Here is a 133,378-nt window from a genome sequence, read left to right as displayed (position 1 = left end):
CTCAGTAGCAAAACAACCAATAACACAACTTAAAAATGGGCAAAAACCTGAATAGACTTTTTTTCAAAGACATACAAATGATCAACAGATTCATGAAAAGGTGCTCAACATCATAAATCATCAGGGAAATGCAAATCAAAACCCCAATTAACTATCACCTGACACCTGTTACAATGGCTATTATCAAAAAGGCAAAAGAGCCTGACCAGGCAGTGGCACAGTGGATAGAGCATCGAACTGGGATGCAGAGGACCCAGGTTTGAGATCCCGAGGTTGCTAGCTTGAGCGCGGGCTCATCTGGTTTAAGCAAAGCTCACCAGCTTGGACCCGAGGTCGCTGGCTCGAGCAAGGGGTTACTCAGTCTGCTGAAGGCCCATGGTCAAGGCACATATGAGAAAGCAATCAATGAACAACTAAGGTGTTGCAACGAAAAACTGATGATTGATGCTTCTCATCTCTCTCCGTTCCTGTCTGTCTGTCCCTATCTATCCCTCTCTCTGACTCTCTGTAAAAAAAAAAAAAAAAGTCAAAAGGTAACAAGTGTTGGTGAGGATGTAGAGCAAAGGGAATCCTTGTACATTCTTGGTGGGGATGTAAATTGGTGCAGCCTTACGGAAAAGAGTATGGAGATTTCTCAAAAAAATTCAAAATAGAATTATCATATAACCCAGCAACCCCACTTTTAGGTATATATCTAAAGGAAATGAAATCAGCATCTCAAAGAGATATCTGCAGTCCCAGGTTCACTGAAGCATTATTCACAATAGCCAAGAATATAAAAGCAAGCTAAGTGCCCATAATGGATAAGTAGATAAAGCGTTTATATATAAATATATTTATTTATTTATATTTATATTTACATATGAAGAAATTGTCAACTTAGATGAAAATAATTGCTAAGCTTGAATTCTGTATTTAGCAAACACATCATTTAAGAACAAATATGAGGCCCTGGCTGGTTGGCTCAGTGGTAGAGCATCAGCCCAGCGTGTGTTTGTCCAAGTTCAATTCCCAGTCAGGGCCCTGGCTGGTTGGCTCAGCGGTAGAGCGTCGGCCTGGCGTGCGGGGGACCCGGGTTCGATTCCCGGCCAGGGCACATAGGAGAAGCGCCCATTTGCTTCTCCACCCCCCCCTTCCTCTCTGTCTCTCTCTTCCCCTCCCACAGCCAAGGCTCCATTGGAGCAAAGATGGCCCGGGCGCTGGGGATGGCTCCTTGGCCTCTGCCCCAGGCACTAGAGAGGCTCTGGTCGCCGCAGAGTGACGCCCCAGAGGGGCAGAGCATCGCCCCCTGGTGAGCAGAGCGTTGCCCCTGGTGGGCGTGCCGGGTGGATCCCGGTCGGGCGCATGTGGGAGTCTGTCTGACTGTCTCTCCCCATTTCCAGCTTATAAAAAAACAAAAACAAAAACAATTCCCAGTCAGGGCACACAGGAGAAGCGCCTATCTGCTTCTCCACCCTTAGCCCTCTTGCTTCTCTCTCTCTCTCTCATCCCTTTCTGTAGCCATGGCTTGATTGGAGCAAATTGGCCCTGGGCGCTGAGGATGTCTCCATGGCCTCTGCCTCAGGTGCTAAGAAGAGCTCGGTTGTTGAGCAATGGAGCAATGCCCCAGATGGGCAGAGCATCACCCCCAGTGGGCTTGCTGGGGTGGATCCCAGTGATCGGGGTGCATGCGAGAATCTGTCTGTCTGCCTTCCTCCTTTCACTTAATAAAAAAATTGTTTTTTAAAGAACTTTTTTTTTAGATTTTATTTATTCATTATAGAGAGGAGAGAGAGAGAGAGAGAGAGAGAGAGAGAGAGAGAGAGAAGGGGGAGGAGCAGGAAGCATCAACTCCCATATGTGCCTTGACCAGGCAAGCCCAGGGTTTTGAACCGGCAACCTCAGCATATCCAGGTTGACTCTTTATCCACTGCGCCACCACAGGTCAGGCAATAAAAAATTTTTAAAAAAAGAATCAACCAATAAATGCATAAATAAGTGCAACAACAGATCTCTCTCTCTCTCTCTCTCTCTCTCTCTCTCTCTCTCTCTTTCTCTGTCTCTCCCTCATCCCCTTCTCTCTCAAATCAATAAATTTAAAAAAGAAAACTAAAGACTATTCTTCTGGCAAAATGTAAATGATAAGAGAGGAAAGATCAGAGATGCAGAAAATAAAAGCAACAAAAACAATGCATATGTGGGGAAAAATGAACACTGACTTACATATTCAAAATAATAATGTCTCAGAGGGTTTAAAACACAGAGAGAATTAAAATATATGACAACAGTGCATTTAAGTTGGAGGAACTAATGTGGTTGAGACATTCTATAGTCCTCCCATTTTCTCAGAGAAATGTAAAAGTACCAATTAACATTTGACTTTGATAAGTTAAGGAACCATGTTGTAATAGCCAGGGTAACCATTGTTAAAATCGTAAAAGAAACTTCTTGTAATCTGCAGACTAACAGAAGGGGCAAATGGAATAGTAAAAAAAATAAATACATAACAAAGCAAGTAAATAGATGAAATAGGTACCTAAATGTACTCAACAATCTTGGCATCACCAAAAGTGGGAAAACCAGATGTTCTGTGTCCAATGATGTGTTGCAACGTGAAGCATGCAGCACCACCTATGAAGTCTTCCTGCCAAAAGAATTGACTGTGAATCTAATCAAGGTTTGATATCTATTCCCCTTTACAAGAACTATGAGCAATACGCCCCCTCCGGATGGCTTGATTGGTTGGAGTGTCGTCCCAATACACAAAGGTTGTGGGTTTGGTCCCCAGTCAAGGCACATACAGGAACAGATCAGTGTTTCTGTCTGTCTATCTGTCTGCCTGCCTCTCTCTTTCTCTAAAATCAATAAATAAGTTTTTGAAAAAGAAATATGAGCCTGACCAGGCGGTGGCGCAGTAGATAGAGCGTCGGACTGGGATGCAGAAAGATCCAGGTTTGAGACCCAAGGTCGCCAGCTTGAGCGCGGGCTCATCTGGTTTAAGCAAAAAGCTCACCGGCTTGGACCCAAGGTCGCTGGCTCCAGCAAGGGGTTACTCGGTCTGCTGAAGGCCCACAGTCAAGGCACATATGAGAAAGCAATCAATGAACAACTAAGAAGTCGCAACGCGCAACGAGAAACTAATGATTAATGCTTCTCATCTCTCTCCATTCCTGTCTGTCTGTCCCTATATCTGCCTCTGTAATAAAAAAAAAAAAAAAAAAAAAAAAAAAGAAATATGAAAGATAGAAGGAAGAACAGGTTAAATGACGTCACAAGGGGTAATACCCTTCTAGTTGCTAGATGGGATGCTGCCCAATTCATGAGCTTTATGAATCGCTTAATAAAGCTAATTAGGTCTTCAAAAACAATGACATCACAAGGAAGCAACCAAACAAGTACAATCTGTAAGACATCCCATACTACAAATGACCTGGTTTCTCTGAAAAATCAATTTCATAAAAACTGGGTGGGTGAGTGAGTGAAGAACCCTCAGAGAATAAAAGAGCCAATTAGGGAAATTTGGATACACATTAAATAATATATGATAAGTATATTGTAAATGTTTCTACAACTGATGATGGCATGGTAGTTATATTTTATTTAAATGCCATCTGTTTGAGAAGGACGCTTGGGTATTTATCAGTGAAACTATATGATATCTAGGATTTACTTTTAAAACATTCCTGCATAAAATGGGATGGAATAGGTAGATGAAAGGGGATTGGCAAAATGTTGATAACTATTGCATCTGGATAATGGGTAAACAGGGGTGTTGTATTATTCTGACTGCTTTTGTTTATGCTTGAAATTTTCAATAATAAATGTAAAAAGTACATACAGCAGTTTAGATAAGTATGAACTATATCACTGATTAAAACCATTAGTTAAAAGGCTAAGACTGTAGTACTGAATTTTTTAAATTTGCTAATATGCCTGACCAGGCAGTGGTGTGGCACAGTGGATAGAGCGTCGGACTGGGATGCAGAGAACCCAGGTTCGAGACCCCGAGGTCACCAGCTTGAGTGTGGGCTCATTTGGGTTGAGCAAGGCTCACCAGCTTGAGCCCAAGGTCGCTGGCTTGAACAAGGGGTCACTGGCTCAGCTGGAGTCCCCGGATCAAGGCACATATGGGAAAGCAATCAATGAACAACTAAGGTGCCACAACAAAGAATTGATGCTTCTCATCTCTCTCCCTTACTGTCTGTCTGTCCCTATCTGTCCTTTTCTCTGTCTCTGTCACCAAAAAAATTGCTAATATATTGCTTACATAAGATTAATTGAAAACATGGTGATACTACAAAATATTTTAAGGAAAATGTTTTATTTTTATGCACATAATATATCAACATTGCAAAGCACCAAGAAAATCAAGACACCCTTGAAGAAGAACAAAATGGGTACGTTTGCCCCAAGAAATATAAGAATTATTTTTAAATCATAGTAAGTCATGGGACTGATATCCAGAATATATAAAGAACTCTTTTCACTCAATAAAAAAACCAGATAATCCAATTAAAATTAGACGAAGAATTTAATAGATGTTTCTCCAAAGAAAATATAAAAATACACAGCAAGCACATGAAAAATGCTCCACATCCTTAGTCATTAGGGAAATGCAAATCAAAACCACAATGAGATACAACTAGGATGACTATAATAAAAAAGATGGACAATAACAAGTGTTGACAGGAATGTAGAGAAATGGCACCCTTGTACACACTAGTAACGGGAATGTAAAATCATGCAGCTGCCTTGGAAGATAATCTGGCAGTGGCTCAAAATGTTAAAAATACAGTTACCATATGATCCAGCAATTCTACTTCTAGGTATATAACCAAGAGAAATAAAAACACACATACACGCAAAAACTTGTACACAAATGCTTATAGCAGCATTGTTCATAATAGCCAAAAGTGGAACAACTCAAATGCCCATGAACTGATGAGTAGATAAAGAAATGTGGTATATCCATACAGTGGAATACTGTATTATTCTAGCATAAAAAAGAATGAAGTTTTGACACATGATACAACACGGATGACCCTGGAAACATGCTAAGTGACAGAAGCCAGCAAAAAGAACACATATTGTAGGATTACATTTATTTGAAATGACCAACATAGCAAATCTATAGAAAGTGAGAGTAAATTAATGTTTGTTACAGGCTGGGGGTGGTGAGGACTAGGGAATAACTGCTATTGGGTATGGGATTTCTTTCAGGGTGATGAAATAGTCTAAACTTAGATCATGGTGATGGTTGCATAACTCTTTGATTATACTAAAAGTATTGAATTGTACAATTTAAATGGATGGATTTTATGGTGTGTGAATAAAGGTGTTTAAAAAACCTATAGTAATTCAAACAGTGTGGTATAGTTGCAGAAAAACACATGACAAGTGAAACAAAACCAAGAGCCTAAAAGCAGGCCCACATACATAGGAATATTTTATATATTATAGAGCTGGTTCTGCAAATCAGTGGGGCAGCCATAAGAAATGATGACATCGGATCATTTATAGCAAAATGGTGGGATCTTGATAACATTATACGGAGTGAAATAAGTAAATCAGAAAAAACCAGGAACTGCATTATTCCATACGTAGATGGGACATAAAAGTGAGACCAAGAGACATTGATAAGAGTGTGGTGGTTACGGGGGGGAGGGGGGAGAGGGAGAGGAAAGGGGGGAGGGGGAGGGGCACAAAGAGAACTAGATAGAAGGTGACAGAGGACAATCTGACTTTGGGTGATGGGTATGCAACATAATTGAACGACAAGATAACCTGGACATGTTATCTTTGAATATATGTATCTTGATTTACTGATGTCACCCCATTAAAAAAAATAAATAAAAAAAATTATTTTAAAAAAAAAGAAAAATAAACTTGTATCAATTTGAAATTGAAAAATACTTAAATTGGATGCCTAACTCATATATCCTTAAACCAAATCTGTGCATTATAGAGAATACCTTCATTACTGTAGGGAAGGGAAGGATTTTTTAAGACACAGAAAGTACTATTCATCATGAAAATATTTCAGTTTTACTACTTTAAATGAAGAATTTATGTGCATCAAAAGAAACAGTAGAGGGCCCTAGCCATGTAGGACAGATGGTCAGGGCGTCATCCCGATACGCCAAGGCTGTGGGCTCGTTCTCCGGTTAGGGCACATACAAGAATCAACCAATGAATGCATAAGTGGGACAACAAATCGATCCCTCTCACTCTCTCTCCCTAAAAGTCAGTAAGTAAAAAGAAAATTTTTTAAAGAAACAATAGAAAGAGTAAAATGACAAGCCACAGAGAAGATACTTACAGGGATTGTTAAGTTACATATAACTTACAAAGGACTAACATCAAGAGTATATAAAAAATATGTAGGATCAACAAAGAAAACAAATGATCCAACTGAAAATCCTCCCCCCAAAAAACTATACAGGCATGTCACAAAAGAGGATACACAAATAATCAAAAACCGTAGTCAATAAATGTGAAAAGATGCTCAATAGCTTTTGTAGTTAGGCCTATGTTAACTAAAGCTTCAACGTAATTTTTTTACACACACAAAACTGGCAATACTTACAGTGAAAATATGATTTGGTGAGCAGGCATAACCATGGAAATTCTCATATGTTGCTACACATCCTCACTAAAACTTAATACTTCCAGATTTTTATAGGGGGGTGTGAATGTAAATTGGCCCATTTTGAAACAAAGCTTGGCTCTGCACGTTTAATTTGAATAAGGTGAGAAAGGATATTTGAGGCAATGGTGATGTCTGCTACAATAATGCTCTCATTCTTCCGAGGTTAACGAGATTTATAACGTACCAGGAAGGGACAATATGAGGAACTCTTATTCAGCACTATGTGCTAAGCATGGAGACTTTTTCACAGGCTTCCTTATTTAAAGCTGAGGCAAAAGGGGTGCCCAGAATGCTGTTATTCTGACAGGAAACTTTTGGCTGAAGTCCCTTCTACTAGAGAAAAGTAATTCAGGAGCAGTGTTCATCCATCAGGACAGCTACACATTCCCAAACATTACTGCTTTTGCTGTTTTCTTCAAGAGATAGTGATGTCAAACATTTACATTTTTCAGTACAAGAATGATCCCACACTGGGGTGTGGGATTAAAGGGATTCTTCTCAGTACCATTTTATGATAACAAGACAAATCCAGATCTTATATGTGAATGATAGGAATGCCCAAAGAAGCAAAGTGCCCCTGGGAGAAGTAATAATTATACTAACATAAGAAATTTCCTTCAGCTGAGGAGAGACTTGATTCCTTAGGAAGAAAGTCTCAACAAATAACAAATCCCAGTTAGGATTAAACTAACACACACACACACACACACCCCTAGCTAGATCCTAGTGAACTTTCTGAATTCCAAAGGTGAAGAAGAAAAATCATATAAACTTCAGGAAACAAAGAAAGAGGCAACATAAACAAAAGAAAACTAGCGTCATACTTCTCATAACACTGAGGTTCGAAAAAAGTAAAACATCTATAAACTGTGAAAGAAAAGGGATTACGACCAAAAGTTTCTACCTGCCAACTGAGATATCATCTGTCAAGGCAAAAGGAGATAGTTTGAAGTGCTCAAGGCCTCAGAAAGAATGTACAGCCACATACCAGACACGAAGCCATAAATATACAGTATACAGCGATTGAACGACAATTTATTCAGCACAGGGATGTCAAGTGGGAAAGATGAAATGAATAAGAAACAGCAGCAGCAGTAAATCCTCAATGTCCACTTCTGTCTAAATAGATTATAACATGACTGCTATTTGTAATGTAAAAGATAAGAAAGAATCGTCAAAATAGAAAACATGTACCAGACCAAGCAGAATTCAAGATCAAATGTTAAAGAGAACACAAACAAATGGTCTGATAAAGGCACACTTACGAAGGTGATGTGTCAAATATCTACAGAAGTCAAATTACATAAAGCAAGACTTGAAATACAAGGACACTGCATAACACAGCCTTATGGTGGAAGATTTTAATAATTTTTCAAAAATTTAAAAATTGGCCTGACCTGTAGTGGCGCAGTGGATAAAGCATCGACCTGGAATGCTGAGGTCACTGGTTTGAAACCCTGGGCTTGCCTGGTCAAGGCACATATGGGAGTTGATGCTTCTTGCTCCTCCTCCCTTCTCTCTCTCTCTCTCACTCTCTCTCTCTCTTTCCCTCTCTCTCACCTTTCTCTAAAATTTCTCTAAAATTGAATAAATAAGTAAAAGAAATTTTTTAAAAACCTAGCTTTAAAAATAAAATAAAAAAAATTAAACCCTGGCTGGTTAGCTCAGTGGTAGAGTGTCAGCCCAGTGTGTAGACATCCCAGGTTCGATTCCCAGTCAGGCATCTGTTTCTCCATCCCTTCCTCTTTCTCTCTTTCTCCTCTCTCTCTCTCTTCCCCTCCTGCTGCCATGGCTCCATTGGGTCAAGCACATTGGTCCTGCGCACTGAGGATGGCTCCATGGAGCCTCTGCCTCAGGTGCTAAAAATAGCTTGCTTGTGAGCATCGCCCAAGATGGGCAGAGCATCAGCTCCAGATGGGGGTTGCCCAGTGGATCCCGATAGGGGCGCATGTAGGAGTCTGTTTCTCTACCTCCCTCCTCTCACTTGGAAAAGAGGAAAAAATAAAATAAAAAATTAAGCAGTCAAAAATTAGCAAGGATATAGAGGATTTGAAAATATGATCAACAAGCTTATCTAAAACTAGAGATCAGCCTGACCTGTGGTGGCACAGTGGATAAAGCGTCAACCTGGAAATGCTGAGGCCGCCGGTTCGAAACCCTGGGCTTGCCTGGTCAAGGCACATATGGGAGTTGATGCTTCCAGCTCCTCCCCCCTTCTCTCTCTCTGTCTCTCCTCTCTCTCTCTCTCCCTCTCCTCTCTAAAATGAATAAATAAATAAATAAAAATAAAACTAGAGATCAACATTAAAGAGAGTAATAAAACTTTTACTACTTGGAAGTTAAACACTATTATAAAGAAGAAATCAAAACTGATATGTAGACAGGGTGATCACTTCATAACGTGTATAAATGTCTAATCACTATGTTGTACAGCTGAAACTAATATAATGTTGTATGTCAAGTGTAACTGAAAAATTTTTAAAAGATTTTATTAATCCATTTTTATTGGAGAGAGAAAGAGAGAGAGAGAGAGGAAAGAGATAGAGAGAAAGAAGGGGGGGAGGAGCTGGAAGCATCAACTCCCATACGTGCTTTGACCAGGCAAGCCCAGGGTTTTGAACCAGCAACCTCAGCATTCCAGGTCGACACTTTATCCACTGCGCCACCACAGGTCAGGCAGAATCTTTTTTTTTTCTTTCAGGGACCGAGAGAGAGTCAGAGAGAGGGATAGATAGAGACTGACAGGAATGGAGAGAGATGAGAAGCATCAATCATCAGTTTTTTGTTGCAACACCTTAGTTGTTCATTGATTGCTTTCTCATATGTGCCTTGACTGCGGGCCTTCAGCGGACCGAGTGACCCCTTGCTCGAGCCAGCGACCTTGGGTCTAAGCTGGTGAGCTTTTTGCTTAAGCCAGATGAGCCCCTGCTCAAGCTGGCGACCTCAGGGTCTCGAACCTGGGTCCTCCGCATCTCAGACCGATGTTCTATCCACTGCACCACCTAAAGGTTTTATTCAACTTAAGAGAGGAGAGAGAGAGAGAGAAGGGGGAGGAGCTGGAAGCATCAACTCGTATATGTGCCTTGACCAGGCAAGCCCAGGGTTTTGAACTGGTGGTGACCTCAGCATTCCAGGTCGACAGTTTATCCACTGCGCCACCACAGGTCAGGCTGAATTTTTTTTTAATTTAACTGATACGTAGATCTAGCAAATCATGAAAAAGAACAATGAATATGCAATGGGGCACAGCTAAAGTTAGTTGTATACCAAAGGAAATGCCTTCAAGGTGTTCATTTGAAAAGAAATTAAAATAAATGATGTATAAAACATAAGACATTTTAACTAGATTAACAAAATAAACCAGAAGAAAGGAGGAAAAGAAAATTAGTAACAATGCATGAGGAAACTACTTAAATAGAAAACCAAAAAATATAAACAAAATAGAGAGTTGTTTCTTTAATATCTATGAAATAGCTAAACCTGTGAAAGCCTGGTTAAAAAAAGAGAGAGGTAAAATAAAAACATTCAGGATAAGAAAGGAAATACACCAGAAATACAAGAGATTAAAATAATGATAAGAGAATATTGTGTGCATCTTTATGGCAGTAAGTTGAAAATCTAGAAAAGTGGTTCTCAACCTTGGCTAACCATTGCAATCACCCAAGGAGCTTGGAAAATTACTGATGCTTAAGCCTTACTCCCAGAGATTCTGCTTTACCTGGTCTAGGGTGTAGCCCAGACACCTGGATGTTCAAAGCTGCCCCATGTGATACTAACGTTTAGAATTCTTAGAGGGTTTGGGGTGTGTGGTCCGTGGACCAGCAGCATCAGCATCTCCAGGGTGCTTACAAGAAATGCAGAATGGCGCCCTCACCCCCAGAACCACTGAATCTGAATGAACCTTTCACAGCACCCCCTAGGTGATCTGTGTACACATTAATATACATGAGATGTACTGATCTAGAGGAAATGGACAATTTCCAAGGGAAATATAGATACTGAAACTTATTTAGGAAGAAACGATGATGAACCAATTAATGTAGAAGCTATCAGAAAAGTAAAAACTTTTCTGACCAGGCAGTGGCACAGTGGATAGAACATGGATCTGGGACGCCGAGGACCCAGGTTCGAAACCCCGAGCTCACTGGCTTGAGCACGGGCTCACCAGCTTGAGTATAGAGTCGCTGGCTTGAGCAAGGGGTCACCAAGCCCTCTGGTCAAGGCACAAATGAGGAAGCAATCAATGAACAATTAAGGTGCCGCAACTATGAATAGATGCTTCTCATCTCTCTCCCTTCCTGTCTGTCTTTCCCTATCTGTCCCTCTCTGTCTCTGTTGCAAAAAACAAACAAACAAACAAATAATGAAGGTGCCACAACAAAGAATTGATGCTTCTCATCTCTCTCCCTTCCTGTCTGTCCCTGTTTATTACTCTAAGAAAAAAAAAGACTTATCTTTTATTTCTTTTTTAGATATTAGAGTTCATTATAGATATAGAGCACTGTGAGTAAAACACTATATCAGCACAAGAATAACAAACACATCACTAAAACAGAATAGACTTCAGAAATAGATCCAATATGAACTTAATATATAACAAATAACTGACTATCCAAGAGAAAAAAGACACTAGACCTCCTATCAAGCAACATATACCAAAATAATTTTAATTGCATAAAAATCCAAACAAATGAAAACAATACAAATATTAGAAAAAAATCTAGGCATATATTTGTAGAACCTTGGGGGTAGAAAAGACCTTTTTAAGTAAGACAGAAAAATCCAGAAATCAGAAAGGAGAAAAAAAGACATATTTGATTATATAAATATTAAAGATTTTTGTATGTCAAAAGGCAACATAAACAATAATAAGATACATCATAGCCTAGAAAGATGTGCAGCATATATATTAGAAAGCTAATAGGTCAAATGTACAAAAGTCTCTAAGGAGAAAAAGGGGCACAGAATTTAAACAGATGATTCATCAAAGAGAAAATTCAAATGGCTACGAGCAGAGGTGGATTAAGGTTGGTTGAGGTCCCGTGCGCAGAAGAAAATATTGGGCCCTTTAAAAAAAAGAGAGAGAGAGACAGGGAAAATAAAAATACATGTTAACCATATTTTTAAATAAGGAAAAAAATATTATGTACTATTAATGTTAAAATTGCACATATGAAACCAAACTTGGTGTCATTAGAAAAAAGTGTAAAGTTGGGGTTTTGCAGGGCCCTTCAGAAGTCGGGGCCCAGGGTGTGCGCCCAGTGCGCCCGTGTTCAATCCGCCTCTGGCTATGAGGCACGTGAAAGTATTATTTAACTCCACCAGGAGCCTGCTCAAAGCAGATTGAAACAACGATGGCGTGGGGAGAGAGCGGTTTTCTTATCTGTGATGTTATTGGCTCTAACACCCACTGCTTCTAACACTGGGGGGATGGGCCCTTCTGTATACTGCTCTGGGAGAATGAATTGCTACAACCCCGAAAATCTCAACGTTCAACAAGTGTTTCCTTAACACCAGCTACACACCATGGGTGAATGGCAACAAACAAAACACAAAAATCCCTGTGCTCCTGGAATTCACATTCTAACGAAAAAGTAATCTGATAATGTCTAGTAACAGTTTTAAAATAGCACATATTCTTTTCCCTGGCAATCGCATCTTGGGGGAATTTGTCCTACAGAAACCGAAGCCCAAGTATGTAAGGATTATTTATATGCATGACAATAGTTATTCTAGTTTTTGTGTAGTGGCAGAAAACTGGAAACAATCTAAATGTCCATCAAAGGGGAAATGGCTGGCTAAATTACGGTGGGTCCAATTTCTGGGAAGTTATTCAGCTATTAAAGAGAATGAGATTGCCTGACCAGTGTTGGCACAGAGAATAGAGTATCTACCCTGGACACTGAGGGCCAAGGCCAGGCTGGTTCTCACTGAATCCAGGCAGACAGTAGAGGAACTGCAGAGCCCGAAAATGTCGGGCCATACCCGTTTATTGGAGGCTCACAAGGACAGGTGAGCAAATAAACAACAAAGGGAAAGAGCTAATAAACAAAGGAAAATCTGCTATTCGCAGTAAGGGCAAGGGAGCAAGGAACACCACACCTCACGATGGAGGGAGAAGTATCTGGGAAAATCGCCGCCCACTGGAAGCACCCGTAGCCTTATCTAGGCTATGCACACGTGCCTCTGCCATGTGCTCACGCACTAATCAAGCAGAGTGCTTGCAGCTGGTAAACCCTCAAGCAAGCCTAACACAGCTGCCCCATAGGCTCCATTCAAAACCCCAATGTCACCAGCTAGAGCACGGGCTCGGGCTCCTTGGCTTGAGCATGACGTGCCACCTTAAGTGCGGAGTCACTGGCTTGAGCGTGGGATCATAGACATGACCCCATGGTCGCTGGCTTGAGCCCAAATTCGCTGGCTTGAGCAAGGGTTCCCAGGCTTGGCTTGAGCCCCCTGGGTCAAGGCACGTATGAGAAGCAATCAATGAACAACTGAAATGAAGCAACAAGTTGATGCTTCTCATTCTCTCTCCCCTCACCCCTTCCTCTCTTTTTCTCTCTCTCGAAAAAGAAAGAGAGAACAAGATGAAGCTCGGTCCACTGTTTGGGGGGGACAGATATATTAAGTAACTTGCAAAGATGTATAATCTCATTTTAGTAAAAAAAAAAAAAAAAGTGAAATCCCCCCAAAACCTGGCAAGCCTGTGCTCTCTCGTCGTATCTATCTTTGTACGGGTTTGTATGAGCATGGAAGGAAGGCGCAGTCTGTTAACTACAGTGTGTCCGTAAAGTCATGGTGCACTTCTGACCGGTCACAGGAAAGCAACAAAAGACGATAGAAATGTGAAATCTGCATCAAATAAAATGAAAACCCTCCCAGTTTCTGTAGGATGATGTGGCAGCATGTGCGCATGCACAGATGATGACGTAACACCGTGTATACAGCGGAGCAGCCCACGGCCATGCCAGTCGAGATGTGGACGGTACAGAGGAAAGTTCAGTGTGTTCTGTGGCTTGCTAAATTCAAATCGGTGACCAAAGTGCAACGTGAATATCGGCGCATTTATAACGAAGCGCCACCAAATAGGAATAACATTACTGGGTGGGATAAGCAGTTGAAGGAAACCGGCAATTTGGTGGAGAAACCCCGTTCTGGTAGGCCATCAGTCAGTGACGAGTCTATAGAGGCTATACGGATAGCTACCTAAGGAGCCCTAAAAAAATCTGTGTGTGAGCCCACATCAAACTGCACTGAATAGGTATGAAACTGGGAGAGTTTTCCTTTTATTTGGTGCAGATTTCACATTTCTATCGTCTTTTGTTGCTTTCCTGTGACCGGTCAAAAGTGCACCATGACTTTACGGACACACTGTATGATTAGCTCAAGAAAATTGGCTTGGAGAAAGTGTGGGGGTGAGATCAGTTTGTCTTAACACTTATTTTGTATTGTACATTTGTTACAAAATGTATTTCCCAATTGAAAATCTTAATAAAGTTAAAATTCACTGAAGACATATAAAAAGAAATTTTTTTCCCATTGATTTGGGAGAGATGAAGGGAGGGAGGATGCAAGAGAGAAAAGCATCAACTCATTGTTCCACTTAGTTGTTCCATTTAGTTGTGTGCTCATTGGTTGCTTCTCATACCTGCCCTCACCAAGAATTGAACCCACAATCTTGGTGCGCCAGGATAATGCTCTATTCTCTGAGTCACCTGGCCAGGGCCACTTAAAGACATTTTAAAAATAATAATAATGTTCTGGGTAATAGGATTGAGGGGGAGAGGAATTTTACTTTCCTCTTTGTGCTATTCTGAACTTTCCCTATTCTCCCCAAAAAGTGTGCATTAAAAAATTCTAAAGAGGCCTGACCTGTGGTGGCGTAGTGGGATAAAGCGTCGACCTGGAACACTGAGGTCGCCAGTTCGAAACCTTGGGTTTGCCTGGTCAAGGCACATATGGGAGTTGATGCTTCCTGCTCCTCCCCCTTCTCTCTCTCTCACTCCTCTCTCTCTAAAAAATAAATAAAATATTAAAAAAAAATTCTAAAGAGCCTGACCGGTGGTGGCACAGTGGATAGAACATTGACCTAGGACACTGAGGTCACCAGCTTTAGCACAGGCTCATGTGGCTTGAGCACAGGCTCGCCAGCTTGAGCACGGGATCATCAACATGATCCCATGGTCACTGGCTTGAAGCCCAAGGTCGCTGGCTTGAGCAAAGGGTCACTGGCTTGGTTTTAGCCCCCTGGTAAAGGTATATATGAGAAGCAATCAATGAATAACTAAAATGAAGCAATTACGAGTTGATGCTTCTCATCTCCTTTCCTCTTTCTCAAAAAAAAAAATTCTATGGAAACCAATAGATATCAAAACACTTGATGTTTGAAAATTGCTGGACACAATAAAATTAATTCTGTGGTTACAAGCTAAAGAAAAGATTTATGTGTATGAACTAAGATTGGAAAAGAACAAAGATGAACAACCCCTTTAATAAAGCAGTGTCTTCAGGGTGATCATTTTCCCAAATTTTGTTATGAAAACATGCAATAAAAATAACTGGCAAGATTTCCGTCTTTGGGCCCTGACTGGGTAGCTCAGTTGGTTAAAGCGTTGTTCTGACAGGCCGAGGTTGCGAGTTCGATCCCCAGCCAGGGCACATACAAGAATCAACCAATGAGTGCATAAATAAGTGGAACAACAAATCAGTTTTTCTCTCTCTCCCCCTTTCTCTGAAAACCAATTTAAAAATAATTTCCATCTTTGTTATAATTAAGTAAATTTGTCCTTTAGAAGTTATGTTTTTTTTTTTTGTTTTTGTTTTTGTTTTTTTTTTTCATTTTTCTGAAGCTGGAAACAGGGAGAGACAGTCTGACAGACTCCCGCATGCGCCCGACCGGAATCCACCCGGCACGCCCACCAGGGGCGACGCTCTGCCCACCAGGGGGCGATGCTCTGCCCATCCTGGGGGTCGCCATGTTGCGACCAGAGCCACTCTAGCGCCTGAGGCAGAGGCCACAGAGCCATCCCCAGCACCCGGGCCATTTTTGCTCCAATGGAGCCTTGGCTGCGGGAGGGGAAGAGAGAGACAGAGAGGAAAGCGCAGCGGAGGGGTGGAGAAGCAAATGGGCGCTTCTCCTGTGTGCCCTGGCCGGGAATCGAACCCGGGTCCTCCACACGCTAGGCCGACGCTCTACCGCTGAGCCAACTGGCCAGGGCTAGAAGTTATGTTTTTGAAGAAAAATTAAAGCATAGTGCCCTGGGAGAAACAGGAACTAAACCTTTGAAATTCTACCACAACCACTACCCCAAGAGGGGACAATGAAAGTCAATAGTAGAGGCCTGACGTGTGGTGTCGCAGTGGATAAAACATAGACCTGGAATGCTGAGGTCGCCGGGTTGAAGCACTGGGTTTGCCTGGTCAAGGCACATAGCGGAGTTGGCGCTTCCTGCTCCTCACCCCTTCTCCCTCTCTCTCTCCTCTCTAAAAAAATGAATTTTAAACAATCTAAAAAAAAAGTCAATAGGGGAAAACAAACACATATATGCAAGGCTAAAAGGTAAATGACCTCACACTTTGCTAGTGGGCTAATGCCAGAGGGCCACCCAGGTTTGGACTAGCCCTTATTATTTCATGAGGCCCTCCCGGAGTCCCAGCCTGGAAGTGTGGGGGAGAATACTGCAGCCATTCTTGTCCACTTGTCCCGTCTCTCTGGTGGGAAACCCAGCAGTCTCCCAATAGCTCACAGAGGGGAAGGAGGGCCCCACACCAAGCGACTGGCTCCGTCAGTCAAGGCCTACATTGCGGGGAAATAGATTGGGCCTCCGGGTCTCCCAGCCCAACTTTTCTAAATGAAGTCACACAACTCAACTGGTGGTTTCTTGTTTCTATTTTCAATGTGGTTAGAACCCAGAGAGGAGGATGGGTACAATTAGAATCTCCAAAACCCAAACAGATGGCTTCACAAAACCTTCCCTTCTTTCAAAAAAGCCCAGGCAAAAGGAAATAGGTCTGCTTTTAAAGTACAAGACAAGCCTGAAGGAAAAGCAGAAACTGGCCTCTCTTGGAAAGCAACATAATAGTTTGTTAACTATTCTATTTTCGTCAACACATTTAGGTACTGTATTTCTGTGGTAATTCACATCATGAATGTATACATGCCATCTATACTTCCTAAGCAGGTTCTCTGTAGCAAAGTATCCTAATGGCTTCCAGGACCAGCAGGTCACTACGATGCCACATCCCTGTGTTCATCGTTGCCAGCAATACAAGTAACATGGGACCAAGTGAATAGGAAAAACCAAATAAGGAGAATCATTCTTGAGTTTCACCTCAAACTTAGTTGACCAAGAATGTCCATCTCAGAAATCATGAAAGTGATTTTAGAGTCTGAGCAGGTGCAGATATTATACCTATACACAACAGTGATATTTCCATTGCTGCTACAAGCACTGAACTAGATGGGGTCACATCACTTCCAGCTTACACCGTGTTGGGAATTTATTAACCGTGTGATTTAAGTTTCCTCGTTTCTGTGTGCGCACATGTGCATGCCTTGTCTACAGCCAACACTCCACTAGGGTAACTTAAAACAAAATAGGAATTTATTTACAACAATAGCAGATGTCAAAAATAACAGGAACAATATATAACAAATCCAAGAATTATTTTATGAAAAAAGGCAAACAATATATACACAAAAGACAAAACAAGACCCAAAAGGGCAAACTTAATTTGACCTTATCTAAACAGCTACAGATTGTGGCAAAACGGGTTTTCAGATATGAATTACTTAAGTAACATTGAGCCAATTAAACACACACACTTTCCAGCCCTTCTCTTTTACTTGCTGAATCTTCCTGAGTCCGGTTCGCCTTCCAGGAGTGTAACTTCGGGAGGTCGTACGAGACTAATGAAGCCTAGGCTATTTACATGTATGTGTGCTGAAGGGTTTGCTGACTGGCAGGCTCACACTTGAAAAGGGGTAAACCCAAGGTATAAATTGGGAGTCCCATTTCACCTTCAACTGCTTATTTCTGGCTTTTGTGTGTATTGTGTTTCTCAAGTGCTCTAAAACGGTGTTTCCTAAACTCGAGCATGCATCAGAATCACTGGGAGGGCTTGTTAAGTCACAAGATCACAGGATCCTGCATCCAGTTTCCCGACTCAGCGAGTCTGGGGTGAGGCCGAAAGTTGGACAGCACTTAAAAACCACTGCTCTGAAACAGCACCCCTTTAAGATTTGGACTGGTCATGCTTTTCTTTACATGAATCCTAGAATTTGTGGGAAGTAAATGAAATTGTTACTATCAAGATTCCCAGAGAACAGAGCAATGCGTGACCGGACAGCCTGAGCTCACAGACCAGTATGATGTCATCTGTCAGGCATTCTATTACAACTGAGTTTCTTGGCATGCTATGATTTTTGTCTGATTTATGGCTCTGGACAGTGACATTCATCACGTTCCCTTGACCATTTACCTCAAGTTTTGATCTACTGTTTCAACTATTAGGCAAACACTTATTCCTACATAGTTGAAGATAAACAGGATCTCATCTTTGAAAATCAGTGACTCAAATCTATCTCGTTCTCTTTTGACTCCTGGTACCTTTTACCTAACTTCCAATTTTCACTATGACTAGTATGTCAGTGTCTACTAGAGTGCTCTGAACTGGGCACAAAGGGGTAACTAGGCAGGGCTCCTGCTGCGGAGGCGGGGACGAGACCCACCAATTCAATTTGCTATGGATTAATACTGAAATGAACTTTAAGTGCTCTCAAAAACTACTTTATGCAAGGGAAATTTATCTCAGGAAAACTGGAAATGCTAATAAAACAAATCCTTTATGAAGATAAAAGAAAAACAAGAAATTTCAAGAACATGCTCATCAAAGGACTCACCAATCACTTAACTTCTCTGAAATATTACTTGTGAATTCCTAGGACTGAAATATTATCAGTATTTGCATTCAAGTCACAAAATTCAAAGCAATCAAGCATTTTGAATTTCATTGCTGCATAAAAGGAATTAAGAAATGGGGAAATGAAAATAATCCACTGCTTTTGATGTTTATTAGGTTTACAAAAACTGTACATATTTTTCTTAAGAAAAAGCATTAACTTAGTACTGGTATGAAATAGACTAAACATTCATTAACAGGAAAATATTCTGATTTTTATTTTTGCACGTTATTCTCAAGTACACAATTACAATAATGTCACACATCCCTATATGATTTTCTTTTTATGCATTTTACTTTTTTTTACAAAGTATACAGAGGGAGGGACATACAATATTTAATAGGATATTTCTACAGAACAATAACTTATATTATGTCCTTGTAAAAATCTGTACCTCTTTAAAACATTTAACTGAAACATCAATTTTTTTAGCTTTGCTAATCAAAATTGTTTTAAGAATTAAAACTAGGTTGTAACTAATGTCAGTACATAACAGTGACTACAATTTCATTTTCTCTTTATACAGACAAATACATTTTATCATATTCACTTGACCAAACCCTTAAATACCTTTTAAAGGTTTCAATATTGTGCTTTAAAAAGAAAAGAACTGTGTATGATTCCAGACTATGTAAGAGAAATATAAAGTGTGTAAAATGTTGTGTTCTTTATCTTTCAGTTTATTTAAAAAAATATAGTTGGATGACCAATTATTTATAATTTCTGTATTAATTTTATAGGATGTTTTAAAATTAATAAAGTTCTACTTTCCTTAAAGTGTTTTACATTACCTCTGGGGAGAGGGAATAAGGGAGATTTGAAAGGTTCTCACAAAAAAACAGACAGAGCTTTTAAGAATAGTACTACAGGGCAATGAATCACACAATTTTAAGTTACTTTTTTTTTTAGGAAGCACGTTATGGAGGCCAAGAGGGCACAGGCATTCCCACTGGAACAGGCCCGTGCCGTGGTTTTGACTGGCATTCAGGTTGGAGTTCATACCAGCTTAAAGTATTTCATCTGAGAACTGGACTCTAACAGTCCAGCACTTCAAAGGCTTACCAAACACCCAGTATCCAGATTTCTAACCCTATAAACTCTGAGTACAGATCTCAATAACAAGAAGAAAGATGAACGGTAAAAACCTAGAAGCACAAAGAGAATAGAGCACCATAATGAAGTGGCAAGGCAGCTAGCAAGTGGGAAGAAGAGTCCTCAATTTCCCACCACATGCCAGGTACTCATGTGCTGACAGCCAATTTAAGGACCCCAAACACCGCCTTCTGTTCTCCAAAATTCTTCTTAGCACTCAAACTCCAATGAACTGAACCCATCTTATGAATTTATGACTTGTTTGTAAAAAGTCAACTCTCAAAGAAAAACAAAAACAGTGAAAGACTCGATGTTCCAAATAAGGCCTCAGATTTTCTTCATGCACTTAAAACATACCTTTATCTTCTGTTCTAATCAAAGCCAACTTGAACGTTCAAGTTTTCAAACGTTTCCTAACTCTAACTAAGAAGTAACAGGAGCAGGCTGAGCTTGCCAAGTGTAATCCTAACTAGCACCCGATCTCTGGTACAGGAGCCGCAGCTTCCTGGTCTCCCTGGCTTGGTGACACACTGGCCCCTCAGGGCCTCTCAGAGAGAACCGAGGAAGGTCTGTCTGGATACTCATTAGCTTTTCAGAAAAATATAAAGGCATGGAGCTGAAGTTGTATGAAAACATTCTATCTAGAAACATCTTAACTTCTTTTTTTCAATTACCAAAGATATTTAAAAGAAAATACCTTTACTCTTCAAAAATACTAGTGTCCTTATTTTCCTTCTAATTCTTCACCTGAGTAGTCTCTCTGAAGAGCATGACTTACAAAATGCTCTCATACATCCCTGCATCTTTCATGTTATTGTAAATTTAATACTTTTCATTATAGATTTTAAACAACTACTACTTGGAGTTGTGTGTATAAATATGTAAAATAAGCGATACACACAGATACGTGTTTTATATATATATGTGCATATATATAATTCAGGGTACATTTACATATATAAAGTTGCGAAAGATCCTATGAGCCACAAATTACCTCTAGGAAATTCCAAAATGCAGTCCTCAGTAAGTCTCATTTTTAGCACACAACCATTCCAAGACAAAGCAGCACAGACAGAATAATCAAAATACAACAGGATCAAGCAAAATTTTTCAATAAAGTTTTCAACTTTGCTATGCTGACAAAAGATGAAATTACTCCAAAGAAAGTCCCCCAAAAGTCTATTTTGTCCGCTAAACACAATGAAAAGCCAACACAAACCCAGCCACTGTGCTTTACTCAGCGACGCCAGGGATGCAAAAGCTCCAATGGAAACTTTCACTGTCACGTGGTCTGAAAAGATGAAGCAAGACAAGTAAATAACTTCCATGTTAGCGTAATTAGACCTGACTGGTAAATCTCCCATTTATGTTAGCAGATGTCTCTGGCAATTTTATTGTGAGAAATTTATGGGGGGAAAGAGTTAATCTGAAAGTAATCATGTTGACTCAATCTAAAGTTCCCCTAACTTTAAGTTAAATGGTCTTAGAAGAGTACCATCAAGGTAAGCAAGGTAAATATTTAAATAAATACAAAACTAATAAGGTAGAAAAATTCAGTCTACAAGCAAGGTTTACTTCATTAAAAGAAACCTGCTTGTTGCTGCTTTTCCCCATTGATTAAACAAACTGAATAGAATTCAGAACACACTATTAAACAAAATGTAAAAAAAATTAAAAAAAAAAAAAGGTCAACTAGAAGCAATATTCTATTTTTACACAGCGTAAATCAATATACAGTATTGTATGCGAAAGAGAATGATTGGCTTTAAAATGAATTCTCTGCTTCAAGGCCAACATCTCCACAAATGTCTGCAGAAGTACTGTTAGGGCAGGCCCACTTCCTTATGATGCCGCATTATGTGCTGGTTCTTTTCTGAAGGTCTTCGGAACCCTTTCTTGCAGTACTCACAACGGTGAGGGTAGTCCTTCGTATGAATGGAAATAACATGCCGTTTAAAGCCTGAGGCATCTGTAGTGCTATACTCGCAGTACTCACACTGATATACTTTCCTGCCACTGTGTGTCTTCATATGCTTTTTAAGCTCATTCTGTTGCCTAAATCCCTTTCTACATCTCTTACATCTAAACGGAAGATCTTTCGTGTGAACCGAGAGAATGTGGCGACTTAGAACAAATGGATCTGCAATCTTAAAGTCACAATGTCTACACTGGTGCATTTTTTTACCCTTGTGGGCAGCCACGTGTTTCTTGAGTTCTGAAGGCCTGTGGAAGCCTTTATCACACATGTCACACTTATGGGGGTAGTCCTTCGTGTGAACTGAAATTATGTGTCGTTTCAAATCACTTGAGTTCGAACTCTTGTGGTCACAATGCAAACACTGGTGTGTTTTGCTTTCTTGGTGGATAAGAGCATGTTGCTGCACCTCTTTGGTATCTGAGAAAGTCAGAAGACAGATGTCACACTTGAATGGCATCTCTTTACTATGCTTGGTTTTCACATGCGTTTTCAAGTTGGAAGAGTCTGCAGAGCGATACTCGCAGTACTGACACTGGTACGGCTTCTCCCCGGTGTGGATTCGCATGTGCTTTTTGAGCTCTGAAGGGTGACGGAAACCTTTACCGCACTCCACGCAAATATGAGGAAAGTTCTTGCTGTGGACTGCCAGAAGGTGACGATTCAGTAACCCTTGTTCGGCTGTTTCATATTCACAAAATTTACACTTGTACATTTTGTTGGCTCCTTTTTCCTTATGCACCATTTTGTGAGTGAACAAAGCCCCAGCATGAGAGAAATGCTTCCCACATTCATCGCACTCGATGGCCTTCTCTGCCTTGCTGGTCAGCTTGTGGCTCTCCAGGTGGTTGTGTAAACTTAGCTTCTTGTTGGTGGTGTAGTCACAGTCGGTACAGCGGTACTTCTTCTTGGCAAGGTGTTCAGGATGATTTTTCATGTGCCTTTTCAGAAAACCTCTTGACTTAAACTTTTTCCCACAAATCATGCAAGGATAGACAGTCAAGGGATGTCCATCAGGGCCAATTATTATTGCTAAGGAAGAAAAAGAAAGGTGCCTGAGTGATCAAACCAAGTTCTGCTTTGGTTTCTTCAAGAATTTAAAGGGTGTGCTCTGAAGCTCGGGGAAGTATTCCTAAGTTAAGCTATTTGGGGCTTAATGTTCCTTTTACCATTTTTCAACATAGAGAAATAGCAACCTTGTCATAAAGAGGGACCTGGTCTGGACTTCGTTCAGTGTGACTACACCAGCCTAACTCCCTCTAGTTTAAAAAAAATAAATGAATAAATATGTAACGTCTATCAACTAGTGATAAAAGCTATTATCAATTTAGGTATCAGTGGGAAATTATTCTTAAAAATAGTTCCATAATCACAAGTTCTGCTTGAGTTATTCTTAAAAAAACGTAATTTATGTCAATTTACAGTAAAGCTTAAATAGACTATAAAATTTTTGATATGCAAGTAGGCATAGAATAGACAGGAATGTCACATGAACCAAGTACCTGTCCTGCTGCTCTATAAATTATGCCTCCTTTCCACTGACATAATCAGATTCTTTAAATATATTAGTTCAAAAAAGAGTTAATACTTGTAACATATTTGAGGGATTTCTTTTCATGTCCACATAAAAACCACCCGAGTTTTGAAATTTCTCATCTGTGTTTGATCCATTCCCTGTTTCTTTTTATCCAAGAAAATCATTCATGAATATCACTGAATTCTTAAAATTGTATTTTTTAACTTCAATACACCAAGCTACACGTGGTCTAGCAGCTACAATGCCATCACAACACCTGTGGATACATACTAGTTTCGTCTGAGAGCTCGCAGCACGCTGCGCTGTGGAACTCGTGTGCCCTCACCTGTTTGGTACTGCCTGGAATCAGGTCTTCTCCTTTTCTTTGGTTTTTGTTTAGCCAGCCTGCCGAGCCCAGCAGACTCATCTATGTGCAAGAGGGCACTTGCAGTGCCATTCCGGTTTTCAATTCCATCAGAATTATTACCTAACAATGCGCATTAAAAAACAAAATCATACTGTATTATAAATTATAAAGAATTAGGGATTCTTTATTAACTACAACAACAAAAAGTAAGCCATGATACTCATGAATGACAGAAACTCCCCATTCTAGGTAATGGGTTTCATGACCACATTTATTAGAGCAAGACCGGAACAAATGGCCACGCTGCCAAGTCTAATAACACGCCAGCATTTTGTCCCATGGACTCCCCTGTTGTCTCCAACATTGAAAAGGCACGGGCCGGATATAATCAAGATAAAGAATTTCAGTTTGAAAGCCTGTGTACTTCTTGCAATACTTCCTTCTATGTGCTATACACATGAAGGAAAATCCTGTTAAAAATAAAGACAAAAAGCAGATTTCATATTCTTTTCTACTCCTGTTCAAATCCAATAACCCTTACAGGGTACTTGGCATTTCGAACTTCTGAAACCTAAGACCACAGAAACCATTTTTCAATCATGGATTCACATTCAAGAACCACCTCTATCCTAAGAGCTGCAAAGCCACTTACCGTAAGCTGCTGCCCACGCTATTGGCATGAAGGTTTTGATTTCATTGTCATCGATTTGCTGTTCATGTGCGGCAGCCGCCGCTGCCGCCGCTGCCGCATCCTCTTCTCCTACAATCACCTCCATATAAACTTCATCAGCAATTTCAGCCACATCTAGGTAGAAAATTATATAAACTTTTGTGACCAGGTTTACAGAGATCACAGGAAAGATACTATCATTTGAAATGAATTCAATTAAGAGACAAGTAGAAAGAAGGTTCAAATGTTATAAACCTAGAACCTTGCTTTCACATAGTCAGCAGTCAAGTATTTGAATGAATCATTCGTTTCTTGGTTGTCACCATAATTCATTTTTAAAGCAACATTTTAAACACATGGTGAGTCACTGATGTTTCCCTTGGAATGTGGCAGTATAAGAATCTCTACAATAATGCTATTTGTTTCCTTTAAACACTGGCCATATTAAAAAAAATAAAAAAAACTACAGGAACATAAAATTTTCTCCCACAAAAATGCCACCTACTTACTTAAATCTTCATCTTCTTGCTGAGAGTCATTGACAGTCATATAAACCATCTTTTCCCTTGGCACACGAATACTGCTATTCTGATCAAGTAGTTCGACTCCATGATCATTCTCAGGCTCACTCTCCACAATGTCTACGGTGCCACCTATCAGGGAAGATGACAGCTCCAACAATTTATGTGAAAACTTCATTTCCACCTCTTTCACTCATCACATTTTACTTACTTTACTACCGCTACACTGGAAGCCTCGCTTAAAAGTTACCTTCAGAGAAGGTTCAAATGTTCCCAACCTACCCCACCGGGAAGTGATCAGGGTGTGTAATATGCTGAAGATGTCCTCTTACCTAAGTCATCCTCTCCAGGGTCGGCTTTAAAAATGTACACCTTGATGACTTCAGGGCAACTGCCATCCACCTTACAAGGATCGATTTCTGTCTCTGCATCCAAGGTCATTCCAGAGGAACCATCGTGTTCTATTTTGCTAGCGTCATCCACTAAAAAGGCAGAAAACACATTACAGTAATATTAGTAGGTATTTAAACATTACCATTTTCAAAAGTCTTTTTCACGAATACAATCTTTACCTTGATTCACATAAAATTGAGTAATTTTACCCAGACAAGTAGACACGCAGGGCATGATGGGAAATGTGGCCAATAGCTGAGCCAAAGCTCGGTCATGGATGGCCCTGTGTAACCAGGCAGAGCAGCTCAGACTTGATCCTGGCAGGCTGGAGGTTTCTCAAGTTGGTCAGGTGTCAAAAACCTCTTAGGGAACTTAAAAACACAGGCCAGCTGCCAGCATTCTACAGACTCAGACTCTGCAGGGGTAGGGCCTGATACATAGACACGATTCAGAGGTAGCCTTCCCTAGGGACACTGAGCAGTCTTGAGAACCTCTGCTATAGGCAATGGGACACTTTTAAGCCAAGCAGTGACAAGGTGAGATCGCCATTTTTGCTATACCATGCTAACCTTGAGAAAGGTGGATCCAAAGGGGTTAAGAAATGAAACAGGGACATCTTGTGAATCTATTCTAATCAATAATGTAGGCGACAGATGCTGAGGCCTCAGATCGGGACAGAGGCAGCACAGACGGGGAACAGAGCTAGACTTGAGGCCTATCCTAGGACTAAAATAGCAGGACTTCATGCCCAACTGAAAATTTAACATGACAAAGGAGTCAAAGATAACTATGAAATTCTGATTTAGGTGACTGACTGACTGGGGGGAAGAAATGTTAAGATAAATGAGGAAAAGACTCTCTCTTCCTGTATAAATTAATTAAGGTCTGAGGGGTAACATCTCTAAAAGCTCTCCGAGCTGGTGCCAGTCCCATCTCTCTGTGCTCTCAGCACCTATTGATTGTTTCTGTGAGTGCCCAAGTCACTGTATTGTCACCATCTGGGTTTTTCCTTCTATCTTTTCTACCAATAGAGCAGAACCTGTATTTTCATTATTCAGTCTTTTAGAGAGTCTGGTGATAGTAGATGCTCAGAATAGTGCTGAATCAATGATTCAGTGAATGGCTGAGATTCGAAGCCAGATGCTGGATATTCCAGTCTGAAAGCTGAAGTCTGACACACAGATTTGGGAGCTATTAGCTCCATGTTAACCACGCTTTGAGATCACACAGTGAAAACCTGCAGTGTGAGGCCAAGAGTTGGACTGAGAAAATCCTGGGAGTGTCATATTACATTAGAATTTTTTAAAAAATTGATTTTCAAAAGAGGAAGAGTGAGAGAGAGAGAGAAAGGAACATTGATTTGGTCCTGTATGTGCCCTGACTGGGGATCGAACCGGCAACCTCTGTGCTTCAGGACAATGCTCTAACCAACTGTGTTATCTGGCCAGGGTGTATTACATTAGAATTTACTCGGCCCTGGCCGGTTGGCTCAGCGGTAGAGCATCGGCCTGGCGTGCAGAAGTCCCGGGTTCGATTCCCGGCCAGGGCACACAGGAGAAGCGCCCATTTGCTTCCCCACCCCTCCCCCTCTCCTTCCTCTCTGTCTCTCTCTTCCCCTCCCGCAGCAAGGCTCCATTGGAGCAAAGATGGCCCGGGCGCTGGGGATGGCTCCTTGGCCTCTGCCCCAGGCGCTAGAGTGGCTCTGGTCGAGGCAGAGCGACGCCTCGGAGGGGCAGAGCGTCGCCCCCCCTGGTGGGCGTGCCGGGTGGATCCCAGTTGGGTGCATGCGGGAGTCTGTCTGACTATCTCTCCCTGTTTCCAGCTTCAGAAAAATACAAAAAAAAAAGAATTTACTCGAATTTTAATTCTGCGGTCAATACCATTCCCTGGTTCTCCACTCCCTTGCCTCACCTCTCTTTTCATTTCATCATCCTGGCTTGGCTGAACACAAACTGGCTAAATGCAATTTTCCTCTCTGCCTCTGCACCAGCACCTGTGCAGCTAAATCTGGTTGGAAATGCACACATGCCCCTGCTGATGGGTCTCACTTTAAATTTGACCCTGAACCTGCCGTGGACCTTTTCTGCTATTTTCCCCCTTTCCCATCTTTCCCATTCTCCTCTCTCAACTCTTTACTGTCACCTCCCCATCTTCAGTCTCTGCTGATAACCCTATTTCACTGAAAAGTGAAACAATCAGAAGAGAAGATCAACCCACCGACCAACAACTAAAGGGGCCTGTAACCATGGCCAAACCATCTGCACTGCTAGCTTAAGCCTCCTCTGTACTTCCTCTACCCCTACCCCTCCACTGGATCCCTGTCTTTAGCATACAAGCTCTTCTTTCCCCACCTTCAAAACAAAAACTCTTCGCCCTGGCCAATACAGCTCGGGTAGCTCGGTTGGGTGGAGTAGTGTCCCGAAGCGCAGACGTTGCCAGTTTGCTCCCAGTCAGGGCACAGACAGGAACAGATCGATGTTCCTGTCTTTCTCTCACTCTCCTTTCCTCTTTCTCTTGAGTCAATAAATAAACATTAAAGAAAAAATAATCCTGGCTGGTGGTGGCGCAGGGGATAAAGCATCAACCTGGAACGCTGAGGCTGCCTGTTCAGAACCCCAGGCTTGCCTGCTCAAGTCACTTGCAAAGAAGCAACTACTACGAGTTGATGCTTTCATCCCCCCCCCCTTTCTCTCTCTCTAAAATCAATAAATAATATCTTTAAAACAAAACAAAACAAAAAACTCTTGATTCCATTTCTCTGCCACCTCCTTTCTCCAATTCTTATAATTCCATATCCTCTAAACTCACTTCATTCAGACCCATGGCTTCCCCAAACTGTTCATCAAGGTCATTCATTCTCATCAGACTCGTCCTAGCAGCATTCTCTCTGTGATTCCCTTTCCCCACTGGGCTGCCAGGATCAAGGCTCCTGATTTTCTCCTCCCTCACTGGCCACATCTCTTCGGTCTTTGCAGGAGCCTATTAATGTTGTAAATCCCAGGGCTTGCTTAGTCCTTGGTCTTGGTTTATCTACAATTACTCTTATGGTGATCTCATTCTGTCTTCGAGTTTACATTTTACCCCATATGCCAACAACTCCCAATTCTGCATCTCCACTGTAGTCTTGTTTTCCAAATTCAGATTTGTACGTCTTTGATGTCTATCAGACATCTCACAATTCAGTCTCTATTCAAATGTCATCTCAGCAAAAACCCTGACCACATTTGCAACCCAAAACCCTTTTTATATTCCTTTTTCTCCCCAAGCACATATCACTTGTACTATGTCACCTATTTATGTCTGCATACAGCTGCAACAATATCATCTCCACGAGGGCAAGGCACTGTCATCTGTTTTGTTCACTGGTGTTTTTCCCAAGTGCCTACAATACTGCCTGACATAGAGTAAGCACATAACATTCTTTTGCTAAATATATAAATACTGATCTTGAAGTAAATGTTTAATCGTTATTAGTTCTTAACCCTCAAAAGACAATATAAAAACACTGTCATATTTTGCTTATAATATATGAATCAATTTTAAAGCCAGTATCTATTTTCATCCTATGAAAGATATTGCAATTGACACATTTACACACCTCCCCTTCCCAAATATTTTAGTTTCATATTAACTAGATTCAGCACTCACTACAAATCCTTTTGTGACAATTTCTCCATTCTAGACTTTTTATTAATTGATCCTATGGTTTGCTGATTTCATTATCAAAAAGGGCTAATGGACGCTCCAGTCCCTGAGTTCCTACTTAAAAATGTCAATCCATGAAATTTTGGTTGAGTATAAAATTCTTAGGCTACATTTTCTCTGAATTTTGTAAACACTGTTCCACTGTCTTCTAGCACTGAATTTGTATGAATATCGATATATTTTAAAGTTCACTAAACATCACTATGATTATGACTTGGTTTTATCATTATCAATTTTTCTTTTTTCCACTGATTTGTGAGAGAGTGAGAAAGGAAGGGGGTGTGGGGTGAGGAAGAGAAAGAGAGGACGAGAGAGAGAAAGCATCAACTCACACAGTTTTAATTGTTCTACTCAGTTGTGTACTCACTGACTTTTGTTCATGCCCTGACCCAGTGTCAAACCCAAAGCCTCTGGCATGCCATGTTGACGCTTTATCCACTGACCAACCTGGCCAGGGCTGTCAATTTCTTGAAACAAGAAAGATTCTATCTCTTTTTCAGAAAAATTTCTTCCATTATAAGTATTTTTCTAGTTACTTGCTGTTCCCTTCTTCTGGAATTTGGCCTGTTCTTCCTCTCACAAGACCAACAGTCTTACTACCTAGTCACTTCAACTTTTTTTAAACCTCTAAACCCAAAATCCAATCAAAAGAAAAACTACAGAATAAAAACTTGACATTATTCACCATTCTAAGGGTTCCTGTGTGGGCGAGTGGCTACTTAATAGTGAAGATAGTATGGATAGGTAGTTCCTCTTAAAAGATAGCTGAGCTCTGTTATATCCCTGACAGTGGGAAGTGGCTTCCCTATATTTTATCATGAAATCAATAATAACCTCACAACTGAAGTGTTTGATAGCTCCACTTTACAGATGTGATATCGGGGAACCTAAAAGACCAAGTAGCTTGTAGAAGCATTCTGCCAAGGCAACAAATGTGCTAGTACATAAATACATTTTAAAGTTTACTTTTAGACTCCTCTCTCTTACGTTGCTCTTCAAGAACCCTCTCTCAGGGGTTAACATTTCATCTTATTTTTACTATATAGCCTATAAAAGATTTCAAAGATTTGGTTCCAATCTGATCTCGTTTAATTCCTGAAACTTTCCTAGAGAGGTCCAAAGGTTAACGGAGTTAGCCTCATTCTGTAGACAGGGAATTAAAGGCTCAGAGCCATTTAAGTGCCTGTCCCTAATAAGTTACAGTGATCTCCAGCATGGTGTTGAGATACAATTAATGAAAAATATTTGCCAAACTGCACTGAATTAGTCTAAAACATAGTTAACTACAGCTCGTTCTCCAAAAACTTATTTCTTAATTCTACAAATTCAGGAGGAAAAGGAAGGACTATGACAGTCCCACCCTGTGCCTGCCTTTACCTAGAATTCCCTAATGGGACAACAGGAAGGTCTTAAGTGAAGCTAGTGCAATTAGTTTTGCTAGCCCAACTGATGCCACTGATAGATGCTAATGACAACTAGCAGTTACTAACAGGCATGCTCTGTGCTAGACGCCTGGTATATGTCATCTCTAATTCTTGTAAGCATCCTATGGGCCAGGTATTATCGCTGCCATTTCACAAATAAGGAAACTAAGACCAAAAGGAGTCAGGAACTTGCTCAAATTCCTATAGCCCACAATAGTGAGCAGCAGCAGCAGGGCTGGCACCCAAATGGAAAGCTGGCTGACTCCAAGCTGTAAGGAGTGCTTCCAGACACCATTTGCTGCTTTAAGGTACTGTGAGACTGTTCTCTCCTCCCTTCTCTCCTCCCTTCCCAACCCCCATTATCCCACAAAGTAATCACAGATCTGTTCAAAGGGCAAGCTGTTGGATGAGTTTGTCTAGGTCTCAAGCAGCTCAACAGTAAATGAGTCAAGGCCAATCTGAAGTGCCAGCTGCTTTCAAGATACAGACAGAGACCTTTTACCCAATCTTTTTTTTTTTATGGTGAGGAGAGAAGAGAGCTACACACTTTGCCTTATTTGAGCACTTTATTCTTGGTATAAATCTGACATCTAGATTAAACATTTAACTGAAACTCTTTCAGTATTGATTTCTAAATAAATCTGAGTGCCTAAAGACACAATAACTTTAGATGGATTAACAGAAACCTTTTGAATTTTATCAGAACAAGCTTAAAGCTTGTTTAACATATCTTCTCTAAAACAGTGTTAGTTCACTAAATTAAGACTTTTCTCACATTTCAGAAATATTCCTATGTAGACGGGTATTTTTAAAATTCTAAAATTTTACTGTGATTTACCAAATGGCTTAAGATACAAAATGAAGTTGAAGTGTGCATATATAAAAATAATGGTATGGCATATACAACCATCAGCCTGTAGAACAAAGGAATACACAAATGTTTTACCATGTCTCCTGTGCTAACAGCCCCTAGAAATCATTAGATTCTAAACCATTTGACTATATTGATCCTCAGAGTTCATGCAGTAAACAGGAGTTTGGACTTATTTGCACATTCATTCCTGAACTACTTGTTACTGGAAGTCTACTATGACCACAGTTGTGCTTAATGAGGAGCTGCATCAGACCAACTGGTCAGACACCTAAACTAGAAGGCCAAGGCACTCCACACCTGCAGGGGTGCCATTCACTCTGTCGCTGGACAGCCGGCAGCTGCCTGCAGCCATCCTGCAGACAGATCTCCAGCATGTCTAAATGTGTTCCTCCTCTAGTAATGGGTTTGCCATCTGCCCAGATACACAGCCAGAAACCAGGGAGGGAGCTTCGAACCCACCCCCACTTCACCCTAAACTTAATCCAAATTCTACTTCCTAAATATGTCATGAAGCAGTTTCTGCCAAACTCTACTGATAGAGCCTTACTTCAAAGTATCGTGTTTCTTACCTGGACTGCAACCTCCCATAGTGTATTTCTTGTTACTGATTTTACTCTTTCCTTGTCTGCTCTCAATATTGCCACTAAGATTACCTTTCTAAACTATAAACCGAACCATGTTATTATCAATCTGCTTACAATACTAACAGCTGCCCACATCAGAAATATAAAGCAGGCTTCTTAGTGTATTCAAGGGTATTTATGATTTGTGCCGTATTTTGCTACTCTTACTTCTTCCTCATTTCCTCCATTCTCCTCAGACATTATTTGTACCCCAAAGAAAAAGTCTCTGAACACTCGAGACCTTTCACATCCCTGCCTTTATTTATTTTTATTTTTTTGTATTTTTCTGAAGTTGGAAATGGGGAGGCAAGTCAGACAGACTCCCGCATGCGCCTGACCGGGATCCACCCGGCATGCCCACCAGGGGGCGATGCTCTGCCCCTCTGGGGCGTTGCTCTGTTGCAACCAGAGCCATTCTAGCACCTGAGGCAAAGGCCATAGAGCCATCCTCGGCGCCAGGGCAAACTTTGCTCCAATGGAGCCTTGGCTGCGGGAGGGGAAGAGAGAGAGAGAGAGAGGAAGGAGAGGGGGAGGGGTGGAGAAGCAGATGGGCGCTTCTCCTGTGTGCCCTGGCCGGGAATCAAACCCGGGACTCCTGCACGCCAGGCCGACGCTCTACCACTGAGCCAACCGGCCAGGGCCACATCCCTGCCTTTAAATACGCTCTCCTCTCTGCCATTCCTCCCTCCTCAGACACCCACTGAACATTTTATTCTCCCTTCAAACTGAGTTCACTCCAAATTATTTTTTAAAGATGTAATTAGGGTATTTTTTAATCCCTGTCTTTGAGAAATACTTATAAATGAAATATGTGAGATCTGCTTCAAAACATAGGAGGAATGAAAATGAATAGGAGCTATGAAATAAATTTAGTTGTATCTTCAACCAACCTCCCAGTGAACTTTGGTTTATGCTTTTATAGCATCTAGCTCACTCAAGTGTAGCAAAAATTTCTCACCATCTCCTCCCTTAGTGCTTCCAAAATACTTCCTCTATCCAGTTATATATCTTTCACATTCAACTGTAATTACCTGTTTCTGTCTGTCTCCTCTCCTAGACTGTAAACTCTTAAAAAGCCAGAGACTTTCACCATTTCTAACAGCTAGCAACATTCTTGACTTATCATGGCTGATTAATAAATGTTTTTGAATGAAGACACAATAAAAATAAACATGGGGAAGAATAAAAATATTACATTTTTAGGTAGAAAAACAATGGAATAGGGTGTGGAGGCTGGGTGGTTTCTGCTATAATGAGTAAGTTTATGTCCCCCCCCCACTTATTTCCTAACATTGTTGAATAACATTGCAAATTTTAGTAATCACTAAAATTCTATTTGACTCCTCCCATCCACTAACAATCACTATTTATCTCAAACTCGACTGCTTTATAATATTAACTTTGCACACACATACATATAAACATAAATATACACACATACACTAAAGAAATATGAGTGGAGTAGACACTTTTCTAAAATTTTTCTTACCTTTAAAATTTTTTTTTCTTTTTTCTTGCCTTTGTTTTTTGTTTTCTTTTTAGTAAACACTTTGGAATAAAATACATCTGATTTCAAATCTTCACCTAATGCTAACTAGATAAGTTTAACCTTGGACAAGTTACTTAAACTAGGCCTCAGTTACCCAATCAATAAAGTGCTGATCACACCAATACTATAGGGTTGTTGTAAGGAATGCATATATCTATAGTTCTGGCACACAGATACTATTTATTAAAAGTTTACTATTACCTATTCTTATTATTACCAGGCATATTACAAATCTCTAAATAATCTTTCTTGGGATAAAAAAAAAAAGCTTCAGTTAAAAAAAACTTTTTTAAATTGTCCATATTGACTTGATAACAAATTGATTTGATAACAATACTAAACATTGTTCCCTTGAAAAAGAGAGCTTTATTAACAACAAACTTCACCAAACAATTACATCTTCTGATAGAAATGTCAGTTGACTGAGGGGTCCTTAGAAGATGGATCTGATGAGTCTGAAAGCATTTTGCACACATTAGTACCTGAGCTCTTCCTGTGAAGTATTAATTCAAATGGACTTAAATTATATATATGCCACTAGAAGAGTTTAATAAACATTAGTTAAGAACTAACCAATCTAAAAAAAAAAAAAGAACCAATCTAATGCTTTATTAACATTCAGCTTTTATAAAAAGTTACATATTGTAGAAAACAGTGTTTTGAATACCATTTTATCCTGATTAAAAAAAAAGTCACTGGCCTTAGAATACAAAAACTAAATGGCCTGACCAGGCAGTGGCGCAGTGGATAGAGCGTCAGCCTGGGACGCTGAGGACCCAGGCCTGAAACCCCGAGGTCAATGGCTTGAGCGCAGGCTCACTAGCTTAAGTGTGGGGTTGCCGGCTTGAGCAAGGGGGTCACTCACGCTGCTGTAGCCCCCAGGTCAAGGCACATATAAGAAAGCAACCAATGAACAACTAAGGTGCTGCAACCATGAGTTGATGCTTCTCATCTCTCTACCTTCCTGCTTGTCCCTGTCTCTCTCACTTAAAAAAAGAAAGAAAATCTGGCAGTGGCATTTAAAAATAGCATTTTAATACTAAATAGTGCGTCTTATGTTCAAACCTAAAAGACCTTCCATCTCAGCTAGCCCCTGAATGCAATTCAACAATCTGCTAAATTCTTAGCTTCTTGCCCTGGCCTGTACCCATAATACAAAGGCTTTTCAACCCTTTGCCACTATCTTTAGCTTTCCACCCAGCCTCTACAGATTCTTCTAATATTAGCAGGTGAATGTGCTGCACCGCGAAAATAGCTTCCTACATTCAAACACCCCTTTTACTTTCTTCCCCTAGCTTTCCAATTTCCTCCTCTCAGGTAGTGGCATGACCAGGCACCCCATTTCCCAACGTAGAACCTTGGGGTCCTTCTTGAATTCTTTCTCCCTCAAATACCCCTATAATGTCACCAAATCTCATCCATTTCACTTCCTAATATCTCTTGAATCCAGTTCCCCTTCTCCGTTCACATTACTATGAAGGTCCTTAGGATCTTCTTTATCTCATACATGAACCACTTCAACTATTTTCTGCCACTAATTTCTCCCTCACCTATTCTTATTCCATATTACCATCAGGAATATCTTCCTAAAATAAATTCAAATTTAAAACAGGGTACCACATTTTTTCCTGTGAGACTGGCAAAACCTAAAAAGGAAACACCCTGTGTTGGTCAGAGTGGGGAAATGGACATTCTCATAAACTCAGAGGGGGAAGTTATATTAAGCAAAATACCAAGGCAATATAACCAGATTTGTAAGTGTGTATACTCTTTGATCTAGCAATTCTATTTCTAGAAACTTATTTCTAAGGGATTAAACAGAAAAGTGCACAAAGATATACAATGCAAAATTCCGATCATAAACAAAGGCCAGGACCTTTTTTATGTACTATAACATTTGCTTATGTCTCCCAACCCGTGCCCTTCATCATCTTGTAAAACTGGAATTCATCCTTGAGTTCAAAGTTCAGCAACTCTATCCTGTCTCCACAGCAGTTTAGTCACATCTGTGCATCCCAGTGCAACCTATCTCTCTCTCCAGCAGTAGACCGTAACCTCTCCAAAGACAATGGTTATGCAGTAGGGGCCCCATAGACAACATGTTGGATGAAAGCGTTCTCTTCCTTTGTACACAAAGAATTTTCTGATTTCCAAAATCTTAAGAACTTTTAAAAGGTTATTTCCTAAAATCCTGGGCTCTAATATATGTTATACTGAATTTCCTGTAGAATAGCTATTCAAACAAAGAAATAGTCCTATGAATTTATATAAGCAAATAGTCAGTGGGTCTTTTTTGTTTGACGTTTAGTTTCTAACAGCATAAGAATTTCCATCCTGGATCCAAACTGTGGTCTATCCAACTGAGGATTTTATCTATTCAAGTGGTACCAAGAAACACGTGTAAAACACAGCTATCCTCCCAGATGTTAAGTTAAACATTTAGAGGTGTGTTCCAAAACACTTTACTTTTCTTCAATAACCTAATACGAGTCCATCACACTTGAAATCATGTTTTGGAATCATTTATGATTCAATGCTATGCCAGAGCTTTTTTCCTTACTATCTGTTATAGAAATAGTATTTTACATAAGCATGTAAGTATTATATAAGTAGTAACTACATGCATATACAAGAATATAATTAGTTTGGTTATACATTTTTTTCCAATTTGAACTCCTTTTTACATTTCAATAGGGTTCCTAATTCTAAAAAAGGCCGGTAACAGCCTAACCATATCCTTCATTTTACAAAGTTCAGTTCTATTCCTTTCCGTCTTTGTCTTTCTAGACTGAAGAAATACCTTTCTATTGCGTCTTCATAGAGAAATGACTCTTTATTCTGTACAATTTTACTTTTCTTAATTTTGAGTTCTCTTATAGGCTCCAAACTGAAATAATAATGAAGGTCTATGAAATTTACTTTTATAGAAGTCAAGAAAATTCACCCCTTATAATAAAGTCAGGAAGAACAGCCTTCCAAAACTACCTCTATCACTGCACCCCAAGACTTACAGGATATCATAAGGTAGTCCTCACAGTTGCTCTTGTCATCATCTTGCTGGTCCACAGGGATCCCATTGGCATCTATGACTGCTTCAGAGGCACAATCTGCTACCAATACTTCTTCTGAAACTACGTCAGCTGTCAGAGGATCGGTGACGATTTCTGCCTCAACGACACTATCATGAACAACGTGTTCAACGTGTCCAACATCAGACACGTGTATAGATTCACTTGTCAGGACGTGTTCTGGTATAGACATTGAGGCTGAAGTAATATCAGCAGCTAACACATCATCTGGGACTGTGCAATGTTCTAAAGAAACTTCTTCAGTTACATCTGAGTCCAGCACTTGCTCCGGAATGATGACCGTTTCAGACACGTCTGCTTCCATGATATCTGGGCACTGAACATCTTCTATAACAACATCCTCAATAACATCTTGGATTACAACTGAGTCTGGGTCATCAGGAACAAAATTATGCACAGTTATGTCTGAATCCACAACATCTGAAACAAAAACGGTTTCTTGTACTTCCACAACAATCTGATCACCATCCATGTGTACAGAATCAGCTCCTTAAAAAAAACACAAAACGACTACAATTACAATTTCAGGTGGGCATGCATGACTACCTCAATTAATGCAAATGTTATTTTAATTTCTACCAGAAAAACAGACTCGCTCCTCAGTTTTCTCAAACATTCAGATTGAATAAAGAAATAAAGAGAGAATCTATTTTTGAATGTCAGAAACGAAAAATTTTAATAGAACTTTTATACTCATTCCAAATCAATTAATAGATCAAGAAACAGAAAGCCCAAGCAACTGAGATAGTCACAAAGATATTCAAGAAAGTAAAATTCTAGGCTCACTAAAATTAAACCCATATGCATAGGTACGTAGGTACTTATGGGATGATTATAAAATTTAGTAAGCAAAGCAACTTCAGGTGGCAAACGCACCATTTTCCTTCATTTTTTTCATTTCTCTTCCATCTTGCTCCATCTGTCCCTCCTCAAGTCATACTTTTCCTTCTTTCCATCTCTCCCATGTATTTCTTTTCTTTTCCTTCCATTTTTCTCTTCTCCACTCCCTCTTTGTTCTAGTATAATATCCCATCAATACCCCCCCATCTATGACTACGGAAATTTAGAAATTGTCCTCTGCATCTAGGATAGAAAAGGATTGGGGCATAAATAAAAGAGGGACAGAAGGCCACAGGTCAAGAGGAAAGCAACTGGTTAAGGAGCCTCTGTGGATAGATAAGATAAATACAAGGCAGCTATTCTGGAGCCGGGGGGGGGGGGGGGGGGTGAGACCAGTTGGAGCAGGGCCTGCCCCGACCTCACCAGGGTACTCTGCCTCCATCCAGCCTCCTTGCCCGTGCCCCAATGCCCCAGGCCGCTCTCAAAGTGTAAGAAACCCTACTCTGGTCCACTCTGCAGTTAAGAATGAAGGTCGAGGGTTGAATCAATTAAAGCCCAGTGAGATTAAATGACTTCTCCAAGATCACACAGTTGGTACATATTATGATACTCAGTGAATATTACTCTGAATAAATGTCAGAAATGGGACTCCAAATCAGATATCCTTGCCAAAAAACAAGATAATATAAAACAAATCTGGTATCTTGGCTCCTGGTCCAGAGAAAAGTAAATGAAGTTTCATAAAAATCTTACCTAAAAAGCAATTCATTTCAATTAGTGCTTCTGGATGTGCCTCAGACCAGGCTAAGTCCAAGCAGCTGCCTAACTCAAAGACTGTGTATCATTACTGGCCAGGCTCTCAGAGACACATGGCTTGTTTAACAAACACAAATGATCGACAAGGCCCAAAAAACCTTTAAAAACGTAGGAAATGTTAAAGCCAATTAATATCCATTTTAATTCCATCTATAAATAAGAAGTATGTTTGCTTTAATGTCTATAGAACTTCTACTAAATGCTTTAATACTCTTTTGTTCTCAATATCTTCAATATTAACATCAAGCAGTAGATCACTGTAATCTCCATTTTGCAGATATAAAGATGAAAGCATTCAGTGGTAAAAGCAATAGTTCAAAAATCTAAACAGAGAACAGAGTTCGGACACTTATTAGTTTTGTGACCTTGGGCAAGTCATTTAACCTCTAAGTTTCGGTTTCCTCATCAGTAAAATGAGGACAACAGTATCTGCCATGCATACCTCACAGGACTGTTGTGATGATCAAATGGGAAATGTATGGGAAGTACTCTGAAAAACTATAAGAGGTTTCATTATTATCAGGACAAATAAAAATGGAGGCCCTGGCAGATTAAGTGACTTGCTCAAAGATAAACAAACCCATAAGTGTTAACAATCCGGGCTAAAATGAAATAGCCCTTCAATCTATCACTTAGCCCACGACCTAAACTTGCCTGTGGCAGGATTAAGCTACGTTTTTCCTTAAAAAACTTCATTTCTCTTTCAAGAACATTAATTATACTCCATGTCCTAATGAAGAATTATAAATAAAAGTTCCAAACTTGAGTCAAAAGACTATCCCAAATTCTTAAGAAAAATACACGTACCCCCCTTCCACACACGCACTGGATTTAGAGATTAAAGAAAAGTTAAAATTAAATACTAATATTTAATTTCCTGATATAGTTGTATTTCTTTAATATACTGCAATATGATTTTAAGTCCAATGGAAAGCGGATTAATATTTTATAAGGGTAGCTAGCTAGTGTGATAAAAATCCATCTTATATCATAAAACCTAATGTAATCGTTTTATGATATTATATAATTGGAACCATGGACAATCTAAAATTGTGAATAACTTTTTGCTATTTTTAGAACTTCATGAATTTAATTTTCCTTGCACAGTTTGGAGAGTGAGGTTAAGATTGTCTGCCTAAACAAAAGCCTCCTGTCAACCTGTGAAAGACAGGGCTGTACAAGTAGGACGGAGTCAGAATGTGCAGGGCCTGAGGTTCCCCCTTTACCTGCTGGGGAACGGAAAACAGAAAAAGGACAGGATCTACATGTTATTTTACGATGAATACTCTGGTTGGTGGGCTATAGAAGAGACTACGGGTAAGGAAAATAATATAAAAGTTACTGCAGACTAGGAATGAGATGACAGAGCCTGTCTATGTAGATATAAACACAGAACGTTTTCAAAGAGAATTAACAGGACTTAGTGCTATAACTGGGCCAGATGAGAGTAACTGCAGATAACACTGAGGTTTTGATACTGCTGCTGTTACTGACGAGAATATGAGAGTTGGTTGGGATGGAGCCAAGTTTTTGAGAGGAATAATGTGCTCACTTTAACATTTGTAGACTTGACAAGGTAACAAGATACTGAAATGTGAATATCAATGTGAGACTCTAGCAACTTTTCCACTTCATAACCAACTCCAAATACGGTAGTTGGAAAGTGGAACAACCCAAGTAGTTATACCTGTTGCATCAAAAAATGAGTTTGGCTCTTGTGGTTGTAATTCAAGTCCATCTTCATCCATGGCCTTTAATTTTCATCAGTCACAGCTCCTAAATTAGGAAAAAAAATAAACCAACTATTACTTTTTTTTATATCATGTATTTAAAATGTCACCATGATATTTAGATTTCTGAAATACTCAAAATTATGTGACAGACGAAGACCTATCAAAAATGTATCTAAAATAAAAGGGAACTTAACTGATTTTCAGTGACATATGGGCATCTATATGACAAGGCAAGGCAGATATATCAAACATCAAATTTGCCTAGACTTTTTGTTTGAGGTACTGCTTGTGTACATCAAGTGAATTCTGTACATCTTGATTGTGTACATCTTGATGAATTCTGACCCATGCAAAAACCTGTGTAATCACTACACTACCCAGATCAAGATCTAGCACATTTCCAGCACCCCAGAACTTATCTCCTCTCAGTTCATATACCCCACATTTCCACAAGGGTAACCCATTTTACTAAGGTTCAACTTAAACACACTGTACTTTACAGGGGGGACATTTCTACACAATTTTCTTATTACTTCTCTAAATTCAATTGTGGTCTGCTTTCAACCAATACATTAAACATCAGTAAGAGCTCAAAGTGCATAATTATAGTAAATACCCTTTGGGATTTCTGCCTAACTTATAATGATATCTCTTAACTAACCCCCCAATCTAGAGAAGTAAATTCCCACAGTGCATTTATACTTTCCCGGCCATGTAGTTGATTGGTACTAGCTATAAAATGGTAACACTAAGTTCATCTTTGAGCACAATAAAATCTAAGTCCTGTCCCTGAGAACTGAAACCATGAGCAAGAGTCACTCAGTCTCTCTCTGCTGGTGGCTAGAATATAGGAGCTGAAGAAGGCCATTTTCCAATTTGGCTTAGAGTAATGAGATAAAGTTTATAAATAAAAAATAAAAAGAATCCAGTGAATGCCCCGAGAAACGGAGTAGAGGGAGCAGGGAAGAGAGGCTCACCAATAGCTTTTTAGACCTTTCTGAGGTCCAGATACAGCACCTTGTTTTCCTTGAGTTTTTGTAAGACATCCCAATGACCTTAATGTTCCCTTTTCTACTTAAGCCAAAAAAGTACAACAAAAAGAACTTAGCCCATAAAATAATATACTAGTTAATACTAATGACTGTTTGAAAAGAGCAGACATCAAGGATTGTGGTTTACTCATGTAGTAAGTAAGCATCACATAAACCTCCTTTCTCACTGGTTTCCTTATCTCTACTTATCCACTTTCTAACCCAACCTAAATGGTATATTGAACACAATTTCTTAACTTTATCATTTTTTGTTGTTGATGACATAAGTGCTTCATGCTTATTAAAATTTCAAATAAGAAGTCATTTTTCTTTTTCCTTTAAGTAGTGTTGTTTTAAGTGAGAGATGGGGAGATGGGGAGACAGACTTCTGCATAAACATAAACCAGGATCCACCTGACAACCCGTCTGGGCCAATGCTCAATCAACTGAGCTATCCTCAGCGCTTAGGGCCGATGCCGAAACCAGTGTAGCCACTGGCTGCGAGCAGAGAAGAGAGAGGAGGGAGAGACAAAGGGGGAGAGAAGCAGATGGTCACTTCTCCTGTGTGCCCTGACCAGGAATCAAACCCAGGAGGTCCTTACGACGGGTCAATGCTCTATCCACTGAGCCAACCGGCCAGGGCCAAGAGTAGCTTTTCTAATGCATCAGCTAAGTAATGTCATTCCTCTGTTCAAAAACGTTTAATAGCTCCCTACTGCCTTCAAATAAAGTTCAAACTCCTGCCATCTTCTAAGTTGGGGACCCAAACTATCTTTCCAGCATCTCCTCTTTCTTTCAAGCACCTTCCCCCACCACCACATGCACACACTGCAGCCAAACAAAAAAGCCCAATGTCCCCATATGACCCCAACCCTATACCTGGCTCAGGGTTTCTTCTACCTTTTCCCCAAATCCCCTTCCCCACGAAAAAAGAGAAAGCTGAAAATCTTTCTCTCCTTTCTAAATTTCCACTGTAATTTACCTTTTCCTTTTTTTGATTGTACTATAAATCATGATAATTTACATACGCTTGTTTTCAGATGCTAAACATATCTGTATGTGTATATATTCCTTTAAAAATATTCACAAGAAACCCAATGAACTAACATTATTAATAAATGGATTTTCAAAATGCCAGCTCGAGACATATTCTATTCATTTTCAAGAAAGCATGTTTCATGTTATTTATTCAAACTGCTTCAAACTAAAAGGGCCAATAAAGGAAAAAATTTTCAACTATGAAAAATGGAAAGGGTACGTGTTGAGTAAGTTGTCACTTTATCCCCATCAACATCACCTCTGGCTGTAATTCTTTTTCACCTTTAAAAAATGTAATTACAAAATGATATACGTGAATTAAGGTTCCAAGCATAATGACATACTACTAACATGAAATTAAGCCAATTAAGAAGGCAATAAATATGATTCATTAAGGTCAAGTGCCTTTCCCCAATTTCCCTACATAAACTTAAGCCTAAGAATTTTCAACTGGCACAATAACTCCTCTTCTTGGTATTCATCCTCCTTAGCTTTCTACTGGGGTTTGACAGATAATCAATCCCCTCAACAACTTCAAATTCTCTTCTGCAGTTTCTTTAAACTGGGTTCTACTTCTCTTCCCACCTTCCCAACTGCTGTTTACTCTGCCTCCCCTCACCCACTACTGCACCCTTTGCCCAGGATGGTACTTTTCTTCTTCTTTTTTGATTAATTTTAGAGAGACAGAGAAAGGGAGGGGGGAGAAGATTCGTTTATTGCTACACTTAGTTATGCGTTCACTGGTTGCTTCCCGTATGTGCCCGGACTGGGAACTGAACCCTTAACCTTGGCGTTTTGGGGACAATGCTCCAACCAACTGAGCTAACTGGCCAGGGCCACTCAGCCCGCTTCTCTTCTGCCTTCTCTTTACTCCATGGTGTCAACTACCATTTACACGAAGATGATTCCCAAACCCACATACTCAGGCTAGCATCTAACATTTTTACCAGACCATCTGCTGAAGACTGTCACCAGGATAAAGCCCTGCTTCTCCTGACAGGACCACTATGGCCTTTTCCTTCTTCTACGCTCACATTCAGTCAGGTTGTCACACCCTGTCCATTCCTTGTCCACAATTTTGCAGGAATGTGTTCCCTTCTTTTTATTCCTACTGTCACCATTCTCTCTCAGCTTCATATTTCCTAATCCCCAGGAAACAAAAATAACCTCTCAAGTGGCCTTTCACTCCTTTCTGCCACTCCCACAACAAATGACTAGGAATCTTACTACAATTAAGGGCTGGTGCCAAGTCCTGGGGCAGCCTAATCCTCCAAAGCACCGCTCTGATCATGGCACTGCCCTGCTCAGAAAGCTTCAACAGTCCCCCAATATTCAGTGTGCTCTGAAAAGCTCAGCCGAGCATTATAACTGACTTATTAGCCATCATTCCCATCACTGTACATCACATCCATTTCCTCATCTTATGGCCCAAATAAAGGGTATTTCCTCATCTTATTTTTACTTAGGTGATCCAGTAATTCCTCAATGAACGGATTTGACTAGTCACTTTTCTATTTTGTCACTATAAACATTCAAGTCAGTAAAATACATGTTTTGTACTTCCAAGCAGAGATGACTATACTTCAGCTCTGTAACCTTCAGTGGGGTTAGAAGTAATTCCTGACCATAAGAATGAAACTAATGTTGTTAGAATGGAACCTGCTCAGAAGAGGTCTAAGGACTGTGATGAAAGTAAAGGTGCCCCTGACTTGGCTGCAGGAACCAAGCTCAGAGACCAGTTGAATCTGAAGACAAACAAGCAGAAAGAATCTAACAATTTGGGTGAACACGTGCTAACAATTATCAAATGCCCTCAAAATAGTTCTGGGACTCCCCTCTTTCACCTCAAGCTCAGTAAAATATCCCCTTCCCAATTACAGGAGCTGTAATCCTGAAACTGCTGTAGAAGAATTCACAATTTTTTTAAAAGTAGTTTTAAGGGGAAAATGAAGGGAAATTCAGGAAATTCACAAAAACTTCCTTCCATTCATTAAAATATAGCAATAAAAATAGTGTACCAAGTTAATAGATATAGAAATGGCATTTTAGCTATCTTAAATCAGGGATAATGAAAACAATTTATTTCTGTTTTCTATCTCTTGATGCCTGGATCCTTTCATGATCTCCCTCTTGGGCAAGTTAACAGGGTGTTTATATAATCACTTTGCTTTTTGCAGCTAATATGCATACAAGAATTACTTTTCTGCTTTTGGTCTCCCAAAAATTCAGTGTCTTTTAATTTTATGACTCAACTCTAGTTCCTCTCCCTAAGTCACACTCAATGAACCAAATCATATTATACACAACAGATGGAACTGCTGAAGCTGCCGGAAAGCCAAACAAAAGCAGATCCGTTTATAATAGAAATTTTCTTAGGGAGAAACTAGAACTGGTAAAAATTTGCAATTTAAAGCCTTATTTAAATTCTAAAAGCTTAACCTTTTAAAATTTGGTCCTAAAATGACAAGCCTTCCCTAAAGATTTATTTTTCCAAAGTCCCTATTTATGCTCAGATTAGAAGCTGCCAATACACTCTCTGAATTCAGCTGCATTGATATTCTATAAACACTAAGCACCACACCCTTTAAATGCCTTTGTCTTTAAAACTGTAGCTTGATATTAGGAAATGCATATACTTTCAAACTATTAATAGTTTTCAATGTAAAGCAGTAGAGCCTCCTTAACGAAGTATTACTACTCAATGCACTCACTATTTAATCCATGCTTATTACATAACATTCTACTGTTTATCATAATGTACAGCTCATCTCTTCGGATCACACGTTTTTTTATTTTGTAGTGCAATTAAAACTTGTTTAGTAGCTTTTGTTGAGATTGTGAACAGAAATCCTATTCACGTTTCCTCTAATCAAGTATTCTCCTTTAGTTGCAGGTGTAATGGAGTAGAGTGTTTGAAGCACTTGATGTGATCAAAGGATAAAGACAGTGTTTTGACATAACATGAAGTGGAGATTAATTTATAGACGACATTGTACATGAAATAAATGAAATAAAACGCCAGGGGAAAACTTTTTGAAAGGGTGACTTCTGGCAAATGTAGCATATGATGAAAAAGGTCAGTATATCTTATTGAACTCCTTAATGAGTAATATGTTTCCTTGTATTAAAAAATCTTTCTGATAATGCATTAGAATTGTTTTTCCAGATTAAAGCATTCTCACTTTCATGTTACTTTAGTCAAGCTAATAAATGCTTTCCTTAGTTTTCTAGTTACTAATTGTAAAAACATGTATTGCAGCATTTTGTTTTTAAACTTAAATATTCTTAAACTACGAAGCTTCTTCCCTTCTTGCCAGATCACCAACACAGTAACTTGACTAAGTCTACTTTTCCCTCACCAACATGAATACATACTTCCTGTTCCTGTTTTTTCTAAACATCATACATGACCCTAACATGGGTCTGTAAGGTTCTGTAAACCCAGGGCTAACACTAACAATGCTCTCTGCACATCTTAAAACACTGGCAAGAATATAATTTCAAGCTTTCCAACAACTATACAATTTTTACTTATTTATTTTTAATTTATTGATTTTTAGAGCAGGAGGAAGGGAGAGAGAGCGAGCGAGACAGGAACACCAATCGGTTCCTGCATGTGCCCCAAACCGGGATCAAACTGGCAACCTCTGCACTCTGGGACAACACTCTAACAAGCCAAGCTATCCAGGCAGGGAAACCACCATAAAATTTTTAAACTGAAAATTGCAGAATTGGCCCTGGCCAGTTTGCTCAGTGGAGAGAGCGTTGGCCCATCATGCAGACGTCCAGGTTCAATCCTGGTCAACGCACAGAGAAGCGACCATATGCTTCTCTTCCCCTCTCCCTCCCCTTTCTCTCTCCCTTCCTTTCTCATAGCCAGTGGCTTGACTGGTGGGAGCATCAGCCCCAGATGAGGGATGCCAAGTGGATGGATCCCAGTCAGGGCACATGGTCTATCTTCCCTCCTCTCACTTTAAAATAAAAAAGAAAATTGCAGAATTATGGAGTGTTTATACACCGATCTTTTGCTAATGCAGTTAGCAGTATGTTGTGTACCTATAACTTAGTAAGTCCCTTAGAAAAATAATAGGCTGGCCTGACCTGTGGTGGCGCAGTGGATAAAAGCGTCAATCTGGAATGCTGAGATCACCGATTCAAAACCCTGGGCTTGCCTGCCTGGTCAAGCAAGGCACATATGGGAGTTGATGCTTCCTGCTCCTCCCCCTTCTATCTATCTTTTCCCTAAAAATGAATAAATAAAATCTAAAAAAAAAAAAAAAAAAAAAAAAGCTTGACCAGGCAGTGGTACAATGGATAGAGCGTCAGACTGGGACATGGAGGACCCAGGTTCGAGACCCAGAGGTCACCAGCTTGAGCGCGGGCTCATTGGGTTTGAGCAAAGCTCATTAGCTTGAGCCCAAGATCGCTGGCTTGAGCAAGGGGTCACTCGGTCTGCTGTTGCCCCCGGGTCAAGGCACATATGAGAAAGCAATCAATGAACAACTAAGGAGTCGCGATGAAGAACTGCTATTTCTCATCTCTCTCCCTTCCTGTCTGTCTGTCCCTAGCTGTCCCTCTGGGTCTCTGTTAAAAAACAAGAAAAACCCCAATAAAAGTCAAAATTAAGCTAAGTATGTCCATTCACACTATTATATAAGATCATATGTGGTGAGCCCTGGCCAGGCAGCTCAGATAGAGCGTTTTCCACATACCAAGGTTGCGGGTTCAATCCCTGATCAGGGTAAATAAAAAAAATCAACTAATGAATGCATAAATAAGTGGAACAAATCAGTATTTCTCTCCCTATCTCCCCCCCTTTCCTCTCTCGCTAAAATCAATAAAATTTTTAAAGATTGTATGTAGTGAATAAACAATATTCAGATGATGTATTATAGAATTGTACACCTGAAACCTGTAAAATTTTATTAATCAGTGTCAATCCAATAAAGCCAATTAAAAAAAAAGACTATATAGAACTAGTAGTCAATGCAACTAGGTAAGATAATGAAATGCAAAATAGAATTATTTGAAAAAAACTAGGGGAGGGGATGTGGGGGAGGGGAAGTGAGGAGAGGGTGTGGGGAGGGGTGTTAAAGGGGTTTTCCAAGGTGAGGAAAAATTTGACTTTGGCTGATATGTATACAACAGAATACACTGTTCAAATGCTATAGAAATGTTTACCTGAAACCTATGTACTCTTGTGGATCAATGTTACCCTGTTAAGTTTATCTTCTAAATAAAAAAAACAGAAAAATATTATATATAATCTAAGAAAGCCTAGAGAATCAACTGAAAAGTTAAGAGTATGAATTTATAAAGTGTGCCGGCATAAAATTAATATATTTGAAGACAAAAGCTTTAAGTAACACTTAAGAATGAAAAATTCGGCCCTGGCTGGTTGGCTCAGTGGTAGAGTGTCGGCCTGGCGTGTGGGAGTCCCGGGTTCGATTCCCAGCCAGGGCACACAGGAGAGGCGCCCATCTGCTTCTCCACCCCTCCCCCTCTCCTTCCTCTCTGTCTCTCTGTCTCTCTCTTCCCCTCCCGCAGCCAGGGTTACATTGGAGCAGCGTTTGCCTGGGCACCGAGGATGGCTCTGTGGCCTCTGCCTCAGGCGCTAGAATGGCTCTGACTGCCACAGAGCGACGCCCCAAGATGGGCAGAGCATCACACCCTGGTGGGCGTGCCGGGTGGATCCCAGTCGGGCGCATGCGGGAGTCTGTCTGACTGCCTCCCCATTTCCAACTTCAGAGAAAATACAAAAAAGAAAAAGAAAAATTCCACTGATAAGGATAACTGAAAAAGTACCAAGACTTTTTTAAAGGCAAATACTTATATTGAGAAATCAATCCTGCTCTTGAATATGTTGTATCAGTAGTATCAATACTCTTAACCTCTACATTCAATCAAAATGCCAATATACTTTTGTTGTAAATCAACTGACCTTATATATACAGGTCTGCTTTCAGACTTGATTCTGTTCCATTGATCAATCTGGCTTTTGCATTGTTTTTTTTTTTTCTTTTGTACTGTTTTAATCACTGTAACTTCATAATAAACTTTGATATATAGTTGTATAAGTCTTCCAACTTTTTTTCCAAGATGCCTTTGCTATTCCTGGCCCTTGCACTTCCATATAAATTTGAGAACTAATCTGTCAAAAAAAAAGTCCTATTGGATTTTCAGGGTGTTTTTCTATTGATCTGAGGAGAGGGAGAGAAGCATCAACACACTGTTGCACTTAGTTGTTCCATCTGGCTGTGTACTCACTGACTGCTTCTCCTATGTGCCCTGACCAGGGATCGAACCTACGACCTAGGGGTGCCAGGATGATGCTTCATCCACTGAGCCACCAGCCAGGGCCAGGTTTTGTTTTTTTTTTTAATTAAACTTACTGGGGTGACATCGGTTAATAAAATCCTGTTGGGGTTTTGACTGGGATTGCACCAAATCTCTACATATCAAAACTGACATTTTTGTAATATTAATATTTCCATCCATGAACATTTTATCTTTCCCCAAAAATCTAGTTCTTTCACTTCTCTTAGTAATGCTTTTATTAAAGGTCTTAGTATGCTTTGTTGAGTTTATTTCAAGATATTGGATGTTCTCTGACCTTATTATAAACTGTACTGACTTTTAAATTTGATTTTAGTCCTCTTGCACTCTCTTGTTAGTGGTGGGCAGTGGCTGCTGAGTGGGAGGCAGGTAACCACAGCCTACACAGGGACAGTCTCCCTGCCTCTCCCCCTTTCCACTCGCCACCAGTGCTCGTCAGCATGTCCCTGGTGCTGCCAGATTGCTGGCAGACAGGCTGGCCCCAGGGGGTCAACCGGTTTGGCAACAAGTACTTGCAGCAGACTAATCCCCTCACTTTGGAGCACACCCTCAACCTGTACCCTCTTGCTAATTATACTTCTGGTACAAAAGAGCCCCTCTATGAGGGCAGCTCTGTTGCAGCCAGATTGCAATGCATGGAAGAGGAATTGGATAAAATTGGAATAAGGGCTGTAGAAGGGATTCCGCTTGTACATGAGCACCAGCTACTCCATGCATTACTGCTAGAACTAGGAAAACTTGCTTCAAACTACCTGCTGAGGAACTTAATCCAGGAGAAGATCAAGTTGAAGGACTGAAACACTTAATGACAGAGATACTAGGTCCTCAAGATGGGGTCCTGCAAGACTGGGTCATTGATGACTGCATTGGTAACAGGTGGAGACCAAACTGTGCATCTCCTCAGTATCCATATTTTCCTGTACATATTACAAAACCAAAGGGACGTAAGTTGGTTTTGGTTCAATGTCAAGAAAAAGCCTTGTTTGCAGTCTCTAAAAATTACAACCTGGCAGCCACACCATTGTTTGAATTGTGTGACAATTCATCAGGATATGGACCCATCGTTTCTAGTCTCCCTCAGCATTTAAGCAGGTTAAATTTTATATACAACTGAATTCCTGAAAATTGGAGAAGTAAAAGATGTCTCTGTGAGCATAGCTCTACCCAGTATACAATAAACATGGTAGAAAAGTTTTATCTCTTTCCCAATCCCTATATTGCCACCTGCTTTCTTTTTTTCTTTTTTTTTTATTTAATTGCTTTTACATAGATTCTAGGGTCACTCCGAATGCCTCCTCCCTCCCCCCATTCCCCTCAACATCTCCCTTACCCCCCCCTCCCTACAGCGCCCTCCCCTTCCCTTCAGGTTTATCCCATCTATCATCCCCTTTCCCTCTGTCCTCTTTTCCTCTGGTCCCTTTGATCCCTCCTCTGTCTCAATTCCATTCCTCAGTTCTCATTATTCCTTGGATTCCTCAAATGAGTGAGATCATATGATATTTTTCTTTCTCTGCCTAGCTTATTTCACTCAACATAATAGTTTCCAGGTCCCTCCATATTGTTGCAAAAGATAAGATTTCCTTCTTTTTCATGGCCCCATAGTATTCCATTGTATATATGTGCCACTGCTTTTTAATCCACTCGTCCACTGACGGACACTTGGGCTGTATTCAGATCTTCGCTATCGTGAACAATGCTGCCATAAACATGGGGGTGTTCTTTTTTTCAGTCGGTGATATGGTGTCCTTGGGATATATTTCTCTAAGTGGGATGGCTGAGTCAAAGGGCAGCTTTCTACTGTTTGATCAGTAAAATTGATATGAAGAACTAGATAGCAGTATAAACAAATATGATGTTTAATTTGCTTTAGTTTCTACTTATACATTTTTGTACATTAAAGAGACTTCCAAAATTAAAAATAAACTTGATTTTTAAATTTATTTGTTAGTATAAAAAATATAATTAATTTTTTGCATACCAATATCCCCAACTATAATGCAATAAAATTAGAAATAAATGTCACAGCTCTGGCCGGGTAGCTTCAGCTGGTTAGAGCATCGTCCCAAAACACCCAGGTTGTGGGTTTGATCCCTGGTCAGGGCACATGCAATAATCAACCAATGAAAGCACGAATAGGTGGAACAACAAATCAATGTTTCTCTCTATCCCTTCCTTCTTCTCTCTAATATCAATTTTTTAAAGTTAAAAAGAAAAGTCACACAGATAACAAAAAAATCCCACTAATTTTAAACAAAGTTCTAAATAATTCAATGGGCAATAAGAAAATTATGGAAATCAAATATATTTAGGACTAAATAATAAAAATTCATATAAAAAATCATCACATCCAGTTATAGTGTAGAGGAAAATTTGTAGTTTGAAAGCCACATATTATAAGAGTAGAGATTAAATACTAGTGAGCTAAACTTCCAATTTAAACTTCTTAAATGTTAGAATAAATGCAAATAAAGTAGAAGGAAAGAAGTATTACCAAATGAGCAGAAAGAGAAACGGTCAACATGAACTATTTGAAAAGTCTTAATAATAATAGTCAATTTACTGACAGCACTGATCAGGAAAAAAGGAGCAAATTATTCAAATTACATATTTTAAAATCATTAGAGAAACCTGTATCTTATACCAATTTATGTGAAAATTTAATTTTTCTAAAATATACATTTTGTATAAATAATAAAATAACAAGAAAAACCAGAAAGACTTACCACCATGAAAAAGACTTCATCAAAAACCAACTCACAAAAGACACCATGTAGTTTCACAGATTAATTCTAATTTTCAAAAAACAGATATTTTTTAAATACAACTTGTTTCAAGAAGAAATACTCCCCAACTCACAGTTAGCATAATCTTGTTTGTTATCAAAATAATACAAAGCCTACATGAAAAAGGAAGAGTACATGCCAATAACAAAGGAATGCAAATATCCAGGGAATCCAAAAACAATTTAAAATAGAATATCCACAGCTTCCAGGCAAGTTAACAGACTGAAACTAATACAATACTGAATGTCAATTGTAATTAAAAACTTTAATTTTAAAAAAGAAAATCTATAATGCAACTCACCAGACCAGTAGATACAGCAGAAGCATTAAAAAAAATCAACTCCTGTTCACAATGAAACTCTAGAATAAGCAGAAGAGAATGTAAACTAATAACATCTACTCCCTACAAAAAATCCCCATAGTTTCATACTTAATGATATTGGAAGCACTCCATTAAAGTACCTAGACAAGGATACCTGTTACCAATGCTTTTATTTAACACTGTGCTAGTGACATTCAATGCAATTTTTAAGGGGAAAAAAAAAAGAAACAGGAAGCAAAAGTAATGGAAAACAAAACATTATTCACACACAACCACTTAGAAAATACAGAATTATAAAGTGTTATTACTCCCACATTTTACTGATTTTAAAGATACTACCAATTATAAGTTGCATCCTTATTCTATATACAACTAAGAAAAAAACACTGCCAATTAAAATAATGCTCTACTTTATTATCTAGAATTTTCATTTTAGACTTAAGAGACAATTCTTTTAGACTTATTTTTATCGTATCTTGTGCATATATAGAAAGAAAAATAAAAGCAAAAGAAATTGGTAGGGGCCCTGACTGGTTGGCTCAGTGGTCGAACGTCAAACCAGTGTGTGGAAGTTCCAGGTTCAATTCCTAGTCAGGGCACACAGGAGAAGCAACCATCTGCCTCTCACCCTCTCTACTCCCCTCCCACAGCCATGCCTCGAATGGTTAGAGCAATTTGGCCCAGGGCACTGAGGATGGCTCCATGGCCTCATCTCAGGTGCTGAAACCGCTCGGTTGCCGAGCAACGGAGCAGGCTCCAGATGGGCAGAGCATCATAACCCTGTAGGGGGCATGCAGGGTGGGTCCCAGACAAAGCACATGCCAGAGTCTGTCTCTCTGCCTCCCTGCCTCACTTAATAAAAAGAAATTGGTAAGGTATTCCTAAAACTTCATATTTGGGTTTCCACTATGTATTACTTTTCTACTCAAAGTTATTCAGTCTTTCCCAACAATACTGCCCTCTGCCAAGAGTGTTGGTGATGCAGCATTTACTAAAATGCTGTTATTATCTTTGGGACTTTCTTTCCAGTCCGATGCCCAATTCGCCATTTCTTCTATCTTCAATTGTATTGTTTGGCATGAAATAACAGCACAACAATGCACATACTCACTTAAGTGATGACAAAATAAAGAGTCTTGACCAAGTTTGTGCATGTGCAGGCAATAACTACATATATTAAGACTGCTGCCTGGACAACACTGATTATAGGATACCATCAATTCAAGATTTATTCTGATTTCAGAGATGTTAAAACTTAAGGCAGGAAGTGCATCTTGGAATCTATGAAATACAGTAATATGAGTTTAGCAAGGTTACATGTCAATACGTAAGTGCATAGTGCACCCTATATATCAGTGATAACTAAATAGAATTAATAACTAAAGGAAAAGCCTATTCATGACAACAAAAATTACACAGTATTGACCAAAAAAATCTAACAAAAGTTGTGCAAGAGCTTTTATAAAAAGCAGTAGAGCATAGCCAGATTCAAACTCCAGCTCCACTACTTAGCATTATCTTATCTGTACCTATACATCTATTCTATAAATTTGATGTGACTAGAGTAAGAATACACAGGCTATATTAACCCCAAACAGGTAAGCAGTGGGGGCAGGGGTACTCAACTCATGTGGTATACCTTAATACACACACACACACACACACCCCTTGGTCAAAGGACACACTGAGCAGATGCTTGAATAGTTGAAAATTATTCAACTACATAAAACTCTGTACCTAATAATTGACAGAATTGTTTTCAGAGATAATGACCATGTGCTAGGTACTGGTTGGGGATAAGAATAAAACTGTTTCTACACTCAAAGTTTAGAAAAGATGACAAAAACATAAACACAGGCCCTGGCCAGGTACTCAGCTGATTAAAGCACTGCCCCAATATGCCTAGGTTTCAGGGTTTATCCCCGAGCAGGGCACGTGCGACAATCACCAACGGCAGCATGACTAGATGGGACAATGACTGGATGATTCTGTCTCCCTTCCTCTCTAAAAAAATAAACACACACACACACAGTTAAAACATAACAAATTAAATGCTAAATTAAGGATGTCCACATTGCTATATGAGACAGAGAAGAAAGAACGAGCCTGGGAAAATAATGATGCCATTAAAAGAGAGAAAGCTAGAAGCAGGTGTTGTTTTAGGAGCTTTGGGTTAAAAATAATTTTTTTAAATAGTATCGGGCATCTACTCACTATGTGCCACATAAATTTGGTTTCAGCCATGTTGGGAGAGTCAGACGCCAACATGGCCCATAGGCAACTAGAAATGCTAGATGAGAAACTAAAGGAGACGATGGGCATGGTATGAAACAGTGCAACCAGGGGAGAAGATAGGAGAAAAAAGGAGAGAGGATTGACCTTGAGGAAAATCTCATGACAGAAGGCAGAGAAGACAGGGTTTCTGAAACACGGAACACTTCTATATAATATACCCGGTGACATGCTGTGGAACAGTCACCCAATTCAGGAATAAGTGGGATGAAAAGAAATAAAAGTACTGGTGAAAGAAAAAAGACAGGTGAGGTTTTTTGCACAATGAGCAAACCTAGGAATGTTTAGAAGGGAGGGAAAGGCACCAGCGGGGTTCGAGGCAATGATGCAGCCGGCAGACTCAGTGACAGAGCTCCCTCCCAAAGGAAGGGTGGGGTGCACAGGCAGAGCAGCTGGGCCTCAAGGAGGCCCACTCCTCCAGCAGCGCAAGAACCAGAAAGGGAGGAAAGCCTAGGGAGACAGAGGCAGCGCATGACAGAGAAGGAAAGAAATGCAAATGCTTAGTTCAGATGATCATCTCTCCTTCTGGCTTAAATAAAAGATTAGGTGATCTCCGCTAAGGCTGAGGGGTTTCAAGGGCAGGCTGAGGCATTTTAGAGTGAAAAGGTCTGGACTCGCCAGTGCGCACAAACACATAATAAAAACAGAATCATCAGTGACAATACAAGTGCAGACGGGGTTAAAGAAAAAACATTTTAAAAAGCAATGTGGAAAAACATCGTTTTATTGTATTGTGAGTGTGTTTTTTAAAAAGGAAATTTTCATCTATCTGAAACATCCACATAACTTAAAAACCAACACCTCATTTAATCCAAGATGGTAGGGTAATAAGGTTTCCCACAGGTCAGTTTTTGAGATCAAGGCCTACCTTTTCACCCAAAAAGCATTTTATATGTAACTCTTTGAGATAGAAATCCTTCTAGACTAGGCACTTAATCTATCTTTGTCATACAACTTGAGTCTAACAATCTTTATCTTGAACATTCACTCTTGTACTAAAACATCTACGGCTGCTATACTGTGTGCACAGCAATATTCTCCTTCTTTGAGCTTTTCTATGTCTTTCCCAGCTGTCACTATAGAAAGCAACTGGTTCTTCTACATTTCTTACCATACATTTATTACCACCTCGACAACCCAGCTCACATTAGCAATTTGCTTCCAGTGGCCCCCTACAATGCACTTTCTTAAACATCTCAAAACCAAGGCCGTTTATAACCACCACGAGAAACTCCAATTCCTTCCCGCTAAACAAGTTTCTAGTGAATACTTGTGTTTTATGCCATAAAATTCTAGGACACACATTCCCACATATGCATCTATAATAGTCAAATATTAATCAAAATATGAGAAGGTTTTGCTTAGCAAACAGCTTTAGTAAGTCTCTCAAACAAAACGCTGATTACTCTGACCAGGGGGAAGAACAGGGATGGATGCAAAGGGCCTTATGAAGGCCACTGCCTTTCAGGAACCGGCTCTTCTAACCTACTTCTCAAAAGTGACTTCTTAAAAAATTACCATGGGAATGCTAACAGGTTCATGCCTCATTTTAGTAAGGTAATCCATGGCACTAGTCCTGTTTCACCTGGTAAACAAGAAGTTAGAAGCCCCTCCCCCCGTTTACTAGAGAAAGTACACTGAGCAAAAGGTTATTTGGGATGAGAACTTAGGATAGAAAAAAGCAGCAGCTAACTAGTAGATGGACCACTGGAAAAGTAGCAAAATTGGTTTCACTTCTGAACATTCTTCATAATCATTCCAGTAGTGAAAACAGTAATAAACTCACTACTCCCATTATTTCTCAACTTTGAGACTTTTCCTGGTTTCGAGGAACTAGTAGGCAAATACAAAGCCTGGCTCAGGTGTGTCCTAACCCAGCTACCTGAGGACTCCCTGGGCTCTGCCATCGGGTATAAAGAAGCCTTTCCAGCTGGCAAGCAAGCTCTTCCACCATCTCCCTTTCCTGGCCAGAATTCCCACCACTCCCCTGCCTACACCATCTACTCCAGCCAAACTGGAAATACTTGTTATTTTCCCAAGAACCTTCACCCTTGAAATGCCCTTTCCCACCACCGCCTAATCAAGCCCTACCCATCCTTCAGTAACCTCAGAATGTCAGGGGTGCTTCCCTGATGCTCCAGAAGGAAGCCTCGCCTTCCTCTGAAACCTCAGTCATTGGCTGTACCTTCCACGCAGCACCTCAACGACCACTGACCAACCCAGTTCTTGCGTCCCGGTTGCATAGAAGAACCCTTTGCATCCTTCTCAGCACCCAGCACAATGCATCACTAACACTGGGCTCCGAGTTTACGGAGGAGTTGTACAGTTTGCAAGGATAAGTACTCTAAGGGATGAAATTCCACCTCCGAGTTTTTCAAATCAAATCAAGAAACCTAAAAACCACGATCGGTCCATGAACAAAAAATACTGCATCACGCATTATGTTGTCTTTCAGGAAAGAGAATGAAAAACTTTCTGCCCTTTCCTTACTCCTCAAAAAAAAAAAGTAAATACTACCAACAGATCACTAAATAGCTTAAATGCACCTTTCAAGCAAGCTGTTTCCCAAAAAATGAGCTCAAAGGACTCCTTCAAAATGTTATTCCTCCGTTTCGCGCTGGGCACTTTGCACTTTTCCCCCTATTGGATAAGAGTGGTGAGAACTACTTTCCTATGAAATTTTACTCCCATTGCTTCAGACACTGAAAAAGGAAAAGCAATGGCTGTTGGAAAACAACCGCATTGGGGGCGCCCTAGCTGCCAAGTATGACTTCGCCTGGCGGAAAGTAAGATGTCTGGAGGTGCCACTTGCCGCGGCGAGCCCCGATGCTTAGGCTGCCCTCGGCCCCGACCGCCCTCGGATGACTGCAAGAGCGAGGGAAAGCCGCGGAGCGGGGGCGCCCGGGCGGCGGCGGTCATGGCCGCCTGCCGCACCTCAGCTCAAATGCAGCGGAAGCAGCAGCCCGTCACGGGGCTGCGCGAGTCAGGCAGGAAGGTGGCGCTGCCGCCGAGCGCCTGGGGCCCATCATGGCGGCGAGGGCAATGGCCGCCGTGGGGAGCGAGCCCGCCCCCTCCGCGCACACGCTGCCGCGCCGGGCCTCCGGGGCCCGTCACCGGAGCCGCCGCCGCCGCGGCCCGCTCTCCAACCCCCCCTCACGGGCTCTAGCGGAATTTTCTCTTCCCACACCGCCTTCAAGATGGCGGCTCCCCGTCCCGGCAACCCCTTCAGTCGTCCCCTGCAGCAGGCGCCGAGCCGCCGCCATCTTGTCCCCCGTCCCTCCCCCCCTCGCCGATATTTACATAGCGAAAATCGGCCCGGTCGGCCTGCGGCCTTCACCTCACGCCTGCAGCCTTCGCCTCCCGGCCAGGCCTCGCCCCTGCGCGGTGCCCCGGGCCGGCCGCGGCGTGACCCGAGGCCCCTCAATCGGCCCCCGAGCCACCTAGCGACCCTCCCCCAACCCCCGCCCGTTCACTGAGCGCGCCTCCGCCGCCGCTCGGGGCGGCCCGGCTCCTCCCCGGGCCTAACTGCGGCCTCCTCGGGGCCTGCTCGGCGCCGCGCGCCACGCCGCCCGGCCTAGCGCGGAAGGGCGCCTCGCGGGCCGCCGACCAGGCCGGGACCAGGCCGCTCCAGGCGCGCTAGGCCCCGCGGCCGCGGCGGCGCCCGGAACTCACCGGACGGGCGTGCGAACGGGCGGGCGGCGACGGCGGCGGCTGCTGCAGGCCGGCCTTTCTCTGGAGCACTGGGCCGGGCTCCGGCTGGTGGGGCGGGCGGAGGGAGGGAGGAGGGGCCGAGCTCGGAGCTGACAAAAAGCGGCCCAGCTCCCCGGCACGGGCCCGCCGTCAGCACGTCACGTCACCGCCCGGGAGAGAGCCCCAGGAAAATGCGGAAGGGTAGAGGGGCCCCCTCCTCCGCCCGGTGGGTCCCCCTAGAGCCCCGGGTCGGCGAAGCTCCCGCCCGGCCACCAGGGAGCCCAGTGGCCTCGCTGGCGCGGGGTCTCCGGCGGCCAGAGTCTCCGTGACAGCGCCCCCCTTCTTTCCACCTCCTCCGCGCTCCCGCCCGCCGCCGCCACACACGCGCCGCTGCTGCCGCCGCGGCCGTAAAGCCCGCGCGGGGCCCGGCCCGGCCCGGCCGCCCCCCACCATCTCCCGTGGGCCGCGGCCGCCCCCCGGGCCCTCCTCTACCTACCGCCTGCCCACGCCGCCCTGGCCGAGGCGCCTGCTCGAGTTGTTTGCAGGCCCTCAGACCCCCGCCCGCAGTAAATGTGTTTTCTTCATCCCCGTGGCTGGAGAAGAAGATAAATTTAGCAACCCTCGCCGTCCCCTGCTTTCGCTTTAAAAAAAAAAAAAAAAAATCTTCGAAATAAAATGAAATAGGCTTCCCAGCCTAAGTGGGTATATGAGCAAGAGCAGGGGGAGAAGGGGGATCCTAGAGCAACTACCAAACTGCTTTTTAAAAAAAATGTTTTTAATAAGCATTCAGCCAGAAAGCCTAACTGATTTTATTAGTTTGCGGGGGCGGGAAAAAAAATGACGAAAAGGGTAACAGTTTGAAACTGGTTTCGCACATTGCATTGAACAGGGATTATTAATGTATATTTTCTATATAACTTTCAGAATTTGGGAGCCTATGAATTGGAAGTCTTGAGTAATTGTTTCATAAATCATCAACTTTTCACATTCTCTAATAAATATGGGGAGAGTTAGCAGAATTGGGTCTGGATGTTTTTTTACAAACTACTTAAGCCTCTTAAAAGTTTTAAAAGACTGGCGAACATGTTTGATTAAACCAAGCATTCGTCGACCCCCAAAATGTGTCTTTTCCGTTTTCATTAGTTTAAATTTTTAGGCTCTTTCCATATTGAACTTGGGACTCAAACTATGTTTAAAAGTTAATAGTTAAATGGTAAATAGTGTGGTCTTTAGTCAGGAATCTGACATGCTTTACTCTTCAGTTCACTAAATGTTAGATAACATTTTAAACAGTACAGAATACAAAAGTTTTCAAACAAACGTGTGAAATCTCTTTAAATACAGAAACCATCTATTTTAGTTTCCTGTCATAACATTTTAAAACTCCCAGAATGCAAGTTGTCCTTTCCCTCAGACATCTTACAAACCAAAGGTACAATAACAAGAAATCTCTGAGACTACTAGATGGCAATTTTACTCTCACGGCTTCAGCTTTTTTTTCAAGTGATTAAATTTCCTTTCAAAAATGATAAATGACAACGTCTTCATCATTCATAGAAAACCCCATCCGGCTGTGATCTAGACTGTACTCACAGAAAGGTATATAAAACTAAGTGAGGAACAATGAGAAACAGCTCGTATACTCTAACACAACTTCAAAAAATTGATTACCAGCATTTAAGTATTTTCCAAGGACCTCTGTTTAATGCTCTGGTATGTCAAGAATGGGGTCTCATCATGCATGCAACTGTAAGCAGCATGAACACAAAAACCTAATGTCAACATTCTTGTTGGTTCCTCCACAATTTCCATCAAATACCTCTAAGTCCACCAGTATGAAGCACTTAAGAAAAGAGTGTCAAGGAACACAAATGAAATAAAGCTTTCCTCAACTTAAAAGACCAGAATAGTTTAGGTATTAGTACTTTTAAAGAGCCCTTTGCCATTACTTTTCATGCATAAAGACTTAACTGATGAGAAACAAGGAAAGGAAAGCCTATTTCTGTTAACTACATTAGATAAATTTTACTAAAGTCCAACAAAAATTGTTCTATAGATGATTATACAGATGAGGTCAACTCTACTTTTTTTTTTTTTAGTTTTCAAGAAAGGAAAAATAACTTCTTAAATCCATTTATGGAAGGCTGTAAAGAATAGTGTATGATAAAAATCATTTTACTAGAAATACCCTTAATATAAATACTCATGAGAAAGTGAAGGCACAAAGGAAGTGTGAATAAACAGCAGAGATCAGAAATCATTCGATACTCTTAATAAAATACAAAATAAAGTTCATGAAAACGTTCACAATAAAATCTTAAGGACACCTAAGATCACTGAAAGCACTCGGTAACGAAGCACTGGGTGATTAACCCGACACCCTGCCCTTAAAGGACCTACTACAGCCTATCCTGCATTGATACTTGCGTTCATTGTTTCGGTATTAAGGACCTATAGAGATCTGGGCACAGGAAATAAAGAGGTCTGGTGCTTGCCCTTGGGGAACTCTGAGTAAAGAGGTTGCCTGTGGCAGAATAAAAACATTCTTAAGTGCTTTCATTTTCTCACTTAAATAAACACAATAAAGGGAAATTTGATTTAGGGAGATTGAGAGCAGAACAGTTCCAAGGCATATGCTGTGAATACAAAATAGATGGTTTCCAAGCAGTCAAAGGGAGTTCGGTTCTGTGCTAAAATTTATTTGTTCCTTCAGAGCTGTTAATGTATATCAGATAGTTAAAAGCATCTACTCAAGGTTTTGACAGTGTTTTAATAACTTAACTTAAAATACCTGACATGTTTATAGGTCCTTGAGTCAGAAATAATACAAGGCCTTTCAATCACTTTTCCAGAGAAAGATTAGTCAGAAAAGAAGCTGTTAAAAAAAAAAAAAAAGAAAAAACACTGTTGATTTTCACTCTACATCACTGACTGCTGGAAATCCAAATATGAGGCAGTAAATTATAAGGTTATGAGAAAATATAGACCTTCTTGAATAATGTTGTGGTAATTGATTATTTTATATCCCAAAGGTTAAAAAATACTTTCCCCTAGAAAGGTCCTAGTTTTATTGAACTAAGCATACCCTATAAAAATTAACCATTTGTCTGATCCTTGATAGTTAACTCATCTGTATTTATCTTAACATGAGTAAGTTGCATCATGTTGGAATTCAGCTAACTATAATTAATGCCAAGTAAGAATTTTTTAAGAAAAGATCTTATTCATTCATTTTAGAGAGGGGACAGATAGGGGGCAGGGGAGCAGAAAACATCAACTCCAAAAGCACCATCTCACATATATGCATGGACCAGGTAAGCACAGGGTTTTGAACCAGCAACCTCAGTGTCCCAGGTCAACGCATTATCTACTGCTCCACCACAGGTCAGGGACTAGGAAGAGTACTTCATCTGAGTCTTTAAGCCACACATCCTCCCCAAGGGAAATAATTTTAAAATAAACAATGACTGACAATTACATGATTTTCAAACAGTATTTTTCACATGAGCCATTAGTCGAAGAAGACATTGTTTAATTCCTGAAAATCACCAATAGGCACATTTTACTTAACGGATTATAAATCACAGAACACAGCAAACAAACTAGCTCTACTGAGGAGGTGAAAATTAATTAAGTGAGCCCTAGCAACAATGACTAGTAATAATGAGCACTCTGGGTGTCCAGATTGTTGCCTCTACGTACAATTATCCACGAGAGGAACCAAGGCTCTGGGAGAAATGACTGATTCCTGGGCTGGAGCCGAGAAGTACATTAACCAGGAATATCTCCTCATAACAGAAAGCTTACTAGTGGTGTGTCAAAAGGTCTCGGGGGCCAGTTCAAAGAGGTTACAGTTGGCTAAAGATTTTAAAATTTGAATGTCAAAAGAATAATTGCTATTGATTGAAATGCATCAAGTAGGTGGGTGAGTTGATAATGAATTTTTTTTTAAGTGAGAGGAGAGGAAGATAGTGAAACAGACTCCAGCATGCACCCCTGACCGGGATCCACCCGGCAACCCCATCTGTGGCCCACGCATGGACCAATCAAGCCACTGGCTACTGGAGGGAAAGAGAGAAGGGGGAGAGAAGCAGAGGGTCACTTCTTCTGTGTGCCCTGACCGGGGATCGAACCTGGGACATCCATATGCCAGGGTCAACGCTCTATCCACTGAGCCAGCTGTCCAAGGCCAATAATGGATTTTTTTAAATGATTGAGTAGTAAAGGCACTAGTCAACCCAGCTAGTAGCTGGGTTGCTTAGAGCTTCGTCTTAAAGCACGGAGGTTGCTGGTTTGATTCTCAGGCAGCGCACATATAGGAACAGATTGATATTCCTGTCTTTCTCTTTCTCTCTCCCTTCCTCTCTCTTTAAAGTCAAAAAAAATTTTTTAATAATTTAAAAAATGATTGACTAGTGGTGATGGTTGTACAGTTTTGTGAATATACTAGAAACTAGTAAACTGTATACTTCAGAAGGGTGAATGGCATATGAATTATATTTTGATTTTTTTTAAATGATCACCTTTGGACAATGCTAGAGAACCAAGCCATTATTTTGAAAACTAGTAAAGGGTAAGATCAGGCACTTATCCCATATGAACTGCTTTGTTCCTCAGACTAAACAAATAGTTGATGGTGTTTTCCTTTTATAGAAGTATTTCAACTAATACATGAAGGCTTAATGGAGTTACAACCACTAATAAATCAATGGATCTAGGCTATGACCATGAATGGTTACTAAGCAGAGTGACAACCAAATGCCTCATGATGGAAGTACACAATACCATTAGCCAAAAAAAAAAAAAAATAAAAATAAAAAAAAATAAAAATAAAACTAGAACCTGATCAACCCTCTAGGTCTAACTGCCAATTTACAGAAAATAAAAGGAACAGAGAAGTATATCAATGAAACCACAGTGATGCAATCAACTAAATCAAGATGGTGGGAAACTCTAGGACCTGCTTTCTTCAACAAATGAATTAAGAGAAAAAATTGGAGAGGAAACCAATAGATGAGAAAAGACTTAAAAGACATATCAACCAATTGCTGTATATGAACTTCGTTTCGATCTTGATTCAAGCAAGTATAAAAAAATGATGAGACAATTAAGTGCTGGACTGTTGTCAGCACTGACCAGATAAATGCTGATATAAACAAATTACTATTAATTTGGTTTAGTTGTTATGATAGTGTGATTCTATCTTTTAAAAAAATCCTTCTCTTTTAGAGATACAGTATCGAAATATTTACAGATAAAATAATATGGTATCAGAGATGGCCTTCAAAATAATATGGGAGAGTGAGGGCAGATCAGGGGTTGAGGGTGCCGTTGGTGGGGGATGTAAATGGAACAAGACAGGCCATGAGCAGGCAGTTGTTGAAGCTTGGTGATGGGAACCTGGCAGGGGTGGGGGTTGATGTGTTATTCTCTTTGTGTATATATTTGAAAATTTTCATACAAACAAACTACCCGGTCCTGGCCGGGTAGTTCAGTTGGTTAGAGCATCATCCCAATATAACAAGGTTGTGGGTTCGATCTCCGGTCAGGGCACATACAAGAATCAACCAATGAATGAATGCATCAATAGGTGGAACAACAAATTGCTGTTTCTCTCTCTCTCTCTCTCCTCACTATCTCCCTAAAGAAAATCAATTTGAAAACAAACAAAAATAAACATACAAAGGCAAAAATACCATCAAATTTCAAAGAATCTTAGGAGTGGGGCAAGCATTACAGATATTAGTTGCTTCCTTTCTCGCCTTGCTGTGGACCTTATAACACTGCTTATCAAAACAATTACCATAATTAAGCAATGAAGGCAATAAAACTAAACCACTAATGATTAAGAAAACTGCAGTGGTTTTCAAATGTGCAAGGGAACATGCTGAAGATGTGGATTCCTGGGCCTCAATTCCTGGAAATTCTGATTTTTAGAAGGTCTGGGATAAAGCTCAAGAATCTGCAATTTAACCAGGAGCCCAGATGATATATAAACAAGTGGGTATACACCAATGATGAAATGTAAGTACAACTTGGTAAATGCCTCTTTGCCTATATTTTTAAGAGTTTCTCTTAAAGTATAAAGAAGTAATATTGCTGGACATGGCACATTTTCAATATGACTCTCCAAAATGACTATACTAATATACATTCCCTCCAGCAGTAGAGAATTCCCAACTCCCCACTCCTTGGCCAATTCTCGATGTGCTCATACTTTTTCATTTTTGCCAAGAACATAACTATCTTACAGAATAAACTCAGCAACATTTGTTAAAGCAGCTCTTGAGAATTCTACCACATTTTGAACAAAGACCGTTTTTTAATGACTTTTCATTATTGTAATTATTTTTATTATTAGAAGTATAATGACTTTTCACTCCAAATAGTTAAATAAATATGCTTAAAGGAGTGATAATTAAGCATTGAAGTTTAAAGCAAAAATCTTCTCACCAATTACAGGACATAAGAATTCCTGGTCAGAGAATCTCATATTGAATAAACTTGAATTGTGCTCTGTGTTTACACGAACCACAAATGTTTTTTACTTATTTTTGCATACAGACATCAAGTAAGTAGAAACAACCCAAACTGAGAACAAAACAGGAAGAAGCAGTTAGCTGGCAGATATGTGAAAAGTTTCATAATTCTCAAAAAGGTGAGGCAAGCCAACAACACAGCAAGAATCTCACTGAAAAATTAAGATTTCCCTAAAGCGTGAATCATGTACATGACCCCTAGATGCCCCGGCAATGGAACCCCCACTTTATGGTCACAACATTGTTGGAGGGAAAGTCACATGAAGATGAAGTAGTAAAGTGTCAGAGCATTACATGATGTGGTCTGATGAGGAGTTTGGGAAGGATTTTGCTTTAAGGAACGATTTTTGTGAGTAGATCAAAAGAACGGATTATGAATACAAGGCTTAAACTGAACCTGCGCTCTGGAGCAGAACTTCCCAGACTGGAAAGGGCACAGAGAGCCCCTGCGGATGTTGTGAAAATGCTCCTTCTGAAGCAGGATGGGGTCTGAGGGTCTGCATTTCCAAGGAGCTCGGGGGCAAGGCCCGGAAGCAGGGCTTTCTGGGATCCTGCAGAGTCGTGACTTTGCATGAAGTCTCACTGAGAACTGCTGTCGCAAATACCTGTGGGCACTGCTGCTAGACAGAGAGGGGGACCGGCACAAGGGAGAAACCCCTTTCCTCTGAAACCCTCCGCAGAGGGGAGGGCTGGGCTTGTGGCAGCCAGGGCTTAGTGTCCTCCAGTGGGCATGACGCGGCCAAGAGGGTTGAGAAGAACAAGGAGTCAATAGCTCCTGGCACTGATACCGTATCACCCACCTCCATGCCCCCAGGCGCTCAGTGTTCGTGGTGGAGGACAGATCAACGAGAGAGATGGTGTATATTAGAACAGAATGAACAACAAATTACAGGTTTGTCATGTTCCTGGCCAAGAGATACATGATGAAAGAGCTTTTAGAAGGTCTGCCTAAGCTAAGGAAGATCTCTATCTGGAGACTAAAGAGCTTACCCCATTTCAGAGACAATTAACTCTCTGCACACAGACACATTTGGCGACAATTTTTAGCTACAAAAGAAAACCTCTGTAATCATCGAGACAGGAGAAAACAAATCATCATTTGTTCTGCACACTACGTGGTGCATGACATGAATTCTCTCGTTTAGACCTCACAGCATTCCAAGCAAGGGTGGTGCTGGCCTTGACGTTGACCAGGTTCAGGCATTCAGACCGAACCGCGCCGTCAGGTCCCCTTGTTCTCCAGCTGCCTCAGCTCTTCCCCTCGTCCTGGGGGCCCACAGGCTTCCCCCGACGCTGTCCTAGCCCGGGAACCCCAGAAGAAAGAGCCCAGCCTCTGTCCCGGGTTCCCAGAGGAGCTCTCCAGCTGTCTTTATGCCCCGTGCTCACCCTTGGACCCATCACAGTGGCCAAGGGAATGGAGTGAGATAACTGGCCAGGGGCTGAGGGCACTAGGACCAGAAATCCCACCAGAATTAAAAGGGTGGAGTGAGAAAATACAAATAAAAGAGATCTGGCTAAGAAATGCAAAGGGTCCAGGACGGGGAGGTGTACGAGCTGTCCCGCTGTACACGTGATGACAGCAAGGACGAGAGAGGGCGGCTAACTTGCCCAAAGTCACACATGCATCCAGTGTAAGCGGAGGAACCAGGATACAAACCAAGTTAGTCCGACCAGAGCTCTTAACCGCTCTGGTACAAGGAGACAGAGTCAGGCTGGTTTCAGAGTTCTCTGCCACATCAGCTTTCCGTAGAAAATGGAGCAACGGCTAGACTTTTTAGAGAAAATGACTGTAATCAAAGATTCGTTCACTCTGCCAAACTGTCTTTCCCAACAACAGCTAACAAATATTAAACACACACCTTGTGACTGGCACTGTTGTAAGTTCTAAGCGGACCTCTGTACTACTACACCTGAGCTGGGGGAGGGGAGGGGAGGGGAGGGGAGGTCCCACTTCTCCCAGAGTGACACATCTGTTTTACAAGAGGGAAACTGGGCAGGGATCATCGGCCTTGGTCTTCTCCTGCTTCTGCTAATATAGAACCTCTGCACTGTGACCAAGCTGGAGCACGGGCAAACCGGACCCAGTACCACAGCCTCCACATGTGTAGTAAGATTTCTGTCCTACTGTGGAGTCTGGGCAGAGGAGGGAGCTCCAGTCCTCTGCTCTGCATCTGCCTGGATGCAGCTTCTGCAACACAGAGCGGCTGCGAGATGAGAGATGCTGTCCGCTTGCCCTTCCAGGAGTGAAATCATAGTCTAAGATTGGGAACTGGGAGGGAAGGGAGCCCCATTTTCTTGGCTGCATCTTCCAAGAATAGAGTTTCCATCCCACTGAGCTGGGGAGTGGGAAGCAGTCCGTGGCTCAAATGCCACAGACTCCCATTGTTCTTACTAAGGTTTAGAAGGAGAGTGTCTTGAATAAATGTTTCTATTTGCTGTATGTCCTTGGGACAAATTCCAGAGACTTTGAATGGTTGGGTTTTTAAAATAATTTTCACCAATTAAATGGTTCTTTTACTGGGGAGAGTGTCTCTACGAACCTCCCCCCACCATTCTGAAAGTTGGCTATCTTAAGCAGGTTTTTCTTTTCTTGGTGAAAAATAAGTTTGTTTGGTTGTATTTTAAACTCATGAGTCAAGTATACTCCATGTGTTTCGATCCACTGCAATTATTTTTACTGGTGCTCAAATTATCCCAACTGTGGCTAATGGGAACTTCTTTAAGTTGGCTCTAAGTCCTTTCAACATGACCCTGACAGTCATTCACAGCTTTCTTGCTATTAAAATACTGTGTACATTACTTCCCTTGACCCACAGGATGAGTTTGAAAAACTTAAAGGTCACACTTAGCAGCATCAAAAGGGGAATGCCTTCCAAAGAAATGAATAAGATAAAAGCAAGCAGTCAAAAGGGGAAAACAAATTTAACAATCATGAAACAAATAAAAATAAGGAAACAATAATAGCATAGAAAAATATGACATAAATAATGAAACAAATGTATTTGTGATCGTGATAAATATAAATGGAATCTACTCCCCTATTAAAAATTAATATTCACAAATTGAATTTAGGATTTAATCTTGCTATTTTGGACAACATGGATGGCCCTAGAGAGTATTATGTTAAGTGAAATAAGTCAGACAGAGGAAGACAAAAACCATATGGTTTCACTCATATGTGGAGTCTAAAAAAGAAACAAACAAAACAAAAACAAACTCAAGGATACAGACAGCAAACTGATAGTTGCCAGAGGGGAGGGAAGATGGAGGGTGCCGCAGAAAGGAGAAGGGGTTAAGAAGTACACACTTCCAGCCCGGGTGGGATAGCTCAGTTGGGCGGAGCAGTGTCCCGAAGCCCAGAGGTTACCACTTTGATCTCCTTCAGGGCACAGACAGGAACGGATTGATGTTCCTTTCTCTCTCTATCTCCCTTCCTCTCTCGCTAAATTCAATAAATAAGAAAAAAATTTTTTAAAGAGAAGTACAAACTTCCAGTTATACAATAAGTCATGAGGATGTAATATACAGTATAAAGATTAGAGTCAATAATTTGTAGTAACTCTGTACAAGGACAGGTGGTTACTAGACTTACTGTGGTGATCACTTCGTAAGGTATAAAATATTGAATCACTATGTTGTACACCTGAAACTAATATAATAATGTTATGGCAAGTATAATAATTAAAAATAAATTTTCAATTATTTTTTTCTATTTCATATTATTTAAATGAAGCAGAAAATGAAACAAAAAGATTAAAGGAAGGGGAAATACATAAAACAAAAGCAAATTAAGAGAAATCAAATATGAAAATACATGAGTATAATTTGACATTAGAAAGTGACATTGAAATATATATATAATATAAAGTCAAAATATGAAGAATAGAGAATCATTTAATAATATGACTAATAAATCTTGCTTAATAGTTTTCTAGAAAGAAACATGCACACTAGACAATATACCTTTTTTCCCCTAGTTCCCATGCAAGATTTACAAGAATAGAATATATAGCCCTGGCCAGGTAGTTCAGTTGGTTAGAGCATCATCTCGGTAAGCCAAGTTTGTGGGTTCGATCCCTGGTCAGGGTACATACAAGAATCAACTAATGAATGAATAAACAACTGGAACAACAAATCAGTTTCTCTCTCTCTCTTCCTCTCTCTCTCTCAAATCAATTTATTTATTTTCTTTTTTAGAAATTTTATTCATTTTTAGAGAGGTAGGAGGAGAGAAAGAGAGAGAGAGAGAGAGAGAGAGCAAGGAGGGGGATGAGCAGTAAGCATCAACTCCCATATGTGCCTTGACCAGGTAAGCCTGGGGTTTCGAACCAGTAACCTCAGTGTCAATGCTTTATCCACAACGCCACCTCAGGTCAGGCATCTCTAAAATCAATTTAAAAAATAAAATATATAGCTGCAATCACAGTGGCACTTAAATAGGGTTCAACTGCTGAAGATTTGCAGGACCCCAAATAATAAAGGTTACAAATGTACAGTTTATTTACAGGGAAAGGACACACTATAGCAAGCGCCTGAAAATCAGAATAAATATCACAGCATGTGACTTGACAGCAGGGATCTGGAGAGGTCACTTGTAGGCTCTTTATCCCTTCCCTGCCTAGAATCAGCCACTTCTTCGAGGAGCCCCGGTTCTATTTATTGGAGAATGGTATTTAGAAACAAAGATCTGGGTGTGTGCTCATTGCTGCTGAGGCATCACTGCTTCTAGGCCATCTCAGCAGTCAGAGCCAGGGAATATATTGAAGTGTACTACTCCATGTATACATGCATATTTATATTTCTGTGTCTGCCAACTAGAGGACAGTATCTACGTACAGTTTTGGTTTTTGTGTTGTTTTCTTTTTAGAGAGAGACAGGCAGACAGGAAGGGAGAGAGATGAGAAGCATCAACTCGTAGTTGTAGCACCTTAGTTGTTCACTGATTGCTTTTCATACATGCCTTGACCAGGGGGGCTCTAGACGAGTCAGTGACCCCTTGCTCAAGCCAGCGACCTTGGGCTCAAGCCAGTGACCTCTGAGCTCTAGCCAGTAACCATGGGGTCATATCTATGGTTCCATGCTCAAGACAGTGACCCCGCGCTCAAATTGATGAGCCCATGCCCAAGCCAGCAACCTTAGGGTTTCAAACCTGGGACCTCAACATCCCCAGATTGATGCTCTATCCACTGCTCCATCACTGGTCAGGCCGTATAGTTCTTTTTTGTTATTAGCTTTACATTATTGAATCAAAGCACTGTTTTTCTTTCTTTTTTATTTAGGTATAATGACATATAACATTATATTAGTTTTAGGTGTACAACATAATGGTTCAATATATTGTGAAATGAACACCACAATAAGTCTAGTTAATATCTGTCACCCTATAGAGTTATAGAATTTTTTTCTCGTGATGAGAATTTTTAAGATCTACTCTCTTAGCAACTTTCAAATGTGCAATGCAGTATTATTAACTATAGTCACCATGCTGTACATTAAATCCCCGTGACTTATTTATTTTATAACTGAAAGCTTATACCTTTGACTGCCCTCACCCATTTCACCCGCCCCAACCCCCAGCTCTGGTGCCCACCAATCTGTTCTCTGTGTCTATCAGCCTGAAAGCACTTTTTCAAAGTTTCCCTACCCTCTTCAGTGAACTTGTGGCATATGTTTTTTCACACAATTAGATTCATTTGTCACACTCTGCATTTCATCTTGATATCACTGACAACCAGGTTGATTTTTTTTAAATAGCCCACAGTAAAGTTCAGTCTCGGTAATATATCATCCTCTAGGTTTTGACAATTGTAGAGATATGTGTCCACCACCACCCTCGTACAACCCGTTCTGTACTCAACCTTCCTCTCTCCTCTGATCTCCGGCAACCACGGATTTGCCTTCTGTCCTGTGTCCTGTGGTAGACTGAATAATGACCCCAAAAGATATCAATGTCCTAATCCCTGCAACCAATGAATGTTACATCATATGGCAAAGGGGACTTTGCGGATTAAGTTAAGGATCTCATGATGGGGAGATTATCCTGGATTATCCAGGTGGGTCTTAAATGTAATCACAAGGGTCTTTAAGACAGAGCTGTAGGAAAGTCAAAGGAGATAGGAGGCCAGGATGATGGAAGCAAGAGGTTAGAGTGAAGCGAGGAAAACGTCATAAGCTAAGGAATACCAGTGGCAACCAGAAGCTAGAAAAGTCAAGAACATAAAATTTCCCCAGAGCTTCCAGAGGGAACTGGCCCTACAACACCCTGATTTTAGCCTAGTGAGTCCGATTTCAGGGTTCTGGCCTCCGGAACTGTAAGAATACATTTGTGTTGTCATAAGTCATCAAGTTTTGGTAATTTTTTATAGCAGTGATAGGAAACTAACACATACCCCTATAGTTTTGCCTTTTTCAAAATGTCACTTGAATGAAATCATACAATGCTTTTAGGTCTTTGGAGCCTGGCTTCTTTCATTTGAGATTCATCCATGTTTAGCCTGATCGGTGGTGGCACAGTGGATAGAATGCCAAACTGGGATGCTGAGATTAGGGTTAGGGTTAGGTTCGAAAACCCAAAGTTTCTGGCTTGAGCATGGGCTCATCCAGCTTGAGCATAGCTCAGCAGCTTAAGTGCGGGGCCACCAGCCTGATTGTGGGATCACTGACATGATTCCAGGGTCGCTGGCTTGAGCCCAAAGGTCACTGGCTTGAAGCCTAAGGACGCTGGCTTGAGCAAGGGGTCACTGGCTTGCCTGAAGCCCCCGCAGGTAAGAGCACGTATAAGAAGCAATCAATGAACAACTAAAGTGACGCCAATTATGAGCTGGTGCTTCTCATCTCTCTCCCTTCCTGTCCCTTTCTCTCTCTCTCAAAAAAAATTCATCCATGTTTATGTTATGTATATTTTACCACTAAAAAAAATTCATTCATGTTGTTGAGTGAGTCTATAGATCTTGCCTTCTTATCACTGTCTAGTATTTCACTGTATGCATGTACCAGTTTATCATCACCTGCTGAAGAATATCTGGTCGTTTCCAGTTTTTGATGAATAAAGCTGCATTTACATACAAGTTTTTGTGTGCACATAAATTTTCAATTCACTTAGCTATTAAAATTCTGGTATTCATAGCTTTTAGGACATGGAAATGTTAATTTAAATATCATTACCCAGGAAGCACATCAAGTATTACAAACAAAAAGAATTCACAGAACAAGCCATAAGTTCTGATTTCTGGATGTCTTACAAGACCCTCTTGTTAGACATAACGTTTTCAAGGACATTTTAAAAAACAAGGAAATAATCTTATTCTGTTGTTGGGACTATACCAGCAGTAAAGAGGGCCTCTGGGTTTCCTCTCATATGCTCAAGTTCCATTATTTAGAACTGAGAGAAATAAAGACAGATCTAAGAAGATTAAAGCTTAATACATTAAGGAAAGGGGCAAAATAGAATTATAAGCAATGGAAAACGACCATGTAACGTTATCCATCTACAATGTGAACAGAAAAAAATGACAATGAATATTTGAATTTCTGATTTACTATACTGGCAATCTGTTCACCCCGGGTCCTTAGAACTGTTTGCTCTGAAACTTGTCAAATAGTTTCATGAAGTCATTAAAACTTATCTGTTTTTTCCAACAGATGTGCAATGACACCTCTGCCAATGGAATGTTGCTTGAACTAAGAAAAAAAATAAGTTGTTCAAACGTAAAAATGGCAAAAATTTTCCCCAAGGGCCTAAAATTACAGAGGAATAATTCCAAGTTGCACCCTTCAATGCAAAATCAGATACGAGTCACATAATATCCAAAGGCTTGTAAAACCAACTGCAAAGTGTGTAACAAATATTTGCTGGGGTATGGGATCTCCTTACTTGCAATCTAAGAAGTTAGCCTGTTTTGATTCCCTGGGTGCCAGTGGCACAGTAAGCAGTATGAACATCATCAGCATATTTGCATGGGTTCCCCACCCCCTCTAGTGACACAGGGGCCGTGTGGAGGGGCCCAGGTGGACACACTATGAACCCAATGCAAATCTGCATCATGCCAGAGGAATTCGTATCTTCTGTAGCAAGCCTGCTCTCTGTCCCAGGAGGAGATAGCACCTTATCTCTCAAGACAGCTCCCTGCAAATACAGCCCTGAGAGAGGATGGCCCAGGTAAAGAAAAGGTCAGGGCCTCGCATTCTTGGCATACAAAACAAGAACAACATAAGCCCTGGCTGCGTAGCTCAGCTGGTTAGACCATCGTCCCAATAAGTCAGGGGTCCCCAAACTTTTTACACAGGGGGCCAGTTCACTGTCCCTCAGACCGCTGGAGGGCCGGACTATAAAAAAAACTATGAACAAATCCCTATGCACACTGCACATATCTTATTTTAAAGTAAGAAAACAAAACGGGAACAAATACAATATTTAAAATAAAGAACAAGTAAATTTAAATCAACAAACTGACCAGTATTTCAATGGGAACTATGCTCCTCTCACTGACCACCAATGAAAGAGGTGCCCCTTCCAGAAGTGCGGCGGGGGCTGGATAAATGGCCTCAGGGGGCTGCATGCGGCCCGCGGGCCGTAGTTTGGGGACCCCTGCAATAAGTCAAGGCTGTGGGGTTTGATCCTCAGTCAGGGCACACATAAGAATCAACCAATGAATGCATAAATAAGTGGAACAACAAATTGATGTTTCTCTCTCTCTAATATATATATATATATATATATATATATATATATATATATATATATATATATTTTTTTTTTTTTTTTTTTTTTTTTAATGAGAGGAGAGAAAGTTAGATAGACTCCCACATGTGTCTGACCAGGATGTACCTGGCAACCCCCATCTGGGGCTAATGCTCAAATCAACTGAGCTATCCTCAGCATCTGGGGCCAATGTTTGGATCAATTAAGCCACTGGTTGCGGGAGGGAAAGAGGGAGAGAAGGGGAGAGGAAAGGGGAAAGAAACAGATGGTCACTTCTCTTGTGTGCCCTGACTGGGAATTGAACCCAGGACATTCACTCACTGGGCCAACACTCTATCCACTGAACCAACTGGCCAGAACCAATAATTTTTTTTAATTAAAAAAATTAAGTGTTTACACTGATTTCAGTCAATACCAAAAAACAAACAAACAAACAAACAATAGGAGGCCCTGGCCAGTTAGCTCAGTCAGTTAAAGCACTGTCCAGAAACACCAAAGTTAAGGGTTCTATCCCCAGTCAGGACACATATGGGAAGCAACCAATGAATGCACAATTAAGCAGAACAACACGTTAATGCTTCTGTCTGTCTCTCTTTCTCTCTCTCTCTCTCTCTCCCCCTTCCTCTCTGTCTCTCTAAAATCAGTCAACGAATTTAACAAAATAAACTTTATTAAAAATAAATAAATAAAAACAAGAACAGCAGGAGCACTCTGGGCTGTGACAGACTGCATCTCCTAACAGTATTATGCTTAGAGAGAAAATAAGCCATCTCTCCTGCCACCTGAAGTGGAAAATAAGAAGTACTGCTCTAAGTTTTGCCCCTAGGAGTGTTTTCCTTCACCACTGTCTTTCAGGGGCTGGAATACAGCTATCAACTTTCAGCCAGTGCCAGCAAACTGCAAACACCAGGTCTATGTTTTTCTGTTAAATCGATCATAGAGAACTCTCTGGAAAGCCATTACTGTGTGTAGGGAAGAAGTAAAGATAAGGGAGAAAGTACCATGGGAGGTTTTTTTTCCAATATTTTTTCATGTTTAATTTCCCATTTTTAAAAAACTTTTTTAGAGAGAGATAGAAAGGGAGAGAGGGATGAGAAGCATCAACTCATAGTTGCGGCATCTTAGTTGTTCAGTAATTGCTGTTTCATATGTGCCTTGACCGAGGGGCTCCAGCTTAGCCAGTGACCCCTTGCTCAAGCCAGTAGCAACCTTGGGCTCAAGCCAGTGAACTTGGGCTCAAGCCAGAGACCTCTGGGCTCAGGGCAGCGACCATGGGGTCATGTTAGCTCTATTCACTGTGCCAACACCGGTCAGGCTACTTCCCCATTCTTAATGGAAATATTACACAAGAAAGGGTTTTTTCAAATGAAAATTCTATAGAAAATTGTTAATGGTATTGTCTTCTATGTACTTCCTAAGATAGTTGGTTCCCTTTCAATTGATATGTTTATCTTTTTATGGGGTTTTAATAATATTAGTCCAACATAAGCAAAATAAATTTCATAGCAATAGCATAAAAATGCTAAACATTTTAAAGATATCCAAATGTTTCTTTAGCTTGTCACAATGATGGCCATGGGAGTTTAAAACACTTCTTCGTTCTGTTTTGTGCCTTCTGACCAGCTGGGACTCAATCACATGCATAGCGTTATCATTTTCTAATGGAACACTGTTGTCACATCCAATTTTCTATTTCCATGGATCAGGAAACACCTACTAGCTGATGGTCATTGCAAGTGGCACACACCCCTCCTCCTTTGCCGCTCTAGATCTCTTGCGCATGCTCTCTGTGTGAACCCACCCAGAGGCTGGAGCGCAAGGAAATGTGTGGATACAGTCCCTTTCCAGGACACAGAGCAGGTAGAGGGGGTGGAGTGACCCTGGGAGGGCAAATGGAAGATATCCAGCACAGCCCATAAATGGCATTGATGTCATTGGTGTGGTTTTCTAAACCATTAAACCATTCTTGGTAAAGCTCCAAACAAAACAACACACACTCCTTTCAATTTATACAGTAGCTCCGTTCCTGGAAAATTCCAGGATATTAAAGCCATGCAAAAAAAAAAAAATACTTTGAGTTATGCTCGCTTCAGCAGCAATATACTAAAATTGGAATTATACAGTACACAGGAGATAAGCACGGTCCCTTGCTAGAATGACATGCAAATTTGTGAAACCATTCCCTATTTTTTTAAAAAAATCAATTTTAGAAAAAGAAGTGTATACTTGGAATTTACATGCAAAAGGAGATTAGGTTTACGCTCAGACAATTACAAATAGGTTTTTCATATCAATGAATGTCTAGGGGGACATTTGAAAATCATGTAAGATGTAGGAAAATTTGTCCTTGTAAGAATGTCACATGCATTGAAAAACATGACATTTTTGGCTCCTGCCCATTAACTTCCAGGAAATCCCTGACAGGGGATTCCTGTCAATCACTATTACAACCGAAATAGCCCCACGAGTTTTCAAAGCACCCCTTTGGGTGGTACTGCCCTCAGTGACACCTACTCCCCTAAGGTCAAGCATTCTTCCTGGCAGAATTTGAGTTTTATATTTCATCCATTTAGTGTCTGGGGGGCAACACAAAATGGAAGAAAAGACTTCTCAGTTGATGGGTTCTTATTCAATCCAATACACTGAAGTCTCTGACCCAGTTACTGAACACTGGCTGCCATTTCTGGCAACACATGCTTGTGCATTTGAATTTTCTGATTTAGTATACATAGCAACCAAGGAAGTCACTGGATGTGAAGCTCAAGCTTCATGTGGAACCAGATACAAGTTTTAAAATAACCATATTTCATGTCACTTGGTAATAAACTATAACAGTTTTCTACTTTTAACTTAGACATTTTAAGTAATTCATACATGTTATATAAAAGGACAAAATATAAACACAAAAAGAAAAAGTAAAAACATCACATACTGGGGTAGACAGAATAATAGCCATCCTCAAAAATGTCCATGACCTAATCCCTTGAACCTTTCACGTGGCAAAGCAACCCTGCGGATGTGACTAAGGTAAGGCTCTTGAGATAGGGAGATTATCCTGGATCAGCCCTGTGGGCCTCATTTAGTCACCAGGGTCTTTGTAAAGGCAAGCAGCGTCAGAAGGCAGAGAAGCTGATGTGACGATAGCAGATACTGGAGTGATGCAGGCAGAGCCGAGGAATGCTGGCAGCCTCCAGAGAATGGAAAAGGCAATGAAGGGCTTCTCCCCCGGAGCCTCCAAAGGGAACCGGCCCTGCCAACACCTAGCTTTTAGTCCCACGAGTCTCATTTGAGACTTCCAATCTCCAGAACTTCCAAACTCCAAACTCCAGAGAACAAATATGCATTGTTTGAGGCTTTTTTAAAAACTGACTTTGAGAGAGAGGAAGGGAGAGAGACAGAGAGAGAAAGAGAGAAACATTGATTTGTTGTGTCACTTACTCACTGGTTCATTCTTGTGTGAGTCCTGATTGAGGATGAAACCTGCAACCTTGGAATGTCAGGACAACGCTTTAACCAACTGAGCTACCTGACCAGGGCAAATCTGTATTGTTTTAAACCATTAAATGTGTGGTAATCTGTTACCGCAACAATAGGAAACTCATGAGAACCCCCCTCCAACAGAGAGCCACTGTTAACACCTTAATACCCATACTTTCAGATCTTTCCCTATGCTACTGTACGTCTGTGTATGTGTGTACTTTTTTGAGAAATACATCACAGTGTGCATGCTATTTTATAACCTGCTTTTTTATGTCAACAAACTCCATCTGGGCCTGACCTGTGGTGGCGCAGTGGATAAAGCGTCAGCCTGGAACGCTGAGGTCGCCAGTTCGAAACCCTGCACTTAGGTGGCACTGGTGGCTCAGTGGATAAAGCGTTGACCTGGAACTCTGAGGTCGCCAGTTCAAAACCCTGGGCTTGCTGGGTCAAGGCACATATGGGAGTTGATGCTTCCTGCTCCCCCCCATATCTATCTCTCTCTCTCTCCCTCCCTCTCTCTCTCTTCTCTATAAAATAAATTTTAAAAGTCTTAAAAAAAAAAGAAACCCTGGGCTTGCCTGGTCAAGGCACATATGGGAGTTGATGCTTTCTGCTCCTCCCCCTTCTCTCTCTCTCTCTCTCTTTCTCTCTCTCTCTCTCTCTCTCATTGTCCTCTCTAAAATGAATAAATAAAAAATTTTAAAAATTAAAATAAATTAAAAAAAAAAACAAAAATAAAAACAAACTCCATCTGTTCATTTCATCAAATACCTAGAACCCTGGTCGGCAAACTGTGGCTCATGAGCCACATGTGGCTCTTTGGGCCCCTGAGTGTGGCTCTTCCACAAAATACCATGTGCGGGCACTACCTCGATAAGGAATGTACCTCCCTATATAGTTTAAGTTTAAAACATTTGGCTCTCAGAAGAAACTTCAATCGTTGTACTGCTGATATTTGGCTCTGTTGACTAATGAGTTTGCTGACCACTGACCTATACTATATAAAAACTTTCCCAAATGACAAAAAAATGGCCTTAACAGTTGTTTGGTCCCCATCAGGATCTGTTCAAGAACCACACATCACATCTGATGATCAGCTCGCCTTTGTTATGGTGTTGCCTATTAAAGAGATCGTCCTACAGTTGTTCTGAGGAATGTGCCGCCTTCTGGATTTGTTTAGTTGTTACCTCTTGGTGATGTCTATTTGTTATATCCTGTAACATTTAAAAAAATGTTTATTGATTTTAAAAGAGAGGAAGGAAGAGAGAAACAGAAACGCTAATCTGTTTCTGTATGTACCCTGACTGCGGACTGAACCGGCAGCCTTTGTGTATTGGGACAATGCTCTGACCAGCCCAGCTATCTGGCCAGCACTATCTGTAATATTTTTATTAAACATTTTTGGCTAGAATGCTATATAGGCGATGGGTATTCATGTTGAGTCACATCAGAAGACACATAATAATGGTTAATCCACTGATGATGTTAAGAGTGATTGCTGGATTAAGGTGATGACTGCCTAATCCCTCCATTCTACAGTTATACTTTTTGTTCTGAAACTAGCAAGTGACCATTGTTACTTTTGCATTTTAAAAATATCCAATGCGGACCTGGCCGGTTGGCACAGTGGTAGAGTATTGGCCTGGCATGCAGGAGTCCCGGGTTCGATTCCCAGTCAGGGCACACAGGAGAAGCGCCCATCTGCTCCTCCACCCCTCCCCCTCTCCTTCCTCTCTGTCTCTCTCTTCCCCTCCCGCAGCCAAGGCTCCACTGGAGCAAAAAAGATAACCCGCGCGCTGGGGATGGCTCCTTGGCCTCTGCCCCAGGCGCTGGAGTGGCTCTGGTCGAGGCAGAGCGACGCCCCGGAGGGGCAGAGCATCGCCCCCTGGTGGGCATGCCCGGTGGATCCCAGTCGGGTGCATGCAGGAGTCTGTCTGACTGCCTTCCCGTTTCCAACTTCAGAAAAATACAAAAAAAAAAAAAAACCAATGCCATTCACCCATTTTAACACCAGTTGATAATTATTCTGATGACGATAGTGATCATGGTAATTTCATTAAAATTTATTATATTTTAAAATCTATCATCTCGTCTACATTTACTAATTGGCATTCATCTGTGACGCAGAGCTTCCCTTACGTGTTGGGGATATTTGGTTAAACGAAATACAGATTCTACTTGACAAGGAACTGAGGGCAGCCCCTGGCTGACAGCCAACAAGAAACTGAGCCCCTCAGTCCAGCAGCCCGCAAGGAATGAAAGGCGGCCAACCACCACGTGAGCTAGGAAGCACATGTGACTGGAGCCTGGGCGGACATCTTGACTGAAGCTTTGTCTCTGAAACAGAGCTTCTAGCTAAACCATGCGCAGACTCCTGACCCACAGAAAGAGATAGTAAATGTGCCTTGTGTTAAGCCTCTAAGTTTGTGTTATGTTGTTATGTAGCAATAGATAACTAATGCACTATGTAATCATGGGTTTATATGAATATATTTTTTCAGAGATACCAAATTTTATTTTATTTAAAGGTTTTACGTCTTGATTTTAGAGAGAGAAGAGACAAAGGAGGAGAAGGGAGGAGCGGGGAGCATTAACCTGTATTCCTGTATATGCCTTGACTGGGCAAGCCTGGGTTTTCGAACCAGCGACCTCAGCATTCCAGGTCGACGCTTTATCTACTGTGCCACCACAGGTCAGGCTATATGAATATTTCTAATTTAATTTTAATTTTATAGTGTTTTCCTTAATTTCTTAGATTTTATCTTAATATTTTTACAAATAACGGAACTATTGGTTCTATGTTCTGGAGGACTGCATACTAAATTGTGAATAAAAAAATGAAAATGAAGACTCTCCTTTCTATTTTTTCATTCTTCGTCTCTTTGAAGGGAAACATTTATTCATTAATATTATTTTCTCCTAAAATATATTATTTTCTTGTACAGCCCTGCACATTTAAGTAAACTAAGTCTATGCAATCACTTTATAATCATTTTAGTCCTAAGATCCTTTTAAATTATTATTGTAATGTTTCTTGTTAATATAGTACTTCATGGTTTAAACAGAATATTTTCATGTATAAGTTTTTCTAATAAAAAATTTTGGACCAGCATCCAATTAATAGAAATTTGATTTAGGCAAAATTACCATACAAATTATTTGTTTCTCACTAGCAATGTTTATTTTCCCAAACAAGATACAACTATGCCTTTAAAATGTTTTTTTAAAAAATGGTTAAATACATAGTTTGATTCTTTGTATTTTTAATAAATATATGAAATAGAAATTCAAATTCCAAGCTCTGGACAACCACTTATGATGAACAAAGATGTGTCTAATCTAAACCAATCACTTTTTTTTTTAATATTTAGTAACAGATATTTGTTTAAATCTTTAAAATCATACAAGTACATTTATATGTGTATAATTTCTGCTCAGAGACTGTCTTCAAATGTCCACTTGAAATGGTGTTATTAATACTGATAAAAGAAAAAGTGCTCAGATTGATTTTGAATACTTGTCTATTACTTTCAGGTTTAATACATGATATTATAGAACTAATAATTCAACCTGACAAATAACATTTCCCAAAAGTCCTATTTTCAGTCCTCTATTGAACGAGATTTGACAATAAATATTGTAAAATATCTCGCAACCACTATGCACATGGGTCAATAAATATTACTGTAATATATTTCATAGAAAGTAGCAGGGCAGGTTCTATAGAAGCTTAAGAAATAATGATTAAGTTCTCCTGACCAAAAATATACCAACTAAGAAAGAGATCAAGTTATGTAAATCATAGAATTTTCTACACTTGATCTTAGCCAAAAGGTCAAGAACTGATTGGTCAAATAATTTTCTGGCACAACTTCACATGTTCCTTAAAACTCTGTTCTATGTCATGAAACTTTTCTTTCTGGATTATTAATGCATTGAAGAGGTTGAGGGAACCTTGAGAGAAAGATCTGGGTTTTATTTTTCTCTCTGTCCCCTGGTCTAGTATAGAACCTGGCACAACCACTCCATTAATGTTAAATAAATAAATTGATAATTGATGGAAGGAAGGAGGGCAAAGGATCCAATGAATGACCTTTAAGTTGCTCCAAAGTATATTTAAATATCTTTAAAATAATAAAATACAAAGCAATGAAAGGCCTGAAGGAAATTAGCCAAAACCTTACTGAAAGTTGATTTCCATGAATTAATGAAAGAAATAGGCCATAAACCCAGAAATGAGGATTATGTAGACTGTAGGTACAACCCCCCCCCCACTTTAAAATTTTGTAAGCCATGTCATTTTGTCTGTGCAAAGATTAGTCTAACCTTTGAGCTTATGAGACACTGAAGATCCACCGTCCAGATCTCACAATCCACCTAATCTCTGGCCAAACAGCAACCTTGGTCAAGAGAGCAATTGTCTCTGAAGTGCACTGGGCTCAACAGGGACAATACTGCCCTCTAGGGAGTGTTCTGGAAGTTTGTGGATACTTTTTTTTTTTTTTTTTGGCACGCTGGAGTGAAACAGCAAAACATTAATCTTAAAAGCCACAAGAGGAAAAAGGCATTACCACTAAAAAATGAAAACTGGATTACCGACAGACTTCGCATCAGCTGACAGTTGATGCCAGAAGACAGCGGAATGATATTTTCAAATTAAAACGGGGAAGTTATTACCAACATAGCATTTTATACCTAGGTAAATTACCATTATAAAAGCAAAATAGAGATATTTACAGACATACAAAGAAGTAGTGTAGCACTCAGACTCTCACTAGTGGAAATCCTGTGTATGTGCAGATTTCTGGTCGCAGCCAAGATGGAATAAGCCCACTCCAGTCTATGTCTCTCACTTAGAACAACTACGATCTCTGGGGGAGGGGGGCACAAAAGCAACTACCTGGGAACTCTGAAATATAAGCAGAATCAGGTGGACTGAGAGGGAAGTAAAAATGAAGAAGTGACTCATACAGGGATGAGTTACCCGTATATTGTAGCTACTTTCCATCCTAACGTTGATTAGAGAAATCTCTACAGAGCTTGCTTAGATGATACAAGGAGAAAACCTCCAAGGAACCCTATACTTCTGGCCAGCCACCTGAGTAAGGTGCCCCTGAAAGTTGGACGCGTGAAGGGAGTCACAAAGAGGAGACTGCTGGAGAAGGGGTTAATTCTGTGTATGGACCAGCACAAATTCCAGGCTCACTTTTGAGCTGAGCATGCGTGGAACAGACCCAAAGCAACATAGCAAAGACTTTGAGACCTAAACTATTAAATAAAACACCACTCAAACTAACCCCTGAGTAGAGCATATGCGGAATTAGCCCAAAGTATCAAAGGCTTTGAACTGACATTAGGACCACTGCACACAGGAGGTAAATTAAGAGCTCATAATCTGAACCTAACAGGGTTGACTGCCTGTTTAAAAAAGTATAAAATCTCATCTACCAGAGGACTTTAAAAGGACACAGATTCTTACAACGTAAGATTCAAAATATCTAACATACAATCCAAAATTATTTGACATACAAAGAATCAAGGAATTGTGACTAATTTCTAAGAGCAATGGCATTTAACAGATGCCAAATCCAAGATAACTCAACGGTTGAAATTAACAGACAAACTAAAGATGTTATAATTATGCTCTGTGAGGTAAACATACCCTTTAAATAAAAGTAAAAAATATAATTCTCAGCAGAGTAAAATTAAATTATAAAAAATAACCAGCCTGACCTGCAGTGGTACAGTGGATCAAGCGTTGACCTGGAACACTGAAGTCCCCGGTTTGAAACCCTGGGCTTGCCTGGTCAGGGCACATATGGGAGTTGATACTTTTTGTTCCTCCCCTTTTCTCTCTATCTCTCTCCATCCCTCCGCCCCCACCTCTCTAAAATTAATAAATAAAATTTTTAAAAAGTAACCAAATGGAAATTTTAGAGGATTAAAATATTATAAAATTAAAAATTTACTAGATGAGCTTAATAGAAGTAGATGTGTTGATATATATAACATATATAAAACCCTCATTTTATATATAACATGAACTATCACAGAAATATTTATATAATATATAAATATATGATACATATTATTTATATACTTTTATATACAGAAGAATAAAGATTACATAGCCTGTGGGTACAACCCTTACTTTAATTTTTCCATTAATTTGAGAGAGAGAGAGAGACAAAGAGAAAGAGAGAGAGAGAAGCATCAACTTGTTTTACTTACTACAGTGGTTCCATTTAGTTGTGTTCTCATTGCTTCTCGTACATGCCCTAACCAGGGATCAAACCTGCGACCTCTGGTGTGCCAGGTTGATGTTTTACCCACTGGGCAACCCGGCCAGGGCCATAACCCCTAATTTAAAATTTTGGAATCTATGTCATTTTGTCCATAAAAGGGGATTAGTCTAGCCTCTGAGACCATGAGAAACTGGAACTCTACAGCCCAGATTTCAAAACCCGTCCAAGTCTCTAGCCAAAAAACAACCTCAGGAGAGACAGCAATTATCTCAAAAGTGCTATGGGCTCAAAAGCAACAGGGACAATACTGCCCTCTAGGGAATATTCAGGAAGTTTGTGGGTACTTTTTTTGAAACTGCAAAACATCAATGATAAAGAAAAATATATCTGTATTTGTATCTATCTATCTATACACACACACACACACACATACACACACACACACACACAATTGTGGGGCTGGCAAGTCCAAACTCTTCAGGGAAGGTCAGCAGGCTAGAGAACTAGGAAAAACTGCAAAGTTAAGTCCAAAAGCAAAATTCTTTCTTCCTCAGAGAAGGTCAGTTTTTTCACTCAAGCCTTCAACTGATTAGATAAGGCCCACCCACCTTATTGAGGATAATCCACTTTGCTGCTGACTTAAATGTTAATCACAATTAAAAAATACCTTCACAGATGATCCAAGATGGCGGCAGAGTAAAGCAGAAGTCACACTCACCTCCTCCTAGGACCAACCTGGAATTACAACTAAAATATAGAAAAATCAACCTAAATAAACAACTGAAGACTAACTGAACATAAGTCTTATAATCAAGGATTTACAGAAGAGGCCACATCGAGCCTAGTAGGTAGAATGGAGATACGAAAAGGGCTGGCCCCGCTCCCACATGAGGTGGCTGAGAATCTGGAGGGACCTCTCAGCTGCAAAGGTTCCCTCTGCCAGAAGCCAGAGCCAGAAGCCAGAGCCAGAAGCGTCGCGTCTCAGCCTCTTGCCGAGCTCCCCAGCCCACAGTACCAGAGCCAGGAAGAGGCGTCACAGAACATCTGGCTGTGAAAATCAGCGGGGATTCTGTCCGTCAGGGAGAGGCAGGAGTCTGCTAGAAATCCAAATGCCTTCTTAAAGGGTCAGAGCACAAAATCTTGTTCACAGCTACTCACCCCGGGCTTCAGAGAAGGGAGGGTGGCTCCCAGAAGACTGGAGTCGTGCTAGGAGAGACTGGGCTGTGTGGCACCCAGGACAGAACTGAAGGCACAGCCACCAGGGGCTTCGAGCTGAGTCCCTCTCCAGCACTGCCCACAGATATAATCTTCCCTGGGTTGAAAACTCCCCTCCAGGCAGCATCAGCCCAGGGAAACGCAATAGCCCCACCCTCCCATCCCCCTGTCACCCCGCCCTAAAAGGGACTCAGCTGCCTGGGCCTCTGGTGTAGAATTTCTTGGAAGGCGCTTGAGGGTGAACTCAGGGGGTGTCAGAGATTGAGTTGTGTGGCTCTGGGTGGGGGCCATTCCCCCACCTCATGCACCTGACCAGCACTTACCCAGAGCAAATCCACTAGTCCCACCCTCCCAACCCCCAGTGGCCTCACCCTGCCAAACTTGTGTCCTGTAGAATTGTCACTTGGCTGTGGCCAGCCTGGGCTCACAGTGCAGAGTTTCTACAAAACCTCTCATGGAGGTCCGGGCAGAATTAGGGACAGACCGAAATGGATGGCTCTAGAGCAGGTACCGTCTTTCCCTTACACGCCTGACTAATGCCACCGTTCCTGGGGACAACCCTGCCTTCGCATGGCCAAATCTTGGTCTGTTTGGACCTGATGAACCCTGCCGGCCGCACCCTGATCATTCCACAAGACTCTGCCCCACTACAAAAGTCTGCGGGCACCCGGTGGGCGCTGGCTGACCTTGGTGTGCTCTGAGACTGACCGCCTCAGTCCCAGCCCCGAGTTTGAACCTTTATCGGTCTGGTAAACAACGCTGGCCCCTACCTGGTGACTCACTGAGAACCTTCCTCATGCAACTTGCATATCATCAGAGGCTCTTCCCGTGATTGAGACTAACAGGATGTCACAGGTAGAAGCGGATCTCGGGGTGACTAGGGTCTTTTGCCAACCTGCCCCCAATTTCGGTGCTGGTGGAAGCCGGCCTTGGTGTGCAGTTTGGTGCCTCCCATGCATACCCAGGCCCAGCAGAAGTAGCCACAAACAACGGATTCCTTTGTAGCTCCAAACAGGTAGCCGAGGGCTAGTCACAATAATAAAAGGACAACTCAATTTTTTTAAATGAGCAAAAGATCTGAATAGACATTTCTCCAAGAAGATATACAAATGGCCAATAAGCACATGAAAAAATGTTCAATGTGCCCTGGCCAGATAGCTTGGTTGGCTAGAGTATCATCCCTGTATACAAAGGTGGCCGGCTATCCACAGAGGTTGCTGGTTTGATCTCGTCAGGACACATGCACATACAGGAACAGATCAATATTTCCGGCTGTCTGTCTTTGTCTCCCTTCCTCTCTGTCTAAAATCAATAAGTAAAAAATTTAAAAAGGAAACCTACGTATTCTTATTGATCAATGCCACCCCGTTAAACTTAAATTTCTAAATTAAAAATATAACTAAAAAAAAAAAAAGAGGCAGAGGACCTGGGTTCAATTCCCGGCCAGGGCACACAGGAGAAGCGCCCATTTGCTTCTCCACCCCTCCGCCACGCTTTCCTCTCTGTCTCTCTCTTCCCCTCCCGCAGCCAAGGCTCCATTGGAGCAAAGATGGCCCGGGCGCTGGGGGTGGCTCTGTAGCCTCTGCCTCAGGCGCTAGAGTGGCTCTGGTCGCAACATGGTGACGCCCAGGATGGGGAGAGCATCGCCCCTGGTGGGCGTGCTGGGTGGATCCCGGTCGGGCGCATGCGGGAATCTGTCTGACTGTCTCTCCCTGTTTCCAGCTTCAGAAAAATGAAAAAAAAAAAAAAAAAAAGAGATGGCTCTGGCCAGTTGGCTCAATGGTAGAGCATTGGCCTAGAGTGTCCATGTCCTGGGTTCATTTCCTAGTCAAGGCACAGAGGAGAAGCTAGAATCTGCTTCTCTACCTTCCTCCTCCCCTTCTCTGTCTCTCTCTCTCTGTCTCTCTCTCTCTTTTCCCATCTTGCAGCCATGGCTTGATTGCTTCAAGCGCATGGGCCCTGAGTGCCGAGGATGGCTCCATGGAGCCTCCGCCTCAGGTGCTAAAAATAGCTTGGTTGTGAGCATGGCCCCAGATGGTCAGAGCATCAGCTCCAGATGGGGGTTGCAAGGTGGATCCCAGTCAGGATGTATGCAGGAGTCTGTCTCTCTATCTCTCCTCCTCTCACTTGGAAAAGAATAAAAAAATAATGTTCAACATCATTACCATAAGGGAACACAAATCAAAACAACAATGAGATACCACTTCACACCCACTAGGATGGCTAGATCAAAAAGTCATAATAAACAACAGGAACTCTCATTCACTGCAGGTGACAATGCAAAATGTGCAGCCCCTTTGGAGGACAGTTTGGCAGTTTCATACAAAACGAAACATACCCTTGCCATATGGTCCAGCAATCACTCTCCTTTGTATTTACCCAAATGAACTGAAAACTTACATCCACACAAAACTCTGCACATGAGTGTTTATAGCAGCTTATTCATAATTGCCAAAATGTGGAAACAATCAAGATGTCCTTTAATAGATGAATCTATAAACAACCAGTGGCATATTTGTACAATGAAATATTATTCAGTGATAAAAGGAAATGAGCTATCTAGCCAGGAAGACATAGAGGAACCTTCGAGGCATATTACTAAGCGAAAGAGGCCAACGTGCAAAGGCTACACGCTGTGTGATTCCAAGTATATGACTTTCTGGGAAAGGCAAAACTATGAAGACAGCGAAAAGGTCAGTGCTTGCCAGGAGCTGGAGGGAGGGGGATGGGAGGTATGAGGAGCGGAGTGAGGGGTTTTTTAGGGCAGTGACACTACTCTGTATGATAGTGTAATGGTGGAAATATGTCATTATACAATTATCAAATCCCACAGCAAATAGAACACAGAGAGGTCCTGGAGCACTCTCCCTCTCGGGAGCACATCCAGGCCTTTCTTCCCCCACAGGCGTGCACCTCCTAAACTCTAAGGGTCCCCACAAGACTTGCAACCAGGGGAGCAGGGGGCAGCGGCAGCTCGTCCCAGGCTCACCCCTGAACCTGTCTCCAAGGCCCCCTTTTCTCTGACTCTCCACTGAGCTGACAGCAGCCCCGCCTCGGTTCAGTTCTTTCCCATAACATGTCAGGAGCCAAAGCGGCCCCACCCAGGCTCTCTCCTGCTGCTGCTTCTACCCTGAGCCCTTCCTCGGTTCACCGTCCCAGCTTTAATAAATGTACTCTCAAAATAAAATAAAAAAAGTGTGCCTGACCTGTGGTAGCGCAGTGGATAAAGCGTCGACCTGGAAATGCAGAGGTCGCCAGTTCGAAACCCTGGGCTTGCCTGGCCAAGGCACATATGGGAGTTGATGCTTCCAGCTCCTCCCCACCTTCTCTTTGTCTCTCTCTCCTGTCTCTCTCCCTCTCTGTCTCTCTCTCTCCCTTTCCCTCTCCTCTCTAAAATGAATAAATAAAATTAAAAAAAAAAAAGTAAAACGAGTGACTCCTAATGTAAACCATGGACTTTAGTTTTAAGCAAACCTCCTATAGGTCCTGGTCCACTAGCTCAGTTGGTTAGTGTCATCCCAAAATGCCAAGGTTGCAGGTTCGATCCCTGGTCACATACAGGAAGCAACCAATGAGTGCACAACTAAGTGGGACAACAAATGAATGCTTCTCTCTCTGTCTCTCTCCTTTCCTCTCTCAGTCTAAAATCAATCAATAAAGGAAAAGAAGAAGAAAACCTAGAGAGTAAACAACATAAAATTAAGAAGAATGAGGCCAAAGGAGGAAAAACATCATAATGACAGGTGTTGGTGAGCTGTGGAGAAATAGGAAACCTCACATACTGCTAGCGGGAATGTAAAACGGAGCAGCCACTTTGAAATACAGTTTGGCAGTATTTAAAATGATTAAATATAGTTACCATATGACTCAGTAATTCCACTCCTAGGTATATACCGAAGAGAAATAAAAACCTATGTCCAGCCCTGCCACATAGCTCAGCTGGTTAGAGCATTGCCCTGATATGCAAAGGTTGCCGGTTCGGTCCCTGGTCAGGGAACATATAGAAACAGATTGAAAAAAAAAAAAAAAAAAGAAACAGATTGATGTTTCTGTTTCTCCCTCTCCCTCTCACTCTCTAAAATCAATAAATAAAAATTTTAAAATATATATGTCCACACAAAGACTTGTATACAAGTGTTTATAGCAGCATTATTCACAATAGCCAAAGGTGGAAACTCCAGTGCCCATCAGTGGACAAATGTATCATATAAACAAAATGTGGTCTGTCCGTACAATGGAACATCAGTAATAAAGAGGAATGAAGTATTCGTGCATGCTACAACATGGATGAACCTTGAAAACATTTCGCTAAGGGGAAGAAGTAGGTGGCAGAACTCCACTGAGTATATGATGCTAGTCATCTGCAAGTCCAGAATATGGAAATCTATAAGAATAGTGAGTAGATGTGATTAGTGGTTGCTTTCAGCTGGGAAAGGGTGCTCAGTGAGAGGGGTCAGGGTTTCCTTCTGAGGCGATGAAAAGGTTCTAAAATTGACTGTGGTGACGGCTGCATTATTTTGTGAATATGCTAAGTACCGCTGAATCATGCACTTTAAATGGGCAAGTTTGACAATGTGTGTATTATCTCTCAGGAAAAAATAAAATAAAATAAGCAACATCCTGAGTCACAAGGAACAGGATGGGCTCAGGGGCCACTCCTGGGAAAGGGGCTTGACTTCATAAAAAAGAAAAGTTGCAAAAGCAAAAATAGAAAAGCCTGAAAATAAATGAGCTAAATGAGTAATATATTCAGTTCAAGACCCCAGGGTAAAGAAGGAAACTCAAGTAGGAAGATGGGCATAAAACTACAAAAGCAGAAATTACTGATAAAAAACAAAACGGTAAACAATAAAACCAAATCTTGTTCTCTGACCAAACTACTAAAAATAGAAAAACTCCAGGAAGTCTAATCATCAGAAAGAGAGAAGAGAGCGAGAAAATAACCTTAGGAACAGAAAAGGAAGTAACAAACAGCAACAGTAGAGATTGTAAATAACATAGAGAATACTATGAATAAATTTATTGCAGGACTTACAAGCAGAGTTCCATCAAATTTTTTTCACCTATGGACGGAAGGAACGTCACTACGGGTGCTTAGAATACACTGTTGTGCAGATGAATGTTAAAATAGAGTAAGGGATGTAAATTTGTGATTTCCACATTGGGCGGCTGCCCAAGCGCCCACCTTAGAGAGAATCCTGATTATAAGTGCCATTTTAACAACCAGTTTGCTGACAAAAAATTAGGTATCTGTTCTTCTGAAGTGGTGCAAACCAGCTGAATCCCACCACGGGTTCGATCCCCAGTCAGGGCACATATAAGAACCAACCAATGAAAGCACAGATAAGGACGACAACAAATCAATGTGTCTTTCTCTTTCTCTCTGCCTCTCTCTTCCTCTCTCATTAAAATAATAGATAAAAATTTTTAAAAAGCATTGACGAGGATGTGAAGAAACTGGAACCTTCATATATTCCTAGCGGGAACGTAAAATAGTATAGCCACTTTAGAAAAAAGTTTGGCTGTTCTCCAGAAAGCTAAAACATTGAATTACCATATGACCCAGTTAATTCCACTTCTAGGTATATGCCCAAAAGAATTGAAAACAGGTGTTCAAACAAAAACTTGTACATGAATGTTCATAGCATCACTACTCACAATAACCAATAGATGGAAACAGCCCAAATGTTCATCAACAGATGAACAGATAAACAAAATATGGCATACTATTCAATCATAGAAAGGAATGAAATACTGACACATTCTACGACATGAAGGGGCCTCAGAAACCTTGTGCTAAGTGAAAGAAACCAGACACGAAAGGCCACACACTGTACAATTCCATTTATATGAAATATGCAGAGTTGGCAAATTTAAAGAAACAAAAAGCAGATTAGTGGTTGCCAGGAGCTGGGATGAATGGGAATGGGGGCGTGACTCCATAATGAGTATGAGGGTTCCTTGTGGAGTGATGAAAATGTCCTGGAATTAGATACTGGTGACGGCTGCACAACATTGGGAATGTACCTAATGACAACTGTACAATTTTAAATGGCTGAAATGGTAAATTTTATGCTATGTGTATTTTATGACAATAAAAAAAGGTTTTGTTTTGTTTTCTTTTTTTAAGATTTTATTTACTCATTTGAGAGAGGAGAGAGAGAGAGAGAGAGAGAGGAGGGAGACACAAGGGGGAGGAACAGGAAGCATCAACTCCCATATGTGCCTTGACCGGGCAAGCCCAGGGCTTTGAACCAGCGACCTCAGCGTTCCAGGTGGATGCTTCATCCACTGCGCCACGACAGGTCACGCTAAAAAAATGTTTTAAAGTATCATACGTTGTGACCAAGTAAGGTTTATTCCCTGGATGCAAATCTAGTTCAGTATCCAAAATTCTGATCAACAAGCTAAAAAAGAAAAAGCATATAATCACATCAATTGATGCAGAAAAGCATTTGACAATACTCCACACTGATTCCTGATAAAAGTTCTCAGAAAACTAGGGATAGAAGGTAACTTCAACTTGATAAATAAAACTTACAAATAGTCTGACCTGTGGTGGTGCAGTGAATAAAGCGTCGACCTGGAACGCTGAGGTCACCAGTTCAAAACCCTGGGCTTGCCTGGTCAAGGCATATATGGGAGTTGATGCTTCCTGCTCCTCCCCCCTTCTCTCTCTCTCTCTCTCTCTCTCTCTTTTCTCTCTCTCCTCTCTCTAATATGAATAAATAAAATCCTTAAAAAGAAACCTATAAAAAGTGTACAGTTTACATTACACTTGTTCATGAAAAACTGACGGCTTTCCTGCTAAGAGCAGGAACAAGGCTCTCGTCACCTTACTCAACACAGTACTGAAAAGCCCAGCCAGAGCAACATGGCAAAGCAATGGAATAAAATAAAAGGGATCTTGATTGAAAAAAAAGGAATAAGACTGTCCTTATTTGCAGGCAACATGAATATCTATATTTAAAAAAATCTATAAAACAGCCCTAGTTGGATAGTCCCATTGGCTAGAGCATTGTCCCATGTGCCAGGGTTACAGGTTCGATCTTGGGTCAGGACACATACAACAATCAACCAATGCATACATAAATGGGTGAAACAACAATTCTCTCTCTCTCTGAAATCAATTTTTAAAAATCTATCAGGCCCTGGCCGGTTGGCTCAGTGGTAGAGCGTCGGCCTGGCGTGCAGAAGTCCCGGGTTCGATTCCCGGCCAGGGCACACAGGAGAAGCGCCCATCTGCTTCTCCACCCCTCCCCCTCTCCTTCCTCTCTGTCTCTCTCTTCCCCTTCCGCAGCCGAGGCTCCACTGGAGCAAAGATGGCCCGGACGCTGGGGATGGCTCCTCGGCCTCCGCCCCAGGCGCTAGAGTGGCTCTGGTCGGCAACAGAGCGACGCCCCGAAGCCCCGGAGGGGCAGAGCATCGCCCCCTGGTGGGCAGAGCGTCGCCCCCTGGTGGGCGTGCCGGGTGGATCTCGGTCGGGCGCATGCGGGAGTCTGTCTGACTGTCTCTCCCCGTTTCCGGCTTCCGAAAAATACAGAAAAAAAATTTAAAATCTATCAAATAATTCATAAAACTAATAATTTCAACAGCATCACAGGATATAAGATAAATGCATAAAATCACTGTATTTCTCTATATTAGCAATGAATACATGGACATTTTTTAAATACCATTTATAATCAGCCAAAAAATGAAATACTCAGGTATAAATCTAATAAAACATGTATAGGACTTGTATACATGAAAACTATAAAACACCGATGAAAAAAATACAAGCCCTGGCCAGGTTGCTCAGTGGATAGAGAATCGTCCCCGTGCACTGAGGGCACAGGTTTGATCCAAATCAGGGCACATATGAGAAGCAACCAATCAATGCACAACTAAATGGAACGAGTTGATGCTTCTTTCTCTCCCTCTCCCTCCCTCTCTCCCTCAAATTAATGGAAAAATTAAAAAAAAAAAAGAAATACAAGAAGATCTAAATAAATGGAGAGACTTTCTGTGTTCATGGATTAGGACACTCAACATAGAAAAGATGCCAGTTCTCCCCAAATTCCTGTACTGGTTTAATGCAATTCCTATCAAAATATCAACAATATTTTTATAACTATAGGCTAGCTTACCTTAACATTTACATAGGAAGGAAAAGGAACTAGAATAGCTAAGTTAATTAGGAAAAAAAGAAGAATAAAGTAGAAAACAATCAGTCTACCTGATTTCATGATTTATTCTATAGCTATAGCAATCCAGACTGGATGACATTGCAGAGGCATAGACATAGATCAATGAACAGAATAGAGAATCCAGAAACAGACCTATACAAATATACACAACGGGTATTTGACAAGGATGCAAAAAGTAAGTCAATGGAGGAAGGAGAGTCTTTTCATCAGCTAGTACTGGATCAATTAAACATCCATAAGACAAAAAATAAACCTCAACCTGATACAGAATTAACTCAAAAGGGATTGTGGACTTAAACATAAAACATAAAGTTATAAAAACTTTTAGGAAAAGATAATAGGATAAAATCTTCAGGACCTGGGGCCAGGCAACGTGTTCTTAGACTTAACACCAAAAGCGCCATAAAAGGAAAAATGGGTCGGTGGAACTTCATCAAAAAGTAAAAATTTGCTCTGTGACAATACCTTATTTAGAGGATGAAAAGTCAAGCCACAGACTGGGAGAACATATTTGTAAACCACACATCTGACAAAGGATTAGTATCTCAAAACTCAACTGCGAAAAAGCAAATGATCCAATTACAAAATGAGGAAAAGACACTAAGGGACATTTCACTGAAGAGGATATACAAATGACAAAAAACCCGTAAATATTAACAGTCATTAGAGATGTAAATTAAAACTGCAATAAGATATCACTACACACCTATCACAATGGCTAAAATTAAAAAAAAGTGACAACGTCAAATGCTGGCAGGATATGGAAAAACTGAGGTATTGCTGGTGGAATGTAAAACAGTACAGCCATTCTGAAAACCAGTCTGGCAGTTTCTTGGAAAACTAAACATGCAACTTCCACATGACTCAGCATTTGCACTCCTAGGCATTTATACCAGTGAAATAAAAACTTAATGTCACACAAAGACCTGTACATAAACGTTTATAGTAACTTTAACTGTAATGGGCGATAACCAGAAACAACCAAGATGATCTTCAATGGGCTAAACAAACGGTTAAACAAACTATGGTAATATTCAGTAATAAAAGGGAATGAACTATGAACTATTGATACACACACCAACTTGGATGAATCTCTGGAGAATTATTCTGAGAGAAAAATAAAAAGTCAATTCAAAAGGTATGATCCCATTTATAGAACATTCTTGAGATGACAAAATTATAGAAATGAAAAACATATTCGTGGTTGTCAGGGGTGAAGAAGGTGAGGAAGGGAGGTGTGGCTGTGTGAGGCCACACAGGAGTCCTTGGTGATGGGAAAGTCCTGTATCTTGACTGTGTCAATGTCAGCATCTTGGTTGTAACACAATATCATAGTTTTGTCCCCATTGGGGACACTCTGTAAAGGATACATGGAATCTCTCTGCATGCTTTCTTAGAACAGCATGTGAATTCACAATGATCTCATAATAAAAAGTTTTTTAAAAACAAGATGGAACACAGAGAAAATGGTGCTTAGAGGGACATTTATAACTTTAAATGTCTATATGACAGCCCTGGCCGGTTGGCTCAGCGGTAGAGCATCGGCCTAGCATGAGGAGGACCCGGGTTCGATTTCCAGCCAGGGCACACAGGAGAAGCGCCCATTTGCTTCTCCACCCCTCCACCGCGCCTTCCTCTCTGTCTCTCTCTTCCCCTCCCGCAGCCAAGGCTCCATCGGAGCAAAAATGGCCCGGGCGCTGGGGATGGCTCTGTGGCCTCTGCCTCAGGCGCTAGAGTGGCTCTGGTCGCAACATGGCGACGCCCCGGAGGGGCAGAGCATCGCCCCCTGGTGGGCAGAGCGTCGCCCCCTGGTGGGCGTGCCGGGTGGATCCCGGTCGGGCGCATGCGGGAGTCTGTCTGACTGTCTCTCCCCGTTTCCAGCTTCAGAAAAATGCAAAAAGAAAAAAAAAAAGTCTATATGACAAAAGAAAATATCACATCAATAACCTGTGCTTCTGCCTTAGGAAACTAGAAGACGAGTAAGCTACACCCAAAGCCAGCATAAGAAATAATAAAGACTAGGCGGGCTCTCTCTGCAGCTGCCCAAGCCTTTCTCCCTCTCAGGCTTGTGCATCTTTGCTTTTCTCTCTTACACTCGACGTGTTCTTATGAGACTTGCAACCAGGAAAGCAAGGGGCAGCGGCAGCTCATCCCGGGTTCACCCCCTGAACCTGTCTCCAAGACCCCCTTTTCTCTGACTCTCCACTGAGCTGACAGCAGCCCCATCTCGGTTCAGTTCTTTCCCATAACATGTCAGGAGCCAAAGCGGCCCCGCCCAGGCTCTCTCCTGCTGCTGCTTCTACCCTGAGCCCTTCCTCGTTTCACTGTCCCCAGCTCTAATAAATGTACTCTCAAAAAAAAAAAAAATGGCTCTGGCCAGTTGGCTCAGTGGTAGAGTATCGGCCTGGCGTGCAGGAGTCCCGGGTTTGATTCTCGTCCAGGGCACACAGGAGAAGCGCCCATCTGCTTCTCCACCCCTCCCCCTCTCCTTCCTCTCTGTCTCTCTCTTCCCCTCCCGCAGCCAAGGCTCCATTGGAGCAAAGATGGCGTCTGCCTCACGCGCTAGGATGGCTCTGGATGCAACAGAGCGACGCCCCAGATGGGCAGAGCATCGCCCCCTGGCGGGCACGCTGGGTGGATCCTGGTTGGGCGCATGCGGGAGTTTGTCTGACTGCCTCCCCATTTCCAGCTTCGGAAAAACAACGCAAAAATAATAATAATAATAATGATAATAAAGATTAAACCTGAAATCAATTAAATAGACAAACAATAGAGAAAATTAAAAACCTAAAAGTTGATTCTTTAAAAAGAGTGATAGAATTGACTAACCTTCAGCTAGATTGACCACGAGAAAAAGAGAAGACACAGCCTGACCTGTGGTGGCGCAGTTGATAGAGCCCCGACCCGGAACGCTGCGGTCGCCGGTCCGCTCCCGGTCAGGGCACGAGGAGCAGTCAATGCACAATTAAGTGGAGCAACAAGTTGATGCTTTTCTCTCTCTCAAAAAAAAGAAAAGACACAAATTACCAAAACCAGGAATGAAAGAGGAGATATCACTACCCATACTACAGAAATTAAAAGGGTTTAAAAGGGATTGTATGAACAACCTTATGTGCACACAATTAGACAACTTAGATGAAATTATCAGAATTAACCCAATAAACAACAGGAAATCTGAATACACCTATAGCAAGAAATTGAGATACCAATTTGAAATCTCCAGAAGAATAGCTCAAGTCTTGGTGGCTTCACTGGCAAACTGGTGAATTCTATTAAATATTCAAAGAAGAAATATTACCAATCCTTCACAAACTCTTTCAGAAAACAGAGGAAGATAGAACACTGCCCAATTAATTCTGTGAGGCTAGCATTACCCCATAACAATACCAGACAAAGCCATTATCAGAAAAGAAAACTAAGCCTTGGCCGGTTGGCTCACTGGTAGAGTTACAGCCAGCGTATGTATGTCCTCCATTGGATTTCCTGTCAGGACACAGAGGAGAGGAGAGACGCCCACCTGCTTCTCTACCCTTCCCCCTCTGGCTTCTCTCTCTCTCTCTCTCTCTCTCTCTCTCTCTCTCTCTCTCTCTCTCTCTTTTCTCCTCACCTCCTGCAGCCACAACTAGATTCCGGCAAGTTGGTCCTGGGCGCTTAAGGTGGCTCCACAGCCGCTGCCTCACGCGCTAGAAAAAAAATGGCTCCTGTTGAAACGGAACAAGGGCCCTAGATGGGCAGAGCATCGCCCCCTAGTGGGCTGTAGGGTGGATCCCGGTCAGGGCGCATGCGTGAGTCTGTCTTTGCCCCTCCCCTCCTCTCGCTAAATAAAAAAAAACTCCTAAAATTCAATATCCTTTTCATTAACATAAATGCAAAAATCTTTAACAACATATAAACCAACTGAATTAAGCAACATATAAAAAGGATCATACACCATGACTAAGTGGAATTTTTGCTGGGAATACAAAGTTGATAAAACATCCAAAAATCCATTATAGCAATACGCTGTGTTTAAGATGAATAAATGACAAACAATACATGTTCATCTCAATAGATACAGAAAAAACATTTCACAAAATCCATCACCTATACACGATAAAAACTCGCACCAAACAAGGAATTGAAGGGAGCTTCCTCAACCTAAAAATGAGATCGGTGGGGCCAACAGCTAACATCACACTTAATGGTGTCTACTATTGCCATTTCTATTCAGTGTGGGTCTGGAGGTTCTACCCAGTATTATAAAGGAAAAGAAAAAAGTTAAAGGTAGCCAAATTGGAAAGAAAGATGCAAAACTATTTTTATTTGCAGATGATATGGACCTATCATCTGACCTGTGGTGACGGCCATATCATAGGGATATGACCCTATCATCTGCAAATAAAGAAAATCCCAAGGAATTCACCAAAATGATTATAACCAATAAACGAGTTTATCAAGGCCACATAATATAAAATCAATATATGAAAATCAACTAAATTTTTAGAAACAAAAAACAAACAATCCCAAAAGGAAATTAAGAAAACAGTTCTATCCACAATAGCCTCAAAAAGAACTAAATAGGAATAAACTTTAACAAAAGAAGTATAAGACTTGTCCACTGAAAACTAACGAAACATTACTGTGAGAAATTAAAGAAAATTTAAAACGAATGGAGAGACATTTTATATTTACAAATTGGAAGAATCAATATTGTCAAGATAGTAATTCCCTCCAAACTGGATCTATGAGTTTATTTATTTGTTCACATTTCCTTGTTTATTTATTTTCTTTTTTTCTCTTTGGAAGGAAAAAGCACTGCAAGGCCCCTTCCCAGGCTGGGAGGGACCAAAATGCCATCACCATAGTAGGGACTGGAGCAGCTACAAATACTGAGGGAAATGCACAGGCCTAATACTTGCTGCAAAAAAAAAAAAAAAAAAAAAAAAAGGCCGTCTTCCATGACAGATCCGTGAGGTTTCTGTGTCTGCTCCCGGTGAAATCGTGCTGTCCTGCAGGCCCACAGGCCTCCCGTTCTAGTTCTTGGCAGGGGCGGGGGAGGGGGCCCAGAGGGGCTCAGCTGGACAGAGGGCCTTCTCCACAGCTGGGGTGGGCTGTACACTCAAGTGTGAAGTGGGGCTGCACAGGCCTGGCCCCACCCTGCCCTGAAGACCTAGCTGGGTCACCCTTCCCCGCTGAACCTCTGAGCTGGGGACAGGGGTTGCTGGCTTGGCCCCACCGATCTCATTTCTCAGACAGTCTGTGGATTGACATTGGTTCCTTTAGTAAAAAAATAAATAAATAATAAAAATAAAGCATGTCACGACCGTTATGACCAAGGCCTGGTGGTTGAAGGGAAGGCCCCGGCTAGCGAGGGTGGCCTTCCCACCGGAGGCAGGCAAAGCGGACCAGCGCCGGGGACCTGGGCGGGGCCCCAGTTGCTCCCTGCCACCCACCCCGCAGGACCTGCAGCTGTCAGGCCTGGACATGCCTGTTTTGTTGGATGTTAAGTCCAGGTCAGGGTGGAGAGGGCAGGAAGGGGAAAACAAGCTCCCATGACACGGTCTTGTGTAAAATGTGGTGACGCACACTCAGGGCTAAGATATGGGTGGGCAGTTGGGTGGGGGTAGCGGCAATAATGTTGCGTAAAAATGTCCAAGTTCTCATAACAGAGGGCTGTCACGAGTGTCTGGGCTTCTCCAGCCCAGGGGTGAAAGCCACCTGGGCCGGAGGAGTGGGTGGCAGGGTCTTCATTTGGTTTCCTGGTGCTGCCGGTCCATGCCCCCTGGAGTGTCCCACTTCCCATGGTGCATGGTGTTGGTTGGGATGGACATGGGTGAAGCTAGGGCGGTGGCAGGACTGCCCAAGGTGAACTGGCGCTGGAGCTGCCACTACTGCTGCCCTGAGTGCCTGAGGACCCTAAAGGAATCAGACTGTGGCCCACAGTGGAGCGACCGACCAGGGACAATACTGCCCAGGTCCCCGACAGTCAGCACCCCAGGGCAGCCATCCCGCTGCTGAGGTTGCAGGTGCTGCCCCTGTTCCCCACGTTCCCCAAGGGGGAAGTGTAGTGGAAACCAGGTGGGGGAGAGGGAGTCACGCCTGTGTATCTGAAGAAGGGCTTTTTCAGATGCAATACGTTACTTGATTTGGAACCTATGTGGTCTACCTGGGCCACAGTACTGATGTCCTAGCTCTGTCTTCTGTTGGCAATAGCACACACGTCCCTGAGAATATGTCCCCAGCCTTGGCAAACAGTGGTGACTAGAACAGGCACCAAACCTGGTACCAGTGGGTCAGGGCCTCCCCAGAGTCATCAACAGCCACACAGTCATATGGAGCCAATGAACGCGATGTCAAACCAGAAAGCCAGATTGAACCTGACCGAATGCAGCATGTGTAATTTAAATGGGATAAAAATTCCTATCCCATTCAAACCCCCTTCTTTGGCTTCTAAGAAGTTCATCATATACTTGACAGACTCGGCCATCAGGATCCGGATGTCAAAGGTGTCCATTATAAGCCCTGGCCAGATAGCTCGATTGGTTAGACTAAGCGTCCTCTGGCAGCGCAGAGGTTGACAGTTCGATCCCCAGTCAGGGCACATACAGGAACAAATCCATGTTCCTGTCTCTTTCTCTCTCTCCCTTCCTCTCTTGCTAAAATCAATAAATTTTAAAGAAAAATGTCCACTACAGACTTCCAGAAATACTCGTCCACTTTGGTGCCTTAGGGCCGACAGGTCCACTCCATAGAAGGATGGCTGGAGCCAAAAGTGGGCCTCAGTGAACTGCTCCGTGTAGAGCTGTTCATCTGTGAAGGCTTCGTGAAGTGGTCATCAGCAATGGTAGGGAAGATGTTTCTACCAGGACTTCCTGGCATGGAAGTGGCTCTCTATCTTGCGCTCACTAAAGAGCACGTACGTAGCCCATGGGCTTCGAGATGATGATGTCCACCTGCTCAGGGAGCAAGACCTCCTGCCTTCCTCGGGATAATTATAATGCAGTCGGTGAGGATGTTACTCTTCACCAAGCCCTCGGTGTGCTGGACCATGGGCTGGCTTCCACTGGTAGATCTCCCTGAGGGTCCCAGAGCCACAGCCAGTAGCAAGAATGATCTTATCCTGGGAGTGCATGTGGTTCTGCATTCTCGCACGTCGGTAGGTGCCTGTCTGCACGTACTCCTGCATCGTGTTCTGCTGCTGGGTCAGGGAGCCATAAAACTGGAAATACTGCATCGCGAAGGACTCCTCAGTCCTCTCGCTGAACACCCCCCCCCCCCCCGTATGGCCCCTGCAGGTCTTCAGGACTTTGCAGAAGGAACAGAAATCACTGGGTGTGGCCAACTGGATAAGGGCGCTGTTGCAACTCAGGGTGATGATGAAGGGCTGCTGGCCCACGCGGCTGCACTGTCTCGCGGGACACCAAGCACTTGAGCACACACACACACACGCGCGCGCGCGCACACACACACACACACACACACATCTTCATGGACACAGACACACACATCTTCATGGCTGCAGAGGGCGATGCCTGCCGGGCCGGGCAGTGCGCACCTCGAGGCGCGGCGCCCGCAGCTCCGCACGCCGCGGACCTCGCCGTTCGCGTTCCCTGTGTCCGGGAAGCGAAGGGCGCCAGGGCACCCCGACACCGCGGCGCGGGGCTCCGCGCCCGCCCGCCCGCCCGCAGCCCCCGCAGCGCCCGCGCCCGCCCCGCCGCCGCGCCGCCGCCGCCGCTGCCATCTTAGATCCGGCTCCAGGCCCCGCGCCGCGCGGGGCCCAGCAGCCGTGGATCTATAAATTTAATGCGATCCCTACCGAAACCCCAGCTCGCTTCCTTTCGGGGGAGACGCTGACGAGCTGACCCTACCATTTAGATGGACATTCAGAGGCCTTAGCATAGAAAACGAATATGGAAAGAAGAAAAGTTGGAGGATTTATATTACCCAATTTAAAATCTTGCTTTACTGCTCCTGGTCTGCCGCGGCTCTCCCGGATGTCCGCCCGCTCGGCCCCGTGATGCCGGTGGACCTCAGCGAGTGGTCCCGGCCCCGGAGCCCGCGGGAGGTGGACGAGCCTCCGCAGCACCCGCTGCAGGTCAAACGCGGGCGGAGGTCGACGAGCTGGGCAAAGTGCTGACCCCACCCAGGTTCAGAACTCGCCCACCAGGCCCTGGCTGGGCGCTCAGTTAGTTAGAGCGTCGTCCCTAAACGCCAAGGTTGCAGGCTCTATCCCCAATCAGGGCACATACGAGAATCAACCAATGAATGTATAAATAAGTGGAACAACAAGTTGATGTATTTTTCCCCTCTCTTTCCCTTCTCTCCCCCCCTCTCTCTCTCTCTTTCTCGCTCTCTCTCTCTCTCTCTCTCTCTCGCTCTCTTGCTCTCTCTCTCTCTCCCCCCTCCTTCTCTCGCTCTCAAATTAAAAAAAAAAAAAAAAGAAAAAGAAAAAAAAATGAACTGGCCTACCAGTATTACATGGGATATCCTTAATCCAGGTAAATTCTACACCTTGGTCTTGACAGATGCAGATGCTCCCAGCAGAAAGGACCCCAAATTTAGGGAATGGCACCATTTCCTGGTGGTCAACATGAAGGGCAATGACATAAGCAGTGGCACAGTCCTCTCCACTTATGTGGGCTCTGGGCCTCCTTAGGGCACGGCCGAGCGCTGGCCGGGTAACTCCACTAGAGGTAGTCGGGCTGTGCCAAGGTTGCGGGTTTGAACCTCAGTCATGGAATGAAACATAAGAATCAACCAATGAATGCAAAAATAAGTGAAACAACAAATCGATGTGTTTTCTTTCTCTCTCTCTCTCTCAAAATTAATTTAAAAAAATTTTTTTAATCCTGGCCGGATGGTTCTGTTGGTTGGAGCATCATCCTGATATGCAAAGGATGCAGGTTCGCTCCCCTGTCAGGGCACATACAGGAACAGGTCGATGTTTCTGTCTGTCTGTCTGTCTCTCCGGTTCGCTCCCCTGTCAGGGCACATACAGGAACAGGTCGATGTTTCTGTCTGTCTGTCTGTCTGTCTGTCTCTCCGGTTCACTACCCTGTCAGGGCACATACAGGAACAGGTCGATGTTTCTGTCTGTCTGTCTGTCTGTCTCTCCGGTTCACTACCCTGTCAGGGCACATACAGGAACAGGTCGATGTTTCTGTCTGTCTGTCTGTCTCTCCGGTTCGCTCCCCTGTCAGGGCACATACAGGAACAGGTCGATGTTTCTGTCTGTCTCTCCGGTTCGCTCCCCTGTCAGGGCACATACAGGAACAGGTCGATGTTTCTGTCTGTCTGTCTATCTCTCCGGTTCGCTCCCCTGTCAGGGCACATACAGGAACAGGTCGATGTTTCTGTCTATCTGTCTCTCCTTTCCTCTTCCTCTAAACAATCAATCAATAATTTTTTTTTTAATTAAAATAAGGGGAGAGGCACATGCCTTCACTGCTACACCTGGCTGGTTTACAAGCAGGACAGGCCGCTGAAGTGCGATGATTCTGTTCTTAGCAACTGATCTGGAAACCACTGTGGCAAATTCAAGGTGGCAACTTTCCACAAAAAAAGTACGAGCTGGTAACACTGGCTGGCATGTGTTACCAGGTGCAATGGGACAACTATGTGCCCAAATTCTATGAGCAGCTCTCTGGGAAGTGGGAGACAGACATCGACCTCGGAGCCCTAAACAGTGTCTGCAAGTTCAGTGGTGCATGTAGATTTCTCCTCTTCCATTTCTTTTTATTTATTGATTGATTTTTAGAGAGAAAGGGAGAAGGGGAGGGGGGAGCATCAGCTCGGAGTTGCTTCATTTTAGTTGTTCATTGATTGCTTCTTGTACTTTCCCTAACCAGCAAGCCCGGGGTTTCCACCGGGCGGCCTCAGAGTTCCGGGTGGAGGCCCCACCCGCGGCGCCAGCGCAGGTCAAGCCCTGTTCCCATTTTTATAGGGATATCTGAGCACATAGTAGTTTAGGATGGCTTTTCCTTCTGCCTATCCTTTATAACTACACAGGGTCATACACCCTGGTTTCTGTTTTGATCAAATTCGAACTCCATTTAGGGTGACATTTTGATACTATGATGTGGTCATCAGATTGTTAATATAAGAATAATAACAAAGAACTTAAAGGAGAAAAAATTTAGGTAAGAACAGGTCTACAATAACAGTGCAGAGCATCAAAAAAACTTTTAAGGGAGATAAAAAAGGAAAAGATTCATTGCCTTTTCTTCTGTGAGCCCAAGTCCAGAATTGTGCATGCTGACATATTCCAAGATGTGTTTTCACAGCCCTGTTTCTCACCAGACGACCAGAGGCTGGCATGTCCACTACCCCCCAATATGGTACATCTCGGTTACTAGGTGTCAGTATCTTGCATCAAAGTGGTACAGCCACTTTGGGAAACAGGTTAGTATCTGACTCCTTTCAAGTAAGTACTGGAAAAAGCAACAGGGAAGTTGCTTTCCCGTCGAGGCACAGCTGTCTCTATGAGCTGCAGGGCTGGGTGAGAGGCTATCAGAAATCCAAGTCTGTGCCTGTTAAATTGATCACTCTTCATTTGTGTAAGAAAAGCTGGTCTGGAGTTGCTGAATGTTGTGTTAATTCTGCTGTTTGCTTGCAGTTGAATAGAAATAAAAACACTGTCTGGACAAAATAAATAAATAAATAAAATCTTACTTTAAAGCCACGGTAATCAAGACAATGTGGCATACAGATCAGTAGAAAAGAATTCAAGAAATCAATTTTTACATCTATGTCAATTGATTTTTTTAAAGGAGTCTCTATTTCATTAAAAATAAAGATCTGTTGATTTTAGAGAGAGGATATAGGGAGAAAGGGGGAGGGAGCATCAGGAAGCACAACTCTCAGTAGTTTCTCGTACGTGCCTGGACCGGAGTTTTGGACCGGTGACCTCAGCATTCCAGGTCAACACTTGATGCAATGCGCCACCACAGATAAGCACGAGATATTCATTTTTCACATCGTGTAAATTTTAAGTATTTTCTCTTAACCTATCATCTTTTAAATCTGTAATCTTTGGCTGTAAGTTTTGAATTATGTATCAGATCTGACAACTTTTCCTTTATGACTTTGGGGTTGGTATTGCCTTCCTCATCCTAATTACTAAAATAATCTACATCTTCTTTGTTCATAATTTGTCTCAATGAAATGAAATCTTAAATAAGATTTAAATAAAAGATCTTTTATCCCCAACTGGCTAGCCATTTGGACTAAAAAAATGATCTTTTAACTCACTGAGATAAAATGCTACCTATAGTATGCATTATTAAAATTGTATATCTGGTTATAGTTTGTTCCGATGGCTGATCTATTTCTGCATTACTACCATACTTCTTATATCATGGCTTTTTATGCTCTAAAATGTGGTATGTCAACTCTCCCATCATAATTCCTTTTTAAAGTTTACTATTCTTATGAATTTACTTTTCCCTATCTTTTATATCAGCTGAACAAGTTCTTTAAAAAGTCTTATTGAAATTTTTACTCAGATTGCACTGAATTTAGAGAAAAAAGGCAGTCATCTGTACATTTTGTATTCCCATCCAAGAATATTGCCTATTTTCTCATTATTCATATTTCCTGTTTTGTCCTTCAGCAAATGTTAGTTGGATTCATATACACCTTGCATATTCTTGTTAAATTTATACTTGGATAGTTTATACCCATTGCATTTTCTGATTTGTGTATTTGTGTGTGTATTGTAAATTAGTAAATTATTTAATAAACTGGTAATTGTTGTATGTTTATCTTGAATTTTGTCACCTCACTGAATTCTCTTAGCAGTTCAAGTTTTTCAGTTTGTGGGTTATATTTTTAGATAGACAATCTTATAACTTGTAAATAATGTTCTGTTGCTTCCATTCCCAATATTATATCTCATCTAAGACCCAGAGAACCATGTGGTACAATTGAAGTGGCAGCTGACATTCTTGACTCGTTCTAGACCTTGAGAATACAGAAACCAAACAATAACAAGAATTTGGGTGAAATGCAATTGATGACTGCTTCCCACCCTCTAGATTTATTGATTTTAAATATTTTGTGTGTGTGTGTGTGACAGAGGCAGAGAGTCAGAGAGAGGGACAGATAGGGACAGACAGACAGGAAGGGAGAGAGATGAGAAGCATCAATACTACATTGCAGCGTCTTAGTTGTTCATTGATTGCTTTCTTATATGTGCCTTGACCAGGGGCTACAGCAGAGCAAGTGACCCCTTGCTCAAGCCAGCAACCTTTGGGCTCAAGCCAGTGACTGTGGGGCCACGTCTATAATTCCACACGTAAAGCAGTGACCCTATGCTCAAGCTGGTGAGTGTGCACTCAAGCTGAATGAGCCCAGGCTCAAACCAGCAATGTCAGGGTTTTGAACCTGTGTCCTCTGAGTCCCAGGCTGATGCTCTATCCACTGTACTACCACCTGGCCAGGCAAGGGATATAATAATTTTGAACAATGAGTATGTCTCCTTTTTCACCCCTTTTTATTTCCTATTTTCTGGAACATTTTAAATATCAGAATTACCTATTCATTAAAATTTGGCAGAATGTGAAAACTTGCAAAAGTAATTTTCTAACCTTCTCAGTTTCTTGATTATCGACAGTTTAAGGGCACCTGCTTTGTTATAGGCAATTTAAAAAATTTTTATGGGCCCTGGCCAGTTGACTCAGTGGACAGAGTCAACCTGGTGTATGGATGTCCCAGGTTTGATTCTCTGTCAGGGCATACAAGAGAAGGGACCATCTGCTTCTCTCTGCCCCCTTCCCCATTCTCTTCCTCTTCCCCTCCTGCAGCCAGTGGCTCAATTGGTTAGTGTTGCCCCAGGCACTGATGATAGCTCATTTGGTCTAAACATCAGCCTCAGGCACTAAAAATAGCTTGGATGATTTAAGCATTGGCCCCAGAACAGGGGATGTGGATTCCCAACAGCCATGTGGATCCCAGTCTGAGCACGTGTGGAAGTCTATCTCCCCTCCTCTTACTTAAAGTTTGTATGTCTAGAATAGCATCCATTTCACTGGAAGCTTCATATTTTTTCAAATGGGATTTCAGAAGTTTTATGAGAGCACAGCTATTTGCTCACTCTTATTGTAAGAAAAGTTTTTCCTCTGCAAAATACACACACACACTCATTGTGGGAAGTTACACACAGTGAAATAGTGAAGTGAGCTTTCTAGGTCCACCTGGATATCATCTGCATGCACAGTTGAAGTGTCCTCATGCCCCCCCATTTCTGTGAGGCTAACTTTGTAATTATCAAGTTGTACATAGCATTCTCTTACAGAAAGGGTAACTGCCTATGTTGAGGTTAAAGTGAAGCAGGAAGGAGTTACCAGGTTATTGCCAGTGGTGACTTCGGCTAGGATGGTAGCAGTGGAGGTGAGAATTGGTCAGATTCTGAAAATATCTTCCTATCTTCACGGGAGAGCCGATGGGATTTACGTATGCAATGTGCTTTCATCAGCAACATCACATTACAAGCAGATTCCCAACTAGGTATGTAGACTAGTTTTATGAAAATAAGGCCCATTGTTTTCTTATTTGTGTATTCTCATTTACACTAAGGATAGTGCTTTGCAATTTTGTTGACATTCAGGTGGATGTTTGAAGTAGACAAGAGACTTCTGGTTTCAATTCTGACATTAATTAAAATAAATTACCGTATTTTTTGCTGTATAAGATGCCCCTGACCATAAGACACATCTAGGGTTTTAAGGAGGAAAATAAGAAAAAAAATATTCTGAACCAAATGATGTGTTAAAATATTTAATAAAATACCATATTTTTCTCTCCAGAAGACGCATGGGCATTTTCCCCTCCACTTTTTTTGGGGAAAAAATACGTCTTATGGAGAGAAAAATACAGTAGTCATTTATTAAAGAGCTCTGGATCTTATGTGATTCCAGAATTTCTGGTAGAAGGTGCTTAGAAAACATATAAGGACATGTTAGATATAAAATTGCTTAAATTAGAACTTGACTTTAGTTAAATGTGTTCCACGTGCTATAACACAATCCTTCAAAGTCAACTAAGTATGTAACGTTAATATGCTTCCTCAAAACTTACACATTTATGTAACTCATAGCCACAGCTTTTGAACTTCTGCAAGGCGGTGGCCTCAATGCCCAAAGGAGCATGCTATTATGACTATGGCATCCAGTCCCACATTAGATGCAAATTTAAGAAAAGTAAACTAGAGAGTCATATCAGACTCCCAAAACTCAGTAAGATTGTGTTATCAGATAAACCTACTTTTCAACTCTCTGAACTTGTTTCTCAACACTGAGGAATTTTTAAAAACATCATCGCCTGGGCTCCACCCCAAGCCAATTAAATCTGAATCTCTGTAGGATATGTCTTTCTTTTTTAAAAGTTTCTCCAGCAATTCTGATCAGTCAGGGTTGAGAACCACTGCTCTAACTGAATCTTATGAAACAAAAAATAAGTTAAAGCTTAAAAGCACAGCACAGGGTAAGTGCAGGAGCAGGGAGAGCAAATGAAACCAAAGGGCACACCCTTTGCTTTAAAATGTCTTTTACCTCTTGAAAGATCCAAAGATTACTATTAAAAAAAATTACTAATGTTAGAATCTCCTAAAGCAGGGGTAGTCAACCTTTTTATACCTACCACCCACTTTGTATGTTAGTAGTAAAATTTTCTAACTGCCCACCAGTTCCACAGTAATGGTGATTTATAAAGTAGGGAAGTAACTTTACTTTATAAAATTTATAAAGCAGAGTTACAGCAAGCATATAATAATTACTTACCAAGTACTTTATGTCAGATTTTCACTAAGTTGGGCAGAATAAGTCTTTATAAAACAACTTACTATAGTTAAATCTATCTTTTTATTTATACTTTGGTTGCTCTGCTACCGCCCACCATGAAAGCTGGAACACCCACTAGTGGGTGGTAGGGACCAGGTTGACTACCCCTGTCCTAAAGTAAGGCCTGGAAAGATCTGTTTTGCTGTTCTAGAATCACCTGGTGTAACAGGATTTTCCAACGGGAGTAGGCTGTTGGCAGTTCAGGTCTCAACCAACACAGAAACAATGGCAGAGTTTCACGAGGAACGGGTGAGTTCCTGTGTTCTAGTCCAGGAAGAGGAAGGTGTGTCCATGGAAACAACACTCAGGCTCTAAAGCAGTGTTTTTCAACTGCCAGTCCCCCAGAAATTTCGGGCCAGTCAGCAAGTTAACCAACCCTCCTGGGGGGTTTTTATTGACATTTGCTGGGTTGACATGGTTCACCAAACTACACAGGTTTCAAGTGTACAACTCAGTATAACACCTCTACACCCTGCATCGTATCCCCAACCTCCACCCCAAGCAGTCTTTCCACTGCATTCCCCCTCCCGCCTTCCTGCCTTCCTCCCTTCCCCTCCCCCCTTTCCCTCTGGCTGTCCACACTGTTGGCTGTCTGTGTTATGTTTTTTAGCTAATCCCTTCACCTTCTTTGATCCTGTCCCTTCTTCCTCCTTCCCTCTGAGAACCACCCTGATGTTGTGGTAAATAAAGATTACAGACCCGATGATTACAGACCCAATAATCTTCACACAACATCAGGGTGGTCAACTCTTCCACAGACTGGTTGAAAACCACTGTCCTAAGCAGTGGTCGGCAAACTCATTAGTCAATAGAGCCAATTATCAACAGTACGATTGAAATTTCTTTTGAGAGCCAAATTTTTTAAACTTAAACTATAAACTATTTAGGTAGGTACATTCCTTATCGAGGTAGCACCCGCACATGGTATTTTGTGGAAGACCCACACTCAAGGGGCCAAAGAGCCGCACGGGCTCACGAGCTGCAGTTTGCCGACCAGGGCCCTAAAGGATCATTTTATTTGAACCTATTACTTTTTTTTTACTCAAAGTTGTGAAGATAAAGCAACAGAAAATGACGCCAAGGGTAGCTGATCTTCAAGAATCTGTATCTCCAAGTTTTTACTGATGTAACAACCTTTCGAACCTGGAGCTACTAAAAGATGAAATAAGAAGAAAATTTTTATTTCAAATGGCTTTGGTGGTACATGTGCTACAGCAAAAGCTGGTTGTAGCGGGTCCATTTGAAACCGACAGTGATGATTAATTAGACATGACTGGTGACGGATTAATTTCTGAGAGATACAAACCCATGGTTTTTGCACTTGTTATAGACTTTATTTCAGTATTAGAAGTTACATTTTCATCGCCAGAAAATGAGGTAACAGTTAACAAGGCTGAAATTCATTCCCCAGCACAGCTTTGAAAATACCCCCCTAGAATGGTAATAGTAAATGTGGCTTGATGCAAGTTCTTCAGTCATCATCTACTGTTGGTTTGATTGTCACTCCTCTTCTGATCTGACCCCAACCAATTAAACTGCAAAATGAAAAGAAACTGTGAGGTTTTTGTATACTTCATCATCATTACCACAAAATTATGACATAAGTGGCTTTACTTGCCTAGCTGCTAAATCGGAATATTTCCAAAACCTGCTCCTTCAAAAGGCAAGTTCAAATCGTCTTAGATCCTTGGACCCAGAGATGGGCTCTAGCCAGAATGAATGACAGAAAAAGCAAAAAAAAAAAAAAAAAAAGTTGCTACTATAAATATGCTCATCTTCACTCTCCCGAAATATACCTCTCCCTTCAGAGCCAAGAGCCTTCCCATCCACCTAAGGAACTATGCTGATACAAAACCCCCTCAGTCTCATATTTTTAAAAATCTCATTCTCTATTCTTTTCTCCTTGAAAAGTGCTTGTTTACCATTCATAGCAACTCAGTATATCAGAATGGCTTTAGCCTGACCTGGGCTGGTAAAGGGAATTAAGAGAAGAACTAAGGGACTTGATAGTCGACTGGCAGATTACTCTCAACAGCAGAGAGACCTTGGCTCCCTCTTGCAATGTCTGCTCTCATCAATGACCAGGCTGGACTGCTACCTCAACTGTAGCTTCTAGAACAAAACCCATTTGCATGTGGGTTAAAACCACAATTCTAAAGAATGTAAGAATCAGTCAGATGCTCTCATTTCTTTTAACAATATTAACATAATTGCTTTTTTTTTTTGCAAGACAAAGAGACAGAAAAGGGAGACAAGAAGCATCAACTCATAGTTGAATCACTTTAGTTGTTCATTGATTGCTTTCTTATATGTGCCCTGACCGGGAGCAAACCCACAACCTCTGCAGGCTGGGCTGCCGCTCTATCCAATGACCAAACCAGCCAGGGCCTCCTACTTGCCAAATTTTAAGCAAAGCCGAACATTTCATTTGGATAGATTCTCCACAAACAAAAAATCCTTTCTTTTAAAATCTGTTCTAATCTAGGAAATGTGCCATTCAAACTGAGAATAATGTATCCCATGTTGAGAGTTTTTGAAAGTTTATTATTTAGGCCAATTTTAAAATATACTGAAAATCAGTATGTCTATAATAAGGTGACCAATCATCCTCCTTTAAGGAGGACGGTCCTTCTTTTGTAAGTTCTGTCCTCCTTCTAAAAGTGTCCTCCTCCAAGTCCTCCTTTTTGATATTGGAAGACTAATCTGTAAATATCTGTATTCAATTGATGCAGAGTGATCTATTGCGTGTAATGTGACCTATTTGTATTTGGTATGACAATTTGTCAAGGATCTGTACAGAGCGCGAGACGCGATTGAGACACATGCGCTCCGCACGGGAGACCTTGAGAGAGCGCGCGATATACTGAGTGCGCAAATGGCTTTGTGCATATCTTACTGAAACACAACACAGCGCATATGACATTGCAGACTCACGATTATTTCTTTCTCAGTGAATATTCAATCATAGACAGGGAAGCACAATTCACATTTTATTAATTCATTATCTATTTAATAATTTCCAAATACGTATAATTTTATTTACAAGTATTTTTCCAAAATTCGAGTTTTAAAGTGGAAATCTAACCATATCTATTAACACATTTTGATTAAATAGTTGCATAAAACATGTTTTTAATTAGAAAATGATAAATATACCTGAATATCACTCTAAATTAGTGGTTTTGTTTGAGATTTAGTTTTAATAAATGAGTATTTTTTCTTACAATATTAAAAATTAATAGGCATGTAAGCACAATTACAATATAAAATATTACAAATGTTTTTATTGTGCATTTATCATATTATAGTGTATTGCAATGAATAAAATGTTTCTTCTATTTATGATGTTTTCTTCAATTTATTTTTGTCCTCCTTTTCATTGTAAAAAAGTTGGTCACCTTAGTCTATAATGACAAATAGTACAATCATATAAAAGAGTAAAATCCAGTGGGCATAAGTCACCACAAAGCAGGATTATTTACTTGAGAGGCAACAAGCCTGGCCTGTGGTGGTGCAGTGGATAAGGCGTCGACCTGGAATGCTGAGGTCGCTGTTTCTTTTTTTTTTTTTTTTTTTGTATTTTTCTGAAGCTGGAAACGGGGAGAGACAGTAAGACAGACTCCCGCATGCGCCCGACCGGGATCCACCCGGCACGCCCACCAGGGGCGATGCTCTGCCCACCAGGGGGCGATGCTCTGCCCCTCCGGGGCGTCGCTTTGCCACGACCAGAGCCACTCTAGCACCTGGGGCAGAGGCCAAGGAGCCACCCCCAGCGCCCGGGCCATCTTTGCTCCAATGGAGCCTCGGCTGCGGGAGGGGAAGAGAGAGACAGAGAGGAAGGAGGGGGAGGGGGTGGAGAAGCAAATGGGCGCTTCTCCTATGTGCCCTGGCCGGGAATCGAACCCGGGTCCCCCGCACACCAGGCTGACGCTCTACCGCTGAGCCAACCGGCCGGGGCCAAGGTCGCTGTTTCGAAACCCCAGGCTTGCCTGCTCAAGGTGCGTATCAGAAGCAACTATGAGTTGATGCTTTCTGCTCCCTATCCCTTCTCTCTCTCTCAAATCAATAAATAAAATATTTTTTAAAATTTCAAAATTAAAAAGAAAGGACAACAAAAAGTTTAACATAAGTAGGAGAACAGTAATTCAGATCTTCTGAACAGTAAGTCATGAGAGACCATCATGGAGCAGAGAGTCAAGGAAGCCTCAATAAGGGGTCGATAGTGACGGAAAAACAAAGAGTCAAGGGCAATTTGAAGAACTGCGGGGATACACAGGGCACACAATAGTCTGATTCAGAGGGTTTAGAGACAAAGCAGGAGGAAATATAAAATGCACTGAAGCAGGCTTCCAGAAAGGTCCTGAGTAATGGAGAGTAGTGAGAAGCTACTGGAAATTACTGAGCACAGCATGATAAAAATGTTTGAGCTCTTCAGTAACGAAGAGGCAAACTAGGAATCTTCTGCAATGTCTTGAAGCGCGAAGTGATGGTAGTATGGGCAATGGTGAGGTCACAGAACAGAAAGGGCCCAGAAGCAATAGCACCTTAAAAGCGATGAGCACCCTCAGCACCGAGATCTTCACTTCTAAATCCCATTTCCCACTAAACGGAACTAGGGTTCCTCAGAGAAATGGCCAATTCCAAACTGGAGAAGGGAGGTACAAGATGATTCTGGAACACCCTGTGCTGGGTAGCTCGGTTGGTTAAGAGTGTTGTCCCAATATGCCTAGGTTACAGGTTCGATAAACTGAAACTGAGGAACAGTCTCTAAAGGAACTAGTTTGTATTCTTCAAAGCTGTCAGTTAAGACAAAGAAAGGCTGAAGAAGTTCCAGATTAGAGATCAAAGACACATGAGACTAAACGCAATGCATGATCCCAGACTGGAGGGCCCCAGAGGACATCATTGGGACAAACAATAAAACTGGAATACAGACTGCAGACTTCAGTATTTCATCAATATTAAACTTCTTTAGCCAATTTTTTATTATTATTATTATTTTTTACAGAGACAGAGAGAGTTAGAGGGGTAGACAGGGACAGACAGACAGGAAATGGAGACAGATGAGAAGCATCAATCATTAGTTTTTTGTTGTGTGTTGCGACTTCTTAGTTGTTCACTGACTGCTTTCTCCTATGTGCCTTGACCGCGGGCCTTCAGCAGACTGAGTAACCCCTTGCTGGAGCCAGTGTCCCTGGGCCCAAGCTGTTGTTCAAGCCAGATGAGCCTGCGCTCAATCGGGCGACCTCGGGGTCTTGAACCTGGGTCCTTACACATCCCAGTCCAACGCTTCATCCACTGCGCCACCGCCTGGTCAGGCTAAACTTCTTTAAGTGCTTATGGAATATCTTTGTTTTTAGAAAATACAGGAAAAGTGTGCGTGTACACCACCAGGAACTTAAGGAAACTGACGGTGCCTTCTTTCTTAGTGACTACGGCTAGTGAACTTACCGCCAGTGTTTCTCAACTCTTCGGCTGAGGGCAATCTTCTCTCCTACTTCTGTGCACACAGGATTGGTCAGAACGATTTTGCCCAAGTCAGCCTTGACTGCACTAACTCTTCCTCCAGTCGACAGGGATCCTATGTTCACCATGAGCACTTCATTCTTAGATAACTTTTGCACCTAGGGAAATAATCGGGGGAAAACAAACCCCCAAACTGAGAAACTGCTTTCCCCAAACTGCTGCGGTTTTCCTTCATCCCTGCCAACAACAGATGTCAGCCATTTTCCATCTCTGCCAACCGAATCTTACTGAGACTTCCAAAATCACATGGATAACAGCACTATATCCCTGTCATATGTGACGTATTTCCCCCCGTTTCGTTTGGTTTCACTAAAAACTGATTGCCATACTGAAGTTCTCCATTTTTAGCAAGTCAAACTTACTCACCTTTAGTTATTTTTAAAATCCCATGTTTAACTATAAAACTGATCTTAACATCACTGTCACTTTTCCAAAACAGAACTACAGAAAGCACATACCTTTGCTGCTTTCTTGTCTCCTTCAGTGCGCACGCCCAGAAGCCGTCTAAGCAGGAAATAGGAGATCTCCAATTCTGTGAAGATCTCAGGTAAAGCTCCAACTGCACCAAGTACCTGCCCCACCATTCTGTCAGCCCGGCACAATGTGGGGTCAATTTTTGTTCCAACTCCTGATATAAAATAAAGTATATAATATATATATGTATGTAGGGTCCAACTTTTTCCCCTATAAAGCTCTTTACCTCAAAACTTAAAGAAGTCCAGCACATACATACCTCTACATTTTAATACACATTTATATTTTCACAGTCATGTAATAGCTAGGTAAGGATGACAAAATGCCCAAAGAAATAGAATTGCAAACTCACAGGTTACTTGGGCATTTGAAAACAGAAAGAATCCCTTGATTTAAATCCCTAAACAAAGGGCAAAGAGGTTTATAGCCTAATTCAAAAATGAGTCTGAATATCTTCAATGAAGGTTGAAAAGGAAAACAAAACACATACAATAAATTCTTAGTTAAAGGACAAAGTAGAAAAATTATATAGCCAAATCCATAGAACCAAAGGGCAAACTCCTTCTAAGCCAAACATTTTTTTCTTTAATCCAAAGGCACAGTACCTCTGACTGTCACTTAACCTAGCCTTTTTATGGTTATCTGGTAATATACTAAGTTGTAAGGGACCAAGAAAACCATAAATTATCTCAGTAATTAGTACACAATGGGAGATATCTTCTTTTATTCCCACCTCAGTGTAAATATGATCTGATACAATTCAAATGACATTTGTGGGTAACTTTCTTTCTTTTTAAGATTTTATTGATTTTTTTTTTTTAGAGAGAGGAGAGAGAGAAAGAGAAATGGTGTGGGGAAGCAGGAACCATCGACTTGTAGCAGTTGCTTCTCATACGTGTCTTGACTGGGCAAGCCCGGAGTTTCGGACCAGTGACCTCAGCGTTCCAAGCAAGATTTGTTGGTAACTTTCCATTTGCGAAACATACATAAAAACAAGCACTCTCTACTCCCCAACCATGTAGATGCCTCCCCGGAAGGTACAGTTGGGTATTTTTAACTGCTAGGTTGTAAAACTTCTGTTATTGCTAAAAAGGAGCTGCTTTACATACTAAACCAAAATGTATTCTTTTTTTATGCCTAAAAAAGTAAGTTTCGGAAAAACACATGAGGCTGACGTGTGATGGCGCAGTGGATAAAGCATCGACCTGGAATGCTGAGGTCACCGGTTCAAAGCCCCAGGCTTGCCGGTCAGGGCACGTACCAAAAGCAACTACCGCAAGTTGATACTTCCCGCTTCTCCCCCCTCCCTTTCTCTCTCCCTCTCCTTTCTGTAAAATCAATAAATAAAGTCTTAAAAAAACACACAACACACAAAATCATCTTATGACTTAAAATTAACAGTTTAAGCACATGTATGCTCCCCCACCCCATCCAATTAATATCCAATTAAAAACCTGTATCTGTTTGGGTAATCCACTTCCCATGAGAACGTGCAAAGTACCACAAAGGAAAAGCATAGGATGGGAGGAAACTCCTTACCAATAAGACCGCCTGGGGCAGCATACTGAAGGTCATTATGTTCCGCAAAGAGAGACACAATTTTGGAAAAGATCGGTTTACACATGAGTTTTCCTTCACTGTCTTTGGAAACAATCCCCGGTCTGACTTCAATCTCCTGGCCCACCTAGACAAATATACAGTAGCAATCAGAAGTACTGTAAGTAGCACTAGGGACAACACATTTCCCACTGACATGAAAAAGTCCTAGCCCCGCAAAAAATGTGTTTCATACTCATGAGTAACCTATAAAGTCAGAGGTCAGACATGTTAAAAAAGCATAACAGTACACAAAGACCTCTATATCAAGTACTAGACACTATGAATAAAAATTTTTATTTTTTATTTAGAAAACATTTATTTTTCCAATTTGGAATCCTATACTGTTTTTCTGATTCAGACGAGGGAAGTGCATGATTTTCTAATCACTTTGAGGTACATCTGAACCTAATACAGAATAATACTGAATGTAAACTGTAATTGAAAAAACTAACTAAATAAATAAAAGCTAGAGAAAAACAAACAAAAAAAACCCACAACCACTAGACTTGGGGTAGTGAGGGTAGTGAGCACACAATAGATTATACAGATGTTGTATTATAAAGTTGTAAAAACCTGAAATGTAAATAATGTTATTAACCAATGCTACCCTAATTAAAACACCACCACAATGAACAAAACCCAATTTACCTTTAACACTCCTTTTAGAATACTACCACCAGCTACACCCCCCTTGAGGTCATCAACTTCACAGCCAGGTTTGTTGACATCAAAGGATCTAATGACTAAAGGGAAACGTATTAAAGCCAATTCTGTTCCTTTTAACTTTAGAAAAAATATTCTTTTCTAAGTTAACTTTCCTAAAAGACCAGACACATAAGATTTACACCACAGAGGTGATTTTGTGACAAAATCTAGTATTATTATTCCAACTAAATTTACTACAGCCTTATTTTGGACAGAAAAGTGGAAGGAACTTAAAAGTTCTCTTTTTCTGTATATGTGACAGAGACAGAGAGAGGGACAGATAGTGTCAGACAGACAGGAAGGGAGAGAGATGAGAAGCATCAATTCTTTGTTGCAGCACCTTAGTTGTTCATTGATTACTTTCTCATATGTGCCTTTACCAGGGGGCTCCAGCAGAGTGAGTGACCCCTTGCTCAAACCAGAGACCTTGGGCTCAAGCCAGCAACCATAGGGTCATGCCTATGATCCCACACTCAAGCCAGCAACCCTGCACTCAAGCTTATGACCTCAGGGTTTCGAATCTGGGCCCTCCGCACCCCAGTCCAATGCTCTATCCACTGCGCCACCGCCTATTCTGGCTTAAAAGTTCATTGATAGGAGGTATTTTATGGTATATCAATACTATGAAGTGTCACGTAGGTAGTAAAAAATGTAGAATCAAGCCCTGTCCGATCTGCTCAATGGATAGAGCATTGGCCCAGCATGCGGACATCTCCGGTTTGATCCACAGTCAGGTCACACATGAAAACTGACCATTTGCTTCTTCTTCCCTCCTTTTCTCCCTTCCCCTCCTACAACCAGTGGCTTGGTTGGTCTGAGTGTCGGCCTCAGGCACTAAGGATAGCTTGGTTGATTCGAGCATCGACCCCAGATGGGGGTGCCAGGGTGGATCCCAGTCAGGGTATATGTGGGAGTCTATCTTCCCTCCTCTCACTTAAAAAAAAAAAGAGCTCTGGCTAGATAGCTTGGTTAGTTGGAGCGTTGACCTGGAGTGCAGAGGTTGCCGGTTCAATCCCCAGTCAGGGCACATATAGGAACAGATGTTCCTGTCTCTCTCTCCTGCTCTCTCCCTTCCTCTCTCTAAAATATCAATAAAATAAAACATTAAAAAAAAAAATAATATAGAACTGTATGTAATGATCTAGAAGCATAACTCTCCTATACTATTAAAAAAACACACACAAAACTAGTTACTAAAATAACACACAGTATGATCCCACCTCCACAAAGAAAAACTAAAAAACACGTATATGTTTATACATGATGATGTGAACAAAAAGAGGCATGGGAATACTATACACCAACTGTTAACTCGGTCATTCCAGGGCTAAGGGGCTAGAAATGGGAGGCTGGGAGACTATGGATTTTTTTCTTTATACATCTCTACATTATGACTTCTGAAATAAAAATTATTATTATTTTTTTTTTTTTTCTGCAAGAACTTATTCAAATTTAGCAACAGGTAGTTATAGGTAAACTTCTCAAGTTTCCCAGGTACTGTTTCAGAAAAATTTAGTTTTAAAGCTACAAAACACTCTAGGACTCCATGATGTGCATTTGGGTCCTGAGAGCAGTATCCCTTAATAATGGGTGCACATCACAACCACCCACAACACACAGGTGGGCCCTGGGTGAAGGCCCAAAAGGGCTCCAGGTCAGTTTTGAAAAGACTCCTACATCTCTGTGTAGAGAGCACAAGCTTAAATGATCAAATTATACCAACACTGGTATTATGAACTTAAATAAAAGTGAAAGGGACATGAAAATACTCATTAATGGTACAATGAAATCATTTGTGCCTGACCAGGCGGTGGCGCAGTGGGTAGAGCATCGGACTGGGATGCCGAGGACCCAGGTTCGAGACCCGAGGTCGCCAGCTTAAGCGCAAGCTCATCTGGTTTGAGCATAAGCTCACCAGCTTGGACCCAAGGTTGCTGGCTCCAGCAAGAGGTTACTCGGTCTCCTGAAGGCCCACGGTCAAGGCACATATGAGAAAGCAATCAATGAACAACCAAGGTGTTGCAATGCGCAACGAAAAACTAATGATTGATGCTTCTCATCACTCCGTTTCTGTCTGTCTGTCCCTGTCCCTCTCTCTGTCTCTGTAAAAAAAAAGAAAAGAAAAGAAAAAAAAAAGAAGAAATCATTTGTATGGGAGTTTTAATATCCTGTTCCTGACTACAACATAATTGCACAGAAAATACTGTGGAAAATCCCATCTTGATTCAGTCTCAAAATTCATCCATTTCCAAAAACAATTTTTTTTTAATGGAGATTAAATTTATTATTACCTCTGCAAAAAGGGGAACTGCCAATATAGAAAAGATCCAGTTAGGGGTTAAAGACAAATTCTATCACTTACCAATCAGTCGGGGTTCTGAAGTAAAATCTCTTGGGGGCACCGGAATTTTCTTTACTATGTACTCACAGACAACTTCAATATTGTACTTCAGCTGAGCAGAAATTGGAATAATAGGAGCTCCTTCTGCTACTGTACCTATATGATCAAATTGAGAAAAGTCAGAATTCTTCAATTATACAAAACTTGCTCTATACATTTTACATGAAACTGTTCAATTACTAAAAGAGATGCCTAACCACCCCCACCCAAATGCCAGCAACCAGTAGAAAGTAATAATTCTATTTAGAGAGGTAGAAGTATTCTGTTTGCTTTTACTTGTGAAAATTAATACCATTCCCTTTAAGGAAAGGAAATGTCAAAATATTTGAATAGCTATATTTAATATACTGAAATGACAAAAACTGTATGAAGGAATAAAATACTAATACTCCTGGGAAAGAGCACTTTACTGGTTGAAAGATTTCTAATAACATGTAATTAATCTTCATATAAATGTCAAGATAAAATTACAGACTCTTTGCTAATCAAAGACTGCTGCACATATAATATTTGCTCCTTATTAATTATATGTCAGACAGGCTGGTCAAAGAAATGAAACGAACAATTAGATTTTAATCAATATGACTTATTCTTTTTCATTACGATAGAGCTGGGTTCATGGGAAGTCAACCTTTCTAAACAAGAAAACAAGGCTCAGAGAGAATCAAACGTCCACACTAAGATCTTTATGTCTTCCTTGAAATGAAAATACTATGCTGTTTAAGAATGGGACTCTGAAGATTCAATAAATGATCGTCAGTTCCAATTCTCAAAGTACTACCCAGTAATAGTTTAGGACCAATGAAAAAAAATGCTTTTGTTCATTGTATTATCACTGAGGAGGATTTTTTATTAAAAAATGATAGTTTCGGCCCTGGCCGGTTGGTTGGCTCAGTGGTAGAGCGTTGGCCTGGCGTGCAGGAGTCCCGGGTTCAATTCCCGGCCAGGGCACACAGGAGAAGCGCCCATCTGCTTCTCCACCCCTCCCCCTCTCCTTCCTCTCTGTCTCTCTTCCCCTCCCGCAGCCAAGGCTCCATTGGAGCAGAGTTGGCCCGGGCACTGAGGATGGCTCTGTGGCCTCTGCCTCAGGCGCTAGAATGGCTCTGGTTGCGACAGAGCATCGCCCCAGATGGGCAGAGCATCGCCCCCTCGTGGGCGTGCCGGGTGGATCCCGGTCGGGCGCATGCGGGAGTCTGTCTGACTGCCTCCCTGTTTCCAACTTCAGAAAAATACAAAAAAAAAAAAAAAAAAGTTAATTTAACATCTGGCATCTGAATTAAACGGCTCTCAAGGTGACTCATGGATGTGTCAGATATCATGCCTTCTTACCTTGTACAAATGCAAGGATCTGTTCATACTGTTCTTTAGCCTGACTTTCTTTTACCAAATCAATTTTATTTTGTAGAATCAAAATATGCTTCAGTTTCATAATTTCGATAGCAGCCAGGTGTTCAGAAGTCTGAGGCTGAGGACAAGACTCATTACCAGCTAGATGATAAAGAATAAAAATGATGCATGAGAATTAGCTAGAAATATTTGCCAGAAGAGGCAAATCCCTAAGAGCCAGAAAGCAGATCAGTGGCTGCCAGGGGCTGGGCTGAAGGAAGGGTAACAGAATGACCGCTGACAGCACAGGGCTTCCTTTAGGGGTAATGAAGATGTTCTGGAACTAGATAGTGGCGATGCTTGTACAACACTGTCAGTGCATTTAATGCCATTGAACTGTATACTTTAAATGGCTAAAATGATAAATTTGACATTATGTGGATTTTACTACCAAAAAAATTAACTGGCCATCTAACAAATGAAACATTTGAATGCCCTAGCCCTATTCAAAGCAAAAGTCTTGGATATCACATCATTGGGGTCCTATTACTGGTCCTAAGCAAGAAGTTTGGAATCAACAAGTTTGGCATCTTGGGGTCTGCCCTCAGCTCTTGCTCAGGAATAAGGTTCAATCTAGTATTAGAAATGTTCTGGCCTAGTCAAGCTTCTGAGAGACAGAGTAATTAAGAGGGAAAGACACTTAATAGAGTCTACGGATTTCAACTATCAGAGGTTACTCTCTAACAAAGGAGGGAATTGGGAAGATACCAAACAGCGTATTCTAAAGAAACAGGCATGTCTGGCTGGGCACTCAAATGATCACCCTCCCTGAGCAGTGACGTTCAGGTGTCCTATACCATATCTGCTCGGCATACTTTAAAAAAGTTATATTCCAAAGCAATAAATCTCTGAACAGTTCATGTAAGGAAGGTAGCACAACCCTAGCTCTGAAAACCCCAATTAGGTCTAGACTTCAACACTTACTAAGAATGAGATCTGCATCTAAAAACATTATACGTCACTGTTGCAGTGGACAGCTCAGACAAAAAAGAAAAAAGGTACATGTACTTCTACATGTAAATTTAAAATTAAAATAGTAAATCATTTTACGTGATCTAAGTGGGGGAAAGGAACCACTAAGCTTTTAAACTATATACTGCCATATGAATTCTCACAAGACATCAGCCCTAGGTCTACCTTGTGTAACATTTCGTGATCGCTGGTAGGCAGGGATGCCATCCTGGATTTCATGTTAGTTTCCTTCATTCATGTCACCCTCAAGTAATAAATATGGCCCTTAAAGGCCTTAGTTCCCCTTTAAATATTTCACTTTGGGTTTGCTCCCCACTGATTTGTCCAAACCGATTCTGATGCAGTTACCTATCAACAGAAGAGCTGCATCCATCACTGCTGCGCCGTTCAGCATAGTAGCCATCAGAATGTCATGGCCAGGACAGTCAACAAAGGAAACGTGTCTAACAACGGAGAAACAGCAGTCAGTCCTAAGATCAACCCATACTTCACGATGCAAGTTATAGATTTCCCAAAACTAAATCACTTTAAAAGTGGACTATGAACATTACATATGAATATAGAATAAAAATGTAAAAATAATTCTTACTGCTATAATAAAGACAAGTGGTTATAGGACTTGGCGTTTCTAAACCTTAGAAATAAGATTACCTACTCGCTGAGTGTCAAATCATTGTAGATCATTACAAAGCAAAGGAAATTAGCCATGTGATAGCTAGAAATAACTGAAGAACCAAGACTTCCCAAAGCCAGTGGAAGTAATAAGGTATAGAGCAGTGGTAGTCAACATGGTCCCTACCGCCTACCAGTGGACGTTCAAGCTTTCATGGTGGGCGGTAGCAGAGCAACCAAAGTATAAATAAAAGATTGATTTAGAAGTTGATTTATAAAGATTTATTCTGCCAAACAGTGAAAATCTGACCTAAAGTACTTGTTAAGTAATTATTATTATAAGCTTTAACTCTGCTTTATAAATTTTATAAAGTAAAGTTACTTCCCTACTTTATAAATCACCATTCCTGTGGAACCGGTGGGCGGTTAGAAAATGTTACTACTAACAGAGATACAAAAGTGGGCGGTAGGTATAAAAAGGTTGACTAGCCCTGGTATAGAGTATATATAGAGAATGCTATCTATTTGAAAGCTAAAAGTGTTAACAAAATGGGCAATGCCATCTGAAAAAATAATTTGCCAAAAACTTCTCTAGCACATTGAAAAGCTGGAATTGCTAAATAGACGGCAGCACTATTTAAAAAACAACAACCATGCTACTCACTCAGAAGCATTATTTTTAAAAAATTATTTATTTTTTAAAGATTTTTTTTATTTATTCATTATAGAGAGGGGAGAGAGAGAGAGAGAAGGGGGGAGGAGCAGGAAGCATCAACTCCCATATGTGCCTTGACCAGGCAAGCCCAGGGTTTTGAACCGGTGACCTCAGCATTTCCAGGTTGACACTTTATCCACTGCGCCACCACAGGTCAGGCCAGAAGCATTATTTTTTTTTTTTTTTTTTTTTTTCATTTTTTAGAGAGGAGAGAGAGGAGAGAGACAGGGGGGAGGAGCTGGAAGCATCAACTCCCATATGTGTCTTGACCAGGCAAGCCCAGGGTTTTGAACCGGCGACCTCAGCATTTCCAGGTTGACGCTTTATCCACTGCGCCACCACAGGTCAGGCCAGAAGCATTATTTTAAACAACTATGTGCTCACAGTTATCTAAAACAGGGGTCAGCAAACTACGGCCACAAGGTGAACCCGACCCACCGCCATAGCAGTCACTCACACACCGTCTATGTCTGCTTTCATAACACAAGGGCCGAGCTGAGGAGCTAGAACAGAGAACCTATGGTCTGCAAAGCAAAAATACTGTCAGCCCTTTAGAGAAAAAGTTTGCTGGCCTCTGATCAGGGTCCAAACTAGGGTGAGCCAAGTGACACATTTGCCATGGGTGCAAAATGTAAGGGGGTAACAAAAATCTTAATAATCAAGATAAATAATATTTAAACTTAATATTAAAAAAAACTAATGCAAAAAATGCATCATGAACAGAATATCAGAATTCAAATTTTTATTGATTTTTTTTTTTTTTTTGAGAGAGAGAGCGCGTGTGCATGCAACATCGATTTGTTGTTCCACTTATTTATGCATTCACTGATTGATTTTTGTATGTGCCCTGACTGGGGATCGAACCTGCAGCCTCGGTGTATTGAGACTATGCTCTAACCAAGACAGGGCCAAAATATCAAAATTTTAAATGAAAAAAAGATCCGTAACAATGCCATGCTGAACCCAAAATAAGGAAAAAAGTGATACTGAAATAAAAGAAAAATAAGTAATTTCAAGCCCATCTTTATTTAAACAAATGATATTGTTTATCCCAATATCCTTGCATTAATTTAATAAAATTGCCTTACAATACTATTTATTGTAACTACTGAGGGTATTTTAGCATCCTCTTTCCCCCTTAAATTGTGGGCCCAAGGCAAGGGCCTCTCTCACCTCTCCCTAGTCCTAGCCCTTCCCCCAAACTAAAATTTCTTTGTGGAGCAACCCAACCCCCATAAACATCAATAGGTTGATGTTAGTAACCTCTGATAAAGAACCAGAATATGCAATCATATTTAGAAAATAGATGGCTAACAAATCCATGCACTTAATTAAGAGGTAATTAAGAATGGCTTTCCCTAGCCTGGTAGCTCAGTTGGTTAGAGCATTGTCCCAACATGTCAAGGTTGCAGGTTCAATCCCCCATCAGGGGACATACAAGAATCAACCAATGAATGCATAAATAAATGGAAGAATGAATTGAAGTTTCTCTCTAAAAATTAAAAAAAGACTGGCTTTGTCTCCCCTATCAAAGAACAGAAACAACACTGTTTAAAAGAAATTTAGGAGCCTGACAAAAAGAATCCCTTAAATCCAATAAAGTGCCTGACCAGGCGGTGGTGCAGTGAATAAAGCTTTGGCGTGGGACACTGAGGACCCAGGTTTCAAATTCTGGGTCACTGGCTTGAGCGCGGGGTTGGTGGCCTGAGCATGGAATCAGACATAATGCCATGGTCGCTGGTGTGAAGGCCAAGGTTGCTGGCTTGAGCAAAGGGTCACTGGTTCAGCTGGAGCCCCCTAGTCAAGGCACACATGAGAAAGCAATCAATGAACAACTAAGGTGCCACACTATGAATTGATGATTCTCATCTCTCTCCCTTCCTGTCTGTCCCTCTTTCCCTCTCTCTTAAAAAAAAAAAAAAAAATCCAATAAAGTGTATTTCCTCCATCCCAGTCTGCTTATGTGATACTTTTCCTTTGGAGAACTTGCATGTGAGTATCTTAGGTTTAAATATTTGACTTTTCAAATTATTGTCATTATAGACAATTAAAATAATGGAAAAATAACAAAACCATTGAGCAATTACGTTCACTGCTTAATATCTCAGTTAAATATTTCAAAAAAGCACCAAACCCAAGACAATCAAATATGAAGCACCAAAGAGGTCACCTGACTAATTTGAAGTTCCCTTTGGTCCCTGGAATGTCTGTAGGAAACTCGTCAGGCATGCTACTTCCACAGGATTTATAACATTCCGGCCGAGGACAGCTTGGGTCATCAAGTTTATAAATCTAAAAGTTTCAATGAAAAGATCGGATTTGTTAACAGCGCATTCTAATTCAAGTTCATTTCTAGTTCCATAATACACAGCTCACCTTGGCATTAGCATATCCAAGCTTGATTGTAATATTTCTTTCTAGTTCATTTTTGAACCTGACGGTGTGAACTCCAGAAATAGCTTTTACAACTGTGGATTTCCCATGAGCTACGTGACCAATTGTACCTACAGACAAAATTCAAAAAATTAATTCACGTGCACTTCCAAACACTGTTAAAGGAGAAAACCCAAAGCCATAACTCACTATAAAGATTAACAGAAGCCTGACCTGTGGTGGCACAGTGGTTGACGCGTCAACCTGGAACACTGAGGTTGCGAGTTCAAAACCCTGGGCTTGCCTGGTCAAGGCACATATATAGTTGATGCTTCCTGATTAGTCTCATGGGTTTTTTAGTTCTTTTTTTTATTTTGCATGATTCTTTTTTCCTTATGCATTTTCTTTTATTTATTAATTCTTAATTTATTGTGTTTACATGAGTTCAAGAGTCCCACTGATTATAACTCCCTCACCCCCACCTGTGTTCCTTTTTATACCCCTTTTGTCCCTCCCCCTTTTCCTCTAGGATTTGCTGTCCTGTTACCTGTATCTCTGTGTTATGTATATATCATTTCACTAATCCCTTCACCTTCTCTGATCCCATCCCCTCATCCCCCTGACAGCTGTCCCTCTGCTCCCTGTGACCCCACCTCTGCCTCTATTCTGTTCCTCAGTTCACTTTGCTCATTAGATTCCACATATAAGGGATATCATATGATATTTTTCTTTCTCTGCCTGGTTTATTTCACTTAGCATAATATTCTCCATAGTCTCATGCTTTTAATCACAGAAGAGATTGCCTTCATTTGAAATAAATACTCAATAAAAAACATACTATCTTGTATATTCAGAAACTTTCCAGTATTCCCAGAATGAAATAAATAGGTATGATGAGCCCAACCAAAAGGAATCCATGAAAATGAGAGAACAATCCAGATTTAATTACGGTAATGCTATCAAAGGTAGCATACATCTTCTAACTTTTTAATTGCCTGAGGGTGGAGCCTTACTTTTAAGTAGGTTTTACTGTGCTGTTTGTATGGACTCTCAAATACCCCAAATTTACACTCAGTAGACATAAGTTCTCCTCTAAAGTTCTAGGTGTCAATTAAGAAGAAAAAATACTCTACTTAATAACAGCTTATATAGCAAATAAAACTTTAAAAAACCCTGCCCTTGCAATAACCCCGTGGCAAGTAGAGCTGCATTTTTAAAGTGCTACATGACTACATACCACCTTATGCTAGTAAACTTCTCATAGGTCCTTATCTTTTTCTCACCTAGTCTGTAAGCTAGGCATGGGCAGCATGTGCTTCCCAAAGAAATCTGGGAGGTGCTTTGCTCACAAGTACTCAATGTCTATTTGAATACTGGCATCCTCGTTATAATTCAGGTAATCACACGAAGGAAAAGGTTCATTCAAACCACTTGCCAGAGATCAAGCAAGAAGTTAGTTGTCTTATCTTACCTATATTAATTGTGGCTTGTCTGCTGATAACTTCGTGTGAAAGTGGAGTCAATTTAGTAACATCCTGCAATAAAATATTTTACTTTTATTTTTAATCACGGTACATAAAGCAATCACAACTTTTCCTGTAACTTGACATTTCATTTACGGCTCGCCACCATGTGAATAGCTCTCTTCCACTTCTAAAGCGCTTTTCCTGCATAAGCAATCTATACTCTGATGAATGGGAACCCCTAAAAGTCCTTCATCGTTATACAACACTACACCTTCATTCACTATGAGGGATGTAGAGGCTCGAGGACGCCCCACCACTGACAGCATTAGCACCGAGTCGAGTGTAGACACTCCTTTCTCATTCAAAAGTGAAAAGCTCAATGACATTTAATACTATATCGAGGTCCGACGATCTCACCACCACCACCACCACCACCCTCCCCAACTCGCGGACTTGCTAAGGCGCAGGCGGCGGCAGCTTAGGGCGTCTGGCTCCGGAGCTAAGCATGCTCCGGACAGCCAGGCATTGCTTTGTCTCAACGCCACCCGGGAGAAGGCTCTGTCACCCCCACTCCCGAGTTCACTCCGCATCCTGCCAGATCGAAACCTTACCAAGGTTGCAAGATCCTGACGAGAAAGATGCGGCTGGCCCAGTGTCACTCCAGCATCGCCCCCCGCCATCTTGTCCGGAGAAAAAGGAAGTGTCCCCGCGGCGACAGCCTGACCGTACAAGCAGGCCCGCCAGTGCGGAGGAGGAGGGCGGGGCGAAGGCGGGAAGGCTGACTAGGGCCCTGGCCAGGGAACGGGGGATGACCGGTGCAGTAGGGCCTCACTGCTTGGACTTCTTTGTTTATGGGTTCATATATTACCTGCCGGGAAGATGGCCAGAAAACATAAGGCAAAGTTTCGCGATCTCTCTGTCTCAAACCTGTTGATTATTTGTGCAGGCATATGTGAGGGCAGCCCCAAAAAGGCCCCTTGGTGGGCGGGTGAAACTAACGACGCGAGCGCGCTGGCAACGGAGAAGTCATTTCCGTTTCTCGTGCGCATGGGTAGAAGGGTTTCCCTGGAACCTGGGAACCAGAGTTAGGGTGTGCGCAGAGAGTGTGGGAATGTCCTTCTGTACCGATTTCCGTAATTTAATAAGGCGAGGTTGGCTTGGGGTCCGGCCCACCTGTGACGGAGCTGTTGGCTGGGAGGAGGCCATGCGCTGAGCTGGCCACGTTCACGGCGCCGCGCGTCACCTGGCAGGCGGCGGGGAGGGCGCCCTCGCGCGGAGGTTCCGCGGCCCAGAGATGGCAAAAGCAGTCTTACTTGTTCTAGGAGAAAGGTTTCTCGAGCTAGGGAGGTGGCCTGTGGTGGCGCTAGAATGCAGTTAAGCGGAGGGTAGAGGCTGGGTGTCGGTGAGAACGTCCAGAGAGGTTTTTTTTAAACAACTGACCCAACAAAAATAAAATTTAAAAAAAGAAAAAAATATATATATGTAAAAAAAACTGATCCAAAAAACGTCACTTCCTTAATGGAAAGATTACCAATTAAATCGATATTTAAAAAATTGAAGATAGTTGAGACTTAACCCTTTTTTATCCAGTGTTAAAAAGAATACAAGTTTTGTTTCTCCCTTATGCATTTTTATGCTTTACAAATTTTCTATCATGAACAAGAATTCATTTTTAGTAAAAAAATTTTAATAAGAGATGAATAAGAATTTAGTTTACCTGTGTTCATTGAGTACTTAAGATTAAAATGAGTGTATTTTCATAATTTTTAGGTACAACAGTTTACCTAAAATAGGAAGTTTTTTGGATAAATGCATTCATTGGTTAAGTAATGGTAGAAACTGTATATATTGTATTTGGGTGAAGGCATTTAGTTCTGAATTTAGAAACTTACAAGTTTGTAAGTTTAGAATTGATCTTACATTGTAAATAGTTGTTCCAGCCAATTCAGAAAACCCACTGAGGTGATAAAAATGTGGAATTAGTGGTTATAGTTACACTATTTTGTGAATATACTAAACCAGTGAATTGTACAGTTTAAAGGGTGAATCTTATGGTATGTGAAGTATAGCAATAAAAATATAAAATTCATTGATAATATATGCTTTATTGTCAGAAACTTTTGGAAGTAGAAACATAACAGGAAATAATGTCATTAATAAGAATAATAGGGCTGTGGCTGGTTGGCTCAGCAGTAGAGCGTCAGCCCAGGGTGTGGAAGTCCCGGGTTCCATTCCCAGTCAGGGCACACAGGAGAAGTGACCATCTGCTTCTCCACCACTCCCCTCCCCCTTCCTTCTCTCTCTCTCTCTCTCTCTCTCTCTCTCTCTCTTCCCCTCCCGCAGCCATGGCTCTGCTGAAGTTGGTACCATGGAACCTCTGCCTCAGGCGCTAAAAATAGTTATGTTGCCAGCATGGCCCCAGATGGGCAAAGCATTGGCCCCAGGAGGGGGTTACAGGGTGGATCCTGGTGGGGCCACATGCAGAAGTCTATCTCTATCTCCCTTCCTTTCTCTTGGAAAATAAAAATAAATAAAATAACAATAATAGTAGTTAAACATTGGCACTGACTTAACAAGTAATAACTTTAATCCTTACAACAATCTGATGAGGTATATACTATTTATTTTTTTAGATATATATACTATTATTACTATTGGACAGGTGAAGAAACAGGTCCTAAAATGATTAGATAACACATCTATGATTCCTGAGCTAGTAAGTAGCAGAGCTGGAATTCATATGCAATTGCAAGCATGTTCTTTTTAGAAAATGGGTTTTATTGAGGTAAAATTTGCATACCATAAAATTCACCTGTTTCAAGTATACAATTAAGTGATTTTTAGTAAATGTACAGAGTTGTGCAACTATCACCACATCCAGATTTTGAATATTTCTATCACTCCTAAAGAGATCTTCAGTATCCATTATTTGCAGTCAATCCTCATTTCTATCTCTGGCCCCAGGCAACCATTAGTGGTCTGTCTGTCTCTATAGATTTGCTTTTTCTGGGTATTTTATGTAAATGGAAAGATACAATATGTGGCCTTTTGCTTCTGGCTTCTCTCAGCCTAATGGTTTTGAGGTTCATCCATGTTGTAGCATCCATCAGTAGTAGTTCATTACTTTTTATTGCCGAATGTAATTCCATTTTATGGACATACCACATTTTGTTGATCCATTCACCAGATGATGGATATTTGGATTGTTTCCACTTTTTGGCAATTGTGAATGATAGTGCTATAAACATTCGTGTACATCTTTTTGTTATTGTGAATAATGCTGCTATGAACATTTGTGTACAAATTTTTATGAAAACATGTTTTCATTTCTCTTGGTAAATATCTAGCTGTGTAACTGCTGAGTCCTATGGTAAATCTATGTATGACATTTGGAGGAATAGCCAAACGTTTCCAAAGTGGCTGTCATCTTACCTTCCCACCAGCAATAATGAGGCTGCAGTTTCTCCACATCTTCATCAACTTGATATCACTATCACAATTCCACAGCTTGATATTGTCTTTTCTTTTTATTATAGAAATTCTAGTAGATGTGGATTTATTTATTTATTTATTTTTTACAGAGACAGAGAGAGTCAGAGAGAGGAATAGATAGGGACAGACAGACAGGAACGGAGAGAGATGAGAAGCATCAATCATCAGTTTTTCGTTGTGACACCTTAGTTGTTCACTGATTGCTTTCTCATATGTGCCTTGACTGCGGGCCTTCAGCAGACCGAGTAACCCCTTGCTCGAGCCAGAGACCTTGGATCCAAGCTGGTGAGCTTTGCTCAAACCAGATGAGCCCGTGCTCAAGCTGGCGACCTCGGGGTCTCGAACCTGGGTCCTCTGCATCCCAGTCCAATGCTCTATCCACTGCTCCACCGCCTGGTCAGGCAGTAGATGTGGTTTTAATTTACATTTCTCTAATGATTAATGATGTTGAGCAACTTTTCATGTACTTATCAGTCATTCATATCTTTTTGGTAAAATATCTATTCAAACCCATTTTTTCTTTATTTTTGAGAAAGGCAGGGAGAGAGACGAACATTGAGCTGCTCCTGCATGTGCCCTGACCGCAGAATCGAACCAGCAACCTCCACACTCTCAGATGACACTCCAACCAACCGAGCTATCCAGTCAGGGCTTAACTTTTATTGAATTCTTAGAGAGACAGAGAGAGGAAGGGAGAAAGGAGGAAGCATTTGTTGTTCCACTCAGTCGTGTATTTTTTGGTTGCTTCCCATGTGTGCCCCTGACTGGGTATTGAACCCACAACCTTGTTGTTTCGGGATGATGCTCTTAAGCAACTGAGCTACCTGGCCAGGGCTCTCAAACCCATTTTGAAATTGCATTATCTTATTGAGGTACAAGAGTTTTTAACTATTCTGGACACAAGTCTTTATCAGATACATGATTTGTAAATGTTTTCTCCCACTCTGTAGCTTGTCTTTTCATTTTCTTAATGGTGTCTTTGAAGAAAGAGCAAAAGTTTTTAACTTTGAAGTCCAATTTATTTCTTCTTTTATGAGTCATGCTTTTGGTATCATTTTTAAGAACACTTTGCCTAAAATAAAGTCCTAAGATTTACTCCTCTGTTTTCTTCTGAAAGGTTTCTAGCTTTAGCTGTTACAAAATAGGTCTGTGATCTATTTTGAGTTAATTTTTGTTTATTGGTGTGAGGTAAGGTCTTTTTTTAATGTTTATTTTATTGATTTTAGAGAGGGAGGAAGGGAGAGAGAGACAGAAACAGGCACATCAGTCTGTTCCTGTATGTGCCCTGACGGGGATCGAACCAGGAAACTCTGTGCTATGGGCTAACGCTCTAACCAACAGAGCTATCTGGTCAGGGCTTGAAGTAAGGTTTTAACTTGGTCCTGGCCAGTTAACTCAGTTGGTTAAGAGCGTCAGCCTATGGCCTGGCCTTTAGTGGCGCAGTGGGTAAAGTGTCGACCTGGAACGCTGAGGTCACCAGTTCAAAACCCTGGGCTTGCCTGGTCAAGGCATATATGGGAGTTGATGCTGCCTCCTCCTTCTTCTCTTCTCTCTCTAAAATGAATAAATAAAATCTTTAAAAATGCCTGACCAGGTGGTGGCGCAGTGGATAGAGCATCGGACTGGGATGCGGAAGGACCCAGGTTCGAGACCCCGAGGTCGCCAGCTTGAGTGCGGGCTCATCTGGCTTGAGCAAAGAGCTCACCAGCTTAGACACAAGGTCGCTGGCTCCAGCAAGGGGTTACTCGGTCTGCTGAAGGCCCGCGGTCAAGGCACATGTGAGAAAGCAATCAATGAACAACTAAGAAGTCGCAACGCGCAACGAGAAACTGATGATTGATGCTTCTCATCTCTCTCTGTCCCTGTCTATCTCTGCCTCTGTAAAAAAAAAAAAAAAAAAATTTAAAAATTAAGGAGAGCGTCATCCTGAAACAACAAGTTTGTGTTTCAATCCCCAGTCAGGGTACACGGGAAGCAACCAAAAAATGCATGACTGAGTGGAACAACAAATGCTTCCCTTCTCTGGCTCTCTAAAAATTGAAAAATTAGCCCTGGCCGGTTGGCTCAGCGGTAGAGCGTCGGCCTAGCGTGCGGAGGACCCGGGTTCGATTCCCGGCCAGGGCACACAGGAGAAGTGCCCATTTGCTTCTCCACCCCTCCGCCGCGCTTTCTTCTCTGTCTCTCTCTTCCCCTCCCGCAGCCAAAAGGCTCCATTGGAGCAAAGATGGCCCGGGCGCTGGGGGTGGCTCTGTGGCCTCTGCCTCGGGCGCTAGAGTGGCTCTGGTCGCAACATGGCGACGCCCAGGATGGGCAGAGCATCGCCCCCTGGTGGGCAGAGCTTCACCCCTGGTGGGCGTGCCGGGTGGATCCCGGTCGGGCACATGCGGGAGTCTGTCTGACTGTCTCTCCCTGTTTCCAGCTTCAGAAAAATGAAAAAAAAAAAAAATTTGAAAAATTAAGCCCTGGTCGCTGAATAGCTTGGTTGTTGAAGCGCCGTCCCGGGGTGCAGAGGTTGCTGGTTTGATTCCCCTGTCAGGGCACATAGAGGAGCAGCTTGATGTTCCTGTCTCTCTCTCTCTCTCAAAAAAAAAGGTTTTAGCTTCATCTTTCTGCATTTGGATATCCAATTGTCCCAGCACTATTTGTTGAAAAGACAATCCTTTCCTATTGAATTGCCTTGGCACTTTCTTGAAAATAACTTGACCATAAATTGACCATAAAAGAATTTATTTCTGGACTCTGTTCCATTGATCTATATATTTATCCTGATGCCAGTACCACACTGTCTTGATTTCTGTAGTTTTATACAGTACATTTTGAAATTGGAAAGTGTACGTCCTTTAACTATGTTCTTTTTTTAAATTGTATTGGCTTTCTACAGCCTTTGCATTTCCATGTAAATTTTGGGATCAGCTTGTGAATTTCTGCATAAAACCCTGCTGGTGCTAGGGATTGCTTTGAATTTGTACATCAGTTTGAAGACAATCATCATCTTGACAACATGGAGACTTCCAGCCTGAGAAGGCCTTTCTGCCTCACCTGTGCTTAGCAGGCCAGCGCCTCGCCCCACGCCAGCGCCTCTGCCCACGCCAGCGCGGCCTTTCCCAGGTCTCTGGACAGTGTGAAGGCCGCTGTCCTTGCAGCCAGGCTGGGGCCCGCTGTTCACAGGCACTTCTCCTGCCTCCACTTCAGCTACCCCGCCCCAAGCTGAGGTTGCCAGAACCGACTTACCTAACGTCCCTCTCTGCCCTGTATCAGGACAAAGACATTTTGTCCTGAGAGCTACGCGATCACTGGTTTTCTTTTCCTTTTTTTTAATAACTTAGTTTTTAGAACTAACACATAATTTCAGAGCCTAGATTCAACCCCGTCTCTATCTTTGAGCACAGCCCCCAAGCCCTAAAGCTGTGCTTCTGGCCATGCTAATTCCTGGAGGCTCCCCCTGCACTTCCTTCATGGTGCAGACACTCACCTCAACTCTGGCGCTGGCACTTAGGACGTGTGTGTGTTTGCTGCACATATACTGCAACGCAGCACTTATGAATATGTGGCTTGTATCTTGAGGCTTCTAAAGTATAGTGTTGCTTTTTACTGGTACAGAAAGAACATAAAAATGATTAACTCTGGGGGAAAGTGTTCTTTTTAGTATTTTCATTTACAAGGAGGCATTGTGTTTCAAAGTAAATATATTCCAATCAAATAGTTATATTAATTTCATCTTTGACTGATATGGATGTTTAACAACGTACTGTACTTTTCTATCTGGCTTAGCATACCGTGCTCTTTGTTTTACTCCTATCTCGCTGACTACTCCTTCTCCGTCTCCCAGACCTTTCTGACCTCCTCCGGATGACTCTGTATCTGGTGTGCCCAGGGCCCAGTCCTTCGTCTACTTACACTCAGCCCCTTGGAAATCTCAAACCCATAGGAATATATGGCTTGCATGTTGAGGCTTTTGAAGCATGGTATTATTTTTTATTGGTTCATAAGGAGCCCCAAAATGATTAACTTTTTAAACGACTTGTTCACAGATACAGAGAACAGACTGCCAGCTGTCAGAGAAAAGGGGGGTTGGGGTTAAACAGGTGAAGAGGTACCCTGGCCAGGTAGCTCAGTTGGTTAGAGCAGTGTCCCCATATGCCAAGGTTGTGGGTTAGATCCCCAATCAGGGCACATACAAGAATTAACCAATTAATGCATGAATAAGTGGAACAACAAATTGATGTTTTTCTCTCTCTCGCCCCTCTTCTCTAAAATCAATCAATAAAGAAATAGGTGAAGGGATTGAGCAAAAAAAAAAACAAAAACAGGACAAAACCAAAAACAACTCACAGACACAGACAACAGCATGGTGATTCCCAGAGGGGAGGGGAGGGGGGAGGGAGAAGAGGGGGGAGGGAACACACGGTGATGGAGGAGACTGGACCTTGGGTGCTGAACACGCAATACCGACGATGTATTATAGAATTGTACACTTGAAGCCTATACTTTTATTAACCAGTGTCACTCCAATAAATTCAGTAAAAAATTAAAAATTTTGTTTTTATTGTTTTCATTGTCAAGGGGCCTTTGTCTACACTGTATTTCAAGATATGTATTTTTTTTCTCCATTGATTTGAGAGAGAGAAGCAAACTCTCTGTTCCACTGAGTTATTCCAGTCAGTCATGCCCTCACTGACTGCTTCTCATACATGCCCTGGCTGGGGATTGAACCTGCGATCATGGCCCACCAGGATGATGCTCTAGCCACTGAGGACCTGGCCAGGGCCTCAAGGTAAACATATTTAGTTAAAATGGCAACATCCACTGCTTCTTTTATTGATGGCGGATATTTAGTACCTGCTGCTCCAGGGTACAGTATATGGTACTCTGGTCTCTTAGACCATTCCCCTATATTCTCTTGGACGGTTCCCTACCCTTGGCATACCCCAGGCCCAGTCCTTATATGTTCTTCTTTCTCCCGTCCCTTCAAAACTGCTCTTCTTGAAGTCTTTCAGATCTCGGGGAAGTGCCAATTTCATCCTTCCAGTCACTCAGGCCAGAAACGGGGGCGACATCCTTGACACCTCTCTTGCCTTTCTCCGTACATTCAGGAAATCCTGTTGGCTCTTCCTTCAAAATATTTGCAGTCTGGCCTGACCAGGAGGTGGCGCAGTGGATAGAATATTGGCCTGGGACACAGAGGACCCAGGTTTGAAACTCT

The 133,378-nt window shown here is 41.5% G+C and overlaps 2 protein-coding genes, 1 non-coding gene and 3 pseudogenes across 11 annotated transcripts; 3 read left to right on the top strand and 3 right to left on the bottom strand.

Annotated features, from left to right (window-relative positions):
* Nucleotides 1-17,214: 17,214 nt before the first annotated feature.
* Nucleotides 17,215-99,618, bottom strand: ZFX (zinc finger protein X-linked). 9 transcript variants are annotated; one of them, XM_066357614.1, is made up of 9 exons: nt 94,468-94,520; nt 51,267-51,325; nt 39,732-39,820; nt 36,311-36,877; nt 25,064-25,213; nt 24,720-24,863; nt 24,193-24,345; nt 23,520-23,660; nt 17,215-22,689 (listed from the first exon to the last, which is right to left on the bottom strand). In XM_066357614.1, the coding sequence occupies exons 3-9, from the start codon at nt 39,790-39,792 to the stop codon at nt 21,506-21,508; spliced, it is 2,400 nt and encodes a 799-aa protein (XP_066213711.1). In that variant the 5' UTR covers nt 39,793-39,820; nt 51,267-51,325; nt 94,468-94,520; the 3' UTR covers nt 17,215-21,505. The 9 variants fall into 9 exon arrangements, with proteins under 9 accessions (XP_066213711.1, XP_066213713.1, XP_066213712.1 ...); XM_066357616.1 differs by lacking the exon at nt 94,468-94,520 and adding an exon at nt 82,902-82,918; XM_066357615.1 differs by lacking the exon at nt 94,468-94,520 and adding an exon at nt 57,252-57,673.
* On the top strand, nt 48,623-49,296 carry LOC136386078 (cleavage and polyadenylation specificity factor subunit 5 pseudogene; annotated as a pseudogene).
* Nucleotides 74,591-74,700, top strand: LOC136386615 (U6 spliceosomal RNA). The gene has a single exon (XR_010747981.1). It is a non-coding gene; the product is annotated as a U6 spliceosomal RNA (small nuclear RNA).
* Nucleotides 97,365-99,358, bottom strand: LOC136386206 (histone-arginine methyltransferase CARM1-like; annotated as a pseudogene).
* Nucleotides 99,619-99,634: 16 nt separating the features above from the next.
* LOC136386204 (phosphatidylethanolamine-binding protein 1-like) lies at nt 99,635-102,236 on the top strand (annotated as a pseudogene).
* A 5,527-nt stretch (nt 102,237-107,763) lies between these two features.
* On the bottom strand, nt 107,764-125,442 carry EIF2S3 (eukaryotic translation initiation factor 2 subunit gamma). The gene is made up of 12 exons (XM_066357101.1): nt 125,295-125,442; nt 124,689-124,752; nt 123,221-123,348; nt 123,015-123,136; nt 119,866-119,960; nt 118,489-118,647; nt 117,121-117,255; nt 114,702-114,796; nt 113,994-114,138; nt 112,439-112,608; nt 111,906-112,078; nt 107,764-107,989 (listed from the first exon to the last, which is right to left on the bottom strand). The coding sequence occupies exons 1-12, from the start codon at nt 125,361-125,363 to the stop codon at nt 107,926-107,928; spliced, it is 1,419 nt and encodes a 472-aa protein (XP_066213198.1). The 5' UTR covers nt 125,364-125,442; the 3' UTR covers nt 107,764-107,925.
* Nucleotides 125,443-133,378: the final 7,936 nt, after the last annotated feature.

Source organism: Saccopteryx leptura, chromosome X (assembly GCF_036850995.1).
Source record: "Saccopteryx leptura isolate mSacLep1 chromosome X, mSacLep1_pri_phased_curated, whole genome shotgun sequence".
Classification (NCBI taxonomy): Eukaryota; Metazoa; Chordata; class Mammalia; order Chiroptera; family Emballonuridae; genus Saccopteryx; species Saccopteryx leptura.
Note: the sequence above shows the minus strand (reverse complement) of the source record. Positions and strands in the feature narration are given on the sequence as shown.

Excerpts from the sequence above, each read along its gene's own strand:
- ZFX (XM_066357620.1), bottom strand. The coding sequence starts at position 39,792 with ATGGATGAAGATGGACTTGAATTACAACCACAAGAGCCAAACTCATTT. Across the intron at positions 36,878-39,731 it reads CTCATTTTTTGATGCAACAG|GAGCTGATTCTGTACACATG; the intron begins GTATAACTACTT and ends GTTTTTTTTAAG. Across the intron at positions 23,661-24,192 it reads AGCGTGGGCAGCAGCTTACG|GTAATAATTCTGATGGAATT; the intron begins GTAAGTGGCTTT and ends GCGCATTGTTAG.
- EIF2S3 (XM_066357101.1), bottom strand. The coding sequence starts at position 125,363 with ATGGCGGGGGGCGATGCTGGAGTGACACTGGGCCAGCCGCATCTTTCT. Across the intron at positions 123,137-123,220 it reads TTGGATATGCTAATGCCAAG|ATTTATAAACTTGATGACCC; the intron begins GTGAGCTGTGTA and ends TGAAACTTTTAG. Across the intron at positions 107,990-111,905 it reads AGAGTTGAGAAACACTGGCG|TTTAATTGGTTGGGGTCAGA; the intron begins GTAAGTTCACTA and ends TTCATTTTGCAG.